Source organism: Lygodium microphyllum, chromosome 4 (genome assembly GCF_053477565.2).
Source record: "Lygodium microphyllum isolate KBCC chromosome 4, Lygodium_microphyllum_v1.1.10, whole genome shotgun sequence".
Lineage (NCBI taxonomy): Eukaryota > Viridiplantae > Streptophyta > Polypodiopsida > Schizaeales > Lygodiaceae > Lygodium > Lygodium microphyllum.
Window position 1 is genome coordinate 41,260,890 of NC_141138.1, and position 144,179 is coordinate 41,405,068.

The window sequence follows — 144,179 nt, forward strand, 5'->3', positions numbered from 1 at the left end:
CAATTAGGAAAATCTTACATGCATTTTGAGGTTATCATGACAAACAACTCCCCTATTCTACCATGCAACATGTGCAAGCAACCTCTGGTTGAATCATCCTTAGTCTTGATAAGAAAACAAAATATTGTGCTACATGAGTGCAACACATAGGACTAGAACAAACTCCCATTATTTTAGGAGCTTCAACTCACAAGTGTCATTGGTTACCTCTCACATAGCCATATTATGCATGCTTTAACACTTGAGTGTAGTGAATAGCACATACCTCCATCAATTTTGTTATAGTCGCTTATCAAGGCAAAACACTCCTTCAAAATCCACCATACACTCCTCACATCATCCATGCTCTCACCTCCAATGTTGCACTTGATATAGAGAGGAGTAGTGATGAGTTGGTGTAGAGGAATATAGTAACAAAAGATAAGAAGTTGTGCTTCACATTCCACCTTAGTCACCCTCACACTTTCAATCTCACCTCTTACCAAGAAGTGATAGAGAAGGAGAGAATAATGATAAGAGCTTTATAGTCCATATCCCTCACTCTCACACACATTCTCTCTCCTTCACTCTCACATAAAATGGCAAAGAGAAGCAAGAAAGTAGTAGACTCAAGTTAACACACATATCAAACCCTTTCCCATTAGTTCTCATCACTTATATGCATGAAATTTAGAGCTTTTCACCATTAGGGGTATCTTGCCCTTTTTCCTATCCCTATAATCGCTCTCTTCCCTTAGAATGCCTTCTACATGGTTGGTGGGCAAGTGTAGCAAGTTTGACTTCATGGATGACCACAAGCACCCTTAAAGATGTGGGGGCTACATATGTGAGCTTGTCCATGGTTATTAGTCAACTACCAATTCAAGCTATAAAACTTCAACTAGAATACAATTTCTATTCAAGTACACTTTGTCATTTTCCCTTTTATTCTCCTACTTCTATTTTCATCTTGCTTGTCCCACAATATTCAATTTGAAATGAGAGGATCAGGCATAGCTCCATAGATTTAGCTTTTGATATGCACTTCATGTCTTCACTAACAACAATTGCCACATAACAAAAGCAATTGTGTTATTTCTCATCCCATATCAATGGCTTTTACAAGAGCTTTGTATGCTCCTCCTCGAGTCTCTAATGTGATATAGATATAATCATGTGTTAGTGAGGTCAACATGTTGTTCACTTGTATGAGGCACTTTATTTCTAGTTCATTAGTCTAATGTGCTATCTTTGTTTCCATCTCTATGAGAGATTTCTTGATTTTCCTAAGCCTCAAATGACTAGATGTTCTAATTGAGAAGGGAATCTCTTGTGAACTATTGGATTCATTGTAGTCTTTGTTGTAGAGCTCATATCCCTTCAAAAGATCAAAGTAGTAGAGGCTTGTTCCTTCGATTAAAATGACAAGTTCTATAGAAGCCAAAGTCTATAACTATCACTCTTCAATTTTGGTAATAGTAATGGTTGACTTAGTAAATTAGTAAATTGATTACTTTTGGTAGTCAAATATGAATGTTTGGATCCTTGGATTGATGGAAAGGAGAGTAGATCCTAGAAATTTCAAGTGCAACTATGTTAACACTCTTTGAGAGAAACTGTTGGTTCATGGAGGTATCCTTGGTTATCCTTTATGGATCTATTTTCTTAGATTGAGTAGCTACACTAGGCTATTGCTACTGGATTTCTTATTTCTACTTAGATGACAAAGGTATCTTAGATCTAGGAGACTTATATTTCTTAGGTGAACTAGCACCTACCTTGGTTGTTTCATATCTTCCTTAGATGATGAATACGCTTATAACCATTAGGGAATCTTTTTTCCTCCTTATGACATTTTCTCCTTGGCCTTATATAAGAGTTTGCTCACTTTAGGCCATACTAAGTCTTGTAAATCTTCTCTATTGATACCTCTCAATATATGCTTTGAGTTTTACACTTCTTTTTCTCGAAGTTGTTTATGTGCATTCCTACAATCCTAAATCTAATAACTGGTATTAGAGTAGGCTTTGACCTCTTTGCTAGAGTTATTAGCACCCTCTACTTGATTTCATCTAATTGTAATGAGATTGATAAGCATTTTTAGGTTGACAAATACTACAAAGAAGCATATGCATCACCATATTTTTTATTCAAGTTCATTTCAATCTCTTTTTGCACCATACTACTAGTGCTATGCAAGCTATTTTTTCCTTTTATGAAATTGTTTTGACATAATTCAATTCTACATGTAAGAGTCCATATAGTTATCTTTATATTGTGCTACACAATACATGTTGGTTTTGTGCATATCTATACAAGCAATTATTACATCAAGTATAGTCAATGGTCATGGTAGGCAATAAGTTTGTATTCTATATGTTAGCTATTGGGGACAAATTGAATGGAATCAACTATCTACTCTGGGCTTATATGATGTAGCATATATTTTGTGCAAAGGGACTTTGAAACGTTGTGCATGAAAATAAAAAATGTCCTAGTGGTATTTTTAAAGCTATAAGTGCAACAAAAATGGTTAATGCATGCATTACTAAGGATGTTGTATGTGAAAGGTGAGCAAAAGGTGGAAGCACGAGCAGAAGTAAGAAGAGTGCAAGAGCTATGGAGGTTCAAGCAAGAACAAGAGAGACTAGTGTGTGGAAACTCTAGCAGTTACAATGTGTGACCCACCTTCCCTTATTCTATTCCCTTATACAAGTAAATGTAGGTGGCTAGACACATGTGGCCTTTAACCCCCCAACAACCTTGCACTTAAAGGCGAATGTACTTTAGTAAGGAGTGAAAAAAAAAGAGAGAAAAGTATAACATGTACATAAAGTAGAACATGATGATGAAAGACATCTCATCTTATGCCCATCAACCGCTTAAGGCATAATATCATTCCATTGGGAGACTTTTAATGAGCAAATTTAAAGTATTCGTATCTATAGGTATCATTACAAGCTCAATGGACTTGTCTTCTACTACCTCTTTGATGAAGCGATAGCATAGCTCAATGTGCTTTGTCGTCATATGAAAGACTTGATTATGTGTCAATTGAATAGAACTCATTGAATCTTAATGTAGTGTAGGATTCATAGTCATACCAATATTTGCAACTAGGCAGCCTACTAACCATAGGGCCTCCTTGCAGGTCTTAGTGGCTGCAATGTACTCAACCTTGATAGTAGACAAGGCCGTGCATTTCTACACCTTAGATATCCAAGAGATAGTACCTATAGCAAAGGTAAAGATATACCTAGAGGTGGACTTCCTACTCTTTATATATCCTACATAATTTGAGCCAGTGTAGCCATGACTGGTGTATCTTAGTTACCAAGAAAATGCACATATATGCAATTCCTTTAAGGTATCTCATGATACCCTTCATGGCATCCCAATGTTGCTTTAGGTAGAGCCATATAATATGCCATAATTTCCATTCCAAATGTTATGTCAAAGCAAGTGGCTATCATGGCATACATCAAACTATCCACTACAAATGCATACAAAACATTGGCATACATCAAACTATCCACTATGGATGCATATGGAACCTTGGCTGTTGTCTCGGCCCTCTTATTGTCTAACTACGGACAAAGGTCCTGACTAACCTTCACATGAGGAAGTACAAGATAGCCAATAGGCTCGCATTATGTATATGGAATCGCTTGAGTAGTCTATGTATATACTCTTCTAGGATAAGCAGAGAAGTCCCTTAGCGCAATTGCATGTAATGCGCATACCAAGTATGTGTGAGGCATGTCCCATATCCTTCATCTCAAGGCTCTTCTTGAGTTGAGTCTTTAAAGCATCCAACTTAGCATGAGCACTCCAAGTAATAAGCATATCATCAATATAAAGCAACAAAATGATAAGGCTATCATCACATGCCTTCTTCATGTAAAGACATAGATCCATATCACTATAGAAGTAACCCTACGAATGCATAATAATATTAATCTGATCTTCAAAAACTTTGGTTCTACACGGATGAGCATTGAAAAACAAACGATCTAGAACTGTATGCATGTTTTGAGTGAACATTAGAATTTGCTAGCGGGTGGTGTCAAAGGAGAGGCTTTAAAGTGGGTCCAAATCATGGAAGTGAGAAAGTAAACCTTTGTGAAATGAGGAAATGCAAAGCTAGCCTAATGCACATTGACAAGAAAGTTTGGTATTTTGACGTCAAAAAATAGAGGTGTGGGTTGCAACATAGGTATCTTTTTACCCATCCCATTCACCCAATTACCTAATTGACCGACTATTGTATCATAATCACAGATAATGGTTTTGATGTGCCCTAGTTGTATATCAAAAGTAGGAGGAGATACCATTCTCTGTGTGCCTACTTAAGCATATAAAAACTCCTCTTCAATTTGCACACTAGGTATTCCCTGCCTTTTTCCACAAAGACCTTAGGCTTTTACTTATAAATATCCTCATGTGCATATCTATGTAAGAAAGGCATCTTAATACCCATCTGACAAATATCCAAATTCAACATTTGACATGAGAGAGGATCTCAAAAAAATCAACTCCCTTTTCTTGCTTAAAGCCCTTACTGATCAATTTGGTCTTATGTGATGGCTTAGGATGACCAAGTGTACTCTTCAACTTGTAAATCCACTTGCAGGGCAATACACACTTTCCATTAGGTAAGGAAACTAAGTCCCATATATGGTTCTTCTATAACAAATTAGACTCAATATGTATAGTCCTCTCTTAAGAGTGAGAATCACCTCTACGCATAGACTCCTTATAGATAAGTGGCTCAACAAAGTTTATCACCATGACATAATCCATAGAGGGCTCATAATGAGATCAAGAGGACGTGAAGCTCTAATAGAGCATGTCAAAACTAGCTATGGGGCCTATATGGCAAGTCATCTCTCTGTAGCATCATGATCCTACACAACAGGCGGATCATGGGCCACTACATCATCAGCTACATGTTGTCTAATTGACTGTATTATAATAAGAGGCTCCTCCTGAAATATCAACTTCCATACCTCAACTACCTACTCATGTTTCTTATGCATCTTCTCTTATGAAATACAATAACATGGCTACATGTAATCTTTCAAGCTTGCAAATCCCAAAAATGATAGCTCATCTCACCTGCATCACCATATCTAAGAAAGATGCATTTGCCAAACTTTGGATCAGTTTGTTGCACTCATCCTTGGGAACATGGCACAAAGCCTCACATCTAAAGACCCTCTAATGAGCATATGACACAGGCTTTCTAGGCCATACCTCCTCTACAACTCTACCACCAAGAGTATTGCATGGGGATCTTTTAATGAGATGCACAGTAGTAGTGACTACCTCAACCCAAAAGTGTTGTGATAAGCCTACATGACTAAGCATAGTACGAAATCTTTCTTGAATAGTCCTATTCATATGCTCTCTAATACCATTGTAGGGTGGAATGTACAGGGTGGCCAATCGATGCTTAATATCCCTCTCATTACATAGTTGGTCAAAAGCCTTAGGTACATATTCACCCCCATTGTCAGACCGAAGGAATTTTAGCCTATACCTAGACTAGTTCTCAACTATGGTTTACCTACAATGCACAATGCCATAAATAACTAAATATACAAGACCCAAAGGCTCGCTAACATGCATAGAACCAAACTTCTTATACGAATTGTGAGTCTATCTACCATAAAGACAATGATCGCATGATTAAAAACAAGAATAATCCAAGGATGGGAGATACTAGAAATGGGTCAATCCTTTCATTCCTTTCAAAGACATATGCCCAAGGTGATGATGCCATAAAGGTACACATGGAAGGTCAATCACAAGTAATATATGGTCAACAAACCTAGAAACAAGCAAAGGGTAAGGGTTTCCAACCTTGGTACCTCTAGCAAAAACAAGAGTACCACGGATGATCTTCCATGAAGAATCATAAAAAGATACATGGTACTCGTCATCATCCAACTGTCCAACTAAAATAAGGCTTTTCGTTAAAGCTAGGGCATGACATACATTATGAAGCGCAAAATGAACACTAGTGCCAACAAATGATAGTCAAACATCACCTATGCCAATGATATCCAATGGAGTGTCATCTCCGAGTCTAATAGAACTCATGTAATAATTTAGTAACTATGAAACCAATGGTGATGCAAGGTGATATGAAATGAAGTCCTTGAATTACGAGGCCAATACTAAGAGTAAGTGGATGGTGCATCAATCAACTAAGTAGCATCAAGAGATAAAGTTGCAATAATGTAGTCATCAAAACTATACTCTAGGGCATTTATCTCATCTATCTTCACACCATTTCCATCATGTTTGCCTCTAATAGTAAGTGCATGAGAAGTGCACTAGGCTGCATCAATATTCTTCCCATTTACTTCTTTGGTAAGCAAAGCATTCTCTACATCACTGCATTTCAAACCATTCTTAGGAGGATTAGCACTCATAGCAATATGAAATGTATCCCATGATTTTGATACTGTGACAAGCAAGAACAAAGACTATATGTTATCCTCAAACTTGATGTCCTCATAGATAAGCTAGCTAAAAATAAAGTGAAACTCATTCAAATGAGTAGACGTGGGGATACTCTTCTTCATGCAAAGGTTCACAAGCTTCTTCAACCAATACAACTAAGATGCAAGTTGCTGGTCATAAATATCAAGAACCTTGTTCATAACTCATATGCACTACCCTCAATAGAGATGCCATTGAAATATAGATGTTTAGACAAAGATAATATGATAGTGGACTTACATAACTCATCAAGCTCATCCCAATCATCTCTATCCCTCCCTTTTGGCTTTATACCCTTTGTTTTCAGTGGCCTAACATGCTTCTTCTACACCAATATTTGGCATGTTTGCATCTTCCAATATTGAAAGTTGTTACCATCAAGCTTTTTAATTTTGAAAATAGCGCTATCAACTAATGCATGAGAAGTACTTACCATAATGACTACAAATGCATATAAAGTATAAGAGTATAGGCTATTGTAATCATAGTAAAATAGCCCCAAAACTAAGCCAAAAGGATGGGAACAAAAGTATATGTAGCTATTCATAAATAGTATGAAATAGGGTGGTTAAACAAGGCATTTATTTGCTCAAACAAACTACTCATAAATAATATTTGGCATTACTATCCATAAAACTAGAGTAAATGACCATAAATCAACAAGCAAATGACCAACAAAGTATGCCCCCACTGCTAGGAATATCTGAATTACAATTTGTGATATATAGAATGCAACTCACCTAATGCAACAAGTAAGATTGTGTGCATTTCTATGCCCTCCCAAAAGGCGTTCACTTATAGGGATCTAGATCATGGGTTCAAGGTTATGCTTGGTATATATGTCTCTGTGTCATGGTCTGACAAGTCAATCGCTCCACATCTATCGGGTCTTTCTACCCACTGCTTTAACACTTGCCATAGCATGAGGTTTTGCCTAAGCAATTCTCCTAATGGAAAGGGTACAGGAGTTGATATCAGTGTCGTGAGAAATTGCCCACATTTTTCTTTTCCTCTAACTCAAGGCCTTTCTACCAATGCTCTTTGGAAATTAGTCTATTTGTGGCATCTAGATTCCGCTTATGTGGTGCTACATGGAGTGTTGATGTGCCTCTTGATCTCAAGTGTGCAAGGTAGACTGGTGGAATCATGCTAGAGAGCTCATTAATATCATCCTCCATGACACGTTCTACATACTGCAGCATGTACGCTTGAGCCTCTTTCACCCACTCTTTGACTTTTTCCACAACTTCTAATTGGTGTTTTGGGTCGGCCAATCTCGGCACTTCCCTTTGCCACTATCTTACGAGTAGATATTTCTACCTCCGTGCCTATAACATGCTTTCCTTTGGTCAGTGTAGTGGCACTATCAGTTTTGAGTGTCATCTTGGTGTCTACCCTCTTGTTTTTTCCCTTAGATATTGTATCTAAGTTGCTAGGTCCAAGTAATGAGATACTGGCATGTTTTGTTTAAGTTGAATGGGATTGGTGTGGCTTCATTATCAGGTGTTTCAATGCTAAAGATCCAAGTGGTACTAATGGCACAATTTCCATACTATTGGAGGGTGTGTAACTCCACACTCTAAACATCTCAAGTCGGCCTTGTCCTTGTTTGCTTGCTCCTTTTTAGGGCAACGATATGAAATGTGCTCGGGATCTCCACAAGCCCAACATGCTAGTGGCTCTTGGTTAATGGCCCCTCCTAGAACTCTACCTCTTCCCCTACCTAAAGCCATAATTTTCACTAGGTGATCTAAGTATTTGCATCCCAATGCAAATAACACATCTTTATTTGGGCCAAAAGCACTCAATCTACTAGGTTTGCCATTTCTAAAATCTTCAATGAAGTAACCATATTTATTGAGCCTTACTTGTAGCCCTTGATCAGTTGTCTAACTAAAGCCTTTATTCTTTATTCTTTCTATGACAATAGAAAAAGGAAAGGCAAGTCACGCATTGTGACTATTAAAGTTATATATATATATATATATATATATATATATATATATATATATATATATATATATATATATATATATATATATTCTCTCTCTCTCTCTCTCTCTCTCTCTCTCTCTCTCTCTCTCTCTCTCTCTCTCTCTCTCTAGCTCTTGCATTATCTTACTTTTGCTTGCGCTCTCGCTCTTGCTTCACCTTTTAGTCAAGCCCAAAAGCAGAAAATGTAGTAGTGTAGCCACAACCCCTATTTGGACTTTAGCACTGCTTATGAAGAGAGCATGCCTTATGTTGTTCAAATCTAAAAACAAGTGACGGTTGAAGATTTAGGAGTTAGACCCCTACTACTCCTTAATGGATAGATAGACAAGCTAGTATCTCCTTTAGTAGGCCATCCCCTTTAATTAATTGGACAATCTCTAGTAAACTCTTGGTGCCAAGTTCAAGTAGAACTATAGCCTTGCTAATGTTGGTCATAAAATATACATCATGATGGAATCTTCTTTGTCACTACACTAATTATCTCCTTATCAAATATTAAAAATCATAATATAGGCATATGGGTTTATCCAAAAGCATTGTGGACTTTAGTTAAGAATTTGCATAAAGTTTAAATTAGATAGTTAGCATATTCTAGGTTTTTAACTTGTTTATTATAAAGAAGTTTATCATATACAAATGTCTTGATTAAAACTTACCTAGTTTCTTAAAAAGCCACTTCATTCTTCACTTCCTTTTTATACAATATTTAGGATGACATCTCTCACCAATTTGAGAAAACCTATATTAGGAATGCTTAGCAATCCTAGTAAACCAAGATGATTGTTTCATGACTATTAAAACTAGAGATTCTACTGGTTACTCCCCATAGAATCTCTAGCAAGTACTTAGACTTTTGTTTAGCTTCCAAAATGATTTTATTTTATTATGTCAATACCTAATAATATATTGTCTATGAGCTCTCAAAGATGCAAGAAAAGCATGTTTCTAACCAATTGGCACAAAAAGGTACATAAACTTTTTGGAAGCAATATTTTCAATAAAATTTGGATTCATTAGACGATAATGGGCATGTTTTTTGTCTAGCATGACCATCAATCAATACAGTAGTTAGACATGGAATTATTTTCTTATGTGTACCATCTTCTTCACCTTATTTTTACAAATTTACTTCATTGTCACTTACATAAGTGAATTGGCAATGAGAAAAATGAAATTTTAGACTAAGAAAAGTGCAAAGCGAGTTAGGGAGTTAAGTCTAACACTAGGGATGCCAAAGCCTCTTAGTATGATTCACCCTTGGTATGCCCTAAAGGGGCCGTGCAATTAGCAATGGATCTAGTCAATTGAGGATATTGTACATCACTAATTTGACAATTATTAGGTATAGCATACTGACCATATGTGCACCTCTTTCTATCAGTTTGTCTTCTTTCTCTCTTTTTTCTTCAAGTTCCATATATTATCATTACATTAGCAGCCCTTTGCCTTGTTTACATGTTGGGAATGAAGTATAAAAGCTAACAAAAATTGCACACACTTGGCTCACAAAGATAAGCACTTGAGTGCATACAAGAAAATAAGAACCAACTTGACAATGGTATTGATCAATGCAACTCAAGGGTGATGGAGTTAATTACTAACTTGTTTGGAAACTATGTTAATGAAGTTGTTCAGGAAGAAATTTTAGCACATGCTTGAACAATGGTGATGAAGTGCTTGAGCTTGTTAAAAAAATCATTGGGTGACTCTCCTTGCAAAAGATGTGAACATTGTATGACATAGATCATGGTATTTTGTTAAGTGTCAAGGTATAACTTTTGAGCACAAACAATGGTATTTTGTTAGTATCAACATATAACCTATGAGCACAAACAACAAAGATTTTAGGTAGTCAACACGCACATTTATCCTTACCTATTGGCTAGAAGGCTAAGGTTTGGTCTTGATGGTTCTTGTTTTGTTCTTGCTTGAGTTGTCTAGTTCAAATATGCTAGAAGAAGAGCTTATAACCATGCAAATATTCATTAGTGAAGGGAGGTGGATGAGAGTCTACCCCTAAAAGTGCTCCATATCTTGAAGTAGTGATGTTAGTATCAAGAAATCCTTCATTCAATCCTCTTGATATCATTAGTTTCCTCCCATCTAGTTAATCTATAACCCTATGTCAACTCTTTTAAGTATATTATATAACTGCATAGTTTCTTCCATTTGAAGGCATTGAGAAAGTCTACAGACTTATGGCAAGTTTGGGTGAAAAAGAAAGAAAATCAAGAATCTTCACTACTATAATACTACATGAATCATTATATCATAGTCATAAATGACCTGCTATTTCTCTTCATTTCAACATCATAGTGATGGTCATTGTAATGTTCCTCGGCTATTATCTATCTTGTATGCCTTGCTACTGGGATACCTAAGGTTTGGTCTGAAGCCTTGTTGATTCCCATGTCATAATATAGACTATTTCACTCCAATTCCACATTTGATTCATTGTAATTCACCATTCTATTATGGCTTTAAAGACTAATCTAAGGTATCTTTTTGGGCTAGCTAAATCTAATGTTGAAGGCCATGACAAGTAAGCACCCCTTTCTTGGCTATCCATATGTGGCTAAAACCTTTGAGATTGGATCACTATGATGTCATAGTCGTGTCCACCTCAAACTCCCTATGTCACCATTTCCAAGTCTCAAACACTAAGCTATTTTTTCAAGACAACAAACTATTTGTTGTGTGTGGGTTTTTTTTCTTTGGATTAACTAGTGTTAAGATATTTTTACAATGGGCTTAAGCGAATTGATTTATGTATTCACAAAATTAGTTAATTTTACTAGTGTTAATATATTTTTTGGGTTAACTAGTGTTAAGATATTTTTACAATCAGCTCAAGTGAATTGATTTATGTATTCACAAAATTAGTCAATTTTACTTTGAACTAAGAAGATACGATTGATAGAAATCTATGTTATATTGAAATTGTGCTAACTTGTCTAAGTAGCTTGAGCCCTTAGCATGCATATTCAAATATTCAAAAACTGATTACACTACTATTTTAGACATCTAGTTTACATACTTATTCTTGCTTCTGAAAATGATGCACCTATCTTAGCACTTGCTTTTGTACTTCATTTTGTGTTTTCCAGTCCAATCCCTTCTTTGCTTGAGCTCTATTGATCCAATGCCTATGCATCTTCTTGACAATCTTCAATGACCATACAATTAGAGAAGTAGATTAATCATGTGTGGATCTTCTTCAATGATAACCTTATTGAACAATGGGTGTTTCACTAAGTATTTGAGAGCCTTTTCCCCATTCATATTGGTGATTAACAATGCAAGCAATGGTTGGTGCAATGTAAGTATGATCATACTTGATTGTTTTTGCATTTGACACTTCCATTCACTCATGATCATTGTATATTCTACAATTGCTACCTCCCAATGATTTTTGTATCGTCTTTTTAGGAAGGTTGTTGACATGCTCTTTTTGTTTTTAATAAGTTCTAGCTCCATGACCCCACACCTTGTCTAACACTAGAAGATAAGAATATATTCTTTATTGTATTATTCCTAAGTCACTAGCCAAGCTTCTATTAAGAAAGTAAAATTCAATGTTGAAAAGTCCCCCGCATCATATATCTTGTAGGCCCATGCCATGAGATTAAAATACACTCATATTATTGCATGCAATATTATACACATGGTAATCACTATTTGTATCTAATTTCTTAGCCATTACATCAAAAGATCCCCTAAGATAATTGGGTTTAAGCCCATCTAGAGGATTAGATTTGACTATGCATACCTATGATATTTATTAATTCCATTGTTGTTATCTTTGTGGTTGTGATTTCTACATTAGGCTTTTTGGTTGCCACTAAAATCTTGATTGATAAGATTTGGTACTTGGATTTGTCCTTGGCTTTGTACATGGCTTTGATCTTTTAAATCTTCACCTTCTTTTTCTTCTTACAATTCCTTCACTTTGGTGGATTGACTTGTTGGCACAATTGTTTCTTAGTTCCTCCCTTAATCTTAGATGTCGAGGCCTTCATAGTTTAGTTACCTATCTAGCTCTTATGGGGTTTTTGTTTCTTGGGTATGAGTTGTTGAATTTCTAAAGCTTGTGGGGCTTATGTCTCTTGGCCCACAATATCATTATTTTTGTTGTGCTTGGGTAGATAGCTTCATTGATTGCCCTTATAGTGGCCTTGAGCAATGAGCAAGTTTCTAAGGACCCATCTTTTCTTAGTGACTCCTCTAGTTTGATGTCAGAATGATCTTTTGGCTATTTTTTTTGTTGCATTTTCTTTCACCCAGTTTGATTCCTTGAAGAAGATGCAACTATACTAGAAACGTGCATATTTAGAGTACACATAAGTGATGGATGTTACAATATAGGCATGAGAATTCACCCTAAGCAAGGGTCTATGAGAGCATATGGATGTGAATGGCCTTAAGGGGCAGGGGAAACCCTAACCCTAGCTTGGAAGAGGCTATATAAATAGCCTATGGGTCACTATCAAGTGTGAGATAGAGTGTACCCAAGTTGTACTTTGAGCAACTTAGTAAGCAAGATTTTGTTCTTATACTTTGAGCTCTCATCTCCCTCTTGTGCACATTCTTCTTGCTTTAAACTCTGATTTTCCACATGGCATTAGAGCCTTCTCTGATCCTTTCGGCTTCCTCTAACCTCAGCTTCACTAAGGGCACAAGAAAAGCTTCATTCTCTCATCTTGGACCTTCAATCTCCATAGCCAGCTTGACCTCCTAACCTTGGAGGACCTGGGGAAGCCAAAAGAGAGCATTTTAGCTCCTGACTTCAACTAAGGACTTCTTCTCCAACACAAGATGGCCATTCTTGGCACATCAGAGGGCAACATTGGGTGGTGTGGAAGGTGGCATTATGCAAATCATCAAAATAGTGCAGATCTGCAAGCGTCAACTCCTAGAGCTCAACACGGCCTATAGACATAGCAATCCTTCCAGCCACTATAGGGCTTTCAAAGCCCCCCCAATGGGATGTCTCCCTCTAAGAGGGTTTGGTGAAATTCATCGTGTGGTGGTTGCAATCAATCAAACCCTAACTGCCTATTTCCTAGAAGCCATAGCCAAGAAGCTTCAAGCTTTTCCATTCTTCAAAATTTTCAATTGCTGAGCACTAACAGTGATTCTAATCACTGATTGATCTTCTCCAAAGTTAGTTGAAGGTTTGAAAGCTCTATTTCAAAGTTCTTACCCTCGATGGACCTATTTATTTCATCAAACAATCCACATCTTACATCTCAAGTGGCATAAACTTTGAAATAAGTGCTTGTAAGCACTAATGTTGCATTTTACAATCATGTTGCTAGCTGGATATTGACTTAATTTGGTTTTTTATCAGAAAATTCAATCCATCAAGTGCTTTATAACATATATCTCTTCTTGCTTGGTTGTAAGGTTATGTGTACAACTATAAACACATAGACCATATCCCAATATTAGTATGTTGCTGGTACATCAGAGACATGAGTGTTATTGTACTCTCCTCTAATTCAACCAAGAGCATAGAGTTGATCTATAAGTCGTGCTCCACCAATCACTCCTCTAATAGGCCACATTATCGAGAAGAGCTTGAAGTCCAGTCAAAGCTCACCTTGTTGAAACTTTAAAAAATAGTAAAGCCTAAATCAAGGGTTGTTCAAAGAACAGGATCTCCTAAATCCTATCTTGAGATATTGCATATGTATGATTTCCAACCGTTTTCAACTCTACAACTTTAAAATTTGGCTATCAATTTTGCTATTCAGTTGTACTTGGCCACCTGTAAAGGACTAGACATTGCCATTGCTTAAGGAAATTGGTAAGACCTTCCTATAATGGCCATGGCCTATGCAGATGTAAGGCCTCAAATTCACAAATTTAATGGAAAATATTTCCATCCTTGGCAAGTCTTGGTAAAATACAAAATGATGGAAAGAGGCTACTAGCCCTTCATGAAAGGGACCAAAGTAATTGACCCATCCAATCCCCTTGATGTAGAAGATGATGAATGAGCTCAGGCCATCATCATGCTTCATTTAAATAAACCTTTAATTCATCATATTGACCAACTCTCCACTACTAAGGAAAAGTTTGATGAGCTTGAAAGGCTCTATAGTGCTACAGGGAAGAACTCTAAGATATTTCTCAAGATTGAGTTTTTCAGCTTGGAATACAAACAGGAGAAGATCTAAGTAAGTTTATTTCACATATGAAGGGGCTTATGGCACATCTTGCCTCCATTCAAGCACCTATTCGTGATGAAGCTGCCATTGCCATCTTGCTAAAGTCTGTGAGAAGGTTTTTCCAACACTTGTGACTACCCTAACTAATATCCCAAACCCAACTTTGGCAAGTACCATCTAGTCTTGCTTGGATGAAGAGAAGAGAAACAATACTGAGGGAACTTCAGCAATCACTTCCCGTGAGCAAGTGTGTTAGTCCATACCGCTTCTACTAAGTGCTCCTTTTGTCACAAAAAAGGGCATATTGTAAGCAATTGTTGAAGAAATACCCTGACAAAGTGAAGCGCAACAAATGCAAAAAGACTAGGCATATCACCAGTAAGTGTCCCAGTGTTCCACCAGTATCTAAGGAATTGGAGGCCAACTTTGCCTCCCAATCCACAGATGATTGACTCTTTTGAGTCTTGTAACATCCTCTACCTATGAATATCTTTGTAGCGTGATTTATAAAGGCATCCCATTTTATTGAGGGGGGGAAATTTAACATGTCTTGTGATGCGATGCCACCCTGGCATTGAGGGGGGTGTTACAATATAGGCATGGGAATTCACCCTAAGCAAAGGTCTATGAGAGCAGATGGATGTGAATGGCCTTAAGGGGCAAGGGAAACCCTAGCCCTAGCTTGGCAGAGGCTATATAAACAGCCTATGGGTCACTATCAAGTGTGAGATAGAGTGTATCCAAGTTGTATTTTGAGCAACTTAGTAAGCAAGATTTTGTTCTTGTACTTTGAGCTCTCATCTCCCTCTTGTGCACATTCTTCTTACTTTAAACTCCGATTTTCCACAATGGAACCACTTGTCATTGCTTAGTTTTACTGAAGAATGCAGCCATTCAAGAAAAATCTTCTAAGTGTATGAGCAATGAAAATTTAGGAAAATTAAAATATTATAGACCTTCATAAATTTATGTATCCTAAGGAAAAGGTTTTGAATAAGTCAGCAAGAAAAATCTCATAAGCAAATGTTGGTGTGGGGTTTAGGAGAGAGGTTTCTCCTAATAAGACATTTTGTGAATGGTCAAAATATTTAGATTCACCTCCAAAACTACCATAGAGATAATAAATCTAAATGTGCCATAATGTTATTATCTAGTGTTCTAATGTAGTCATATGACCACTCAAATTATTATTTTTTTCACAGTGAAATTCTCATTGATCATATTGATATCTTCTATTAATTTTGAGGTTCTTCCATGGAGAAAAGAGGTCATTTGAGCATATTTAAGGGGTCATTTTCTATTAATTCTATCATCTATCTCTTCAAGGTTAAAATTTACTTACATTAAAAGAGAAATTTCCTCCAATAAAATAACCACAAATGTATTGTTAAATTGGAAATTAGCTTAAAAAGTATTGCCTTCTAGACATAAGCAGCTAATAAGTGTATGTGTATGTGTATGTTTACACTCACTTCAAGTATAGGCTTGTGAGGATGTTTCTTAAGAAATCTTTTTTAGACACTATTTCGTTGATAAGGAAAGAGGTATAAAGATTTACTAGTTGTTCAAGTGAAGCACCTATTCTTGAAAAAGTAGTATGTTGATAGATTGGAATCAAAGTAGACAAGTAGTAGGAGTATGACTAATGCAAAAGTATAGAAGATTTGAAGGACATTAGAATATGATCCTACATACGTGGCCCCAACAATCTTTGTCATGCTAATAACTCCTGCATAGAATGATTTATTAGAATATGATCCTACATACATGGCCCTAATCTTTGTCGAGCTAATAACTCATGCAAAAAATGAGAACCTCAAAGAAGAGCTATTTGTGCCATTGATAAGATAAGATCCTATAGAAGAATAACTACACGTTGCAAGTTGTGGTAATGATAAATGTAGCCATGTACATCATGCAATGCAAACTAGTCAAACTTATAGAACTTTAGTACAATCACAATTCTATTAATGACATCTTCCTAAAAAGCACCAAGAATGTGTACATAAATAAAATAAACTAAGGCATTTGTGAATAAACAAGTCGATGCTCTAAAGACAACAAAACTACACATACTAAGATTGCACCAAATGAGGAAATGAATAGTAGCATTTGGCTTGTCAAATTTTTTGATCTAGACCAACAAAATTGCTTGTTGCACAAATAGTTTTATATAGTGACTACAAATGCCGAGAACACGTGACAAGTTTGTAAGAGACAAGGCTTGAAGACACTCTATAAAAAAGGAATGAAAAGGGAATCTTGATGGCTTCAAGCAACTAAACGGAGGCAACTCCAACAAGTTCTCTCGATCATCATCAGCCATACCACTATGACATTTATTCATCATGCTATTGAAAAAAGAAGCCATTAAGGCATATCAATCAAACCCAACAATGCAAGTCCTTCCAAGTGCAATATGACAAGCCATCTCCTCCAAAATCAAATATCTTCAAGAAGAGTCATTGAACATTTCTTCAATTAGCTTGAAGATCTTCGCCAATAACCTTTTTAGTGGTCCCAATTTTTCTTCAACAATGACATAATCATCAATGCTTAACAACACCAATCATTGTCGATGTTGTCCTCATCATCTTGTATGCACTTATGTCCATGTACTAGTTTGAGAGCCAAACGTTCAACTATCGTTAGTCTTTGTACTTTTTAAATGCGATATGCCCTAATAAATCCATATTAAAATTTTTCTATTATGTATGTAAATAGTATTTGGAAATGGTTTTTAGGTCACTTTAAGTGTTTTAACAAATTTTGATGATCGATGTCAAAATTTTTCTAACACACAAGCATAAGAGTGAGATTGCAATCATTTTCATGGACATGATATCAACTTAGGGGTGGTCGAGAAGTTTGAACTCCACATCGGAGTACATGTTTTGATTGAAAGGTGAGAAGGATCGAAGCTTGCATGGGAGAGTTATGGCGAGAGAGAGAGAGAGAGAGAGAGAGAGAGAGAGTCACAATGTGGAAACTCTAATAGTCACAATTGTGACCAACCTTCCCTTTATTCATATGTCACTAAAAGAATAAAGAATAAACCATCGGTGACGGGTGCCCACCGGCTGCAGTTTGCAAGCGCAGGTATTGTCAATGTAGTAATACACGGGCAGCTAGGCGGAGGTGCCTTTACCCCCAACAACCTTCCACTTAAAGGTGAATTTGCCATAGTGAGGAGTGAAAAAGAAAAAGAAAAGACATTACAACATGTACACATATACAACATGATGAGGAAAGACGTTGTCTCATCCCACACCCATCAATCTCCTAAGGAAGGTAAAGCACTCCGTAGAGAGGCTTTTGATGAGTAGATCTGCAGGATTCTGGTCAGTCGAGATCTTGACAAGGTCAACAGACTTGTCCTCAACGACCCCACATATGAAGTGATGCCTCACCTCAATGTGTTTCGTCTTTGCATGGAAGAGCGGATTCTTGATTAATTGAATAGCACTCATAGAATCCAAATGCAGTGTAGGGATACCATTTGAGAGATTTTTAGAATAGAAGATTTAAAAGCTTCTTTCTCTAGAAAATTGACATGTGGCATCTAAAATAGGACATGTGCCAATTTAAAAGAGATAAGTATATGTATACTACACTGGTCATTTTGTTCAATACTTGTCATCTTCAACAACCACTTGTCATTTGTAGCCTCTACCTTGTACTTTTGAGCACCAAACTCCACACTTGTATATTGAAGGTCTTTCTTTTCATTTCAAACAAGCTCTAAATGTTGAAATTTTAGCCATATGCTTTATATATGCTTATCTAGCACTATTTAGAGACATTGTGGACATATATAGAGGGCCGCTATGACTACATCAATACCAAGGTCATGAACCAAATGACCCAACCATATGGCCTCCTTGCAAGCCTCAGTGGCTGCAACATACTCAGCCTCAATGATGGAAAGAGTCATAGGATATCGAAGAGACAACACCTTCAACATAGGTGAACACATAGCCAGAAGTGGACTTCCTACTAGCTGCATGTCCTGCATAATCAGAGTCATTGTACCCCACGACTCTTGTATCCTGGCTGCCATAGCATATGCACATATCTATAGCACCCTTTAGGTACCTCATGATACACTTCACAACATCCCAATGCTTCTTGCAAAGTGTAGCCATATAAGGTGCCACAACACCAACTGCAAAGGCAATATATGGACGAGTGGCTATCATGGCATACATAAGACTGCCTACTACGGATGCATAGGGAATCTTGGCCATCTCAGCCCTTTGCTCATCTGTTTGCAAAAAATCGGCCTATGATACCTTCACATAAGAAGGCAATGGACAGCCAGTAGGTTTCACGTCCTGTATACAAAAGTGCTCAAGGACTTTATGAATGTACTCCCTCTGTGACAAGTAGAGGAGTCCTTGATGCCTGTCACATCTAATGCGCATACCAAGTATGTGAGATACCTATCCCAAATCCATCATCTCAAAGCTCTTCTTGAGCTGAGCCTTAAGAGCATCTAGCTCATCATGAGCTTTTCTGCTAATAGCATGTCATCCACATAAGTACCAAAATAAGCAAAGATCCATCATGAGCTTTGTTCGTGTACAAGCACGGATCCATAGTACTACTGCTGTAGCCCTGTGAATACGTAAAAGCATCGAACTTATGGTACCATTTCCTAGGGGCCTGCTTCAAGCCATAAAGACTTTTCTTCAACCTACACACTAGGTGCTGCCTACTACGCTCTACAAAGCCCTTAGGCTACTCCATGTAAATCTCATCATGCAAATCCCCATATAGAAATGCCGTCTTGATATCCATCTAATACAAGTCCAAGTCATATTGATCCTCTATGCATATAAAATGTTTGTAATGCATCCATGTGTCTTTAAAAGCCCTCAAGAGAGTCTTCAATCAATACCACATCAGTTGCATACAATAAAATGGATATCAATATGCCTGCTAATTGGTCCCCCAGAGCCTACATGCCCCATGCTCTATTCTCATCTCTCTTTGCCCATGTTCTAAGCTCATATTTCTACTTAGGCACACTAACCGATTGTAATGATTTACTTTTGACATTTTACTATAACTAATTACAATGCAATTATGTTATTCTATATATAATTCATGTGAAAAGAAAGTTTTGCTCTTCTATCAATGTGTTTTCTTTGTAATAATATTTTTAATTTGGTAAAAGTTTAACATTCTACCTCTTGAGAATGTTGGGGTTTTGCACATAGTTACTTAGTGCATCATTTGTACCAAACAAAAATTATTGTATGTTCTTCTTTTATGAACAAAGAGAAGTAGATGCATGATAATGCATGAGTAAGATGTAGACTCACAACTTCACAATAATACAAGTGCCAATCTTCATTTGCATCCCAATAATCATATGAAACATGCGGGAAGCACCCATGTGACCAATAGGTAAAGCATAAAGTGGCTAGATAAGCTTCAGCCTTGGAGTGTATAGCAATGATTTACTACGTAAAATTGAGTATTTCATGCCACTAAATCAGCTCCAAATGATGGCCAATCAATAGGCATACATTCCCTAACATTCGGGAACCATTTGGACCAATCAGACATCAAATGTCAATATGCCAACCAAGTTGTAGCATCAAAACTCAGTGTAACACTGTTTATAATAGCATGTGGACTATTATGATAGTCCCAAAACAATGCTAAATTAGACCCAAATCAATACCAATGATCAATGCTTCAATGTCAGGCTCCAAGTATGATTCTAGGCATCAAATGAGACCTATCCATGTGCCCAATGGCTGGAGTAGCTGGAGAAGATCAATGTCAAGCTGAGAAGATACTGCTGCAGGTCACATGATGACACAAACTGATCTGGGGCCTATGGAAGGGCTAGGCAAGGTCAAGGCAAGGTTGGGTGGGTAATCAAGGACCCCCAAGAGCTTCCTCTTGAAGGGCAAAGTCAGTGGTAGAGTGTAGGCATCACAAGAAGCAAGAGGGCATGGATGACTTGCTTCACAAAACTTGTGGACTGAAGTGAAATAACAAAAGAGAGCTCCAATTCCTCTGAAGGAATGCCTTGAGGGTGCCCAAATGGGTTGGGTAGATGCTTGGAAGCTGGGGAGCTCGAAGGATTTGGATATGGCTGCCAAGAGTGAGAACCAATAGTGTAGGGATTTGAGTGAATGTTGAAGGAGTCACAGACCAAGCTCAAATGCTCAAGCAACCATACTCTGATACTAGTTGAAAGGTGAGAAGGATCGAAGCTTGCATGGGAGAGCTATGGCAGGAGAGCAAGAGCAAGAGAGAGAGAGAGACTCACGATGTTGGAACTCCAATAGTCACAATGTGTAACTAGCCTTCCCTTTATTCATCTGTCACTAAAAGAATAAAGAATAAAGTGACCGTGACGGGCGCTCGCCGCCTATAGTTTGCAGGCGTAGGTACTATTAGTGTAGTAATACATGAGTGGCTAGGAGGAGGCGCCTTTACCCCCAATACTGATTGTGCTATTGCTTGTTGCTCCTTTGTCTCCTTTAAATTATAATACATGTTTCTCTTTCTCTCTCTACTTTATGTCTCTGTCAAAAATCATGTTGATTTTAATCAGATTGTGACTAGTTAGGTTTTATTAAATCCCATATTGGAAGCTTCTCTTTGTATGCTCAAAACTCTAATAAGAACAGACCTAGGCATCTTTGATCCTCATACTCCATTACCTATGGAGAGGCCCAAGACCCTCCTAGAAAAGGCAATGAAATCCTCCTCTAATCTCATAATATATAAGGCATCTACAAATAAAGTGCTCCTCTGACTCAACCTCTTGGTGGGAAAACTAGCAAATGCATGCATCCTCAAATATGTATATAACCATCTTGTCTCAATCCTAAGCTTCTGTATTTGTCCAATAGCACTATGTATCCAATGGGAGGGGTGGAGATCCACATATGCTAGCTTGATAATGAATCCTTCTATTGCCACATGTAAGAGATAACATTAATACTGTGTCATCTTCATAGAAAGGGCTCTAGGGGGTACACCCATGTACAATCTATATCAATCCTTATAATATCTAACCTGATAACTTGATTTTATTTTGTATGAATGGGATGTAAGTATAGACAATCCAAACTATATTTATAGTGGTGGGAGTGCATCCATCTCTAAGCCACATGTCCTAACCCATGATTGCATCTCAACGTACCAACAATGCATATCTTCACTCTCTCTTAACTATATGGAGGAAGTTGATGCCAATTGCGGATATATAGATATCTCATGAGCTCCCATTTTCTTTGTAAGCATGTTACTAACTGAAATAATGCCTTCATGATCACAAGTTCTCCTCCACTAATCTCATGGGGTATCAATCGTCTATTTCAGATCATGAAAGCAATCATCATCACTAATAGCCTCTCAATACACTTCTAGGTCTTTTTGCAAAGATCTGCCCCCCATTTTTAGGATCTATATAGCAAGGCTAGGGTAACCAATGTATTAAATAACCACAATTTAGTTCTAGGTTCCTGGAATTAAACATACACATATTTTTCGTCAAGTGCTCCAAGTGTTAGATAATCTCTATCCGACCTAGCACCTACTACATCTCGTATTGAAAATGTAGGTCTTATAAATGTGATTCTAAGAGGCTCTAGCATACTCAACCATATTCCCTCCTTGATTATATTCATGTCTTGCTTGGGTCACTCAAGCTTGTGCACTATTAAACACCATCATTTTGCTCTTCAAAAGATTCATAATCAATCCTTTATCCACATTAAATGCTTACAATGCATCTATGTGTCTCTACAAGCCCTCGAGAGAGTTAGTGATCAATGCCACATCATCCATATAATAGTAGATGGTTATTAATATGCCAACTTGGCCTACCTAATCTATTCATGTAATTTGAGAGCTCATCAACATAAACACCAAAGAGAATAGGTGAAAGGGGGCACCTCTGCTTCACCTTGATGGTACTACAAGATGAACAAGACCATTGCAAGTAGACATAGATGGCTAACCTTCTACATCATGTAGGTTCTTTGCATAGATGTACTATGCCTTTGGTGTGGTGATTGGTGTACCTGGTTGCCTTTCTTGAAATTTCTCCCTTGCCCTCTTGTTGTCTTGTCCAAAAAAATGTTAGTATATCTTTGCCTCTAGTTTAGCCAAATATGCTATTTTCTTTATTCACACTAGGATTTGAAACCTCATTTAAGCTTGCCTATGTGTAACACCCCTGGTAGCTATCTCACACTTTAAAGGTGTCTATGCCTCAAGACACTCATCATTGTACCAACAATATTGTGGGGCAATGCTTTGTGTAGGGCGGAAGAAGCCACAGTATGAGGGAAGGCATGTGTCAACGATGCATGCAAAACTTCTCTCAACCTCATTGTGATCTCATCCAAGGAGCAATATGCATCCATGATAAACAATCCATCATATGCTACATTTCTATAAACATGAGTCATCTCTTGCAAAAACATATATCTGGGGATCTAAACATTGGAGTGGTAAGTGAGCTCTCAATGCAACCTCTTGTCTAATAGGTCTACATGGAAGGGTAAAGTTAATGATATATGGCAACAAAGAGGTGACCCCATTAAATAGTCTAATATACTTGATTCCCCCTTGGGGTTCCAACATGTGAGGCCTCTTGAGCACGACCACTACAACATGCCTTTAAAGATGACCATCCTATGAGCTAATATGATGAAATGTCTTGCAATATTGTATTATCTTCACTATGCCACGTGATGATCTTTGCATGTTTGTATCCTTGAAGACAATCTCTCAATCACATGGAGTCATGTGTGCCATGTGTCATACATCACTATTTGGGCAACACATGTGCATGCAATAAAATCTCTAAGTAGACATAGGGGGGGAGGGAGTAAGGGAGATATGTGTGCATGCATGTGGAGAGAGAGAGAGAGAGAGAGAGAGAGAGAGAGAGAGAGAGAGAGAGAGAGAGAGAGAGAGAGAGAGAGAGAGAGAGAGAGAGAGAGAGAGAGAGAGAGAGAGAGAGAGAGAGAGAGAGAGAGAGAGAGAGAGAGAGAGAGAGAGAGATGTGCTATCCATATTTACTATACTTTAGTAAAAATTAATCACAAAATTGAGAGAACACTTGAGAAAAAGAGAGAAATAGAGTTAAGAGTGTAAGACAGAGAACAAGTATGATCACCCCCATGCATGAGGAGCACCTTCCTCTTGCATGTACGATGATTTGCTTTTATACATTTTGTGCTTAAAAATCATAAAAAGCATTCTTTTGGGTTTTTTACTTTTCTTTCTTGAAAGATTTTACTTTTGGCAATAATTCATGAGGCCTAAAATAATAATCTAAGCTTACAAAAAAAAAAACCTAAGACTATAATATAAATGTTAGAATAATAAAAGATAATCTCTCCAATAAGCACACAAATAGACCTATGTAGTAGTAGTGCCCAAAAAATAATCTAGTGCACCAAAGGTACTCAATTGGTAAATACAAAACTCATTTTTTCAGCATCACTATGGCTACCCAAAACACTTCAATTTCATACCCATCCACTTTGCACAATGTTAGTTGTCATCTTATGTTGTGTGCTAGTTTTTCCTATTGGCCATGTAATCCATAAAAGGATTCATTAAATATGAGGTGATAAGGTGCATAGCATACTACCACAAAGATGACTTGTGGGGGTTGGAGAAGAGATTGAAAGCATAGAGTTAAGGATACAAGCTCACTCTTTTTGACAGATTGTTGCTCTTGGAAAGTTTTTAAATGGCTCATGGCACTTACATGATTCGTATTGGATTTTAAATTTCTTACCATTGGTTGTGTGAAGTGTTCTCCCCTTTTATTTGTAGCAAGGCCATTTGCATTGATGCTAAGTAAGAACCATAAATATAATAAGAGTTGTTACAAATAGGACGAATGACTTTTGCATGATTATGGAGAAACAAGTGTAAGGCACAAAACCAACTTTGTGTTCTAATACTTCTACTTGAAAAAAACAATCATGCCCCTTAACCATTACAATAGTGTGGTCTTATTGGTAGATGGACAAACTAGCAAGGGTTCCACATTTAGTTGTGAAAGGAAAAGAAAGGTAAAGGGGTGCTATCTAAGATTCCAATGTGAGTACTCGTCATTTGAAAGCAAAAAGAGGGTATTTTTTCGAACACACCATAACATCTACCACACCGACGAGTCACGACAAGGTAGAAAAAATCGGCTCATGAAAGTTATTTTGCTTTAGAAATGACAATATTTGACTCACCAAACTATGAGTACAATTTTGTGATTGCAATTTTCTTTCTTCCAAGTTCCGCTAGTGTGGTAAATCTCTTCTAGATTTGCTAAAACCTCTCAGACCTTGGTGTGAAACCGACCTTAAGAGGATGGTAGGCTCCACAGGTGGGACCATCGATGAAAGACTTGCGCGTGTGCCATGGCGCCATGGTAAAGGTGCACCACCGCTGAAAGACTTGGGCATGTGCCATGGTGCCGATGAGAATGTGTGTGGAATTTTTGACAGAGCATTGGCAGGAAGGACATGGCGCTGGACAAGGGCGACTCCGCCGCTGAAGCGGATAACAGCATCAGAGGAGGGGTGCGCCTCTATGTCGGAGGGCTCGGCCCCTCAGTCACCAGCAGCGACCTGCACAACACCTTCTCCACCCTCGGCCGTGTCTCTACCGTTGATTTTGTCCGAACCAAAGGCCGCAACTTTGCCTACATGACCATCGAACATGCCTCCCCACAAGACCTTCAGCGCTTTTTCAGCCTGGTACATTCCTGGTTTCTATTCTCTCGATCATTCTCTGTGCTAATCACTTCTCTCACGTTTGAATTCAACGTAATGTGTTAGCACCCTGATATTATGCTGGGATTACAACGACAGAGGCAAGGCCATTGTATGAAACCAAGCAATCACTAAAATATTGGCTGCACCGCTGCCTGTCTTCTTATGACGCGTGGCCTGCTCCAATATCATGGGCATAAACTCTTCCCATGTGATGGTGCCCCGGACTTTGGAGTTGAGGAGCTTGGTATAGAAGACGTTGTCTGGAGACTGAAGGTGTGACAAGAGTGTCACAGCCTGTCTTGGAGAAGAAACCTTGTTGCAGAGGGATGCTATCTCATCCTGCATCTTCTCCATCTTATGAATGTGATCCCTTCGTAGTCCAGGCATCATCAACTGATAGCTGGCATGACCGCATCTCAAGACTACTGCGTTTTGATGACAGGCACTCTGGAAAATGAAGAGGTCTACTACAAAGACTGAGTAAAGAGGGCAGCCAAGTGTAGAAGGTTCGTTGGGGCCGGAGAGATTGAAATCATTGTTGGAAAGCCTATGTTTTGATCTTGCCCCCCTATAGGAAGGCCTAAGTGCATTAAATCAGACGTTAGAACAGCATCTCGATTAGTCTCCTCCTCGAGGGCAGCTCTGTTTCCTCTTGTTTGGCAATGATAAAGCTTCTACTGACAAGGTGATTGTCCATCTCCTTTGTTAGAATGTATGGTGCTAGAGGCACACGTAATGAATTGCATAAGCACGAGGAAGGTGTGTATCAAGTTGCAAATCTATAAATCAATGTATTTGCAACCATAAAAATTAATCAAGCCTCTTTTATGCCAACATGATTCTTAACTTGTTCTTCTTCTTTCCCCCATAATATATTCTTCTCTTCTTTCTCTACCATGTTTTGCAACATGGTTTTTAGAGCCTCTTTCCTAGAGATTGTGAGGTTGTGGGAGCTTCCATGGTTGCTGTGCCTCTCAAAAGTTTGGGAGCTTGAGCATTGGATGTGCTATTGTCCAAGTAGCCATTGGAGTGAAGATTGAAGGTTGGAGGTGTCAAGCTCATTGAGAAGACAAGAAGGCCATCATCCATTGATGTATAGCTTTCCATTGTGCTCATTGTTTAGTTTTGTTTGAAGGCCTATATCATCAAAAGGAGGAAGAAAGATAGCCATTGAAGTACTTGTAGAAGGTTAAGGCCGTGTACCATCGCTGTTAGGCAGCCCCAAATTAGGTCACCTATTGTTCATGACTCTATGGATGTTGGTTGAGGATGGTTAGATCCAACACATTGTTGAGAAACCCTTCACCCTTCACCCATAGTTTGCGTTTTTGCGTTTTTGTGTTTTGCATTTAGGGTTTGCAGCCCCAAAAAGGGGTGTCATCCTAGACTGACTGTGCCTATTTATAGGCCACTCTCTCATTCATTCCTCACGGTTGATTCATTCAGTCCGTCACCTTTTCTCTCCAGCCTCTTCATTGCCGTCACACCCCTTCAGGAGGACATTGTGGTTCATGGTTCGTGGCTGTCTTCATCATCTTGCTTCTGCTACGGCACCCTTGTTTCCTTGTGTCACATTCACTCCATGATTTAGAACTTCATCATTCCATTCATCAGAGTTTCTTCTCTCTTCTCTTCTCTTCTCCATGTTTGCCGAGTTCACTCCGTGTTCCTCCTTGCAAACCCTGCTGTCTCACTGGTACACCATCTTTTGACATGGTATCAGAGCTAGATCTGCTCAAACATCGGCAAAGATCCTCCACTCTAGTGACGGCAAAGACCAGTGGCGGGTTCAATATTCACTTTTCTTCTTTTTCCATTGCATCAAAATCTCGTTTTTGCAGATTTCAGGTGTTTTCAGCTTGCTGCCCACACCCTTTTTGTGCAGGACATCGTAGTCTCAGTTGTCCCTTGGTGTCATCTATAGTTTGACGCATGTTTTCAGCTTTCCATCCGCAGTTTGTAGCTGTTTATAGCAGAGCGATTGTTGCTGATCACTCTCCATTCAGTAAATAATCTCGTTTTTGCAAATTTAAGGTATTTTAGCTTGCTGTCCACACCCCAGATGCGAAGGATATCGGGGTCCAAGCTGGCCATTGCTGTCTACAACAGTCTGGCTCCTATTTTCAGCCTATCATACACTGTTCAGAGCTGATTTTAGCATGGTGACTGCTACTGCTAGTTTTTTCTTTCGTTTTTAGTATTTCTCTCTCCTCACTTGCGTTTTTACTCTCTCACTTGCATTTTTCTACTGGTTGCAACCTCTTAATGTTGGTCGCATCCTCCTTCCACTGATAGCTCACTTTTAACCCTTCCACTGCCCTCCCAGCCCTTGAGGTGGACATTGCACTTCATGGTTCGTGGTTGACCTCTTTCTTCTTTAGCAAGGCACATTGGTATCCATGGCTTCTTTATCAACTGATGACCAGACTACTGGGTGCTCTTACTATGGCATCATTAGACACACCACCGATGATTGCCAACTGCTTCCCACCCCCTTGAAGTATATGCATCTTTCACCAGGCACTCCTTGTGTCACCTATCCTTTGTGGGCCACAGAGATCGTTCTGTATTGGCTGTCAAAGTACTATGCTCAAGGCAATAAGACGCATCCAATGCGCACTAAGTCCTTTAGAGCACATGGGGGATTGATTGGCGCTATGACCTCTTGGAGATTGTCACAATGCCAGCGGCAGTCTTCTCCCACCTATTTTCAGGTACAGTGGCTATCACGGCCCGTGGTTTTGCAATCCGCTCCATTGAGAGACAATGATTATTTGATGTTGTCTCCTGGTCAGTCCGCTCCTTTGAGAGATAGTGGTTGCTCGACTTCTTCCTCTTCTTCGGCTTCCCGGTCCGCTCCATTGAGAAGAGCAACTATTACCCACTAATTGCTCAGTCAAAGCCCCACCCTTCACCCTCGCCTACTCAGGTTTGAGAGGCTACCTCTAGGAGTTCTTCATCACCTCACCCCAGATATCTTCTTCAGCACGATCGACGGCACTTTCTTCATCCTCAGATAGTTTGGGGTCCATGATCCATGAGTTTTTGGATTCCCTATTTACCTCAGGGGGGGATTTAGAGGGGGATGATCTTTGTTTGCTCTCTGAGGGGGCATCTACATCTACTGCAACTTCAGAGGGGGTTTCTATTTCTCTAGTTTCAAAGGAGGTCTCCACCCACCGCTCAATCCTTCGCACACCTTGGCGGAGGCCTTTTACCTTCTTCTATCCTTAGATGGGATGGCTTCCTTCGAGCGGTCATCTCACCTATTGATATCCAGGATCTCAAGGATCTATCTAGATCAGGGCCTTGGAGGTTCAGCCGCGACTTGGCTATGAGGCCTTCGTATTCCTTCTTGTATGGATGCACGGAGCTAGTGGCTTCTCTCTGGAGGTTGAGTTTCGGGTTCTCTAGTTCACTCTGTCTACTGTTATTTACTGCAGGTTATCTTTTAGGTGGAAATCTTGGATCTTAGGGATCCTCTACATCTTCTTTCTCCTCTTCTTCTTGCCTTGGTCACTTTGGTTAGTATGGAGTCAACTCTCAAGATCGAGAACATGCATATCCTTATGGTTTTCGGCACTAGACAAAGTCCGATATTCCTCTGCATTGCATGTTTTCATCATCTTTGTACTAGGGCACTAAGGCAAGTTAACAATTTCCCCATGAGGGATAGTGTCCAAGTGACACCTGTTGCATGATCATTCTTCAACATGTAGCATTCCATCTCCATTTGACTCCTCTTCTTCCCCTTTTTGGGCATGAGAGGGGGTGTTGAGAAACCCTTCGTCCTCCACCCGCAGTTTGTGTTTTTGCGTTTTTGCGTTTTGCTTTTAGGGTTTGCAGCTCCAAAAAGGGGTGCCATCCTAGACTGACTGTGCCTATTCATAGGCCACTTTCTCATTCATTCCTCACAGTTGATTCATTCAGTCCGTCACCTCTTCTCTCCAGTCTCTCCATTGCCCTCACACCCCTTTAGAGGATATCGTGGTTCGTGGTTCATGGCTATCTTCATCATCTTCCTTGTGCTACGACACCCTTGTTCCCTTGCATCACATTCACTCCATGATTCAGAACTTCATCATTCCATTCATCAGAGTTTCTTCTCTCTTCTCTTCTCTTCTCCATGTTTGCCAAGTTCACTCCGTGTTCCTCCCCGTAAACCCTACTGTCTCGTTGGTACATCATCTTTTGACACACATCACAAAACTGACAAGTGAACCCAACCACTCGATGGTGTCGATAGCAAGAGAAAGGGTGATGAAGTATGGTGAGGTGGTGAAGTTCTGCTGGTGGAGATAGCACCACAGGATCTGCTTAGGGGTGCTTTGCACAATGAGATGCATAGACTAGTATGCTACATGATTAGAATGTGTATGTACGAGGTGCCACTTGGATAGTGTCTCTCATGGAAAAATTGTTCACTTGCCCAAGTGCCCTTTACAAAGATGATGAAATCATGCAATGTAAAGGAGAAGGTACAATAGGAGGAGAGGCTAATGTCGAAGACAAGTGTTGAAACCTATAGAATACCATGAAAGAATAGGAACCCCCTCTCAACCATAGATGTTGATGCCAAAGGAGGAAGAGGAGCTTGATGTTGGTCTTTGTGTGGTACCAAGAACCATGGTGATAGATGAAGATGAGGAGGAAGCACACCGACTAGAAGAGCAAGGTAGAAGTCACCGCCATTGTAGCATCAAGAGAGATGCTGCACGATTTGTAGTAGTAGGGGAAGTCTCCATGCTGACAGAAGAGCAAATCTCCTAGGAAGATGAAACCATGAAAGAAACTGTGCATTCCATGTCTCCAACCTAGGAAGGACCGATGGAAACCTGCATGTTAGCCCTACATTGAAATATAAACACCTTGTAAAAGAGATCATAATTTGCAAAATAGAGTTTAGTAGTGAGATGTTCTTGTAAAGAAATACCCTAATGCAGAAACACAAATAAATGAGCTCCCAAACTTCAAAATAACTGAGTGGGATGACTTGAAAGTCAAGTTGGCTGAGTATCGGCGTCTTCTTGTCGAGTTCTCGACCATGGGGGCTCCTAAGTCCTTGGACAATCAAGTCACATTGTTTCTAAACAAGTTTTTGAGAAAACACTTCCATTTTGTGCAACAGATAATCTCACAGCCCACTATGTATCATTGTTTGAGAGTGACACAATGCCTGATTCTTGCAAAGGAGGCCATCCACATCTACATTTTGCTGAAAACATAGCTTTCTTCTTGAAGGCAGCAACTTCCTTCTGCAGGCGATAGTATTTCTCCCCCAAGTAGACCCTCTACATCAATTTTCTTGCGATCCTGTAGCCGGTTCCTCCTGTTTTGGGGCTGTCTATTGCCAAAATGCAAATTTCTTGTGTCTTGTAGGATTTTGAAGATGTCTTACTACGTTTTTTGCAGCTTTGATAATAGAGACGAGGAGCTTTCTTAGCACAATCATACGTGGGATTTGGTTCCTTTGTCTAGTGAAAAATGCGCTTTACCATGCAAGTGGGTGTACAAGTTGAAGAGTACCCTTGTATGCCCCAAGCTAACCTATAAGGTTGGATTGGTTGCTAAGGGCTTTAAGTAGGAGCATGGTGTTAACTTCGATGAATTCTTCTCTCATCATTAAGATGAGTACTTTACACTTAGTTTTGGCTTCGATTGCACAGCTCAATGTGGATCTCTATCAAATGGCTATCAAGACAACTTTCTTACATGGGGACTTGCATGATTAGATTTATATGTAGCAATCTAAGTGCTTTGAGGAAAAAGGCAAGGAACACCTAGTGTGCAAGTTGAGAAAGAGTCTTTATGGCCTTAAGCAAGCACTTAGGACATGGTATTACAAATTTGATACCTTCATATACTCATAGGGATATACCCTCAAGGACACTTTCATTCAACTTGAGATTTGTATGGCATGTATTTGAACAAAAGCTAGCACATTTATTTCTTGATTTGCTAAGGTGAAGTTTTGATACATTTTTAGCAAATTACTATATGACATATGTAAAAATTTTCAAAACGATCTTATTTTGTCATAAAACATGTTTTTTTCCTTCCCATCAGAATTAGAATTAAATGTTTTAGTCTCATGATTTTCCTATCATAGGATATGATCACAAAAGCATAAGAGTTAAAATTTCGATCAAAATAAAAAACAAACTCAAAATCAAAATCAAACTATTGACACCTAAGGAATCTCTCAGTCATCTCTAAAACCATGGTAGCAGAATGTATCGAAAAAAAATCAGTATTGTCAACATTGTTAGAAGTGTCAGAGTGCAGCGGTGCGGAAGCGTAGGACTGAGAGAGAGAGAACGCAGAGAGAAAAAGGGAGAGAAAGAGATAGAGTACAATGAAGATCTGCTGTATAAAGAATGCTGAATACAAAGATATACACGGGCGCAGTGCGCTGGACTGCGTGTCTCCACCTCGACGATGCGACCTGCTGTCCACCTCGAAGTCTGCTGCGGTCTGCACTGTCTGCTGTCTGAAATCTGTGAACAGAGATAGAAATCTGCACGGCACCGGTCTGTAATCTGCGACAGAGAAGAGTATGTAGACTGCTGAAAACGTCGGCAATAAATAGGCGAAAAACCACCTAGAACGGGGCGCCAGAAACAGGGCGCAGCCTGGAATAAATCCGTTGCAGGCAGTCGGACTGCCACGTGGCAGTCCGACTGCTGCTGCTGGTCCGACTGCAGCAGTCCGACTGCTGCTGCTGGTCTGACTGCCCTCCAAAACAGGCTATGATCTCTGACACCCCCTCTCAGAGCCTGGACAGGGCAGAAGCCTGAGGGATCGGGAATGTTGCCGAAGTAGAGCCTGAGGAAGCGCCTTCGTAAACAAATCCGCAAGATTATCCTCCGTCTTGCAATACTCCACAGTGATGGTCTCATCCAGAAGCTTTTCTCGGATGAAGTGGTACTGGATCTCAATGTGCTTCGTCCGGGCATGAAAAACAGGATTTCTTGCCAAGGCAATGCAACTCTCATTGTCACATCGCAGCAATGTAGGACGAGTCTGGGGGCACCCAAGCTCCTCCAACAATCTCCGAAGCCACACAACCTCGCATGTGGTGGAAGATGCGGCCCGATACTCCGCCTCAGTAGACGAAAGGGCTACTGTGGGCTGCTTCTTGCTACTCCATGAAATAACACCTGCACCCAAAGTAAAGCAGTAACCTGTTGTAGACTGCCTGTGGTCCACGTCACCGGCCCAATCCGAGTCGCTCCAACCTGCAAGTACAAGATCTGACCCATCTGTCCTTGCGGGGTAATGAATCCCCAAATCAGACGTCCCCCTCAGATACCGAAGTATCCTCTGAGCAGCCTGCCAATGCACCGTCTTAGGTTCACTCATGAACCCTGCCAAGAGCCCAACAGCAAAACATAGATCAACCCTCGTGTTGAGAAGCCAAATCAAGGACCCTATCAACTGTCGATAGCGGGAAGCATCCGCCAAAGGAGAAGCTGAGTGGGAAGTGGCCTTCCAGTTCGGATCCATAGGAGTAGAGAGGGCCTGACAATCTTCCATCTCAAAAGTCACCAAGAGCTCCTGTACATATCTCTGTTGGGAGAGAAAGATCCCCCTCCGAGACTGATAAATCTCATGGCCTAAAAAGAAATGGAGTAGCCCCAAATCCGTCATCTCGAACGTCTGATGTAAAGCTGACTTTGTCTCCTGGACCTGCTGTGCATCATCACCTGTGACAATCAAATCATCAACATATAATACAAACAGCACACAACCATCCTCGGAAGTGTGAACATACAGCTGCGGATCGGCCTTGGACCGCCGATATCCCAACTGAGTCTGGAGGAACGAATCAATCTTCTTGTTCCAAGCTCGCGGGGCCTGCTTGAGACCATACAGGGCCTTCTTCAACCTGTAGACTTTCCCATCTGAAGAACCAAAGCCAGGAGGTTGCTCAACGTAGATCTCCTCCTTCAAATCACCATTCAGGAAGGCCGACTTCACATCCAGCTGATAAACAGGCCATCTCCTATGGCCAGCCAAAGCAAGAACAACTCTAATGGTTGCCATACGAGCTGTAGGGGCAAAGGTGTCATGACAGTCAATCCCTGGGCGCTGGGCAAAACCCTTAGCAACAAGGCGAGCCTTGTGCTTATCCAAAGTACCATCACTGAGATATTTGGTCTTGAAGACCCACTTGACTCCAATCACCTTCTTCTTCGGGGGGCGTGGCACAAGTGACCAAGTGCCATTCCTCTCAATAGCCTCCAACTCAGCTTCCACAGCTTTCTTCCATGGGGCGGACTGTAAAGCCTCCTTCACAGAGGTGGGCTCTCGATCCTGCATAACTCGGGACATCAAACAATAATTGGAGCAAACAAGCTCCGAAGAATGCGCCTGGTGCCTCCGTGACCGCCGCGGACCATCCTGCGGTCCCCACTCCTCAGGAACCCCCTCGATCCCTGAATCACGGAGTGTGTCACGGGCCCAGCGAGGAGGAGGCCGAACCTCCCCTCGTCGTTCTCCATCAGTAGAAGACTCTGGAATGTCCACCGGTGGTAACTCCGCAGAAGGATCCGGTGGAACAGTAGACTCTGTGTCAGAAACAGAATCATAATCAAACGGCACAGGCTCCAGTGGAACTGTAGAAGGAGCCAAACTCTCCCCTGGATCTCCAAGAACGGGATGCTCCTCACCCGTTGAAGAAGCCAGAACCTCCACAAACCGCATATCACGGCTAGTATATACATCCCGCTTGACGGGATCATACAGTCGGTAGCCTTGGGACTGGGAGCTGTAGCCAACAAATACCTGTTTTCGGGAAGCCGCTTCAAATTTGTCACGGTGAGCCTTGGGAATGTGAACATAGGCATCACACCCAAAGACCCGAAAGTAAGAAACATCTGGCTTCGTCCCAAAATAAGCCTCAAATGGAGTCATCCCTTCCACGGCCGAAGTAGGGGATCGATTAAGGATGTGGACTGCAGTAGCCACAGCCTCGGCCCACAGAACCTGAGGGGTCTGTCGGTGCTCCATCATGGTGCGCGCCATCTCGATCACACTGCGGTTCTTCCGTTCTAGAATACCATTTTCTTGAGGAGTATTGGTATTGGCAAAGTCCTGGTGAATTCCTCTATCTGCACAAAACCGAGCAAATTCATTAGACACAAATTCACCTCCCTTGTCGGATCGCAAGGTCTTCAACTTCCGGGCTGATCGGTTCTCCTCAAAGAGAAGCCAATCCTTGAAGTGCGAGAAAGCTTCTGACTTTAGTGCCAAAAAATAGGCCCATGTCATCCTGCTGTAGTCATCCATGATCAGCATGAAGTACGAGCTCCCACGCAGGGACTCATTCCTCATAGGGCCACATAGATCCGTAGATACTAGCTCCATCGGTGAAGTAGACCGCCGCGAAGCTGTGTGGGGAATGGCATCCCGATGCTGCTTCCCCCGTATGCAGGAGACACATGGCTGCTGGCTCACCACTATATCCGGCAACCCTCGAACAAGCTGTCCACGTGACGCCTTCCGAAGATAGTCATAGTTCAGGTGACCAAACCGAGCATGCCATAATTCAGACTGTGACTGTGAGGTAAGAAGAAGAGAAGAGAGGGCAGTGGAAGACTTCAGTTTGTAAATGCCGTTCTCCTCATATCCAGATGATAGAACCTTTCTCGATTCACGATCAAGGACTCGCACAGTAGAACTGTCAAATTCCACCAAAAGACCAAGGGAGCAAATCTTATGAACTGAAAGGAGATGGTACCCCAATCCTCGTACATGCAAAACCTCTGAGGTATGGGTGCCACCTCGTCCATCCGGAATAAGCTGCATCTTACCCGGACCTGCAATAGAAACTGAAGAGCTGTCTCCAATGAGAATCTGCCCACGCGAAGGTCGCAGCTGGGCAACACCATCTGATGAAGGAGTCATGTGCCGTGAGGCACCACTATCAATAATCCACTCTCGAGATTGGGGAGCCGCCATCGCAGCATCAGAAGCATTCGGTGAAGCGTCCTCAATGACAACTAAATGTAGAAATGCAGCTGATGAGGGTGCAGCCACCACTCCAGAATCCTTGGTTTCCTTCTTCTTGGTGTCCTTCGAGTCTTTGTCAGGGCAATCCTTCTTCCAATGGCCAGTCTTTCCACAAATATGGCATGTGGAGTCTTTGTCCTTGTCCTTCTTGGACTTGTTATCCCCCCTTCTTCTTCTTTTGGTCCTTCCCCTTCTTCTGAGAGGCTTGACCTGTCAACGCCTCCGTCTTGGAAGCATTCTGTCCCTTTAACTGTTCCTCTTGGTCCAGGACCATAGGAACCAACTCTTCCCACCAAAGAGTAGACTCTCGCCCCGAAGCAATAAGGGCAGAGTAAAATGTACCGAATCGTGGCGGCAACTGGGACAAGAGTGTAATCGCCATGTCTTCGGAGGAAATTGGCTTCCCCGCATTCTGAACCTGCATCTGTAGCTGCCTTAGCTTGTTAATGTGTTCCCTTAGCGAAGAAGACTTATTGACGGACAAGGTCCGCATCTGTACCTCCAAAGAAACCCTCTTCATCAGGGTCATCCGATTGTACATTTGATCAAGCTCCAGCCATATCTCACGAGCCACCGTCAAGTGCTCGATGTGAGCGATCACGGCTGTAGTGCATGATAGAAAGAGAAAGGATCGAATCCTGGCATTCAGTTTGTCCCAATGAGACTGGGCCCTGGCCAACTCCGCACGAGCATCGGAAGAGAGTTTGGACTCTTCTCTTACCGAAGGCCGGTCAATATCTTCCTGTACCAACTCCGCCAAATCATAGGACTCAAGAATGGCCAACATCATAACGCGCCAAATGCGGTAGTTGTCGCCGTCGAGCTTCTGATCTGTAGGAAGAGCCAGTAAGACAGGCACCTTTCGGTCCATAATCGCCTGGAACTCCAAGTCCATCTCTGTAGACATCTTCACCTGCAATGCCTTCTCAAACGCAAAAGCAGCCCCCTCTGACTGAGTAAACTCAGCCTGCTAAGGCTCTTCCGCGTCCCGAAGCTTCTTCACCCGCCGGAGGCGATGAAAAAGCAAAACCTGCACTTTTAGGTTGAAATCTCAAACTTCCTCCGCGTTAAACAGCAGTAAACAGCAGCAAATCCACCACCTGTACTCCTTTCCTGTGCGCCCACACTCGTTTCAGCCTTGTTCCAAGGCGCAGCCCTCCTATCTGCCCTTAAACGCAAAAAACACAAATTTGTGTCGCGATGGAAACTCCTTTTCAGGTTGATTCTGCGCTCAGTCAGCCCTCAAACACTGCTCTGATACCATGTCAGAGTGCAGCGGTGCGGAAGCGTAGGACTGAGAGAGAGAGAACGCAGAGAGAAAAAGGGAGAGAAAGAGACAGAGTACAATGAAGATCTGCTGTATAAAGAATGCTGAATACAAAGATATACACGGGCGCAGTGCGCTGGACTGCGTGTCTCCACCTCGACGATGCGACCTGCTGTCCACCTCGAAGTCTGCTGCGGTCTGCACTGTCTGCTGTCTGAAATCTGTGAACAGAGACAGAAATCTGCACGGCACCGGTCTGTAATCTGCGACAGAGAAGAGTGTGTAGACTGCTGGAAACGTCGGCAATAAATAGGCGAAAAACCACCTAGAACGGGGCGCCAGAAATAGGGCGCAGCCTGGAATAAATCCGCTGCAGGCAGTCGGACTGCCACGTGGCAGTCCGACTGCTGCTGGTCCGACTGCAGCAGTCCGACTGCCCTCCAAAACAGGCTATGATCTCTGACAAGAAGGTTGGCCACTTTGATGATGAGTGTTGATCAAAAGGCAAGAGGTATATCACCAAAAACTAAGAATCAGATTCCTGCACCTTAGTTAGACAACCCTTAGCAGGGGAGGCAGGGTGGCAGCAACGCTCAGTAGGGGTAGTGGTGAGACCGGACTTATGCTACCACTGGTCAGCCATCATAGTCGACAACGTTCGCAATTCCAAAGGGCTTGTCTAAATGGTCTGCAGAGGCACACATTGTTTTCGTAGAGACATTTGAGGATGTGAGTCTCGTCCACATTTGCGAGTTGCCTCTTGACGAGGTGACTCCAAAGGCCTACTCGTCAGAGCCGAGTACTTCAGCTACTCCTTGAATTGTGGATAGTGGAGCTATCCATCATATAACCCCCATTGATGACATTTTCAAATCCCAAGCTCCTGTAGCTAAGCATGTCCGCATTGGGAACAACTCCTTGGTCACGACTTAGACTCATGGTTGCATTAGTTTTGCCACTGACCAGGGTTTGGATTGCACTACGTTGGATGATGTATACTATGTCCCCCAGCTATCCGTTCAATAGCTTTATGTGTTGGATCAAGTAGTCTTCTTTACAACGAACACATTTAAATTCCTTGACTCTTAGATTGGTTTAGTGATTGCTTGTGGTGAGACATAGTCTAGTGGCCTATACCACATGGTAGTTTCTTTTTGAGCCCACAATCGAGGGCTTTGAGTTCCATCACTTCCAAGCTTTAGTCGCTACATAGTAGTCTATGAGCACTGAGCGTTTTTGGTATTTTCCCTTAGGACATCGTGGATACGACTCTCTTTATGAGTTGCCGCATCGACAAATGGTTGATGACTTTTCCTACTTGAAGGTATCGCGGGATGTTTATAAAGCTTGTTGACTTGGGAAGTAGCACTGTATCCCATTTCCTTAGAAGTCTATGCATAGAGTTGTGGCACCTCTTAGATTGATTCGTATTGATCTTTGTGGGGCTGACTCTTGCATGTGGATGTACTTTCTCAAGTATAAGTTTGATGCCTTTATACATTTCTTTGCTTGGGTGTTATTAGTGCAAAACAAGATTGATCGTCGTGCAGGATGTATGAGGAGTAATAGTGGGGATAAGTTCACCTCCCATGAGTTTTCTGAGTTTCTACAAGAGCATGGTATTTCACGGCAACTTATCTCTACCAACTCCCCCGCATAGAATAGAGTTGTACAGCGTAGGAATCAGACTATCATGAACATGGCATGCTCTATGTTGCTCGCAGCAGTGGTTCTTGAGCACCTTTGGGTTAAGGATGTTAACACTTCGGTGTACATGAAACCAACCTTCCTCCTTGGATAGGGTGGTAAATAACCTGATTAAGCACTACTTAGAGAAATTAACAAATTCACAAAATTGAAATGCACACTTTACCATATAATCTTGGACATTGGACACCTTGTTGGCCGCAAAATTGGCGCCCCTTTCGGTATTTTTTTAACTTAATTGAAGAAAAAGTTGATGTACGACAAGATTCTCCCAATCCCTTTTGGTATTCCAACTTTCCTTGCTGCTCAAAATGACTAGCGAGTCTTCAATATGATTTGCCCCTTGATTTGGGCAATCAATTGGTATTCGTCTGCTTTGATGGAGATGGAAAATGCCCCAAATTCATTGATTTGTTGGTCCCTCCACTTGAATTTAACTAACAATAGCTTCAGTCCTATTGAATCCAAGTCTTGGAGCTTCCAATTTTTGGCACACTTCTCAAGGTTGTTGCTAAATCCTAATTTTTGGTGCAAATTAGGGTTTACAGCAGAGAAATCTGAAATTTCTTAGCCTCTGGTGGTCTCAATGCTGTAATCTTTGGAACAAGGTTGAGAGATGAGAGAGAATGCTGAGGAGAGAGAAAATTCAGAATTTCTTCACGAAGAATTGAAGAAAATCTGTCATTTACTGTTGCTGCACTGTCTCAAAAGCTCGTAGATGCAAAGAATTGAAGAAAATCAGTCATTTATTGCTGCTGCTTGTCTCAATAGCTTGTAGATGCTATCACTTGTTGTTGATTGGTCTTCTCTTGCCCCTGGTTGCCTCAAATGGTCCTCCAATGACTGTAGATCAGACCAGCAGCATCTCCTCCCTTCCTCTTGCATGTTGAATCTACTAGAAATGTCTCTTTGTAGCCTCAAAAGACGTTTTTCAGTCTTACATGGGCATTTTTGACAAGTGACAGGCTTTCCAAATGGTTTTTTCAGCATTATCCATACTTAAATAATAATTTTTAGTCTTCAAATATTGAAAATTAATCTAATAATCATTTCAGTACCCAAAAAAATAATCCCGATTGGCGAATAATTAAATTGACTAGGCAACTTCCATTCCCGAGTGTCTCTATGCTATCTTTGACCATCAAATTGGCGATACGTACCATTAAATTCCACTTCTCTAATGTCACAAATTGATACTTATGGCCAAATGAATGACCTAGGCCCAACAATTGGCTCGAAATACCATCAAATACCTATGCGGCATAACTTATAGCAACTTTTGCCTTAGACATCCCGTGATTTTCTCGGGTCCCGGGCTTGTAGATTTACTCTAACCCTAGTTACACCTCACATGTGTAACATTTACTTAACCATGTGGTTAAAAATTAATCCACATGTTAAGTGAGGTCCCAAAATTTGTGAGATGAGAATTTGTGTCCCAAAATTGGGACAAAATTCTTGCCAAATTGATCATAAGCTAATGCAAAAGTATAGTTCCAGTGACCGGGTGAAAGTCATACTCATTTCCATACATCTTACAGTGACTAGTACACTAAGTAGTGACCTCATGGCAACATACTGTCATCGTAGTACCTTGGATGCATGCTAAATACATCTGAGATTCATTACATATGAGAGCTGACCATAATTGGAGGAGTGTAAGCGCTACCTCCCCCTTGAGCATCACGCAATATTCCAGACCCTTGCTTTGCTGAACCCGATGGAGCCTGACGGCTCTAACTGAAAGGCATCTAGGTAAAGCTACAACAACTGAGGATGGTCTGCCAAGTCATCCTTTTCTATCCATTTGACATCCATTGGTGAATAATTTTGAAATTTCACAAAGTATCTCTTGGAAACTTTACCTTTGACCTTTCTTTCCTTATGTGCCAAAATTGCTGCAAATTATTACATTCTCAAGTTGTTCAAAAACTGAGTTAAAACTGATCAGAATTTTGTCTCAAAATTGAGGCAAAATTCATGCCAGAATGATCATAAGCTGATGCAAAAGTATAGTTCCAGTGCTTAGGTGAAACTCATACTCATTTGCATACATCTCACATTGACTAGTACACTAAGTAGTGACCTCATGGCAAACATACTATCATCGCAATACCTTGGATACATGTTGAATACATCTGCGATCCACTACATACGAGAGCTATCCATAACTGGAGGAGTGGAAGTGCTGTTAGCGATTCAGATCCCGGTCAGTCGGACTGACCGGTCGGATTGCCACGTGGCAGTCCAACTTGGTATAGTATAGTCGGCTGCATTTAATGCAGCCGACCTGCAGTTATTTTGCGCCCAGTTTTTGGCTATTTATAGCCGGGATTTCCAGCAGTCTCCCACACACTTCTGTACGCAGATTACAGGTTGGAGGCTCGTGCAGATTCTGTCTTTGTTCGCAGATTTCAGATAGGAGATCGTGCAGACTGTAGCGGACTTCGAGGTGAACAGCAGGTTGCATCGTCGAGGTGGAGACACGCAGTCCAGCACACTGCGCCCGTGTATATATTTGCATATCTTTGTATATAGCACACTTTATACAGCAGATTCTTCGTCTTCCACTGTCTCTTTCTCTCTCCTCTCTCTGCATTCTCTCTCTTTTAGTCTTACGCTTCCGCACCGTTGCACTCTGACATGGTATCAGAGCAGTGTAGAAGGGCTGACTGAGTGAAGAACCAACCTGAAGAGGAGTTTCCATCGCGACACAAGGCTGCGTTTCCAGCGTTCGAGGGCGAGCAGGAGGGCTGCACCTCGGAACAAGGCTGAAGCGAGCGTGGGCGCGCGGGAAAGGAGTCCAGGTGGTGGATTTGCTGCTATTTACTGTTGTTTGACGAGGAGGAAGTTTTAGTTTTCAGCTTTCAAGTGCAAGTTTTGCTTTTTCATCGCCTCCGGCGGGTGAAGAAGTTTCGGGACGCAGAAGAGCCCTAGCAAGCTGCGTTTTCATAGTCAGAGGGGGCTGCTTTTGCGTTTGTAAAGGCATTACAGGTGAAGATGTCTACAGAGATTGACTTGGAGTTCCAGACGATCATGGACCGGAAGGTGCCTGTCTTACCGGCTCTTCCTACAGATCTGAAGCTCGATGGCGACAATTACCGCATTTGGCGTATGATGATGTTGGCCATCCTTGAGTCCTACGATTTGGCGGAGCTTGTACAGGAGGAGATCGACCGGCCCTCGGTGAGAGATGAGTCCAAACTCTCTTTCGATGCTCGTGCGGAGTTGGCCAAGGCACAGTCTCACTGGGACAAACTGAATGCCAGGATTTGTTCCTTTCTTTTTTTGTCTTGTACTACAGCCGTGATAGCTCACATCGAGTACTTGACGGTGGCTCGGGAGATATGGCTGGAGCTTGATCAGATGTATAACCGGATGACCCTTATGAAGCGGGTTTCTTTGGAGGTATAGATGCGGACCTTGTCCGTGAACAAGTCTTCTTCGTTGCGGGAGCACATCAACAAGCTTAGACAGCTTCAGAATGCGAGGAAGCCGATTTCCTCCGAAGACATGGCGATCACACTCTTGTCCCAGTTACCGCCACGATTCAGTGCTTTCTACTCCGCCCTTATTGCTTCGGGGCGAGAGTCCACTCTTCGGTGGGAAGAGTTGGTTCCTATGGTCTTGGACCGAGAGGAACAACTGAAGGGACAGAATGCTTCCAAGGCGGAGGTACTGACAGGTCAAGCCTCTTAGAAGAAGGGGAAGGACCAAAAGAAGAAGAAGGGGGATAACAAGTCAAAGAAGGATAAGGACAAGGACAAAGAATCCACATGCCATATTTGTGGAAAGACCGGCCATTGGAAGAAGGATTGCCCTGACAAAGACAAGAAGGACACCAACAAGGAAATGAAGGATTCTGGAGCGGTGGCTGCACCCTCATTAGTTGCGTTTCTTCATCTAGCTGTCATTGAGGACTCTACACTGAATGCTTTTGATGCTGCGATGATAACTCCCCAGGCTCGAGAGTGGATCGTAGATAGTGGTACCTCCCGGCACATGACTCCTTCATTAGATGGCGTTGCCCAGTTGCGACTTTCGCGTGGGCAGATTCTCATTGGAGATAGCTCTTCGGTGTCTATTGCAGGACAGGGTGAGATGCAGCTTATTCCAGATGGACGTGGTGGTACCCATACCTTCGAGGTCTTGGATGTACTAGGTTTAGGGTATCATCTATTGTCAGTTCATAAGATTTGTTCCCTTGGACTTATGGTGGAGTTTGACAGTGATTCGGTGCGAGTTCTCTCATCAGGATATGAGAAGAACGGCATCTATAAATTAAAGTCTTCTACCGCCCTCTCTACTCTTCTTCTTACCTCTCAGACACAGTCAGAGCTATGGCATGCTCGATTTGGTCACCTCAACTATGATTATCTTCGGAGGGCGTCACGTGGACAGCTTGTTCGAGGGTTGCCAGACATGGTGGTGAGCCAGCAGCCATGCGTCTCCTGCATTCGTGGGAAACAGCATAGGGATGCGATTCCCAACAAAGCTTTGCGGCGGTCTACCTCACCGATGGAGCTTGTATCTACGGATCTTTGTGGCCCTATGAGGAACGAGTCCTTGAGAGGAAGCTCGTACTTCATGTTGATCGTAGATGACTACAGCAGGATGACATGGGCCTATTTCTTGGCATTGAAGTCAGAAGCTTTCTTTCACTTCAAGGATTGGCTTCTCTTTGAGGAGAACCGATCAGGCCGGAGATTGAAGACCTTGCGATCCGACAAGGGTGGTGAATTTGTTTCTAATGAGTTTGCTCGTTTTTGTGCAGATAAAGGTATTCACCAGGAGTTTGCTAATACCAACACTCCTCAAGAAAATGACATTCTTGAACGGAAGAACCGAAGTGATCGAGATGGTGCGCACCATGATGGAGCAGCGACAGACACCTCAGTTTCTGTGGGCCGAGGCTATGGCTACTGCAGTCCACATCCTTAACCGATCCCCCACTTCGGCCGTTGATGGGATGACACCTTTTGAGGCTTACTTTGGGATTAAGCCCGATGTTTCTTATTTTAGGGTTTTTGGGTATGATGCCTATGTTCACATTTCCAAGGCCCATCGTGATAAATTTGAAGCAGCTTCCCGAAGACAGGTGTTTGTTGGCTATAGCTCTCAGTCCCAAGGCTATCGTTTGTATGATCCCGTCAAGCGGGATGTGTACACTAGTCGAGATGTGCGGTTCATGGAGGTTCCGGCCATAGTAGCAAGTGAGGAGCTTCCCGTTCTTGGAGATCCAGGGGAGAGTTGGGCTCCCGCGACAATTCCTTTGGAGCCCGTGTCTTTTGATTCTGATTTTGTTTTTGATACAGAGTCTACTGTTCCACCGGTCACCCCCGAGAAGTTACCACCGGTGGATATCTTCCACTGATGGAGAGAGACGACGAGGAGAGGTCTGGCCTCCTCGTTGGGCCCGTGACACACTCCGTGATTTAGGGATCGAGGGGGTCCCTGAGAAGTGGGGACCGTAGGATGGTCCGCGGCGGTCACGGAGGCACCAGGCACATTCTACGGAGCTTGTTTGCTCTAACTATTGTTTGATGACCCGTGTTATGCAGGATCGAGAGCCCACCTCCGTGAAGGAGGCTTTACAGTCCGCACCATGGAAGAAAGCTATGGAAGCCGAGTTGGAGGCTATTGAGAGGAATGACACTTGGTCACTCGTGCCTCACCCCCCGAATAAGAAGGTGATTGGCGTCAAATGGGTCTTCAAGACCAAGTACCTTAGCGATGGTTCTTTGGACAAGCACAAGGCTCGCCTTGTTGCTAAAGGTTTTGCACAGCGCCCAGGGATTGATTGTCGTGACACTTTTGCCCCCATTGCTCGTATGGCGACTATTCGAGCTGTTCTTGCCTTGGCTAGCCGTAGAAGATGGCCTGTCTACCAGTTGGATGTGAAGTCGGCTTTCCTCAATGGTGATTTGAAGGAGGAGATCTATGTAGAACAGCCTCCTGGCTTTGGATCTTTAGATGGGCAAGTCTACAGGTTGAAGAAGGCCTTGTATGGCCTCAAGCAGGCTCCGCGTGCATGGAACGAGAAGATTGATTCGTTCCTTCAGTCACAGTTGGGATATCGGCGTTCCAAAGCCGATCCGCAGCTTTATGTACACACTTTCGAGGCTGGTTGTGTGCTTTTTGTGTTGTATGTTGATGATTTGATTGTCATAGGTGATCATGCACAGAAGTCAAAGAGAGGAAGGCAGCTTTACATCGGATGTTCGAGATGACGGACTTGGGTCTACTCCATTTCTTCTTGGGCCATGAGATTTATCAGTCTCAGAGGGGGATCTTCATCTCTCAGCAGAGATATGTACAAGAGCTCTTGGTTTCTTTTGCAATGGAGGATTGTCGGACCATTTCTACTCCTATGGATCCGAACTGGAAGGCCACTTCCCATTCAGCTTCTCCCATGGTGGATTCTTCCCGCTATCGTCAGTTGATTGGATCATTGATTTGGCTCCTCAACACTCGTGTTGGTCTTTGTTTTGCTGTTGGGCTCTTGGCGGGGTTCATGAGTGAACCTCAGACGGTGCATTGGCAGGCTGCCCAGAGGATACGGTATTTGAGGGGGACATCTGATTTAGGGATTCATTATCCATCAGGTACAGGTGGTTCAAATCTTGTACTTGCAGTCTGGAGCGACTCGGATTGGGCTGGTGATGTGGATCACAGGCGGTCTACAACAGGTTACTGTTTTACCTTGGGTGCAGGTGTTATCTCATGGAGTAGCAAGAAGCAGCCCACAGTAGCCCTTTCGTCTATTGAGGCGGAGTATCAGGCCGCGTCTTCCACCACGTGAGGCTGTGTGGCTTCGGAGATTGTTGGAGGAGCTTGGCTGCCCCCAGACTCGTCCTCCTTTGCTGCAATGCGACAATGAGAGTTGCATTGCCTTGGCTCGGAATCCTGTTTTCCATGCCCGGATGAAGCACATAGAGATCCAGTACCATTTTATTAGAGAGAAGCTTCTGGATGAGACCATCATTGTGGAGTACTGCAATACGGAGGACAATCTTGCAGAGTGTTAGCGATTCAGATCCTGGTCAGTCGGACTGACTAGTCGGACTGACTAGTCGGACTGCCACGTGGCAGTCCGACCTGGTACAATACCTGTAGTTATTTTGCACCCAGTTTTTGGCTATTTATAGCCGGGATTTCCAGCAATCTCCCATACACTTCTGTACGCAGATTACAGGTTGGCGGCTCGTGCAGATTCTGTCTCTGTTCGCAGATTTCAGACAGGATATCGTGTAGACTGCAACGGATTTTGAGGTGAACAGCAGGTTGCATCGTCGAGGTGGAGTCACGCAGTCCAGCGCACTGCGCCCGTATATATATCTGCATATCTTTGTATACAGCACACTTTATACAGCAGATCTTTGTCTTCCACTGTCTCTTTCTCTCTCCTCTCTCTGCGTTCTCTCTCTTTTAGTCTTACGCTTCCGCACCGCTGCACTCTGACAAGTGCTACCTCTCCCTTGAGCATCAGGCAATACTCTGGACCCTTGCTTTGCTGAACCTGAAGGAGCTCGAACTAAAGTTGACTTTAACTGAAAGGCATCTAGGTAAAGTTGCAATTGTCAAAGGATGACGTACCAGCGAGACAGTAGGGTTGGCGGGGAGGAACATGGAGTAAACTCGGCAAACATGGAGAACAGAAGAGAAGAGAGAAGAAACTCTGATGAATGGAATGATTATTTGAATCATGGAGTGAATGTGATACAAGGGAACAAGGGTGCCGTAGCACAAGGAAGATGATGAAGGCAGCCACGAACCACGAACCGCAATGTCCTCTCGAAGGGGTGTGAGGGTAGTGGAGAGATTGGAGAGAAGAGGTGACGGATTGAATGAATCAGCCGTAAGGAATGAATGAGAGAGTGACCTATAAATAGGCTCAGTCAGTCTAGGATGGCGCCTCTTTTTGGGGCTGCAAACCCTAAACGCAAAATGCAAAAACGCAAAGACACAAACTGCAAGTGAAGGGTTTCTCAACACTCCCTCTTAGGCCCAAAAAGAGGAACAAGAGAAGAGTGGGGTGGAGATGCAATGCTACATGCTTAAGAATGCTCATGTAGCAGGTGTCACTTGGACAATGTCCCTCGTGGGGAAATTGCTAACTTGCCCAAGCGCCCTAGTACAAAGATGATGAAAACATGCAATGCATAGGAGGAATGTCGGACTTTGTGTGGTGCCGAGAACCATTAGGATATGCCCGCACTTGATTCCGAGAGGTGGCTCCATGTTGACCAAGTGACCAAGGCAAGAAGAGAAGAAGAGGAAGAAGATGTAGAGGATTCCTCAGATCCAAGAGTTTCACTGGAAAGGAAACCTGCAGTAAAGAACAGTGGATAGAGTGAACTGGAGAACTCGAAACTCAACCTCAGGAGAGAAGCCACTAGCTCTGTGCATCCATGCTGGAAGGAATATGAAGGCCTCATCACCAAGTCGTGATTGAACCTCCGAGGTCGCGATCTAGGTGGTACTTGAAGATCCTGGGTATTAGGAGAAGAGATGACTGGTCGAAGACAGCCACCCCAAGAAAGTAGAGGATGGGTGAAGAACTTCATGTGGAGTAGGTTTTCCCTTTGAGATGGAAGGTGGAGGGCCCCCCGCTGAAGTCGAAGTAGATGCCCCCTCTAAGGGCAAAGAAATAACATCCCCCTTTGAATCCCCCACTAAAGTAGAGAGAGAATCCAAAAACTCATGGATCCGGACTTCGAAATGTCTGATGATGAAGGAAGTGCCACAGGTTGTGCCGAAAAAGGTATCTGGGGTGCCGAAGAGCTCCCAGAGGTAGCCTCTCGAACCTGAGTAGTCGAGGGTGGGGAAGGGTGGGGCTCAGAATGAGCAAGAGGTGGGCAATAGTCACTGTCTCTCAGTGGAGCAGACTGGGTAGCCAAAGAAGAGGAAGGAGTCGAGCAGCCATTGTCTCTCGAAGGAGCAGACTACTGTCTCTCGATGGAGCGGATTGTAGAACTGCGGGCCGTGGTAGCCACTTTACTCGAAAATAGGTGGAAGAAGACTGCAGCTGGCGATCTCCAGGAGGTGGTAGTGCAAATCGATTCTCCATGTGCTCGAAAGGGCTTAGCGCGCATCGGATGCGTCTTATTGCCTTGAGCATAGTACTCTGATAGCCGATGCAGAACGATCTCTGTGGCCCAGAAAGGAGAGGTGGCACAAGGAGTGCCGGGTACTCTGGAGGGGTGGGGAGCAAAGGTGGATGTCGACAGTCTTCGGTGGTGTGGCCGGTGATGCCACAGTAGGAGCACCCAATAGTCTGGTCATCTGTTGGTAAAGAAGCCATGGATACCAGTGTGCCTTGTTGAAGAAGGAAGAGGTCAGCCACCATGAACCATGAACCGCAATGTCGGCCTCAAGGGGTGGGAGGGTAGTGGAAGGACTGGAAGTGAGTTGCCAGTAGGAGGAGGATGTGATCAGCAGTAAGAGGTTGCAACTAGTAGAAAAACGCAGGTGAGGAGAGAGACTAAAAATGCATGCAAGTCAGCTTGCAGGAGAGAGAAAGACAAAAAGCAGGCAGCAAGTGAGAGAAAGATTAAAAACGCAAGCATGACAGCTTGCAGGAGAGAGAAAGACTAAAAATGCAGGCAAGAGGACTGTGATGACGTGGCAGGATGTACGGTAGCAGGTTTGCACAGGAACAACAGTCGCCTGATTGAAATCAGCTTCAAATTGCGTGAAGAGGGCTGGAAATCAGGCGCCAACTGATGGAGACAGCAATGGATAGCTTCGGCTGAGATGTCCTCCTCGAATGGGGTGTGGGCAGCAAGCTGAAACACCTGAAATATGCAAAAACGAGATGTTGATGCAGCGGAATAAGAAGGGAAGTGGATGCCGAATCCACCACCGGTCTTTACCTTCACTGGAGTGGAGAATCTTCGTTGCTAGGTGAGTAGATTCAGCTCTGATACCATGTCAAAAGATGATGTACCAACGAGACAATAGGGTTGGCGGGGAGGAACACGGATTGAACTCGGCAAAGATGGAAAAGAGAAGAGAAGAGAGAAGAAACTTTGATGAATGGAATGATGAACACCTGAAATCTGCAAAAACGAGATGTTGATGCAGCGGAATAAGAAGGGAAGTGGATGCCGAACCCGCCACCGGTCTTTACCTTCACTGTAGTGGAGAATCTTCGTTGCTAGGTGAGTAGATCTAGCTCTGATACCATGTCAAAAGATGACGTACCAGCGAGACAATAGGGTTGGCGGGGAGGAACACGGAGTGAACTCGGCAAAGATGGAAAAGAGAAGAGAAGAGAGAAGAAACTCTGATGAATGGAATGATGAAGATCTGAATCATGGAGTGAATGTGATACAAGGGAACAAGGGTGCCATAGCACAAGGAAGATGATGATGACAGCTACGAACCATGAACCGTAATGTCCTCCTGAAGGGGTGTGAGGGTAGTGGAGAGGCTGGAGAGAAGAGGTGACGGACTGAATGAATTAGCCGTAAGGAATGAATGAGAGAGTGGCCTATAAATAGTCACAGTTAGTCTAGGATGGCGCCCCTTTTTGAGGCTGCAAACCCTAAATGCAATCCCTAAAGGCAAAACACAGAAATGCAAAAACGCAAACTGCGGGTGAAGGGTTTTTTTCAACAACAACTGACGATGGTTTGCCAAGTCATTCTCTTCCATCCATTTGGTATCTATTGGTGAATAATTCTGAAATTTCACCAAGTATCTCTTGGAAACTTTTCCTTTGACCTTTCTTTCTCTATGTGCCAAAATCGGGTCAGGTACGAAAATCTCATTCAGCTTCTCAACCTTATGCTGAATTTCAGCAGACATATCCTTTGACACATCACCATGAAAAGGCCTCAACAAACTAAAATGAAAGGCATTGTGTATTTGCCAATGTGGGGGTAATTTCAGCCGATATGCTACATCGTTGATCTTCTCCAACATCTAGAAGGGCCCATACTATCTCATACTCAACTTCGGATACAATCTTTCTCTTTCTTTCATCTTTTTTAGCCTTGCCTTTTCAAAATATAGCAATATATAATCACCCTTTGCAAACTGCAAAGCACATCTGTGGCGATCAACTGCTCTCTTTTGCTTTTCTTGGGATATATGAAGTGCATATTTTATCTTTGCATAGGTTACATTCAAGTTTTTTACATAATGATCAGCCTCAAAGATCTTATCCTTAGTTTGTAGAATAGGTAGTACCTTCTTGCCACCCTCAACCACCTCAAATGGAGCTTTGCCTCTAGAACTATGCACTGTGTTGTTATAAGCAAACTCAACCAAGGGCAAATACTACTCCCACTGTGTCTTGTGGTTTGAAACATAGTACCTCAAAAGATCTAATACTGTGGAATTTGCTTGCTCAGATTGACTATTTATCTGCGGATGGAAAGATAATGAGAATTTCAGTGTGGTACCCATATTCTCAAATAATCCCTTCCAAAATAAACTGGTCATCCAAGGGTCTTGATCACTAATGATCGATCTGGCATACCATGATACTTAAAGATGTGCTGCAAAAACAATCGTGCCATATGATCAACCTTTATTTTCTTCCTCAGCGGAATGAAATGGGCTTGTTTGCTAAACCTGCAAATGATAGTTCATATTCGATCATTCCTTGTAGGTATCTTAGGAAGCTAAAAAATGAAGTCCATTGTAATGCTTTGCCAAGGTCTATTTGGAATAGGAAAGGTTGCAACAAACCCAACATCTTTTGTCTATCATGCTTTACCTTTTGGCATACGATGCACGCCTTAACAAATTGATCTACATCATGTCCCAAAGATGGCTAATAAAAGAAATGCTCCATTGCCTTGACCGTGGCATCAATACCTCTATGTCCTGCATATGGAGGAGCATGATTTTTAGTGATAACTCTAGGTCTTAATTGCTTTGTGACACACAGTCATCTATGCATCATCAGAAATCCATCTTGGAGCACAAAGTGTTCATGCCTTTGGTCATTGCAAAGCTAATCATAAACATTAGCAAAGTCTGAATCAGCAACTTCGTACGTCATCACAACAACTACGGATCGTACCACGAGATCAAAGGCCGCTTCCATTCTCTCTTTAAGGAGGGATTCGGGGCACTCTTCCAAACACTAGACTTCCCCGACCAGAAATGCCTCGGGCTCTTCCTCTTGGAGCTACGTCGACATAGAGACCACCTTCTACGGGTCCGGGACTAAACAGTCGGGAGCACACATCAACGCACCCTCCAAGAGTTCTACAAACCCTTGGCCACCCCCTCTACAAGGAAGACTGCAGCCAATCGACAAGTGGCCACCGGGGAGCCATACCCCACCGCTTCAGCCTCTCCATGCTAGACGGACCCATGCGAGACATCTTAAGATGACCACGCTCCATGATCATTTCCACACTGCACTTGAAGTGCATCTAGATTGTATCGACTCTGTATACCATTTTATACCTACTCACCTAGTTCACCATAACACTAGATAGTAGCTTTATTGGGACTTGGAAAACTTCGTAGACATTTTGTATGTAACCTTTTGGTCTCATAGGCCAACTTGGCTTTTTGTAGACGTTAATATAACTTTCTTTCTAACAACTTTGTTTGTGTCAAAAAGTACCTTACAGTTTGATGATCTGTTTGCACTGTAAAATCAGCCCCCAACGAATAATATTTCCACGTAGACAGTGCATAAATTACAGCCAATATCTCTTTCTCATAGACCTGCAAATTCTTTTTTGCACCGTGGAGAATTTGGCTCTCATAAGCCACAACTAGGCCGTCTTGCATAAGAACAACCCCAATGCTGTTACCACCTATATCACACTGAACTATGAATGACTTTCTTAGATTGGGCAACACAAGCATAGGATTTGAAGTCATCTTTTTCTTCAAGTTTTTAAATGCTGAATTTACATTAAAACCAACGTCCAATAGAGCATTTGCATGACCGGTGTTCATTCCTTGAGTCCCATAAGCATTCAGGGGTGCACATACAGTACCAAACATGCTACTTTGTGCCCCAGGCATCAAGCCAATGCTGCATATATAGAGTTTTGCATATTTCGAGTCATACCTCAATACATTGTGCCTTGCACACCATGCATATATACTAAAGGGATTTATGCCATACATTTCCCTATGCGGTCCTTGTCCAACCATAGCATGAAAAATCGTGCTTCCACTAAAATATCCTAGCAATGGAACCATGAAACCAGCCTTCCTCCTTGGATAGGGTAGTAATTAAGCTGATTAAGCACTATTTACATTAATTAACAAATTCACAAAACTAAAATGCACACTTCACCATATAATCTTGGACAATGGACACCCTCTTATTTTGACGCCTCTTTTGGTATTTATTTAACTTAATTAAAGAAGAAGTTGATGCACAATGGGATTCTCCCATTCCCTTTCAGTATTCTAGTCCCCTTGTTGTCCAAAGTGACCGGCAAGTCTTCAATTTGATTTGCCCCTTGATTCAGGTTGTTAATTGGCCTTCACCTACTTTGATAGAGATGGAAAATACCCCAAATTCATTAGTTTATTGGTCCCTCTTGTTTCATTTGACTAAAAATAGCCTCAATCCTATTGAATCCAAGTCTTGGAGCTTCCAATTTTGAGCACACTTCCCAAGGTGGTTGTTAAACCTTAATTTTTGCTAGAGATTAGAGTTTACAACAGAGAAATTTGAAATTTTTGAGCCTTTGGTGATCTTAATGTTGTAATCTTTGGAGCAAGGCTGTAGAAAGGTTGGGAGGTGAGAGAGAATGCTGAGGAGAGAGAAAATTCAGACTTTCTTCGCAAAGAACCGAAGAAAATCAGTCATTTACTATTGCTGCATTGTCTCAACAGTTTATAGATGCAAAGAACTGAAGAAAATCGGTCATTTATTGCTGGTGCCCTGTGTCAACAGTGTATAGATGCAAGGTTGATGGCACTATTGACAGGTACAAAGCATTGTTGGTAGCGAACAACTATGTACAGAAGAAGGGTATAGATTATGAGAAAACCTTTACTTCTATGTACCGTATGAGTACAATGAGATTTGTGATTGTTATGGTCTCAAATTATGGTTGGAAAGTATACTAAAAGTCACGGGGATGTGAAATTTTGAGATGTTTTAATCTTCCTGATAACATGTGCAAGGTTATTTAGCATATGTGATGCACATGGTAGTTATTTCATGGTAATAGGTGACGGAACCCATGGATGTTGTGGGTGCCAAAGGCAAAAGTTTTAATAAGTTATGTCCGGTGACGGGTTCTAGGTAGTACTTGGTGTTAGATTTAGGTCTAAACCAATTTATTGGCCATTAATGCCAGTGGTGATATTAGAGACTAGGCATTAATTTATTAATTAATGCCGGTCTAAGGGTTAATAACCGCATAAGGATACTTTGAAGACAAATTAGCTTAGCCAATTTAATTATTAATTGATAAATTAAATTTTTGAGCACTAAAATAATTATTAAATTAATATTTTGGAAATTGATTTAACAAGCTGAATAATGTTGAAAAATGGGATTAGAAGGTTGCTACTTGGCAAAACATGCCCATGCAAGTGGGGCATAGTAGCTTGAAACGGCATTTCGGGGCTGCTGAAAGAGACCGACCATTTTGGACCGAAACGGAAACGACGGATTGCCATTTCGGCATCCAGCGGTCCGTTTCGGGCAGTGTGGGTTATCTGGGAGAAAACGCATTATGCGGGCCTTTTGTCTTCTCCTCCTCCTCCTCCTCCTTCGCTTCTTCTTATTATTATTTTTCTTATTCTTCTTCTTCTTTCCATAATCCATTAAAGGCTAATCATCATATCATGGCGTCGGATCCATACTGGAGACACGTCACTCCAATCAAGGGATACGAGGGCTTTGGTGGATCAAAGAAGTGGCAGTGCAACTATTGTGGATTGGAAAAATTGGTGAGTGTAATGCACGTGAAAGACCACTTGGCATGCGTTCTTAAAAAAGACATCGGGCCTTGCACAAATGCGTTGGCAGAAATAACAGTAAGTCTCCATCTTTGGCATCAAAAGCGTATGGGTGTTGAGCTAGAAGAGGATGAATCCTCTCATCCAACACCACATTGGGCTAATGAAGCACAAGTGGGGCAAGGAGAGGCTAGTGGGTCTAGTAGCGCTAATCAAATTGGAGGTGCCAGTGGCCCATAAAAAAGAAGTGTATCCATATCTGTATCGGGTCTAAATGCAAAAAGGATCCCGTTGCCATCTTCTAGTGGTGGTGGGCAAAAGAGCTCCTTATATGGTGCAAGTGTCCATGCAAGACTTCGGAGGCAAGCAATTGTGAAGGCAAGTAGAGAACTCACACAATTATTTATTCGGTGTGCTATCCCTTTCAATGTGGCCACTACATATGGTTTCACCAGTTGAATATTAAGACTACTTTTGTGAATGGGATCTATGTGAGGATGTTTATGTGTCACAACCTCTAGGTTTGTGATTAAGGAAAAATAACAAATGGTTTGCAAGTTGCATAAGGGTGCAATATAAGATAAAGAAATACCGCAAGGGGCGCCAATTTTGGGCCAACTAGGTATATTGTCCAAGATTATTGAGGTAAATTGTGCATTTTAATTTATGTTTATTTGCTAATTGCAGTAATAAGGTGCTTAATCAGGAAATTACCACCCTCTCCAAGAAGGAAGGTTGGTTTTACGTGTTGGATACTAAGACTGCTTTGGTGAATGGGATCTATGTGAGGATGTTTATGTGTCACAACCTCTAGGTTTGTGATTAAGGAAAAATAACAAATGGTTTGCAAGTTGCATAAGGGTCTTTATGGTCTCAAATAGGCTCCTTGTGCATGGTTTTCTAAAATTGATGCATATTTGGCGAGCAAAGGGTTCAAAAATAGCTCAATTGCTCCCACTCTATACATTAAGAATGAAGGGGGGGACTTATTGATTATCACTCTTTATATGGATGATATGTTGCTCATTGGATTTAAAGAGGATAAAATTGCAGATTTCAAGGCTGAATTGAAACATGAATTTGCTACGTCAGATATGGGCTGCCTAGACTACTATTTCGGGATTCAGTCCACCCAAAATCAGCATGGCATAATGTCATAGTCATAGTATATGGACAACTTTTACACAGGTTTAACATACAAGATTGCAAACCTATGTGCACTCCCATGGAACCAAGCTTCAAGCTGTCCATGCATGATGGCGAAGAGATGTCTGATATTGCAATTTACAGCCATGGTGTTGGCTGTCTTATTTATCTTTGTAACACACAAACTAGCATTTAGTATGCAATATCCCAGGTGAGCAGGTATATGCAAAGCCCACGGACCGTACATTAGTAAGTTGTTAAGTGGATCTTCAAATATTTGCAAGGTACTCGGTCACATAGATTGTTATTTCTCAGGGAGGAGACTTGTATTTACAAGCTTACAATGATGTAGATTGGGCTAGTGATGTAGACACTAGGTAGTCTACTAGTGGACACTATTTCTTCTTGGGCTGCTTATGTATTTCATGGCTAAGTAAGAAACAATCTATAGTGGCTACCTCATCTTGTGAGGCTAAGTTAGGGCAGTCTTAACAGCAATAGTGGAATGTATATGGCTGTGCATATTGTTGGCTGATCTACATTTATCATTGTAGGATCCCTAACTCATTCTTTCTAACAATCAGAGTGCTATTGCAGTAGCACATAATCTTGTGTTTCATGCTTGCATGAAACAGATTGAGGTGAGTTACCATTATGTTAGAGAGATGCTAAGTAGGAGAGATCGGCTTGATATATGTACCCACACAAGAATATGTTGTAGGCATTTTCACAAAGGCATTACCTCGTGAGAAGTTTGAGGCTTTTCAAAAGTCCTTAAACTTATTACCCTTAGGTGATTGATCATTCTTGTACTTCATCACATTGATACTGAGAGGGGCGTTAGAATTCGTCAATCTTGCGCAGTGCCCATGTAATTCGTGTGGTGTGGATACTTTAATAAGTGTCAATGTAGTGTGTGTGTACCTACTGTCTTTGACATTGAAGTTGTGACACTAGGGACTAGAGTAAGTTAGCCTAACTCTAGTTAGTTGGTGGAAGGTTGGTTAGGTCAACCTTGACCTAACTTAGTATTGTACTTTCACTCCATCTTTCAATTCAGCAAGTACACTCTACTTGCTTGCTTTAGCTCAGCCACTATCACTCTCTCTCGTTTCTCTCTCCTTCATAGTTGATGCATCCTCTGATAGACTAGTGGTTACAACACTCTGGATCCGTCTCTGGTGGACGTCACTTCCAACATCATTCACACCTCTACTCATGAGATTTTTGTACACTCTTCCATTTATCTACAACATTGATTCATTAACTTCAAAGTTCTCCGTTCTTTCATTTTATATTTGTGGTTTTGTATTTGAGTTTTGCATCTCGGGTTTGCGTTTATTGTATTAATGTCTTTAGTCGTTCATACATTCTATGTGTTCTCTGCACAAACCCTAGCATATCTTTACAATTTTATGGGGCTTAAATTGTTTTTCAGATTTTGCGAGTGGAAGACTTCTTCGGAGACCCAATCCACATTCAGGGTTTGTAGAGTCCGAGCTAGTTGAGCTCTTATATTCCCTTCTTGAGAGATATAGCTAGAGATCTCATCAATGTATAGTCGAAATATTATCAAAGAGAGAGTGTTAGTGGTGTACAACTTATGGTGTTGGGGTACTTTTATGGGCAATTGGGTGGGTCATTAAGGGCTAGCTCATTTGTGTTGAGTCTTGTCCTAGGGCCTATATAGGCCTATATATAGTCCACTTCTCTATTATTGTTGTATTGGTTCACATCCATGTGGAGAGAGGGAGTTTGAAGGTATTGCTAGTCATCTCATATGCCATTTATTTGTGATTTGTATGCTACATCTCTTGTATTGTGTTATGGTTTCCATTGCCCATTCATTCATTGTGTGAGTTCATGTTCTCTCTTTCACTTTCTACGCTCATTTTGCTTTCATTGCTTATTCTCATAGAGAGGACATGCCTGTTTCACCCTTGTAGTCAAACAAACAAGTGCCAATAAACCCTCAAATGTCTTGATGCCACCAATGACTGTCTCATATTATTCATGAATCCTCCAAGTGAGCTCTTGTATCATATAGCTTGTGTGTCAATTTGTCTTTTAGGATTGTATTAGAAGCTTTATAGAAATCCACAAACCAACAATAAATCGGTCTTTGATGAGCTGTACTCTCCTTAATATCGCTTCTAATTTAAGGGTATGATGTGACGTAGAAAAGCTGCTCCTAAATCCAACCTATACTTGTACTTCGAGACCTTCTCTCTTTTCCCTAACAACTCAGCTCATGCTCAAAATGGAGGCATGACCAACCATGATACTATTGTAGTTAGTAGGTAAGATAGGATCTCTTCACTTGAGTATAGACACAATCATATTAGTGCTCAAGCTTTCTATAAAGCCTTTACACAGTTGTGCTATAAAAATATAAACGAGAAGATGAAGACTTGCTACCATATTTGTAGCGTGTATCAAGTGCTCTACTACCAAACCATCATGAACTTGCAACTTACTTGCAAAGTGTGCCAATAACCTCTCGGACCATGTTAGTTGCAAAGAAGAGAGTTGTTGTTTGTGCGCAAGGCTTTGGTGGATCAGTGAAAAGAGGCTGACTTGCTATTGTGTACATTGGTTGTATATTGCTTCCTATAATAGGAGATGTAATGGATGTGATTGGACAATGCTCTTTGAAAAGTTGCCACTTGCTATTGTGTATACTTGTTGTATATTGCTCCCTATAATAGGTGTAATGGGTGTGGTTGGGCAATACTCTTTGAAAAGTTGCCAAGCCATCTCAGAGTTCTATCTCAAGAACAATAGTTACTATTACGTATAGTAGTCGTGTCATGCAGTGTTAGCTCGTTTGTGAGCCTCAATCTGAGTGAGAGGAGGACATTAGAAGCTTTGACACTCAACCTGTCATGTGTTTTGTGATAGCACTCCGACTATCACAATGGAAAACACTCCCATCATCTGTCGCCAATGAGCAAACCGTTTGCCGGAAGACCCTTCGTGAGAAGATTTGCAGGATTATCATCTGTATGTACTTTGACAAGCTCAATGCTCTTATTGTCAAGTACATCTCTAATGAAGTGATGCTTCACTTGTATGTGCTTGGTCTTTGCATGAAAGATAGGATTCCATGCTAGCATGATAGCACTTTGACTATCACAATGGAGGATAGGTAACTCTATAATGCCAAGCTCTCCCACTAGACGTGAAAGCCATAAAGCCTCCTTGCATGCCTCAGTGATAGCCACATACTCTGCCTCTGTAGTAGACAATACAACACACTTTTGTAGCCTGGAGATCCAAGAGATTGCTCCTCCTGTGAAGGTAAACACATATCCAGAAGTGGACTTTTTACAGTCTGCATGACCAGCATAGTCTGCATCTGTAATGCCAATGACAGATTCCTTCTGCTTTTCAAAGCAGATGCACAACTTCTTTGTGCCTTTGAGGTATCTCATAATATCTTTCATTGCTTCTCAATGCTTTTTACGAGGGTTTGCCATGTATATGCTAACCACTCCCATTGCAAAGGCAATGTCAGGACGTGTAGCAACCATAACATACATGAAACTGCCAACAGCTGAAGCATATGGTATCTTGGCCATTTCAGCCTTCTCATCATCAGATGTAGGGCTGCCCTCTGCATTGAGTTTCACATATGGAGGCAATGGAACCCCAATTGTTTCCCCCTCCTTCATATCGAAATGTTGCAAAACCTTGGAGATATACTTTTGTTGAGATAGATAGAGTAATCCTTTTAACCTATCTCTGAGAATTCGCATGCCAAGAATGTGATTTGCATCACCAAGATCTTTCATGTCAAAGCTGCCATGAAGACTTTGCTTTAGTGAGTCCGAGGCATGAATATCCCTGCCAGCAATTAGCATGTCATCAATATACAAAACCAAGACAGTCAGGCTGCTATCTGCTAGCTTCTTGGTGTACAAGCAGTGATCCACTTGACTTCTTGGAAAACCTTGAGACTGCATAAATGTATCAAAATTATAATACCATTCTCTTGGTGCTTGTTTCAGCCCATACAAACTCCTTTTGAGTTTACATACCATCTTCTCTTTCACTTTTGCCACAAACCCTTCAGGCTATTGCATATATATACCTTCATGCAGATCACCATGTAAGAATGCAGTCTTTATATCCATTTATATGATCTCCATATCTTTAGTTGCAACCAAGCCCAAAATGGTTCTCAATGTAGTCATCTTGACTACAGGAGAGAAGATCTCATTAAAGTCAACTCCATGTTCCTGCTTGTACCCCTTCACAACCAATCTTGCTATGTACTTTGGTGAGGAACTAGATGCGACCATCTTGTAAACCCATTTGCATGGAAGGGTTTTTTGCCCTTTGGGCAACTGCACCAAGTCCGAAGTGCCATTTTTCTCAAGAGATTCCATCTCTGATAATATGGCTTTATACCATTTCTTGCTGTCCTGTCTGTCCATTGCTTCCTTGAAGCAAGATGGTTCACCACAATCTGTCAACATGACATAATCAGCCACATTGTTTGCACCAGGAACGAATCTATCAAGTTGTCTAGTAGCCCTGGACAATCTCCTAACCCAATGATCATTGTTTGTTGGTTGTTGAGCTTGCGAAATTCCATTTTCAGCTTGCTGTCCTGGCATTTCAGCTTGCAAATCAGCATTAACAGCTTGCTGTTTTAGCTGTTCGTGCATATCCAGTGGCTCATCATTATGGGCAATGGCTGGCTGATCATTTCCAGCATTATTTTATGCATTTGCAGGTTCATTTACAACAGGTATTTACTTGTGTATAGCAAGCACATTTTGTTGTTCAAAAGGTATTTCTTCTTGGAATACAACCCTACGGACTTCCTCTGTTCTTTCAGGCTGTTTGTGCATGCGATCTTCCCGAAAGATTGTCAGAGTGCAGCGGTGCGGAAGCATAAGACTGAAAGAGAGAGAGCGTAGAGAGAGAAGAGAGAAAGAGATAGTGGAAGATGAAGATCTGTTGTATAAGTGTGCTGTATACAACGATATGCAAATATATATACGGGCGCAATGCGCTGGACTGCGTGTCTCCACCTCGACGATGCAACCTGCTGTTCACCTCGAAGTCCGCTGCAGTCTGCACGATCTCCTATCTGAAATCTGCGAACAGAGACGGAATCTGCACGTATCTCCAGCCTGGAACCTGCGTACAGAAGTGGGGAAGACTGCTGAAATCTCGGCTATAAATAGCTAGAAAACTGGGCGCCACAATATGCAGGTTGGCTGCATTAAATGCAGCCGACTGTCAAAAACAGGTTGGCAGAAACAGGTCGGACTGCCACGTGGCAGTCCGACTGTACAATCTGATTGGCCGCCAGTCTCTAAATCGCTAACACCCCCTCCCAGAGCCTGGGCGGGGCAGAAGCTTGAGGGATCTAGCATGTCTCCGAAGTAGAGCCTGGGGAAGTACCTTCGTAAACAAATCTGCAAGATTATCCTCCGTCTTGCAGTACTCCACAGCTATGGTCTCATCCAGAAGCTTCTCTTTGATGAAGTGGTATTGGATCTCTATGTGCTTCGTCCGGGCATGGAAAACAGGATTCCGTGCCAAGACAATGCAACTCTCATTGTCACATTGCAGCAAAGTAGGACGAGTCTGGGGGCAGCCAAGCTTCTCCAACAATCTCCGAAGCCACACAGCCTCACATGTGGTGAAAGACGCGGCCCGATACTCCGCCTCAGTAGATGAAAGGGCTACCGTGGGCTGCTTCTTGCTACTCCATGAGATAACACCAGCACCCAAGGTAAAACAATAACCTGTAGTAGAACTCCCCACAAGGCTGCGTTTTCCAGCGTTTGAGGGCGAGCAAGAGGGTTGCTCCAGAATCCTTCGTGTCCTTCTTGTTGGTGTCTTTCTTGTCTTTGTCAGGGCAATCCTTCTTTCAATGGCCAGTCTTTCCACAAATATGGCATGTGGATTCTTTGTCCTTGTCCTTCTTTGACTTGTTGTCCTCCTTCTTCTTCTTTGGGTCCTTCCTCTTCTTCTGAGAGGCTTGACCTGTCAAGGCTTCCGACTTGGAAGCATGCTATCCCTTCAGTTGTTCCTCTTAGTCCAAGACCATAGGAACCAGCTCTTCCCACTGAAGAGTAGACTCACGCCCCGAAGCAATAAGGGCGGAGTAGAAAGCACCGAATCGTGGCGGCAACTGGGACAAAAGTGTGATCGCGATGTCTTCGGAGGAAATCAGCTTCCCCGCATTCTGAACCTGCATCTGAAGCTGTCTAAGCTTGTTGATGTGCTCCCGCAACGAAGAAGACTTGTTCACGGACAAGGTCCGCATTTGCACCTCCAAAGAAACCCGCTTTATAAGGGTCATCCGGTTATACATTTGATCAAGCTCCATATCTCCCGAGCCACTGTCAAGTGCTCGATGTGGGCTATCACGGCTGTAGTACAAGACAGAAAAAGAAAAGAACGAATCCGGGCATTCAGTTTGTCCCAGTGAGACTGTGCCTTGGCCAACTCCGCACAAGCATCGGAAGAGAGTTTGGACAAGGCACCTTCCGGTCCATGATCGTCTGGAACTTCAAGTCAATCTCTATAGACATCTGCACCTGTAATGCCTTCACAAACGCAAAAGCAGCCCCCTCTGACTGTGAAAACGCAGCCGGCTAGGGCTATTTTTTCCGCGTCTCAAGCCTTCTTCACCCGCCGGAGGCGATGAAAAAGCAAAACCTGCACTTGAAGACTGAAAACTCAGCCTTCCTCCTCTTCAAATAGCAGCAAACAATAGCAAATCCACCAACTGGACTCCTTTTCTGCGCAACCCTTCTGCTCGCCCTCAAACGCTGGAAAACGCAACCCTCCACCAACTGGACTCCTTTTCCAAACAGCAGGAGGAGGGTTGCTCGCCCTCAAACGCTGGAAAACGCAGCCTTGTGTCGCGATGGAAACTCTTCTTCAGGTTGTTTCTTCACTCAGCCAGCCCTTCTACACTGCTCTGATACCATGTCAGAGTGCAGCGGTGCGGAAGCGTAAGACTGAAAGAGAGAGAGCGCAGAGGGAGAAGAGAGAAAGAGACAGTGGAAGATGAAGATCTGCTGTATAAATGTGCTATATACAAAGATATGCAGATATATACACGAGCGCAGTGCGTTGGACTGCGTGTCTCCACCTCGACGATGCAACCTGCTGTTCACCTCGAAGTCCGTTGCAGTCTGCACGATCTCCTGTCTGAAATCTGCGAATAGAAACGGATTTTGCACGTATCTCTAGCCTGGAACTTGCATACAGAAGTGCGGAAGACTGCTGAAATCTCGGCTATAAATAGCTAGAAAATTGGACGCCACAATATGCAGGTCGGCTGCATTAAATGTAGCCGACTGTCAGAAACAGGTCGGACTGCCACGTGGCAGTCCGATTGGCTGCCAGTCTCTGAATTGCTAACAAAGATAATATCATTGCTACGTACTACTTTCCTTTTCTTGGGATCCCATAATTTATATCCCATTTTACCTTTATCACCATATCCTAGGAAAATACATTTATAGGACTTTGGCTCAAGTTTGTTGTGTTTTTTCTTACGTATGTGCACAAATGCTTTGCAACCAAACACTTTCAAGTGTGCATACGAAGGTGGCTTGCCCAACCACACTTCTTGCCCAACAACATTGCACAGATCTTATCCTGTATGGTTTGATTCATATGCTCTGCAACTCCATTTTGGGGTGGATTATAAGGGGCAATGAGCTTCCTCTTTATCCCTTTGTTGTCACAAAATGTCTGAAAGGCCTTGGACATATATTCCCCACCATTGTTAGAGCGAAGACACCTAAGTGTCTTATTGGTCTGATTTTTAACCAATGCCAAGAATTTTTTAAACTTGTCAAGCACTTTGTCCTTGCTATGAATAGGGTAAACCCATATCTTCCGTGTAGCATCATCGACAAAGGTGACAAAGTATTTCTTTCCCCCTAAAGATAACCTTGGTATTTGATATACATCGGAATGTACTTACTCTAGAGAAGAAGATTTCAGTAAAAGAGACTTCTTATGAGAGGTCTGTGCATGTTTACCATAAATGCAATGATCACAATGCTCAAAATTAGCATAATGAAGACAAGGCAAGTAACCCAAACGAGAAAACACTTTCATTTTAGTTTGACTCATGTGTCCCAACCGGCCATGCCACAAAGAAACACTTGGCTGCTCGGTCACGGCAACAACATGGTCACGCACACTAGATATATGGAGAGGATACAAGGTATCACTTTTACAACCTCTGCAATCACTCTAGATCCCTTACAGATCTTCCACTTCCCATCACCAAAGGTGGTATGAAATCCATCGTTATCTAACTGCCCTGTGCTAATTAGGCTCTTCTTGAGCTGAGGTATATGCTGTACATGCTGAAATGTGAAGACAGAACCATGCTGAAACTGCAATTGCACATTGCCAATACTTGCAATGTCACATGCGTAGTTGTCCCCAAGATGGACAACATTTCGATAAAGGCAGCTTTTTTTCGAGTACATTTCTTTTTCAAATGGTTTTAGGTGTGTTCACACTGGTTGGTTAGTTTCCAGCTTGTGCATTTTTTTTTCAATGCTTTGACTATGTTCACACTGGCCTATAAGGTGATAAACTTTTCTTTAATGGCGATTGCATTTTCTGCATTATATAGTGCAGGTTGGCCAGCATTTTTGGCCCTAGATTTATGCAATCGGCTAGCTTTGGGCAGATCTAGCTATTTATAGCTGCTCCTCCACTTGGCTAGTCATTATCTTTTGCAGGTTTCTAGCACACTCCGACATTTGGGTCACTCCATATTCTGGTGCTGTCATTTGTTTTTGGCCTGATCAGTGCCCTCATTGATGCCTTGGGCTGCGCGTAGGGACTGATCAGCCCACCTTTGTATTCGGCTTTCATTCAGAGTTCAATGCATTTGTTTCCTTTTCCATTCTCTTCTCTCATTGCAGTCTTTCTCTTCCCTTCTCTCTACATGTTCATGTTCCTTTTCCGTTGTGCACTAGGATCCACTACTCACTCAGAAGTCATAGATACAAACTTGGATGTGTATTGAAATTATATGAAAGGAGATAACCTAGATGTCTTTGGAGCTTTACGATATATATATATATATATATATATATATGTATGTATGTATGTATGTATGTATGTATGTATGTACATGTAATATATACATACATCTATATATATATATATATATATATATATATATATATATATATATATATATATATATATAGTACATGTACATATATATATGTACATGTACATATATATATGTACATGTACATATATATATGTACATGTACATATATATATGTACATGTACATATATATATGTACATATATATATGTATGTATATATATATTGAACAAAGACCTACTTGGCTCTTAGGTGCAGCTACTTATGGAAACCCATATCTCATGATAAAGAGATCACTGACATGGCATAGGAGCTTGAAAATGTAGATTGAACTGATTGCTCTTATGGGGAGGATGAATTCGGCTGACTCAGCAACTTCACTGAATGCATATTTTTCTCATCACTGTCATAAGTTATAATTCTGTTCTTTTTGTGCTTGGTTGAATGAGTGGCTTGGGGATGTTATAAAGCCAATGCATGCTGTTGAGAGATTTCTGAATGATTTCTGCCTACTTGGCTTGCCAACATCTTATGAAGCATAACCTTTAATGATCTTGTACACGTTTTGCAAACTTAATCAGCTTTTTTGACTGCTAGATAGGATGAGTTCATCATATATTCAAAAGTTTATCGTGAATGAGTGGCTTGGGGACGTTATAAAGCCAATGCATGCTGTTGAGAGATTTCTGAATGATTTCTGCCTACTTGGCTTGCCAACACCTTATGAAGCATAAGCTTTAACAATCTTGTACATGTTTTGCAAACTTAATCAGCTTTTTTGACTGCTAGATAGGATGAGTTCATCATATATTCAAAAGTTTATCGAGAATGTTATAGTGGGATTGAAAAAAGACAGTCCTTTGTGTGTGATTGCAGTATAATGGCTGCATGTGGAAGGGTGGGCGGTTGAAGTTGGAAAATGCCAAAGAACATTACTTGGAAAAGCTTAAATGTGAATGGGCTGCACGTGATTTTCCAAATGAAAAAGAAGAGGTGCACATTCCAAAATCAAGTATTTTGTCTGCTACAACAATAAGCATTGAGTCAAATGATTCCAAAATGCTTAATATATTTTTCCCAAAAATGAGAAAGGTAATTTTCAGATCCATGTACGCTTTTCCTTTGCACTAGTGGATATACTTTTTACACATCATGTTTAAACTTTTTTTTCCAGTGTCCATTATGAAGATCGAATGTGAAAGGATAGGTTGTCGTCCATTATGTGGAGTTGACTGTAAATCTATGGATGGTGTGCAAATTCACCTGTTATTGGAGGCTTCTGCTAACTATAAATCTCCGTCTTTGGTTTCTATCTCCATAATTATCTGTGTAGGCAGTTGGGCTGTTTTTTGCTAAGGTTATCTTTATTTCAGCCATCGTGATAATCACCTGAATAGGGGATTGGGCTTCTATCACAACCTCTGGTGTTGCTGGTCTATGGTTAATGTCTTTAGAGTTTACAAGCTGTGTGTATGGAATCACCAAGGATTATTAGGGTTTGTCAATTTTGCCATGGTATGGTAAAATACCCTGGTGTGTTTAAACATAGAGAATGGTAATTTATCCACTAAAATCTCTTCTAAACTCGAGGTGGCATGACACACGTTGTCCAGAAAATCTGATATCTTGATGTCCATTTGCCCAGGCACTTATTTGACAGATTGGACGTGGCGATTATGAGACACTTTATTAGTGCTTGAAGAACCTAGCATAGTAACAATTAGTCTATTCATGACATGCTGTGACAGGATGCGTTCCTGATCGCAAGGGGATTCCTAATGTGATATGCTTTCTGCTTGATACTAAAAGGCTCATGATTAGAGCTTGTGTGCTTCTATGATATTACTTTAGCTATATAGCCCAGAAGGGTGTTGCACACTGATTGGTTGTGACTAGTCAGTAGTCCATGTAGGTCTTGTAAAAAAGTGGTATGGCAAACACAGAAATGCAGAAGTGTCTGATGTCATGGAGAACACAATCTTTAGAATGCTGGATGATTATTGAATATGAAGAGTACACAATTAGTGGGCCTCGAACCTTTGCAGTTCTATGATCAGGGCAGAGGTGGCTAAAGGAGAGGATGTCAAAGTATGTCGTACTTGAATGGATCTCATATAGGCACCAGCAGTCTGGAATCTATTTGAGGATGATAACGACTGATGATGTAGGCAGTGGAGGAAGCTGTAGGCAGCAACACACAAGTTTCTTAGAAGATGGTGATGATGACAATGCCCGAAATGGGACCAGCAAGTAGATGATTGGCAGGGTGGCTTGTCCAGGCTATGAACACATACAACAGCTCTGATAAGTGTGCAGACAGCTGAATCAAAGATCTCCTGGTGTAGGCGACAGCTGCTGGGGTGATGGCAGGTGCTGGGTGGCAGTTTATTGCAGAAAATGCAGGTCAACCTGATCACGAACAGCTGCAGAATGGCATTGACAGGCAGATGGCAGGAGGGAGCTGTAATATGCAGGTACAGATGCTAACACCCATCTGCTGGTCTGCTCAGATCAGGTAGGTGACAGCATAGATCAGATCGCCAGCAATGGACAGCTCCTGGACAGTAGTAGTAGACAACATTGTCAGATGTACTCATTTCTTTGTCTCATAGGCCATTTTGGCTTTTTGGAGATGTAAATACATCTTTCGGAGTATTGATTGATTGAGCCATCCAGCTTGGCCAATCCAGACATCTTAGACCCTGACACAAGCATCGGCAGCACTTCCATAGGCAGATACAAGAGATCATTGCCTGGTCTAGAGCTTAGACCTGCTACACCTCCATGAGATTGTATCAGATACATTGCAATGTGAGTGTGCATGGGAATTTGCATACTACCAATCATACCAAGATACATTTGTACGTACATTGCATGCATTACTAGTTGGATTTTTTCTCATGACGAGCACTAGATGGAGCATTTGCATGACCAACATTAATACCATGAATCCCAAACACAGTGGGTTGCTTATATGCATTGCCAAACTTGCCACTTTGTGCCCCAGCATCATGCCAACATTGTTATACATGGGCTTATGCATATTACCATTCATACCTGGATACATTAGGCCTTGCACACCACGCATTGGTTGTTGTATACCATAAGGAGTTGTGTTATACATGCGGCCTCTGATCCACTAGAGCATGGAAACTAGTGCCACCACCAAAGTAACCTGCTATCCCATAATTGCATGCATGCCGTGTTGTCCACAAAGCATTGGATTGGCACCTCCAAGTTGGCCTTGTTATGCATCAATTGTCCCACTAGTATCATTTGCTTATGCTCACTACCCATGTTTGGAACATCGTGCTGCTATATTGGCTCTTCCTTTGGTGCATCTTGCTATCTCGACCCTCTTGAAGACGATTTCCTCTTCTTGTCTTTACTACTCTCCTTTAAGGGATTCAAAAAGTGCATGAATTGAGGATAATTTGCTAATTGTGTAAACATTGCAGCCGTCATCCTCAGTCGATCTTTACTCTGGTCAATCAATTCCTCTTCCTACTTCAAGAGGACTAGAAGGACCCACATTTTGGTCTAAGCTAACATTATCAGCTTGCTGTCCATGTTGTGTGCCTTGTCCAAGATCAGGCATTGCATTTTCCCCAACACTTTGTGAATTTTCAGATTGAGAGGCATCATCCCTGCTTGATCCCATCTCACTATTTGAAGACATTCTTGTTGTAATGCTCAGCTGAATATAATTTTAGCACTAGAGCAAAGTTTCTGACCTTCAATTAGGTATCTCAAGCCCACCAATTCAAGGGAATTGATGGTATCCTTTCGATGGAACCATGAAATCAACCTTCCTCCTTGGATAGGAAGATAAATAACCTAATTTAACACTAATTACAGCAAGCATAAATTCAATAAACTGAAAATGCAAATATTACCACTTTAATCTTGGACATTGGATACTCTGATGGCCCCAAAATTGGCATCCCTTGCACTATTTTTAAATATTATATTGCAAATGGAAGGAATATAACTGAGATCCTCTAATCTCCTTTGCTAATCCAAGTGCCTCTTGCTGTCAAAACTGACTAGCAAGCCTCCAAACCAAACTGCCCCTTGGTTTGCTTGGAGATTGGTCTTCACCTTGCTCCTTGAAAGACAAATTCAGCCCCAAATCTGAAATTGGCTGGTTGGCCTCTTAAATCTCCCTGAAATTTCTCAATTTCAACTATTGGAATTCAAGTCTTAGGCCCTCGAAATTTTGAGCACACATCCCATGGCGGCTGTCAAAAGCTTAATTTCTGTTGTAAATTAGGGTTTCCAATAGAGATTAATTGAAATCTCTTCCTTTGATGACTCAAATTGCGAAATGCAGAGATAACTTGAGACATGGTTGGAGGATAAGAGAGAATGCTATAGAGAGAAATTTCAGAGTTTCATCACAAGAAACACTGAAAACTGCTACTGCCCTACTTAAACAACCATGGAAGTTGTCACCTATAGCTTAGGATCATCAGAAAGACTGCTGCCTTCTCTTGTATGATGTCATCTGCACCAAAAAGACCTTAGGCTATTGTCACATGCTCCTGGAGTGCTCCAAACTACTGTCACATGTTGTAGGATTGATCCTTGGTGGCTGCAAAACATATCAGCAGTCTCTTTGCTCTCTAATGACCTCCTCTCTCACAATGGTTGGAATAGATTCCATGTGCCCCTAAAAACGTTTTCTTCACTTGCATGGGCAAGTTTTGTCAAGCGGCAGCCTTCTAGTCCCATTTTTCAGCTTATTACATTGATTTTTAGAATATTAATTTTAAAAGGTAATTTACTAATTATTCCAGTGCTCAAAAAAGTAGTTCCACCAGCCAATAATAAATTGGCTAGACCAATTTGTCTTTCAAGTCTCTAATGTCACTACTAATATTAGTGGCCAATAAATTGGTCTAGGCCAAAATTTGACACTGGGGACCATGTAGTACTTATTAGGTATAACTTATTATAACTTTTGCCTTTGACAACTGTTGCATTCTTAGGATCCTTGGTTTGTTACCATGAAATAATTGCCATGTGAATTACATGTGCTAAACAACCCTTGCACATTTGATTAATAATTTAAATATTGTCAACAAGATTAAAGTATCTTGAAATTTCACATCTCGTGACACTTGTCCATGACATGGAGGAACCATTGGACGAAGAGGCTCACATGAAACCTTAAATCACATATGGTGAGGAGGGCAATGTAGTCTTAATGAACTGTAGACCACTTTTAGTGATGATGCTTGAGGAGGATGACTTGTGAGTGCTAGCCTTAGGTATTACCACCAAGAAGGGGATGATTTTTTTGCGCATGGGACAATCCACCAATGGAAAATGTGCACTCAAGCTTATTGTGGTTGATGGATCAAAAGTCAAATGCATGGGAGTCCTAAAGATTGCTATTGGAATAATTGTGGAGTGGTACTTGATCGTGGCCTATTCCTTGCACTTGTGAGATGGATGGCGAATTGTAGGTTGATGGTGCATCTTGCCTTGCTAATGATGCATACTTACACTTACAATTTGGAGCTACCTATTGGTTACTCATGATCATGTACTTAGGTAGCTCCAAATTATAGGTTGATGGCAAATTGTAGGACTCATGTTCATGTACTTAGGTAGTTTGATTCAACTAATACTAGTTAGTTAAAGTCAAGTAATCGTAGTTAGTCATTCATGGATAAGTCAAGGTAAGCAAGCTGGCTCTTTGTCATGCAATCATGGGCTATAGCAGTCACTCGTAGATGACTCTAAGTGAGCAAACAAAGTCCCTGTCATGCACTTGTGGGCTTCAAAAGTAATCTTATCCACTCCTAATGTTCACTCAAGCTCTCAAGCAAATCAACCGTAAACCTCAACTAATCTCATCCAAGCCACTAGTGAATATAGAATGCACGATATTGCTTATATAAGATTGAAGAGTTAAAATTTTTAAAGATTTTCGTAGATCTTTTAGTACACGAATATCAATCTACTCTAATATGTTCTAATCAACTTTAATCTACTGTCAATCCCCAAGTTAAGCCATGGGTGTTTTGGACCGAGCAAGACATGATATTCCGGAATCGATTCCTCATCGTTCCATCCCTCTCAAGCACACAATGTTTCCTATTCTGCTACATGGTAAGAGTACATATCTCTTAGGCAAATCAATTTTCTCCTTGTTTCACAAAGGAATTAAGATGTTTGGCTCTATGTAAGCTCAACAATGGGACATTGCACGGGGAAACTAATTATTTTAAGAGCTTGATACACCTATGGTTTACTCGTGCTTCGAATCATCTAAGCTCTCTCACACTCTCTTAAACAAAGAAAGCTAGAGAGCCAAAGATGTAGTAGACTCATTGTCATGAGGACATGTATTTTTGAAACCTGGCTTAAAATTGAGTTTTCAAAAATACATGTCCTCATGACACTCACCTAGCTACCATCAACGTGTTGTTTTCCAAAAGCATGGGAGGCTTATTGATAGTCTCACCATTTATGCATTGCATTCTAAGCCACCATCTCTACTCCTTCACATCTACACTATGTGTGTCCAATGTGAAGAGAAGAAGATAGAGAAGGCAGGGATGGAAAAGCATGGAAATAGGGGAACATGTTCCAACCCTTGAAAAAGGCCAAAGAACGAGGAAACCTAAAGGTAGAATATATAGTAAGGAGAATGACTTGGAAACAAGGGAAATATGAAGGGGAATGTCTAAGTAGTCATTCCATACTAAGGGAATTGTGGGACTTCAATTTGTTGATTGTTCGGAAAGAGGAACAAGTCCCATTTGCGTCGGATGTCCATTTGCCATTGCTTTTGTGAGAGTGCACAATAGAAGATGAAACCATCCTTCCTCCTCGGAGAGGGGTAATGATGTGATTTAATCGTAATTACATTAAGCATAAAATTCACATAAATTGAAAATGCAAATGTTACCTTTAATCTTGGACAATGGACAGCCTATTGGTCCCAAAATTAGTGCCCCTTATAGTGTTTTTTAAACTTTTATTACAAATGGATGGAGTACGCCTTTTGGGCAGACCTGGGAAATTACTTGTAAGTTCAGCATCTGTAAGGATTTCTTTCCACCCTCTAGAGTCTTCTATTTATTACATGGATTGCATAATCTGCCAAAAGAGATGTGGGTCTGGGGCGTGATAGTTGCAATCCAATGACATCAATTTTTCATAAACTTGTTTCTTTTGTTTGGGTGTTCAGGCCTCAGATTAGGGGCATGTTTAAGGATTTAATAACAATTATCAAAAGATACTAGAAGAAAACTGTTCATTTTAGTTCTCTTGAACATTTTGCACTTGATAATTCCAGACTTAGTGAAACTACTTCAGCTCATTTTTAAAATTTTGTATCACCCACAAATGCAACCATACTATCACTCATGACAGAAAATGGCAATTGTTACAATATCAAGACAGATCAAAATTATTAAGGCTTATTGCATGCCTGTATTCACATATTTTCAGGTAAAGAAAATACCCAAAAAAGGCTTGGGAAGACACAAATATAGTTTTGAGCGGGTGGATGCAGTTCCATGCTCCCTTTTACAGCTTTGTCATTGTAGCCCTTCTTGCAAGGCTGCTTCGTCCAATGAAGTTAGCTTGTTGAACAAGCAGCTGGCAACACCGGAAAAGGACAAGGGAAAAGGTATGGTGAAATGTTTTTTTGGAACATTCAGCTATCATTTGTAGCAATGTGGTGCAGATGCTCATAAAGTTCATGATGAATTAAATCACTTAAGTGGATACTTTGTTTTTTTGGCTGCAATTTGATTATGAAGCACAAATGAGTACTGCATTTGACATTTTTGAATTTGAACAGTCTAATGGTGCCATATTCACTCCAAACATTTTGATGTAAAATTGATGTTACTCTCAGTTTATTATCACTATGTAATGCTGTTGATACTCCCTTTGCATTAGTACTCAGGTTGTATCATATTGATTGAGTGGGCTAGCTCACTTGGCTTCCAATGAGAATGTTATTTTCTTTCTAGTTGTGATATCCTATTGAGTTTTTGGTCATCTTCTTTGTCTAAACTTGGAGTCTTGTTACCATGACACCACAACTTGAATTTGCAATGTAGACCTGTATACCATTCTCAAAAGACATCTATGATTAATGCATGGTAAGTTGTAGTTTATTGACCCTTTGAGTTCAATATTTTTTGTAAGTGTGGTGAGCTTAAGGGAGGTTGTTATGGTTGAGGAGATGGAGATATCGGGCTTGTTAGAGGAGGCCTCTCTAGAGATTACAATGGGATCTAGGAGAGTGGGTGTGGAGGGATCCATTTCTTGATAGGCCATGCGATGTGGCCTTTTTTGACTACACTACTAGGCTGGGGAGGAGGGTTCAGATGAGCTGGATTAGAGCATGGGTAATAATTGCCTCCCATTAGCATAGGCTGAGCATCTTAGAACATTTTTTAATCAGAATTTTGGAGGCTAGCTGACCGCTTTGGGCCTAGGAAGATATCCCTCTTCTTATGGTTATTAGCTCATAGGAGCTTAGCAATTTGGGCACTTGCCTTGGACACAAGGAGGACCAAGTGGCATGCACGAGATGTGGTGAGTGAGAGGAGACTGAGACATTGCCTATGGGACAGTCCTAGAGCTTAGGAGGTATGGAGAGCCCTTAGAAGGATGTTCAGGGGAGCCTTTCCTTCCTCATCATTGGACAACATCTGATAGGATGTCCACTTCAGATTACTTGTAGGCATAGCGGACCTGCTAAGCTAAAAAATTCATTACAAACTGATTTAGCTCTTTAAAACACCCCCAAAACATGATTATTACCAAACTTTCCTAGAGAGTGTATGTGTCCCATAAGACAAACCCTAATTTGGGAGGATCCACATCTATAAATAGGAGGCTGCTTTCCACTTGGCCTATCTTGTCATTGCAAGCTCTCCATCAGCTGGTGCCTTCTTCCCACTATTGTTTATAACCCTCCATTTCAGACACCTCAGTTTGTGGTGCTGCCAGCTAGTGTCGAGCTCTTGGTGATCAGTCTTCTCAGCCTATATTGCTGCATCTGCTGCTGGTGACTCTTCTCAGCCTGTCTCCCAGATTACCAGCAGTCACCATCATCATTTGGGCGTCCAAAACACTCGGCATTCACTGCATACAGCTCTTCCACATACTGATCATGCAGTTTACAACAGTTGCACGAATTGGCTGCATTTTGCAGTCCTAGCTGTTACTTGCTTCATCCTCATCAATCTCAGATTGCTGCCATTCTTTCTGAGCTGCCACTGCCTTGTTCAGACTGATCCAGACACACAAATCTGCATTTGCAACTGCTGATCACATATAAAGGTTGCCTGCTATGTTTCAGGATCTATAGAGAGTACATCATACTTTTCAGCTCATCTATTTGCACCAGTCCATCAGAATATGGGAGTTTGACATTTGTATTCACTCTACATAGTGTATTTACTGCCTTGAGGATTGTATTATTCATTATTTATTCTTTAGTGTTTATCATCTTTGCTTTACTCCTCACCTGTGTTCTCCTATCACACTTTGTATTGTTGGATTTAGGGTCACAAGAATGCAAGTACACAGCTAGGAGAAGGGAAAGCTTGAGAGAGTATAACTCAAAGTGTATTGAAAGGTATGTAAGGAGAAGATCTACAAGCCAAAGTATGCCCTAAAGTGAATAGGCATGTATGTAAGGTTGGGGAAAGAAAACCCCTTGGTGGTCCTAACTGTGTTCACACACATCACTTTTGAAATATGGCGAAAAATCTCCCTTGAGAATGATATGGTGAACAAGAGCTGGCACTCATGTAAAGGGAAGTGCCAAGCCCAATGGAATGGGTCAATCCAAGAAGTGGAGTGAGCCCAAAAGCTTCGCAGAAAGCTTCAAACTTCTTGTGAGGCAAAGCCTTTGTGAAATAATATGCAAACTTGTCTTGTGTTGGGCCTTGGTGCATAGGCCAAGCCGGCTCTTGCAGAGAGTCTCTCCTTGACATAATGATAGTGCATCTCAATATGCTCTATATATGCATGGAATATTGGATTTTGTGCAATTACCAATGCGCTCTGAATTAGTGAAGATATTGGTGGCATATGACTTTCCAACACCCAAATTAGCCTTTTGGCGCTTGAGCCACTGCCCTGTACTTAGCTTCACAACAAGAAGTGGCCATAGTGGATTGCTTCTTGCTCAACCATGATGTGCGAGTTGCCAAGCATGAAGCAGAAACCGCTTGTGGATATATGAGTATCATAATAACCAGCCCAATCAAAATTGGAAAAAGCATGTAAATTTGGTGGTAATACTCTCCCCTTGGGATAAAATAGCCCAAGTTACTGAGTACCACTCAAGTATCGAAAGATCTGCTTCACTACCTGCCAATGTTTAGTGCATGGACCATGCATAAACCTACTCATCAATGAGACTGCAAATTGAATGTCACACCTGGTAATGCATATATACATCAAGTACCCAACAACACTGAGTTAAGATAGCCATTGCCTCTATGGTCTTGATAGGTCCTTGGGTAGCTGATGTGCACCCTTGGCCCAATCACTCGGCTACTTTGGGGTGGAATGCTTCAAGGTATTATTTGCAGTAAAGTCTTGTGGATAACGGTGAATGTAGACGATTACACTACACAGTTTTTGAAGTGGACACATTTGTGTGGGTGGATGCACACAAGGTGAACTTAGATGGGAAAGTGAATGTATTGTGGGTTATGTTACCTAAGGTTGACTAAGGGTTTTCTAAGTTACTCAATGTGTGGTGGAAATGCAATGTGGTGTGGTAAGAATGGATACACTGTGGTGGATGCACCAAGTAGTAGATGTACTTTAATGGATGCACACTTAGAATGGATGCTTTGTAGGGTGGGTAGGTGTAGAGGTGGAGAGGCTAATTGAGTATGGATGAACAATGGTTATGAACTATATGCACACTAAGCTTATGGCTACACTAGATGAGCGTAAGTGAGGCTGTGTGGGTGATAATGGAATTATGGATGCACAAAGAGTGATGCTACGTGGATATACTAAGATGGATGCACTGTTTAGATAGATGGGTGCTCTTATATGGATTGATGGATGCACTAAAAACTACTCCGTGTATCTAAGATTAGATACACTGTAGGTTAAAGAAGTGAGTGCTTTCTACATGTGATTGGATGCACACACTGTGCAATTGGATGCACACAGGGTGTTAGTGCACTTGGATGCACTTGACCGTATACGGTGGTATGTCTCCAGTTGCCCCTTTTCTATCTCTCTTTCCATTGACCTTCCATTAAAGAAAAGAAAAGAAAAGAAAAAAAAACACACAAGCACTCACTTGCAGAAGCACTTAAACACCACATAGAGCACTATCACTACACCTAGGGGGTTCTCAAGTTAGGCGTGCCCGGTGGCTTCGGTCAGCTAGCTCCGCTTCTAACCCCCTAGCTCTTTTTGCTTCCCCACTTTATGCTTAGGGCACAACAAGGGCAGGATATACCTAGGGAGCTACACTCGCCTATGGTTAGACCTGTCACCCTAAGACACTTGCACCGCACCTCCCTTAGCACAAATGGGGCCCTCAAGTGTGGGACATCATCCAGGCTCGCCTGCGGTTAGACCTATCTCCCCATTCCACTAGCACGAGCACACTGCACCACAACAATAAGGTAGACACGCCCCTTAAGAAGAGCACAGCACCTTCTCCTTTCAGGCATCACACAAGCGGTAACCCACCAACTTCGGAGGCCCCCATCAACCACTTGCTATCCATCCGGCTTCCTCGATAAACATCAGTATCCACACGCACCTGAATCTACACGTGGCCCTTTCCTTTACACCATCAGTGCCCAAGTGCCTACCACCCTACAACAACACAAAAGTGCCATGGGACTGGCACCCGTTTCGGAGGGGGGTAATGTTAACCCCAAGTCAAAATGACGGAAAAATGAAGGAAAAAGCGGAAAAAGCGAAAAAAGCATGGAAGAATAGCAAAGACACGCAGGCGACCTCTAGAAGCTAAGCCGAGACCAAAGGCGCAATTTTAAATGAAAGACGCCTCAAAAAACTTGAAAAACTCTTGTAAAAGAGCGCCAGGCTCCCTCCTGTGCCAATTGTAAAATATTAGACGGGCATAGGCTAGAGGCATAAGGCTAGAAGAGGGAAATGGAAAAAAGACCTTGCCACAATGGCCGGTCATGTAAAAAAGAGGATGGGTGCCTATGGGATTTTAGGGTTTGTATATAAAGTTCAAATAGTGAATGGAAGCTCATTCTTTTGGTGTGTGGCTAACAAGAGCTTTCTTCTTCTTCTCTTATTCTCTCCTTCTTGCTTGTGTGTGCTCTTGAGAGAGAGTGTGTGAGAGTGTGAGGGAGTGGGCGTGTGGGAGTGAGGGATCAAGAGGGTGAAGTTTTTCACCATCTCCTCTTCTCTTCTTCTCTTCTCTTTTCTCGTGCGCGCGGCTATGGAGGATGGAGCTTGGAGATGGAGGAGGCTTGAGGATGCTTAAGCTAGCATCAAGAATCGTGGAGCTATTGAGATGTGCGAGGAAGAAGGCTACTCACATCGGCATCAAGGTAAGCTCACTACACTCGTAGGATCGACATCGCGTCGGCTAGGTGAGAGATAGCCATTAGAGCTCGCTTGAAACGCTTGAAGCAATAAGCGGTCCGTGGGTCTTAGCGGTTGAGCGTGAGCTCCCACAACAATAGAGGCTGATATACTATGTGCAGTAGATTATAATGTCCTTGTATGTCACATGCAGGATATGCAGATTATCAAGGCTAATATGAATGATGCACTTTTATCAATTGATGATGGTGTCACTCAGACTTGGATTGTAGACTCTGGTGCCTCTTTCTATGTAACTCCTTGCTTGGAGTATTTTGCTATATTCAATGCAGGAAGTTATGGAAAAGCATATCTTGGAAATAACCATGCTTGTAGTATTGATGGGATAGGTACTGTACGCTTGTCTTTGGATAATGGGCATGAGCTTGTGTTGAAAGATGTCAAATACATGCCTGGCATCAAGAAGAGTTTACTATTTGTTGGACAGCTTGACTTGCATGGTTACACTACACTGTTTGGTGGTGATTTGTGGAAATTGAAAAAGGGTTCCATGCTGATTGCAAAAGGAACCAAGAAGGGTACTTTATATTGTTTGCATTGTAAAGCTTTGAATGGCAAGTTTCTTGCATTTTCTGAAATTGGTTGTCATTTGGAGTTGTGGCACAAGAGATTAGGCCATAAGAGCCAGAAAGGACTTGATGCCATTACCTCTTTGAAGAGGGTTGATGGAAAAGGCTCTAAACTTGATTTTTGTAATGACTGTCAATTTAGAAAGCAAATGAAAATTTCATTTTACTCTAGTGTCTCCCGTAAGTCTAATGTCTTGGACTTAGTGCATTCTGATGTATGTAGTATACTTGTGAAATCGTTGGGTGGTGCTACATATTTTTATCTCTTTTATTAATGATTAATCCACGAAGTTTTGGGTTTATTTGGTGACCACTCAGACAGGTAGAAAGCTGAAATGCTTGAGAATTGATGATGGGGGTGAGTTCACATCTACTGAGTTTAAGTCTTTTTGTTACTTGCATGGAATTAAGAGGGAGTTTATAGCTCCTTACAGCCCTTCTTCAAATGGGGTGGTTGAAAGATACAATAGGACTTTATGTAAAAGAGTGTGGTGCATGCTGTCCACTACTAATCTCCCTCATGAATTTTTGGGGAGAGTCACTTAAATCCACGGTTCACATTTGCAACCGCTCTCCAAACAAGTCCTTAAATAATAGCATCCTTGTGAGGACATGCATTGTATGTTAGAAGGTGCTGGGCTTATTGCAGCCCTTGCCTATTCCATATAGGCCTTGGTAGAGCATTACAATGGACTTTATTTTTAAGCTTCCTAGGATACCTACAAGGAACAATGGGATATTGACTATCATTTGCAAGTTTAGCAAACATGCCCATTTCATTCCGGTGAGGAAGAGAATAAAGGCTAATCATATGACACAATTTTTTTTTACAGTACATCTTTAAGTATCATGGTATGCCAAAGTCGATCATCAGTGATTGAGACCCTTGGATGACCAACTTATTTTGAAAGGGCTTGTTTGAGAATGTGGATGCCATGCAGAATTTGTCATCATTCTTTCATGTACAAACAAATGGTTAACCTGAGAAAGCAAACTCCACACAAAGTTGATCATCAGTGATCGAGACCCTTGGATGACCAGCTTATTTTGGAAGGGCTTGTTTGAGAATATGGGTACCATGCTGAAATTGTCATCATTCTTCCATCTACAAACAAATGGTCAGTCTGAGAAAGCAAAGTTCACAGTGTTCGATCCTTTGAGATGCTATGTTTTAGGCTGCAAGTCACAGTGGGAGTAGTATTTGCCATTGGTTGAGTTTGCATATAACAATACGGTGCATAGTTTTACTAGCAAAGCTCCATTTGAGGTGGTTGAGGGTAGCAGGAAGGTATCACCTATCTTACATACTAAGGATAAAATCTTGCATATTAAGGATAGCAAGAAGGTCTCACCTATCTTGCACACTAAGGATAAAATCATTGAGACTAATCACTATGTGGAAAATTTGGATGCAACCTATGCAAAAATAAGGTATACACTTCAAAGATTACAAGAACTATTTACTAATGGATGCAAAGTGAATGGAAAAGGATAAATTGGTAGACTATCCTCGGCTTTTGTAGCTTTACCTAGATGCCCTTTAGTTAGAGGTAACTTTGGTTCGGGCTTAATCAAGTTTTACAGGATAGGGGTCCGAAGAATTGCTAGATGTACAGGAGGGATGTAGTACTTTCACTCCACTAGTTGTGGGAAACTCTTGTATGTAGTGGATCTTGGATGTTTTCAACATGCATCCAAGGTATTGTGCTAACAATATGTTTGCCATGAGGTCACTACTCAATGTACTAGTCACTGTGAGAGGTATGCAAATGAGTATGAGTTTCACCCAGGCATTAAAACTCTACTTTTCATTAATTTATGATTAGCTTGGCATGAGATTTCGCCTTAGTTTTGAGACAAAATTCTGTTCAGTTTCAACTCATTTTTTAATCAATTTGAGAACCTTTTATGGTCACTTTTTGCATTAGATTTTGCTTTGCAATTAGTTTGGGATTACGTTTGCAGCAGCTTGTAATCAGTTCTGAGATCAGTAAGTAATTAGATCATGATTAGTTTATACTCAATTTTCAATGAATTATAGTTGATTCTATGGACAACAACATGTCAGTAAATACCATTGACAATTTCAGCCATGGTTTACACTGAGTTTATGCTTTTCTATGGTTAACTAGTCATAGCAATTGAGAAACATGAGTTATGGATGTATTCAATGGGTTTCTAGCAACAATTTTGGATTGTTTTTCAGTGTTGTATTATGTATATGCTGGCTTGAAATTTTCAACAAGTTTGGGGCATATCGCATGGTTAGGCAACAATGGCCCATATTGTGACTATGATGCCTTATGAAAATTCTAGTGCAGTATGTCACGGGGACTTGAAATTTTGAGATGGTTTAATCTTGTTGATAACATTTGATTAAGTTATTAATCAAATGTGCAAGGTTGTTTAAGTACATGTGATGCACATGGCAGATATTCCATAGTAACAAGCCAAGGACCTCGAGGATGCTGTGGGTGTCAAAGGCAAAAGTTGTGATAAGTTATGTTGACAAGGTTTTGTTGGTTAGTTGGTATCAGATTGGATCCCAAGGCAGTGATTTGGCCAATAAGTATCAATGGTGATACGAGGGACTAGCATTAATTAATTAATTAATACTAGCCTAAGGATTAACGATAGTTGAAGACTGTTCTAAGTTACAAATGGCCTAGCCAATTTAATTATGGATAGACACATTAAATTTTAGGCAAGGTCAAAAGGGTTGAAATTAATTTTCAAGATTATTTAGTTCTGAAAATTAATTGAATGGCTGGGTAATGTTGAAAAATGGGTTTAGAATATTGCCACTTGTTGCAAAAATGCCCATGCAAACTGAGAAAACGTTTTTAGGTCTCATCCTTTCAGTTAATTTCACAGCTTGGAAGAGGGGGAGAGAGAGTTGTTGATCCATTATTTGATAAGAGAATAACAATTTGTTATAGAAGACAGCTGTATGGGGTCCTCAACAAGCAAGGGATAGCAGGGAGCCGCCTTCCAAGGGTTGGCAACAGCATTGTTGATCAAGTGACAACATTTTGGAGGCGCTTGGCAGTAGGTAACTGCATTAAATGGAGGTTGGAGCAGGCAATATGTAGAATTTGGCGTTTTCTCATGAAGAAAATCAAGTTTCTCTCACCTTCTCGTACCCATTTTTAAGAGATCTCAATATTTCTTAGTCATTTTGTGCAAATCTCAGCCAAATTTGGTGAATAGCAGAGAGATCTTTGTTGTAAACTGAATTCAGCACTTGAAATTTGTATAATTGTTAAGGAATTTAAATGCGAATCCATTCATTGTAATTTTGAGCATTTGGCCAGTTGGTGGTTCCATTTGTATAAGCCCTGGGTGAAAAATCAAGGGACAATTGGCTCGAATTAATTGCTAATTGTTGGTACAACAAAGAGGCTTTTTGGAACAGCAAAAGAGATTGTGAATCTCAGCTTGTACTCATTCCATTAGCAATTAAGTCAAAGTAATATTAAAAGGAGCACCAGTTTTGGGGCCAACAAGGTGTTAATGTTCGAGATTATTAAGATAATTTGTGCATTTCAAGTTATATTCATTTGCTGATTGGTGTAGTTAAGTGCTTAATTGTGGAATGACCGCTCTTTTCGAGAAGCAAGGTTGGTTTCATCAATATGCTTTTGCTTTGGCACAATTCAATGCAATTGAATTGTGCAATTCAATTCAATGCAATTGAGGACGAATGCAAGGATTTCAAGGAGGAGGTTTATCACGGGGATATGAAAATTTTCAAATTCTTTAATCTTGCTAGTAACATTTGATAAGTTACTAATCAAATGTGCAAGGTCATTCAACACATGTGATGCACATGGCAGTTATTTCATGGTAGTAGGTCAAGGATCTCGAAGATGCAATGGGTGTCAAAGACAAAAGTTGTGATAAGTTATGCCAGTTGGGCTTTGGTGGTCAATTGGTGCCACTTTGAACCCTAGGACAGTTGTTTGGCCATTAAGTGTCAGTTGGTGATACCAGGGACTGGGCATTAATGCCAATCTAAGGGTCAATAGAAGTTCCAAGTTGCAAATTTCATGGCAAATTTATTATGGATGGATATATTTAATTTTGGGCAATGTTAGAATGATTGAAATTAATTTTCAAAATTAATTAATTCTGAAAATTACTTCAATGGCTAGACTAAATTTTGGGTTTAGAAGGCTGCCACATGGCAAAAATGCCCATGCAAATGGGGAAAACGTTTTTAGGCCCGGTTTCAACCATTCAAATCAGTTTTCCAACTTGTGTGTGTGTGTGTGTGTGAGAGAGAGAGAGAGAGAGAGAGAGAGAGAGAGAGAGAGAGAAGGTGCTACAGATCAAATTTCTGATTAGAATTCAGCCATTTGCTGCAAGCATTAGCAGCTAGAGGCCATAGGAGATCAGGCGACAACAGAAAAGGCCCATCAGGGGCTAGCGACAGCATTTTGGTGCTTCCAAGCAGCAAGCAACTACATCTCTTGCTGACTGGAGCAGGCACCAGGCAGATTCAAGGGTTTTCCCACGTGAAATCCTTGAGTTCTCTCTCTTTTTTTTTTCGTAGACTGAGCTCTCTCTCTCTCTCTCTCTCTCTCTCTCTCTCTCCAGCCCATTCTCAAAAGATCTCAGCTTATCTCAGCCAGATTTAGTGGATAGCTGGAGGATTTCTGCTGTAAACCCTAATTTTCAGTAGCAATTAGGGTTTAGCAGTCACCTCTGGACCCATGCCACATGTTGAAGGCATCCTACACTAAAATTAGCACCTACAATTTGCGGTATTGTCAAGGATTTCAGATGCTAGCCCATCCATTGTGAATTTGGGGCAGCATTTGGCTAATGTAGGTTTAATTAGAGCAAGTCCTAGATGAAAATCAAGGGGCAAATTGCCCAATTTGTATGCTGATTGTTGGAACAGCAAAGGGCTTTTGGATCAATTGAGGAGATTGTGAAATCTCGACTTCCATTAGCAATTAAAGATAAACAAATACCGAAAGGGGTGCCAGTTTTGGGATCAAGGGAGTGTCAATTGTCCAGGATTTTGAAGGTAAGGTGTATATTTTAGTTTATGTTTATTTACTGGTTGCTACAACATAAAGCCCTTGATACGATTCCACAAGACTACTACAGAGGTTGTAGATATTGGAGATCCTATCGGACATGATCTGGGGTATCTGTGCACTATATGAGAGAGTATTGAGTTGAGTGCAATGAATGGGAGGACTTTCAGACGTGATCTCTAGCACCATTGGAGTGAAGTAGGAATAACCTTTGTCACCTACACTCTTCGGTCTCTACATTGATAAGATAGAATATCACATCACATAAAGAGGAGGTGATGGGGTGGAGTTAGCATGTGTATTGGTCTCTATTATGCTTTATGTTGACGATATTGTTATGGTCTTTGAATCACAAGAGGGTCTATAGCAAGATCTCTATGCCCTTCATGACTTTTATACATAGCGTGGATTGACGGTTAATCTTGGGAAAACCAAGATCTTGATCTTCCATACATTGGCCCCAATGAGAAGGAGATCAGTCTTCACCCTAGGAGTTGGACAAGTGGAGATTGTGGACTCGTACCTCTATCTAGGGGTCACTTTTACTACATCCACTGGGAGATTCACCATGGCACAGGCAGCCAAAGACCAATTCACACGAGGATATGTAGCATTGGCTATGATGGAGAGACAATGCCACCAGACACACTTCTATTAGGCTTACACACAGAGATGGCTACTTGACACATTGGTCACACCAGTCGTAATGTATGGTGCACCTATTTGGACCCTTGGTCTGGCTACATACCTATGGATAGGGATCAAGATTATCCAAGCAGAGTGTGTTGCACCCCCTATGATGATGAAGGCCCTTTTTCAAACTATTAGCTTCATACACAAAGTACGTGACATGCACCCAAATAGGCTACCCAGGAGAGCCTTCGAGGCCTCTAGGCAGCTAGTTGAGGCGACTTACAGGATCATGGGATCAACATGGGCCATCTCCCCCCCTTTTAGTATGACCGTGACTCCCCCTTCATTCACCTCTTCTAACAAAGAGAAACTTGGTCATATGGTAAAACTTATACCAATTGTATATACAGCAGACACGGATTTCACCCAAGCAGCCCCTCCCCCCCAAGATTTCATACTACAAAGACCACTTCATGAAGACTACAGTAGATGGCTTCATTGAGAGACCTAGATACCTAGATGTATACATGCCACATGAGGGGCAAGTAACCATTGGCCAAAAGAGGGTATCCTCTCCCTTGCTTGAGATTGAGACCATTAAGGCAGCCCACATTCCCCAGCTGAGCAGGTTTGCAAACTATGCTAGGGGGAGGTGGAGAGCAAGGAGCACTACATCTGCAGATGCAGAGCCTGTAGAGAAGTCCAAGCTAGGTACCCACTGCTATTTGGAGGAGATATGTCCCTCAAACTAATCATGGAGTCCCCACAGCAGCCACACAAAGAGGGGTGACAGTCTAGAGAGCTGTAGAGATCAAAGCAGCACGCTGCTTGTGGATACAAGGATACCAAACACAAATGCTACATCAGAGCGAGAAGGAGATCCGCTAGGGACATGAGTAGCAACTAACAAAGTTGAGGGTAGAGTCCAAATGCTACCCTTGTACTATTTCATCCAGGATGTATGACATACTATATCCATCTATCCTGATCGCGTGGAACTAGATATAGGGATATCATTCAGCTACACAGCTAGACATGCACTATCTCATCCTCCCGTTGTATCCCTATATGAGCACTCTTTTGTTTTGTACATCACCTTAGCTTCTTTTCACAATATATCATTGACCATCTTTTAGCATGCCACACTTTGATATCTATTGACAACCAACATTGTACATGGTTTTGTCTTAGGTTGATATTGGCCTCAACAGATGTTAATATTTCTTTCTTTCTTTCTCACTTCATGCTACTCAACCCAATTGTTATCACAGCCGGTGTGCAAAAGAGAAATAGGAACAATCAAATGCAAGCATTCAATTTGTCCCAATGTGCCTATACCTTTGCCACCTCAGCTTTCTCATCAAAAGAAAGCTTGGATAAAGCGCGGGTTGTAGGACATTCTATGGTCTCAGTCACACAAGCTTTGCCAAGTCATAGGACTCCAAGATGGTAGGCATCATTACCCAGCAAATGTGGTAATTTTCCCCATTGAGCTTCTTCTCTTTAGGGAGAGCCAATAACACAAGGACCTTATGCTCCATACTAGCCTAAAACTCCACATTGATCTCATAAGACATTGTCACCTAAATAACCTGCACAAAAACAAGGGCAGCTCCCTCTGACTCCAAAAACGCATCTTGCTAGGGCTTCCTCATGCATGATGTAGGGCTTCCTCTGCTCGTCATGCATTGGTTTCAAGCAATGAAAGCTTGAAATTTTCAGCAAAAAGCTGAAAACACAGCCTTTTCTCCTTCACGAACATTAAAAACCTGCAAAAGATCAGCAACTTTGCTCCTTTCCTGCGCTTCTCCTCTCATCTCAGTCTTGTGTTGATGCGCATCCCTTCAGCTCACCCTCGAACACTGAAAACACAGCCTTTTGTCTTGTGCCACCTGCCTGATTGCCCGGACTGCCCTAGAACTGCTGTGAACAGCTGGCAACTGCATGAATCTGTCCAACCTGATCCAATAATGCATAAATCTGCCCTAGAGTGACTGTACTCTACCTATGCCCATCCAAGGGATGACTAAATCTCTAGCAGGAAGGTGCCAGGTGGACAATCTTGATGATCTGCCTCCCAATTCTTCTGGTCTTTAGGGTCTGCCATGATGAAGATCTCTGTGATCTTAAAGTCAAGGAGATATGGGTTGCCAAAGGACACGCCTGCTTGGAGATGTGGAGCTCCAAGCTTGAAGAAGAAGGGCAGGATGGAGAAGACCAGCAGCTAAGATGCAAATGTGGAAGCCCAAATCTCATGTAAGAAGAGTCTGTTGCTGTCCACAAGCCACCAATCCTGTAGGAACCCACATGCAAAGAAGGGCATTGACAAACTTGAACGGAGCAAAAACGGGAAAATACAGCAGCAAGATAGAAAAAAACATGCCAATCTCTAATGGATACTCTTATTGACATCCCAACTAGGGTTATCCAAGTAGTACTGCTGCCACATAATTTAAAACTGTGCCGACCAACATTAACATTGCCATGAAACAAAGCCTGTGCCCATTGTCACTGACTGCTGCCCATGCAGTCAAGGAAAACCTATCATCTTCATCCTGCCAAAAGCAATCAGCCCACAATCTGCCTGCCATGGTATCATGAACCACATACACAAGTGCACTATACAAGGCTGGACAAATGAGGAAGACCTGAAGGCTGAGTTCGGAGGAGACTGATTTCAACTTTCTGGAAACTGTTTGACAGTTTACTTCAATAAACACACTAATAACAAGAGATGTATTGCAAGTTAGCCTATGTTATGAATAGTTGGCCTAAAATCTTACTGACTACAGTGAGCAGGGAAATTGACCAATGCTTGTTCTAGAGGCATAAGTCAAAAGTTAGGAGTCTTGGGTTACAACAAGGCATGACCTCACATTCAAGCACACTTACTCATCTAAAATGAGTAATCTAGCTGACAATCAAGAGAGAAGATATAGATCAACCTTAGGAATGAAGTTTTGTTGCTGGCCTTCTCCCAAAAACAATGAGGTGGGAAATTATTGATGATGGGAAGGAGCAGAATGAATGAAATTGTCTTGTAGGTTAGGGCTTTGATGAATGTAGTTGTAGTTTGTGATTGCTAAAGAGTTATTCAAAACTACTGTCCCAGTTGTCAAATTGATGAGATGGGCTGGATTATAATTGTACTATGAGTTGCTATGCAGCAGTCTAGGTGGTGCACATGCCAACCAGTAAAACTATCTATTGACCTCTTCTAGCTAGCAATCCGGTGTTTTGTTGATGGCCTTGCTAAAGCTCATTTAGTTTTTCTTACAGCTATTTGAAGCTGATTTGTCAGTGAAATGTGCAGCAGTGTTATTTTCACTCTTAGTACACATATAGGCTATGACAGAACATGTGGCTGCATAGTGATTTTCGTAATTTGGAATCTTAGCAATGACTTGTATCTTTAATTTACAAACTCCTCTGTGGCTTCTTTTCTATATGGTCTATCAGTTGGTCTCATCTTATATGTTGCTGCATTCGCACTATTCATCTACTCGAGTGTCGCATGCATTTATGTAAGACACTAAAATTCAGGTTGTGCCACTCACACATTTTAATGCATTAGAATGATCAACATTCATCTCTGCATTGTTTTGGCGTTTTAGCTGTGCATAGTAGAGATCCTGCAGTTAGTTCTACAAGTCTACAAACCTGTGACCCTAGCAATTCAAGTTGCTATAAGAGCAGGTCGAGTATGTCAATTCTGGTCTGCACAATGGCACTCGTGCTAGTCACATACAGCTGACAGTTGATAACTAGGTTTTACCTTGTATGCTTTTTCAGCTTTGAATTACAACAGAGAACAAATGGCTGCAATGGATTCAAAGTTGCCAGACAAAGTCACCAAGGGGTCTGAAGAGAGATCCAAAAGAAAAGTCAAAGAAGTTGGAGAGTCTGAGCTGAAGAAATCACTCATGAATGCTACCAGAGATGTGAAATTGGAGTCAAGTTTGATAGAGAATAGGAAAGGAATGATTCCAAAAAAGTTACGGACAGAGACCTCCATGGCACCTATGAAAACGTATGAATCAGGAAGAGAATCAAATTATGTTAATGGCGAAAGACGAAATGTGGGAGATAGGTTGAATGAGCCTGACCTTGAGGAGGCACAGCTGAATATAACGGACGATATGGAGAGAACTTCAAACCATAGCAAGTCAAAAGCAGTGAACAGGCCAGAACCTGAGGAGCCACTCTTAAATATAACAGAAGATATTGGAATACAGTCAATGGATCACTCGACAACAAACGATGATAGTGAGACAGAATCAGAGAATGTTGTGGAGAAAGTAGGCTCAGTAAGTGGGGATTCATCAAAGAAGCGAGTGAGCTTTCAGTTGGAAGCCAACACAACTTTGCACATAGGTAAAAGTATGGCAGATATGGACAGTATGGGAACAGATCAAGCGTGGATCCAGAAGTCTTCCTGGAAATCTTTGGTTGGAGAAACAGGGCGTGTAGCATTTAGCTTGGGCAGCATGTTAGGCCAAACATCTAACCTGGCAGCTGCTGCTAAACCAAGCACTGATGATGTAAAGCCAAAGGAATCAAGAGGCCTTTTTTCTTCTGATAATTTAGTGGCTGGAAAGACTTTCAAAGGTGGTACTGAGGAAAAAGCAATGATGCATTTCAACAACCCAGAAGCAGGATCAACAAATCTGCAAGCCAAGGACAGTGAATTCAAATTCCTGCCTGTGCATGAAAGAGCTAATCAGATGAATGAGATTCCAAAGCTGTCCAATGTCAATGCACGTAAAAAGGATATGAGCCCTGAAGTCACACAAGTTAAATCATTACCTCACACCCCGGAACAGATGAATGATGATGATGGAAAGGTTTGTACATTTATGAGAACAGATAAGTCTGAACAAGAATGGATGGAGTCAAAGAGAATAGTGAAGGAGATGACAAAGAAGACTCGAAAAGAGGCTATACGGAGTATGAAAGCTTTTCATAAGCAAAAGTACTACTAACTCCATGTGTTGAGGTGGTTCTGAAATGCAACATGAGCATCAGTTGCAGAAACTTGAGCTTTTCAGCGGTGATGTTGAACATAAGGCCCCCTATCAAGTATGCCTTCTGGATGAACAGAGGGTATCATGTTTGCTTGAAGCTCTTTACTCTTTGGGAAAGATTCTGGTTTTTGCAAAAGCCAACATCAGATGCTCAAGGTTTCTGTTAAGATTTTTATGCAGTTGAAGTCTATCCCAAAGTGCTGCCAAATGCCTATTCCAGACAGTTGACTCATGCCTTTGGCATTAACTTGATCCCTCAATATGCCCTAGTGGCTGTGGGCTACACATTTGACAGTTTAATACAAATCCTAAAATTGGAGGCAGGTTTGGACTAAAGGGAACTGCTGATGACCATGGAGATTTGCTTGGACAAGATGAGCATCTATTTCATCATTGCAGACATCCCACAGTAGTTGCAGGGGCTAGAAAAGTCATAAAGACAAGGATTCATATATTCAAGCTAATGCTAATAAGCATAGCTCTTGATATAGAATACATTTCCTTGATTTGCTGCAAAAGTAGTGTCTTATTTAATACCCCAGTTGTTTTTATTCTTATGTCTCTCCAGCATGATGACATGTAAGTTTATGGTGATGATTTTGACCAGCTCGTGTGTGTTCAAAATTTCAAATGAATAATTATAAGAGGCTGGCTTCAAACTTTATCCATGTTCCCCAAAATGAGTTTAATGTCAAATGAATTGCAAAATTTTCAAAAAACTTCCAAATTTCAAAGAAGGTTTGAAATGCTTGAACTTTACTGAAATCCTAGTATAAACATGGCAAATACATGTGATTGGATTCCAAATCCCTCCAAAATTTGAATTAAAGGTTTTTGTATCTTCTATCAAAAATGTTTTTCATGAACACTAGTTTTATCCCATTTGGACCAAAAGGTATATAAGAAATACCGTGTCATGTGTATGATATAATATAAGCCTACTTGGACTTGTGGCTTATTGGATGAAAGTCTCACTATAGTAGTGAGGCATATAAGCAATTGAAAATAGTGTGAGAACAAGAAGAGATTGAAGCTCAGTTGAGAGTGTATACAGTGTAGAGCGTGAGAGCATGACACCCAATGCAATAATTTGAAGTGTAAGGTGTAAGTGCAAATTAAAACCCTTAAACCTTAGGGTTGTAAGAGGGTGTGAAACACAATAAGTGCCCAAAAGTGTATAGCATAGGCACATAAAATAAAGGGAATAGATTTGGGGAAAAAATCTTCCATACAGAGTAAAAAGTGTCCTAGTGTTCTATTGAAGATCATTGGCACTCCTTTGTGAGTGTAGACATGAGTCAAACCTAACAAAACCCTTGGAGTGAAGAGTAATCAAAATACAAGGGTCATTCACCAAAGGAGATCAAATTTAAAGCATTGTAGAATGCTTCAAAGTTGTCACAAGGAAGAGCTTTGGTGAAGATATTTGCCACATTATTGGTGGTAGGATAGTAGACAAGGTTGATATCTCCTACATGTAGCCTCTCTTTGACAAATTGATAATGGATCTCAATGTGTTTCATGTGTGTATGAAACACTAAGTTCCGTACCATTGCAATTGCAACTGTTAGTGAACAAAGAATTAGACTCTGCGACAGAAACATCCAGATCAACTAGCATGTGTCTAAGCCATATGCATTGAACTATGGTATTGAAAGCTATATTGTATTCGTCTTCACATGATGATATGGCAATAGTGGATTGTTTCTTGCTAAGCCAAGAGATACAAGGTGAGCCAAGAAAGAAACAATTGTCACTAGTGAAGTGACGAGAATCATAATCACTAGCCCAATTAGAATCATTATAATTATGTAAGTGCAATGGTTCCCCCTTGACATAAAGCAATCCAAGAGTCCTAATACCCTATAAGTAATGGAAAATACACTTAACAGCTTGCCAATGTGACATGCGTGGCTGATGTATACATATGCTCAGGGTTGAAACTGAAAACTGTATGGCCTAGTGTTGCATAGGTAGATAAGGCATCCAACTGCTAGAGTATATGTGCGGATATCAAACAAGTCATCGTTGTCATGCAATGACAACTTCAGTCCAAGTTCCATTGATGTATAGACTAGCTTGCAATCCTGTAAGCCAAACCTTTAAAGAAGTTTATCAATGTATCTCGATTGTGACAATTCAATGCCTCTAGCATCATGAATGAATTGAATACCCAAGTAATAGTATAAAGGCTCCAAATTTGACATCTCAAAAGTTTTTTATAAATTTTGTTTGAATGTTGAAATCTAATCAACATGTGTCCTTGTAAGGCAACGATCATCAGTATATAGACAAATGACCAACAAGGATCCCCCCTCTTTACATACGTTAAGGGTGGACTCTAATGAGTTGTTTATCAACCCTTGGCTCAGTAAAAAAGCATCAATCTTAGCATACCAAGCTTGAGGAGCTTGTTTCAAGCCATATAAAGCCTTTTTCAGCTTGCAGACCACGTGTTTGAATCCCTCAACTGCAAAACCAATGGGCTATTGTACATACACTTTTTCTTGAAGTTTTCCATGTAAAAATGTAGTCTTTATATCTAGATGATGCACAGTCCATCCATAATAGGTAGCCAGAGCAATCATAGACCTAATGGTAGTCATGCAAGAGATAGGAGCAAATGTCCCCTAATAGTCAATGCCTTTCTTCTGTGCATAGCCCTTGGCTACAAGCGTGGCTTTATATTTGTCAATGGATCCATCTACATTGTTTTTCAGCTTATAGACCCATTTTGTTTGAATGGCTTTCTTCCCGATAGGTAAAGACACTAAATCCCGTGTTTGATTATTTATGATGGAATCAAACTCATTTAGCATTGCTGCCATCCAATGCACACTACATTATACATCCTCAAAACATTCAAGCTCCTCATAATCAACTGTAAGTGATGCCATAACAAACTCCATGGTATGTGCACCATCATGCATACGAGCTTGCCTTCTAGTACGACCAACAATAGAAGCATCCAAATGACTATCTTTCATAGTCTTTAAATACCATCTAGGCATTTATCTAGCCTCTTAGCTGTGTACAAGCTCTTGCTAAATTTTAGATTCAGCACCTTGTTGAATATTCAAATCAACCATGGGTTGATTTTCTGCATTACCCAATGAAGCAATTGGTTGAGCATTAAGTTCACTTGCTGAAACTCCAACTGTATCACCAAATGAAATGGGCAATAACTGGCATCTTGATATGTGTCAGAACCAGCAAGGGATAATTCTGATTTTTCATCGAAAACCACATCCCTACTGACAAATACATTTTCAGAGACAGGATCATATAATCTATATCCTTTGCTCTCACTGATGTACCCCACAAAGATGCATTTGATAGTCTTGCTATCCAACTTCTTCTTGAGTACCTTGGGAATGTGTGCATATGCAAGACATCCAAAAGTACAAAAATGCCCAACGGAAGGTTTCCAGTTGTTCCAAGCCTTAAAAGGCGTGATATTCTTTAATGCTTTGGTGGGGCATCTATTCAAGGCATGGCAAGCACACATAACTGCTTCCATCCAAAAATTGTGTAGCAAGCTCTTTGCTTTCAGCATATATCTGGCCATCTCTATGAGTGACCAATTCTTCCTCTCTACAACCCCATCCTGCTGTGGAGTATAAGCACTAGTGTACTGATGAACAATACCCTTCTGCTTCAAAAAAGAATTCAACATAGAGGACATGTATTTCTCCCCTCAGTCCGAACGGAGAGTCTTCACCCTACAACCAGATTGGTTTTCAACAAGTGCTAGAAAAGTCAAAAATGGATCATACACTTCTCATTTTTTCACTAGAGAGTAGACCCAGCAGAAGCGAGTAAAGCCATTAATAAAAGTGATGAAATAGTAGCAGCCATCCAATGACTTTGTCTGCATAGGGCCACATACATCTGAGTGCACAATTTGTAACTTGGCAATGGATCCAAAAGCAACATCATGGGAAAACGAAAACCAATGCATTTTCCCCAGAATACATCCCTTGCATAAGTGCTCAAGAGGTCTCTCCAAGAGAGGTAAACCATCAAGCATTTGTGTATGCTGCAAAAGCATCAAGCTACCATAGTTTACATGCCCAATGCAAGCATGCCATAACTCCGCTTGTAACATAGTAGAAGTAAGAGTGGATGCTAAATAGGCTAATTGATCAACTGAAAGAGCATCCAACTCATATAACCCATGACATAAGAGTGCCAATCAAAACAAAAGTGGATGCTAAATAGGCTAACTGATCAACTGAAAGAGCATTCAACTCAAACTGATCAACTGAAAGAGCATCCAACTCATATAACCCATGACATAAGAGTGCCAGTCAAAACAAAAGTCATGTGTTTCTTCTCTCACCATGCATTTGTCATCATCAAAGGTGACTTGCAAACCACACCGTACCAAAGAAGAAATAGATAACAAATTCTTCTTTATACCTAGCACAAGCAAGGCATCCTGCAAGAGTTGAATAGAGCCATCAATGGCTATCAACACAATCTCCCCAATACGTCTAATAGGATATTATGCATTGTTGGAAAACTGTACAGACTTGCCAACTGGGGATGCAATAACAAAAGCAAACAAATCTCTGTGCCTAGAAGCACCACTGTCAAAAAACCATGTGCCAACATCCTTAGTAGAGCTAAATGCTCTATCAGCCCCAAGAAGAGTCATAACTGCATGTGTAAAAGCAATAGTCCTTGTCTGCAAAACAAAGGATGTTGATTCGGTAGTAGTGGAAGGTGCATAAAAAATAGACATCCCTGACTCCTTCTCCTCGATTATGTGCTTTCTACACTTAGTGATGTAGTGGTGTGGCTTCTTGCAATAGTGGCACTTGCCCTTCTTGGCTTGCATGCCCTCTTGTTTCTTATTGCCCTATGAAGCACCTAAAGTCCTAGAGCTTTGCGGAGCATTCTTTGCTTGGCTACCCTTGCCTTTCTGTCGTGCCATAAAAGCCTGCTCAAAGGCTATAACATCTACACCATTGTTCTTTCATGTCTACTCTTTCTCGTGGTTGTGGGGCAATCCTCATAGTGAGATTCAAGGCCGTATGAAAGTCCAAGTATGAGGGTGGCAATGAATTCAAGGTAGTAGATATCATTTGTGTATTTGAGTAGTACTCATCGACATTTATAAGCTACTCACACAAGTCCTAAATTTTATTTAGGTGAACATGCATAAAATCACCCTCATCCATCTTCACTATCTCAAGCTCTTTCTTCAAGAAAGAGATGTGGGTCTCATTCTTTCCAGCAAACGTCTACTCCAACCAAGCTTCTCGTGAAGAAGATGCAGACCGAATGTGAGGGATAATAGACTGCTGAATTGCCAATGCAATCAGCGAGACAAAGCTTATGCATCTCGTGTATCCCATGCCTTTTGTGTTGCTAATCTCTGGGGAAATGGCTGAGCTGGAGCAGGCTGAATAGGCTGAGTTGCTTGTTGTCCATGTCCTCCTTGAGGAGGAGTAGCAAGAGCCACAACTCTGGGCCTAACTTATTCACCACTAACATAATCCCAAAGATTCTTCGCAATCAGCACATTCTTCATCATGAAGGACTAGAGTGAATAGTTGTTACCATTCAACCTATCCTCCTTGGATACGTAAGTAAATACATCACCTTTCCTATTTTCCATGATAAAAAATGTTGATCAGAGAGCAAAAAAGCAATGTCTCAAGCTAGACCAACTTGAAAATCTCATAATTTACAAAAATTACAACAAATACCTTGTTGTAATTAGCAAATTGAAGCACACTCTATCAAAATTGTCTAAAATGTACGCAGTCCAAGGTGCAATTTATGCTTAGCAGCACTACATATGCAAAAGCCTCAAATTTTCTTGTTCCAAAATGCTCAAAATCAGTCTATTTCAAACTGAAGCTATACTACATGTGCCAATGTCTGCTAATACCCAAAAGCTCCAAATTTCTCGATTGACTTCTCTACAATAATTGTGTCCTAGACACGTACTGAAGTTGATATTGCTTGCCCGGGCAACAAGCCCCTTCCAGAGAAGTAAATCTGAGTTTAATTTTTTTCTTTTTACCTTTGAATCTAAGCTGGCAAGTAGCAATTGGAGGCAGCGGCCTATGCAGGTGGCACACTAGGGACTGGTGGCAGGATAGGCTAGGTGTCGACTGGCAGATTGGGTGTCACAGGCGTGCAAATTGCACACTAGCATAGGTCACGAGGACAAGGCGGCGCAGTTGATAGGGCTGCATAGGTGATGAAGTGTGTAGCACAGGCATCAAACCTACTTGGAGGTGACATGTAAAGGCCGATGGGCGACACTACTCATGCTATGGAGTTCTAGCTAGCGGTCTTGGCAATGTTGGACAAAGGGTGGCACTTTGGTAGCTCTATTGGAGATGGTGGAGCTGTTGATAACAGGAGAGAAGCTAAAGACGATGGCTCTCAGGTCACCTCAACTAAGGCTGAGCTCTAATACCAAATGTGAGAACAAGAAGAGATCGAAGCTCAGTTGAGAGTGTAGTAGACAGTGTAGAGTGTGAGAGATTGACACCCAATGCAATAATCTAAAGTGTAAGGTGCAAGCAGAAAGTACAACCCTTAAACCTTAGGGTTGTAAGAGGGTGTTCACACTCGAAGTGTGTGAAACACAATAAGTGCCCAAAACTATGTAACATAGGCACATAAAATAAAGGGGATAAATTTGGGGGGAAAACCTCTCGTACAGAGAGTAAAAAGTGCCCTAGTGTCCTACTCAAGATCATCAACACTCCTATGTGAGCGTAGGCATGATTTAAACCCAACAAGTAGAACCTTCATCATTAATTATGATGGTTTGAAGTGTAGTAGTGATGTGTATCAGCATCTCAAAGTAGAACCTTGATCATTAATTATGATGTTTTGAAGAAATTGAACAGTGAGGAGTATTGAGGACATAATTGAGTTGGGGGCATAATTGATGACATGATTCAATCATGGGAATTTAAAGCAATTCAAGTTATGGTGGTGAAAGAAATGCACTTTTTAACATATTCAAAGAAAATAACAATGAAACTATGTCTAAATAATTCTGGATCTTATTTTGATTTGCATACTTTACAACGTAGTTACTTTTGCATCCACAAGATATGCCATTGAACAAAGACTAATAGCATATGGATGTAATTGGAACCTTTTTCAATTTCATGTTGTTCTCTCAAGCTTTGTTAGCTTAGAGTATACAAGTTGCAAGTTTCACATTTGAAGTAGATGGCATATGCATGTAGGTGAAACACTAATGTAGATGGACATTTTCATTGCTTTCCTCCATTGGACTTGTGGTCACACAACAACTTTAGAGTTACTTTTGTGAAAGTGCACACACACACACACACACACACACACACACACACACACACACTCTCTCTCTCTCTCTCTCTCTCTCTCTCTCTCTCTCTCTCTCTCTCTCTCTCTCTCTCTCTCTCTCTCTCTCTCTCGCTCCGTCATCAATCCGTCGGAGGGAACCGTCATGCCATGCTCCGAGTCCCCAAACCCCCCCGCCACCGACTTGCTCCCGCCACCGATGTGCTCAGGCCCTCTAGCCACCGACTCACCCCCACCACGGCTCATCTCGCTCCTGCCATCGCTCTACTCACCTGTTCCCGACATCATGCCATGCTCCGTCCGAGTCCCCAAACCTCTCTTCCAGATCCCCAAAATCCCCAACACTCCCCATCCGAGTCCACTGAAAATCGGACACCCTCTCGTCCGACTCGGACACTGCCACGTGGACTAAACTGTCCGAGTCTCCACAATCGGACGACACTCGTCCGAGTCTCCGCTCTCATCCGACTCGGACACCAGTCCCTCATCCGAGTCGCACAATCGGACGCCCCCTCTCCATGTGACTACGCGCCTCCTCCAAGTCGACGACCGGACCATACCGTCCAAGTCGCCGGACCACACATGCCAACCCGCCCCGGCCATCGCCCTCCCTGCTCCCTCGACAGGAGCAACCGCCATCTCTCCTCTCCTCGCAAGCCCCGGCCTCGGCACCCATATCACCCCACTGCCACTAGCCTTGCCCATACCTGACTTTTCCGCCACCTCCCACCACCGCCCATCATGTATCCGCAAGCACAATGAGGCCGAATGCCCATATCCCTTGAGCAAGCCCTGGAACCATGAGGAAGGGATGGGCTCGAACAAGACATCCCCGTCACCAACAAGCAGCCGCACAAGGGGGGAGAAGAATGAGAAATACTCAGCGATTTGGAGCAGCATTGACAAGGTGACAGACTACCACACAAGGAAAGGCATGGAGGCCCTCCGAGATGTATGCAAGGCGCATGACCAAGACATCAGCAACATCAAGGAAATCATGGCAGCAATGTGCGTGGAAACTGCACACCAAATCAAGGAGGAAATAAACACAAAAGTGCAAGAATGGAAGAACGAAATCTATGCCGAGATCACATCGCACTTCACCTCCTGGAAGGTGGACATTGAAACGTCCCTCCAGGAGAGAAATGGGGTGATTGAAGAACTGAGGCACGAGCTCGATGAATATAGAAACCAACTGGACCTACTCAAGAAGGAGGAAGGAGAAATCACCGAAACAACGCCCACCAAGGTGCAATCCGAGATCAACGAGCTGAAGACACAAGTAACAAAGGAGCTCAACACATGGGTGAATATAGTTAAACAAGCACAAGCCAAAGTGGTCGAGAACTCCAAATGGATTGAGGTAGCCAAGAAGTCACCAACAAAGAAGGAGGAGTTTGTGAATGCAGCACTGGAGGAGGAGAAAAGGAGAAAGCTTAGAGCGCTCCACATCCGGGTGGTTGGATGGAAGGAAGGGGATAGCTCCCTGGCAGATGCCCAACAGATATGTGAAAAGTTGGGAGTAGAGGACCCTCAAATAGTGGAGAATGCATGGCGTGTAGGGAAAAACCTCACCAAGGGAAGGCCGCTTATCCTCAAATTTGCCAAATTAGAATCCAGAAGCCTTCCTCTCTAAAAGGACAGCTCTAAAAGGGGAAAAAGTCTACCTGGAGGATGACCTCACACCCGCACAGGTGGCACACCGTAAAGAATGCCTGCCACAAATCTTGGAGGCTCACAAAGCGGGAAAATGGGCAGTATACAGAGATGGTTGGGTCAACATCACAGATAAGCGCCAATGACGGGGCGTGGCCTATGAGACCCACCTGAGTTTTGCAGTGTGGAATTGCAACGGAGCTATGAAGACAGATGTAGGATTATTCCAGGAGACCACCACCAGCAAGGACATCGTCCTCTACACAGAAACCCACCAAAGCCCAGGCACCTACTTACCACAAGTGAGGGGATATAGATGGGAGACGGCATGCTGCCCTAGAGCCCGAACAAAAGGAGGGACCCGAGGGTCCGGAGGGGTGGCTGTGTTGTACAGGGAGGAGCTACATCCCATGGTGCAAGTCATGTGGAAAGATGAGGAAGCCCGGTTCATGTGGATCCGGATACACACAGATTGCCCCCGAGACATATACATGGCGGTGTGCTATTTCCCACTAGCACACTCCCCATACGCACCACAGAAGGGCGAGTCACCATACCTACCACTGTACAAAGATATCATGCACTACTCCAGCTTGGGGGATGTCATATTGATTGGAGACTTCAACACACGCACAGCACAAAGGCAGACCCCCTTCTTCAAGAGCGAGGACCACATGTACAAAGAGATTGCACTGGAGGAGATAGGACTCAACCGGGCGTCACAGGACACAGCTGAGTGCACCGAATATGGCGAACACCTACTACTGGTGTTAGGGGGGGCACACGGACTTGCCATCCTCAACAGTCTCGACAGATGGCCCGGGTTGGATGCCCTCACATGCTTCCCACACAAGCACGCGGCCAATTGCATCGGACGGGGGCACATGGAGCACCCACACAGAAACTGGGAGCAAGCGCAGTGGACTATATCCTCGGCCCTCTATCACTTATCCCCGACGTCCAGTCCTTTAAAATATCACCTCACCCACTCGCAGTGGCTGCCGACCATTCATACCTACAATTTGACATAACCTGCAGGTATGAACTAACCCCCCTAGCAAGCAACCCCCCAAGATTCCCCAGGTACCACTTTACCAGGCTAACTGCGAGTGCATACTCCGACTATCTCTATTGGAGCCTGCAAGAAATGAACCCCCATGCACCCCTGGAGGAGGTCACAGCACAGTTGGCGGGCACACTACACACCTCAGCTGCCGAATACTTCCCCCACACATCCCCCTCCCCCCACCCCACCCCTCCGAACAAGAATGTCCCACAGAATAGCTGGTACAACGCACACGCATAAACAGGCACGCTTGATCTTCCGTCGCCTAGTGCGATGGAAGAAACGAGCCTACCTCTCCAAAGTGGAACACGAATTCTACCAGCTATTCTTAGGACAGGACAGCAAAGAGGCATGGAAGGCGTTTCAGGAACCCTGAGCCCAGACGCCCATCACCTCCCCGGACACTTGGCACGCATATGCAACCTCACTATACCAAGTACCCAAGCAGCCCCAGCTACCCCGGCCCCTAGGGAGCAAACCTGGATCATCCACATTCTTCAGCACGGGGCGGGTTCAGGACGCCATTGATAGACTCCAAAATGGCCGTGCCCAAGACCACGAAGGCTTGGTAGCAGAGCATTTGACCCATGCTAGAGACATATTGGCACCTCTCCTAGCACACATGTTCAACAGAGCCCTATGGGAAGGCTTCCCAGCCAGTTGGTCAGCCAACACCATAATACCTATCCTGAAGGCCGGAGACCCCATGGTTCCCACGAACTACTGAATAGTCATGGTTGGCCATGTACTAGCCAAGCTCTATGGATCCATACTGGACCACGAGCTGAGAAAGTGGGCAGAGCAACACCAACACCGAGTAGCAAGACAAGCAGGATTTAGGAGGGGGTTTTGCACCCTTGACCATATCCTCACACTGAAAGCCATCATAGAGGAGGGCAGAGCACATGGAAGACGGGTGTACTGCTGCTTCGTGGACTTCCGCAAGGCCTTTGACACAGCCCCACGAGCGAGGCTCATGCAGAGACTACAGGAATTGGAGGTACCAACTGAAATACGATGGGGAATACTGGCACTATATGAATCGGTAATGAGCCGAGTTCGGGCACCGCGAGGGTTGTCAAAGGAGATCACCAGCACCATCGGAGTCAAGCAGGGATGCCCACTCTCGCCCACCCTATTTGGCCTCTACATTGATGAGATCTCAGAGTACATAGATAGATTGGGCGAGGAGGGATCGAGCCTGGGAGGGACACTAATATCTATCTTACTATATGCGGATGACATAGTCCTCATCTCTAGCACACCCAAAGGGCTACAGCACCAACTGGATGCACTATAGGCCTTCTGCCAAGACAAAGACCTGACTGTGAACCTGGGGAAAACCAAGGTCATGGTGTTCAACACATCAACCCAATGGCTCCAACGGTCAGTACCCCCCTTCACATACGGCGGAGAAACCGTGGATGTGGTCCAAAGATACGTCTATCTGGGGATTACATTCTCTGGATCGAGATTTACCCTGAGAAAAGCCACGGAAGATAGACTAACCTGAGGCTATGCAGCCCTCGGGTCAATGGAGAACCAATGTGCCCGCATACAGTTCCAGGAACCCCGGACAAAGCTCTAGCTTTTTGACACATTGGTCACACCAGCCCTCCTGTACGGGGCTCCCATATGGGGGTCCAATCTCTACCACACGCGGAGGGCCCCACAGGATCATCCACTGCCTAAGGAGGAGGCCACCTATGAGGGATGGGAGCAGATGGAGAGACCCTTAATACTTATGATCTCACGGATGATTCGAAGCAAGCCCTCCGTACCACACGAGATCATCCACGCAGAGCTGGGGCACCGCCCCTCGTGGCTGAGGCCCTCTTCCAGACCGTGACCTTCTTGCGCCGAATATGGGACCTGCCCCGGCACTGGTACACCAAACTCACCTTGACGTCATCCAAACAGCTAGCAACACAAGGGGACACTAAGTGCTGGTATGCCCGAATAGAGACCTGGCTACAGCTCCATGGCCTGCACATGGACCACCTCCCCCCACTACAATATAGCCTAGACTGCCCACACCTGGAGCTTAGCCGAGAGGAGGTAAATCGCATCACCAGAATGGATATCATCTAGACAGACACCGCCAGGACATGGGTGACCCCCACGTCGAAACTAGGAACCAAGAAGGCTTTCTACCGAGAACACTTCCTGCATATCTCCCCGGATGACTTCATCACCCGCCCAAGCTACATGGACATACACTTGTCTCACGGGGTCAAAAGTGGCATCAGACAGATCCGCACGTCCTCACACCAACTACGGGTCGAAACGGGCAGATACAGGGCCAACCCCCTCCCCCCAGAAGACCAAATTTGTTAGCTCTGCCATCTCGAGCTAGAGACAGAGGAACACTATATCTGTAGATGCCCAGTGTACTACAAAATCCGGGGACGCTTCCATTGCTTATTCAACGAAGGATTCGGACCACTCTCCAAGGTGATGGAATTCAAAGACCAGAGATGCCTGGGGCTCTTTCTACTGGAAATACAACACCATAGAGACCACCTCCTACGAACCACAGAGCAAAGACAAGGAGCCACCAACCAACGCACACTCAATGACTTCTACCAAATACCAGCTACCCTCCCCACCATCGAGCCCCCACTAGCCCAACTGGCCTCCCGACCCCCGAGGACCACCTTAGAAATAGCCACAGCGAGAGGTAAAGCTCGGCGCCCACGCCCCGCTGGCCCCCGTCCCCGCAGAAGACACTGGTCGAAGATACAAGGGATACTACGCTGCCATCGGAGGGCCCTACCCTGCCGCTTTAGCCTCTCCATGCTAGACCGACCCATGTGGGACATCTTAGGATGAACACCCCAGGAGCAATTCCACACCGCACTGGGAGTACCTCTAGATTGTATCTAGTCTAGATATCATTTTGTACCTACTCAATTTAGTTCAACATAGCATAAATGTTAGCTTCACTGGGACTTTTGAAATCTCCCAGACATTTGTATGCAACATTTTGGTCTCATAGGCCAACTTGGCCTGTTGTAGATGTTAATATAACTTTCTTTCTTTCTTTTCTTTCTCTCTCTCTCTCTCTCTCAGCATAGTCGTCTATACAAAATCATGTACTTAAAATCTTAGAGAAAGCATAATAACAAGAAAAACAAGTGCAAAAAGTGAGAGAAATCAAAATGGAAGGTGTTACTAGAATGTGATAGTGAGACCAAGTTCATTGTATAAAAAGCAAAGGAAGGTTGTAGCATAACAAAATTTGCGGACATGCAAGCTTGTTTATGTTGTTGGCTCAAATGCAATGATTTCTTTGGAATTTTCAATTGTGGACTATACTTACAAGGAGAGGGTGCATTGTCTCTATGCTTTGAGGGTGAACGACATGAAACTAGATCAATATGAGCTATATCAACATATGCCCATTAAGCAAGCCATAGTTCCATTGAAGGATAGCTCATTTTTCTTTGTCCATGAATGGCCTTTTTTGGGTTTGAATTATAACTTTATTATGTGAGTGATGAAGCTTTTAATCAAAAAAATTTTAAAAGAAGACTTGAAGTTTAGAAATGTCAAGTTTCATTGTCACTAATGCAACATGCTTTCAAAATAGCAACCTTATTGTGCAAAAGACGCCAACAAAAATACTCTTTATACTCACATAGTATGCCTTACCAACAATGACAAGAGATGTTAAATGGACTTAAATCGATCAAATGAAGCTTCAAGTAAGTTGTTGAAACACTCTATGTGTGCAATGAAACACTCTATATATGCAATTCTTCAACAACACTAATTGTGAAAACTAAATGTGATATTGACAATGAGAGAAAATGTGATAGTTTTTGGCAATGTGCAAATTGTACGGCAAAATGTCAAGTGAGTGGTCAAGGTGACCAATAGTGTTTCTTAATGCCAGGTTGGGGTTGTTCCGTTGTTAATGATATTATGCTTGGCTAAATGTGGTCCTCGTATTTTCTTTGATGTTCTCTTCCATGTTTCATGAAACGAGACACAATGTATGTAAGTTGCTCATACACTATCCATAATCTCTTGAGGGTAAAGGTCTCTCTGCCTATCCGCCCGTGTATTACTACACTAACAGTACCTGCCACTGCACATTGCAGGTGGCGGGCGACTGTCACCATCACTTTATGTTTTATTCTTTTAGTAACAGTTTGAATAAAGGAAAGCCCGGTCACACATTGTGATTGTTGGAGTTCCCATTTGTGTATCTCTCTTGCTCTTGCTCTCTGCCATAGCTCACTTCCAAGCAAGCTTCGATCCTTGTCACCTTTCAACTGGTATCAGAGCAAGGCTTCCCGACTTCCCGAGCTTGGTTCATGGCATTCTTAGCTTCCATTCAAATACCTACAACATTGGGTCTCCTTCCCGGTAACCATAGCCGACCTTCCCAAGCTCTCGTCACTCCTCGGCTTCTCGAGCACCTTCCTGTCCTATTGAGGCACCCTCAGGGCATTGCTACAGAGGTATTGAAGTGTTATTTTAGTGATTTTATTTAGTTCTTAGGTTACATAGGGTATTCATGGGAAGGGGGCAGCCGTATCTCATGCTCATTGGAGCTCCTATGCCTCTTACCTTCCCTAGAGCTCTTTGGGGCTAGCTTATTGTAGGCCAGCTTTATCACCATCCCAAGCCCCCCATCAGCCACATTGGAGCACAGAAGTGTTGTTGTCCAGCCATGCCAGTTTGCACATGTTTTCCTATAGGTCCGGACTGCATCTCCACTACAAGGTTTTGGCTCCCTGGTCATTGGACACTAAGGCAATACTTGACAATGCTGTAAACAATGTATTGATGCTTTGCTTGAGCTCTAGAGCTCTAGTTTGAGCATACATTTGCTGTAATATACAATAGTAGGTCTCTCCTGGTTTGCATCCAAAGTGTATAAGTCCTGGAGCTCATCTACATACACTATCTCTACCCGAATGCTATACCATTGATGCCTATGCTTGGTGGATATTGTGCTACTGCTATGCCATCATTTTGGACTGATTTTCCTACTGAAAATACTCAATTTTGAACAATAAATCACTAATGTACAATAGTGGGCTAAAGCCTATTACCTCATGTTCGGTTATGCCTATTGGTTTTGGTCTATGTCTTTGGGATATGCAATGAAGTATTGACCTTCGGGGTACGACATCGAGCTTGTTTTTGGTTCCACCTCTTTATTTAAGCTTGAGCTCAGCTTTGAAATGCATTTGATGCTCCATCTTGGATGTACATATGGCATATATATTAGATATGTCTGACCGGTCTTGACATGCTTGGCCTATGCCACTACTACATGTTATTTACATTGTTTGAAGCCGATTGCTACTAGTGCCTTGTCTTGGATTACATCTCACTTCCTGGAACTTACTTGGGATATTTTTTGGCTTGCTAGAGTTGTATTTGGGATACAGTTGATGTCTATGGATGCTATACTTGGAGGCTACAAAGCCTATATGCTCATGATGTCTCATTGATGGCTGGTCTTGGATCTTTCGTCACCGATGCTCTCATATTCCTTTCTTGAGCTTCTTGGCTTGATCCATATGGCTTTTGTGCCAATGCAAGCATCATTGGATGTTTGACAAACATTGAGCAGGTGGTTTATGCTATTGAGCTTTGAGTCTTCTGAGATTGAGATCTTCTTCACTTGCATGTTGCATGGTTGATATGTCGTGGTCCGTATACATGTACTTGGGCTGATTTGGGCTTCACACTCCTTGAGCATACACCTCTTTGTGTCAAGTCTTGCCAGTGTTGTGTACACTTTGCCCTATTACACAAGTGGTGTGCCGGCTTACTGACGGATTCGTTTGAAATGCTTGGGTGTTTACTCAATGTCCGTATGACTGTCATATGCTGATTTATGCCCACTTGATGCTAGTTATGCTTTGACAGTCTGTGGTTGACTTGGTGCATTAATTTGCCTGCAATTTGCTCTCATTGTACCTAGCTGTAATTTATTACAACAAGGAGTTATGTATGGACTAATGTGAAATTTTCATGCTGAATTATCTTGATTTTATGTACTTTTGATGGTACTTGGTGGGTAGCATCATTAGCTATCAGTTCGTGGTTATTTTGCCTTGGTTTTGGTGGTATTTTGGCTATTTACATAAGAAAATAGCAAGTAATTTTGAACTATCTACACTGTTTTGGACTACATTATGGGTTCTTCTTCCACTGATAGTGCTATCTTCAACATCACTAAGCTTGATGGTACGAATTATGCCTATTTGAAGAGCCAATTTTGGCAAGTATTGGTGCAAAAATCGCAAATAAAGCCACCAAGGATGCATGGTGAGCAGCCTGAAACTATGACTAATGAGGAATGGGATGAGCTTGATGAGTTATGCAAGTCCACCCTCATCTTGTCTCTCACTGAACAAGTGCATTACAATGTGGTTGAAGAATCACAGAGCGCTTGGCAGCTTTGGGATAAAATTAAGAACCTTTATGACAAGAAAAGTCCAGCAAGTCAGATATATTGGCTGAAGCAGCTTATGGACCTCCGCATGAAGGAGAATATGACAATGTTTGCTCGTTTGAGCCACTTCCATGCTATTCTCAAGAACTTGACTTCGCAGGGTATTACCTTTAATGATAAGGTTACTCCATTGTTTTTGCTTGGGACTCTAAGTGAGTCATGGGATGTATTCCGCACTGCCTTATGTGCTCCTACTACTATTTTGAACTTACCTGATGTAGAGAGTGCTCTTCTGTAGGAAGAGATCAACCATAAGAACTTGGATGCCTCTCGTGTGTCGCATGCTTTGACTGTTAGAGGCAGAGATGGTAATCGCAAGAATGACTATGGGAATGGTAGTGGCAGAGACTCACATTCCCAGAGACTCACAAAAGTCAATTGGGTGGTAAGTCGTGCAACAAGTCTCGTGGGAGAAATGCTAATGTGACATGTTATCATTGTGGCAAGAAGGGTCTTATACGCCCACAATGTCATGAGCAATGAGAAGCACAAAGAGGAGGGGAAATACAAAGTACATGAAAAGTCCTCTGATCGCAACATTATGCCTGCAAAATCTAGTGTGAAAATCGAGGAGATAAATGTCATGGAGACCGATGACTCCGATGGGGAGTACATACTTGCAGCTAGTTCTTGTGATGCTGCATCGTTGACCGATGTTCACTCTATGTATGTGCAATGCTAGCTTTTGGATTCTGGTGCTTCATTTCATGTTACACCATGCTGTGAGTGGTTCCACTCCTATCGCATTGTCTCTAGTTTAGTTTGCTTGGGTGATGACATGTCACTTGCTATTGTTGGCATTGGGGATGTATGGCTACAGTTCTCTACTGGTAGTACTTTTCTATTATAGGATGTATGTCATGTACATGCACTTACACGCAGTCTTATGTCTGCAAGGGCAACTTGATGATGTTGGGTTCATGTTTCATTTGGAGATTTTACCTGGAAGATCACTCGTGGCAAACTTGTGCTTGCTAGAGGTGCCAAAACTAGCAGCCTCTATCCTCTTGTAGTTGATGGGTCCTCTATTGATGGCGTTTTGTCAGTGGATTCCATCCCACATGTATCTCTTTGGCATGCCTATTTGAGCCATATGTCCTTCAAGGGAATGAAAGTGTTTTTTTTGTTGAAGCTTGCTTGGAAGTGAGCTACGGCGGAGAGCAAGAGCAAGAAGAAAGAGAGACACCTTTCATAATCTAGATTTTCACTTGAAAGAAGTATAAGAGACTCTAGCCTCCAAATAACATGAGCATACATAAGACTCTCACCTTTTCACATAAAGGAGGATTTACTAAGTCAAATATAAGGATATGGCTCATTTTCTACCCATATAACTCTCATGTTCATCTCTCTATCTAAACCCTCTTGTACTCCATGGCTTTTACATATACCCCACTATTACTTTTCTCTCAACTAGTATCAGAGTGGCATTCAATGTTTATGGGAGCTCATGCTTGGAGTAAGAAGCATGATGAGTGATACTTTGTTGCAAAGGTTGAGTTTCGAGCTTCTTTGGCATTGATGCTTGTTGGTTGCACATTGATAGAGGTATTATTCTCATCATCACGATCTAGATCTAAGTTAATTGAGCCATGGAGACTCGATTTTGTATAGCAGTAGGCCATTTGGCATTGATTTGGACAGCCATTAGTGGTTGGGATTAAAGCAAAATAGCTTGGCTTTGGATGCTCAAGAAGAGATATTGGTACAAGATTTTGATATATGGAAGCACATGGCCTGCTTAAGCATGGGAGCAGCTTGTTTTCAAGAAGCAAGGGGCCATCTTAAGTGGAATACCAGGGAGCCTACTTGTTCAAAGCTTAGGGCTTAAGCAAGGAGTTTATGTCTATTCAAGAAAGAGAGATTGAAATCTTGGATTTGGTGGCTTCTTTATAAGCCTCTTTCATGTCTCAATCACATCTAACTAAAAAAGAGGTTGTTTTGGAGCAAAATAACCTAGTTGAGACCATCGTGTAAAAATGTTGCACCCTACTACTCTATGGGATATAATTTTTATGCAAAAACTTTTCTGTAAGGTTGAAACATCGGTTTGACAATGATAATCTACACCACTTAGTAGCTTCTAGACTACTCTTGGCTTCAAATTTTCATAGATTTGTCATCATGAAAAATATCTATTGCTAGTTCATACTCATTTTGTAAAGATTATCCAGACTAAAATTCATTTATAAGGTAGATTGTATGTATTTGGTGTCAAATGGTTGTCTTATGCTTAGAAGATAGCCCGAATACTAGGGAAAGCTTGTAGTTTATGCTCATTGATATTTGGATAATCATTGCTTGGCTTTGCAAGGCACTCTGGCTAAAGGATGAGAGTAAAGCTTGAGTTAAAGAACAAGCAAGTGGAAGCAAGAGAGATGGGAACTATGGAAGAGAGAGAGAGAGAGAGAGAGAGAGAGAGAGAGAGAGAGAGAGAGAGAGAGAGAGAGAGAGAGAGAGAGAGAGAGAGAGAGAGAGAGAGAGAGAGAGAGAGAGAGAGAGATACAAGATGTGGGAACTCCAATAGTCACCATGAGTGACCAACCTTCCCTTATTCAATAGTTAATGAAAGAATAAAGAAATAAAGTGACAGTGATTCGCATCCACCACTTGCAACATAAAGGTGTGCGGTCACAATGTATGTAGTAAATACATGGTGGCGTAGGCACAAGCACCTTTATCCCCAACAACCTCCCACTTAAAGAAAAATGCGCCTCAAGTGAGGAGAGAGAAAGAAAAAAGTAACAAAGTACAAATGTACATAAAATACAGCAAGATAAGGAATAGACATCATCTCATCCTACACCCATTATCTCCCCAAAAAAGGTAGAGCATTCTACTTGTAACATGTCCACTTGTCCACTTGTGGGACACGTCTTAGCAGCCCATCGGGATGGGAGTCTAGAAAGCGCCACCTGGCACTCACAAGGAATGTCACAGGGTTTGCGATCTAGGTCTTCCCGAGTCTGCCCTGAAGCGGAAGTATCCGGCCATTCCCACTTAGGACCGACCTGAAGTCAGGGTTTCTTTCCTATCATCCAAGTCTCTAGGAAGTAGCTAGCGTCGAGCTCTAGATCAACCACTTTGTGTAGGAATAACAGAGTTGAAGCAGATTTATGCTGCACTTGGTTCGTGGAGAATGGGAAATGAGAGGGATGCAAAGCTCAACCTCTCTGCCCATAAGACATAGTCCTATCCCGCTCCCCTAAAATAGCATAAATCCGCTTCGACTTTGTTGTTCCTATGCAAAGTGGTTCATCTAGAGCTCAACACTAGCTACTTCCTAGAGACTTGGCTGATAGGAAAGAAACCCTGACTTCAGGTCGGTCCTAAGTGGGAACGGCCGGATACTTTCACTTCGGGGCGACTCGGGAAGACCTAGATCGCAAACCCTGTGACATTCCTTGCGAGTGCCAAGTGGCACTTTCTAGACTCCCCTCCCGATGGGTTGCTAAGACGTGTCCCACAAGTGGACAAGCGGACACATTATAGTCGGTATCAGAGCGAAACTTCATGATGATACAGGTGGAACTGGTGCGTAGATGACACTAATCTTGTGAATGAGGGGTGATGGAGTTTGATGACGATGACCAGGAGAGATTCCGGCATGCTTTAGGCTCCATGAAGATACTCGGCATCTTTTACACTGTTATGGTGCCCCTGATGTAGCCATTCAACTTTTGAGTATCCGAAATGCTTGAAGCAATAAGCAATCCCTTAGGAGGATGGTATTGGAGGGATTTACTCTGGAGAAACCCCCTGAGCGCTGTTTGCCTTGAAAAGCCGTGGCCTTGGTTGAAAATCCTTGTCTTTGAGTAGAGGGTCGTCAGTTTTGAGTTGAAGGTCTTCAGGTTGGTGGAATCAATAAGCGATCGGTAGATCTTGAGGCATTGGGCATGGATCATTGGACGATGAGGTTCCAAGATCTATGCCAATGGCAGCTCCCTCACTGGGTTTTCCTTTTGCTTGATTTGGTTCAGTCATGGCAGCCACCATTAGTAGGCGGATGATTGGCAACATGAAATCTGTTGAGCAATTTAAACCTTCACAGCAAAGCTCCTAAAGTTGCAGTAATGGGGTCATATCCGACTCATGGAAAAATTCATTGTCATTGGAGGATGTAGTAGATGATCTCCTTCAACCAAGCAGCCAATTCTTGAAACACGAACATAGCCTGCAAGAAAAGTGGTGCACTTCCTAGGGGGTGTGTCTGTCTCACTGTGGAGTGCATGGTGCCCGTGCCGTGAAACTGGGAGATGGGTCTAACCTTAGGCAAGCCCTTGGTAATGTCCCACACTTGAGGGCCTAGTTCGTGCGGCATTGGAGGTGCGGTGCAAAACTTAGGGTGACAGGTTTGGAAGTCCTGCCCTTGATGTGCCCTAAGTGTGAAGTGGGGGAGGGGCTAGAGAGAACTCTAGATGCAGTGAAGGTGGTGCACAATAATAGTGAAGGAAGAGTGCAAGCACATGTGAAGTGTCCTCTTTTTTTTTTTTTGAGACAGTACTTTTGGCAAGGTATATGGCACCGATTTAGTCACGGGGCGGTCGCACGCATTGTGATAAGAACGCGCAACTTTGTAGGTACTCTTTAATACCGGCTTTAGTTCTTAGAGGAGTGGTGGACAAGAAGGGCTGATTACACCTTGCAAAGTGGGTGTCACTCATATTTTCTAAGAGCTCTAGACAAAAGGTAGGGATGAGAGTAGCGCGCATCATCAACCTAGTCATGGCTCCACTATCTATTCCTAGGTTAATATAAAAAAAGAGTGGGGGGAGATGGGCCTTCTCTACTGCAGGTTTCTGGAGTAGCAAAAATTTAATAAGTCGGAGGTAATTACAAGTGGTAAAAAATGCTGGATCAGGGCAGGAAGAAAAGTCTACAAGAAAACGATTTATGAAGGGAAGTATGTCTTCTACCCTAAACACTAAGCACTCCTCAGGGCTCCTAGCATTTACATTATATATTTTCGGAAAGTCAAAATCCCCATGTAAATCTCTATCATAGTCCACTCCATGCCTACGGGGGTAGGGCATGTATATGGGATCATTACGCTCTTCGGGAAGTGAACTACAAAATGCGGTCCAGGCATCAAAATTGGTGTCCCAAATCCTCTTTTGCCATTTTGGCTGTGCCTCATAGCCTTGGATGGTTTTGGGAACCAGATTGACCTTGTCTTCCCAGTACTCTTGTGCCTCTTATCGCCACCTATTCATTATCATGCTTCTTTCTTCCATCCATCTGTTTGCGAGTTCATTAGCCAGATCTTTGATCTTGGCTATGACTCCTAGAGGCAGGGCTTGGTCCAGAGAGCGTGGGAAGGCAAATGAAAGCTCGAACTGCCTCTTATGTAACTCTCGCTGATGCCATATGACCAACTCCTAGGGCCAGTCTATAGGATTTGTATCATTCCTCAGTGGCATGGGCTCCTCAGGGAGTTGTCATGGAAGTGTGCATGCATGGCTTTGGGCCTCCTCAGCTAACTCTTGTCTCCTTCTTCTTGCTGCAACTATGTGTTCAAGTAGATCGGTATCTGCAGGTTCCTCCTGTGCGATCTCGGGTTGAGGCGGACTCGGCATCCTTTGCGGCTCTTCGTCATCATCTTGCTCGAAATCCGGACCCTCTTTGACATTTCGCTCAACCACAGGGGGGATGATTGGTGGTGGTGGTGATGGCTGCTCCTGCTTCTGAAAACCTAACTCGTTGAGCTCAATAGTGGAAAGGCCCATACAACGCAGGTAGTAGAATTGTTGCTCTTTGGTGATTCCTGTGCTTGTTGGAAGCTCCCGCTCTTGAAGACCGTATCTTAGAGCTCGGGTGGCTAGCTCCAACTTCCTTTTCACCTTTTCCACTGGATCATCACCCTCAGCTTGCGTCACGTGGAGCACCGTGTTGAGGAAGGCCTGCCGGTGGGTTTTAGTGGTTATTTCTGCAGCCTCAACCCTAGCTTCTGCAAGCATTCTTTCGCATTCAACCACCGCCAGGCATTCGGTTAAGTCCCTTACCCTGTCAAAGTTTTTCCTTTCCCACTCCATGGCTCTCTCCTCCATCCTTTTCCTTTGTTCCTCCAGCTGGCTCGCCAGGGTGGTTACTACATGTTGCTGCTCATTTGATAAAAACCATAACTGGTTTCTTTCTCTTAATTTCTGAGCTAGCTATTCTTCAGCAATCCCTCTTGCTTGATCGAAAATGCTGAGCCTGTGGTGCACCTTGGCCAGGATTTCTAATTTTTCTTGCACCAGCTACTCTTGGCTTTGGATTTCAGCGAGAGGAATAGGCTTTTTTGATTGAAGGTCATGGCCATAAGGGCTTCTACGTCTTCCTGGGAGGTCTCCAGCGCATCTTGCAATCTTTGCACTTCATCCTATAGCCGTTTTGCTTCAGCTGCTAAGACTCCTGGCCCTTCATTCTTCAGGAATTCAATTTCCCTTATTAACATGTTCTGTTCTTCTAGCTCCTACCACGACTGGGGCTTTGTGGCATGTTCTTGTGGAACAATGGCTTCGCCTTCCTGAATCCCTTGGTAGAGCATTTCCACGTGGGTGACCCTTTGCTGTAGATCACTGTATTGCTGCATCAGTAGCATTAGGTTCCTTTGTTCCGCCACCAGGCTCTGCTTCTCGTCCTCTAGCCTTTGTCTAAGGCGGCTTTCATTGTTTTGGGCTTCCTTCGTTTTTTCTGCTAGCTGGTCCTGCAGGGCCTTTATTTCTCTCCATCTGTCAGCTTCCTGCCTTTGAGACTTCTAGCCTGAGGGCCGTTGACATCTCCTTTTCTTTCTCTAGCTCCAGCAAGGCCACCTTCTTCTCTTCTTTTGCCTTGTCCAGTTGTGTCAGTAGCTCGGCCACATACGCGTCATAGTCAGTGTCGGCAAGCATGGGAGTATGGGGCATGGTGGTCGATGCCTCTAGCCTTTGTTGTTTAGGGTCTTGCTGTGACTCTGCATCTGCGGGGGTGGGCCTTTTCAATCTAGTTTCAGGGGAGGCAATCGAGTATCCACCAAAATTCAAATTGAATATTACTTTTCACTTTAATGAGGAGAGGTAAGATCTTCATTATGACAACCTTGCCAACTTTATGGCGACCTAGATTTCTAGGTTTGATGTGACCACGAGAATATCACGACAATGACTTATTAACGAATTTTGATATTTTAACTTACCAAAATATAAACCTTTTAAAAATTCTATAAAATAATTTTATTTCTTAAATTGTTTTCTCTCTCTAGGATCTCTTACAGGGCATTTTCGAGACCTCAAAACTCCCCTAATGTCTTCGTGTAGCTTCCGTCAATTTGTCCAGTTCCTTTAGTCATCACTACTCTTTGGCTTCTTCTTCCATCCTTCTTTTCTTGTCCTCTTCTGCCTTCTTTGACTCCTCTCTTATCCTTGCAAGCTCCTCCTCCTCTTTCCTCCTCCTTTCTTCCTTAGCCCTTCGAGACTCTCTTTGAGCCCTTTTGATGTCAGCTCGTTCTTCCTTACTTAATTTCTATTTCTTCTCCTTCTATCTCCTATCACTTTTGTTTTGCTCTTCGGGTTTGCTCGCTCCCGTAGGCGGCACCTCCTGCTCTCCCTTATCACTTATTGTTCTTTCTCTTGATTCCCCTCCTTTGTGGTGAGGTGGGCTTTGATGCGCAGCTTCCTCATCCATGACGCCCTCATCCTTTATTGCTTCGTCTATGATGGCTGTCAGGATACCCCCGTATCTGATTATAGCTGCCTTTGACGCAGACTTCTTCCTTGCGGAGCGTGCGGTTGAGGCAGGGGATTCTCCTCCTGTGCTAGTGCTTCCACCGGAGTGAGGAGGGCAGCTGAACTTTGAATGGTTTTCTGTACGAATCCATTCCAGTCTATCTCTTCAGGGACTCCTGCTGCTATGCTTTCCAACAGTGGGACCCCGATCCTGTTCATCAATGCATTGTACCGTTGGCCCGAGAAGAGTGTATGGATCATCTTCACTTGTAATTTCACTGTTGGGTTTGGGATGTCAGCCAAGTTGATTCCATCCACGGTGTGCACCTCTTCTTTCTTGACCCCCAGCATGGTGTAAACATCTCGTCTTAGCCATCTCTCTTTCTTGGGCACAAGCCCCAGGGCCTTTTCTATGATTGTTGCATTGAGGGGCACTTCGATTCTTCTTTCCTGCTCCCCTATCCTTACTGTGATAGTGCCACAGTTCCTGCTCTTGTCAAAGTTCCTTAGGAAATCCACACACATGCTGTAATCCAGAGCCTACCCCACCTTTTCCACATACTTGTGGAGGTGGCATCTGTCCAGCAAGTCTTTGATCGCGGGTTCCTCCAGGATGGCCTCGTCCAGATTCAGTGTGTGCTTAAAAGTGAACTGACTGAATCCTTGCGTCTCGATGCTGATGCAAAATTTGGTCATCTCTTCTTCAGAGAATGGGAGTTTGCCCTCTTTGTCTTGTCCTGCCATGGTGGTGACCCGCCAACACACCATGCCAACATTAATGCCTAACACTCGGCTTATTTCTAATCAAAACTCTGTTTGAGAGAAAATGTATGTGCTCAAAATGGGTATGCTTGCTTAGAGTCTTGACCATTGCTATTGTTTTCCTTTGCAGTGAGCAAGAACATCTTGATGAGCACTATAACAAGCTCTTACATGAACGCATGCAACTCGTCTCTAACGAGGAGGCTAACAAACTGCGCTTAACCGTCACATTTAATGAGGTGCTCTGCCGACCGAATCTCGTAGACATAGAGCAACTAAAGCGATTCTCAGAGGGCCGAAGCCAATTTGAGCAGCGTTGGTGTGAAAACCGCGTTGCAATGGCCGAACTAGGAGCTCAGATCATGACAGTCTCTGAGGAGCGATTGGCCAAATGGCGGTCTCAAAGAAACCCAACCTATGTGGCACCAACTTCCCTTCGAGTGCTGATTGACATTCGGGGTGCGGACTTAGGTGGAACTAGCCTAGAGAGCCCTCTGCTTGATAAGGTTCTTACTGAGGAGGAGTTACATGTTGCCAGTAGACTCGGACAAGGGTCCATGCTACTCGATGTGGCAAAATATCTATTGGTGCTGAGTAAGCTACCACGAGTGCTTGATGCGTGTACCACGCTCCAGTACAACCCCGAGTTCTACAATTGGTTCTTATCCTCGTGAAGTGACATGAATTCATAAATATGTATATAAATAAACACAGACTTTTGTGTCACCTTGTATAAACAATGTCAACACACACAATCAATGATAGTCAGGCGCAGGGAGAAGAGTTGGGTCTAACAGACTAAGCTCCTCAAGTCCTCCTCTCATCACACATTTAAAAGTCGTGTGACCATCGCCATCTCCAAGTGAAGGGCATGCAACCCACATTACTGCCATAGGAAACCTTGACCAACAACACTGATGGTGTAGATAGGGTGCAGTTCCTTTCTATACACCTTCTTCCCTTTTTGGTCTATCCTTCCGAGGATGTACCCTATCCCACTCCATGACAACCAGTCCACACAACTTAGCATAAGCCAATATTGGCTAATGGCTGGAGGCAAATGAACATCATCACGGGGGCCATCCCTTTACGACAAAACACTGCATGCCTCACCCCTCCCATTCTTGTCATATGCGCTTGATAAACCACACTAAAATCCCTTCCATACGAACAATTGTATCCTGTATCAAGGTCTAACCCTTGGATTGCATCTTGCAGGCTTCCAGACGGAACACATGGAGAACCATGGACATCTAGCATGCAAAGACGCTCTTCACAGACGACGGGAGCACGTGGCACACGCCCCTCCACCGGAGCGCTATGTGCCCACCATTAAGAGGTACGCCAAGAAGCGAGGCCCTAAGCGCCACTGTCCAGGGCGAAGGCCGAAGAATCCTCGAGTCAAGAAAGCCAAGACTCAAAATGCGCAACAGGTGGCAGCACTAGTGGCATGAACCCCCAGCTCACGCCCGAGCCCCAGATGCTCAAGGGCAGAAAGGGCAGGTCGGAAAAGAGAAGAATTCAATGAATTGTTTAAAGACATTCTGGAAATGGTAGTGGCACGGTACTACACCATTCATGTCCCGGCCGACATGTTCCCTGCTCAACCCCACGGGAGCCCCACACCAACAGAGCCCCAATCACCCGGCCACCCAAACTCTCACCGCCTCGTATAAATCGAGTAGCCCATGATGCATAAAGGGCTTATCAAATGATAACTGGCCATAACTTTTTGTTTTTAAATGGTTAAGTGTTCCCGACTTGTTAAGTGTTGACATGTTCTCGACTTGTATGAACTTTTCATATCTGCGTTTAATATATTTCACGCCTTTAGCAAAAGAAAAAGCTAATCAAGTGCAGGTGATAACTGTCTAAGTCAACACCATAGAATTCAGATCAGTGATGTCTCCTTGCATTGCACCGGTTTATTATAGTTGCGGCATATGCCATGCATGTACTCTCATGATGCGACAAGTGGATACAGGATGAGACAGATCTTTGGGCGAAAGTGTTCAACGCCCGATCACCGCAAGACCATCGACCCTCCAAGGAGCCACGGCAAAGCCACGCTGCCGAAATCACGAATCACCCTTGCCAACCACCCACATTGCATGGCCCAAAACACATTCCTGGGTCACGCTCCCTTTCTGGGTCAAGCTCTATAGTTGGCTCACGGCAGTTGTTACCTCAATTGTACCAACATCGCATGTGCCGCAAGGAGGTTTGCAATATCTCAAGTGTATCTCCCCCTTTCGTCAATTGCTTCTCTAACAATGAGGCTAGGGCACAATCATCATTGTACTATCCATTTTTTGAGCCTTCGAAGCTTAACATTTTCCAACCCATTGAAAGGCTGATAGCCTCAACATATTGTAATGGTTGTACTCAGGCATGTCAAAAAAAAAAAAAAGAGAGAGAAAAGAAGAAGAAGAAGAAAGAAAAGAAATGAACAAAAAGAAGCACCCACAATCACAGCACAACACCTAGGGGTCCTCAAATTAAGTACGTCCAGTGACCTTGATCGACTGGCTCCATCCCTAGTCCCCTAGCCCTTTAGCATCACTCACAATTGTTCAGGGCACATCAAGGGCAGGACATACCTAGGGAGCTTGTCTCGCCTATGGTTAGACCTGTCACCCTGACCCACTTGCACAATTCTCTCTTGCACTCTGCCTTAATACCATTGCAATCAATGGTGGTAAGCACCGCACGATTGGCCATGACATGTACACCGTCCTCATCACGCAAGTCCAATAGCTTCCAGCTACCGAAAGTGCGGTGTCCCTGTATTCAATTATGCTACGTTGTGCAGTCACAATGCAAAGGATGTCTCATATACCTTCACATGTACTTCTTCTCAACATGGACAACTTTGCTACATCCACACATTGTTATGAGAAACTAGCCCGCGGTCTTCTAACTATGTAATATCTAAGTATGCATGTGCACTCACATAATACCTGCACCGAAGTATATACACAGTTTGGGTCCTCAAGTGCAGGACAATACTCTTAGCTTGCTTAGAGTTCGACCTGTCTCCCAAACTAATCAAAATATGTCTTGTGCACGATAAAGAGACTAGTACTACCCCTTAGGGAGAGACCACATGCGAGGTTTTCAATTGCAGGGGTTGAAGACTCCAACGAAGGTGTCGTTCACTCTCCATCAACACCCAACTCCGAATGCTTATCCCTTACCATTCGACAAGCTCGCAAATAATTGTCATGTACAGAATCCCCAACAAACCAACACGTGTTGGCCATCAATGCAGGCCCCAACACAAAATAGCCCTACCACCAACTCCAACAACCTTCCCTCATCCACCTTGGCCACCAACAGGCCCCCAGGACCCTCTTCCACACCACCACTAACACTTCTCCACGGAAACCACAGGCGTCCTTGTCACCCACGTCTTCGGTGCATGCTACAGCCTGCTACCTATGATGGTGAGTGCCATGGGACTGGCACTTGTCTAGGAGGGGGGTAATGTTAACCCTCAAACGAACGAAGGTGAAAAATCCAGAAAAGCTAAAGTAGAAGACAAAGACAGAGGCCAAGGCAAAGAGAAGCAGAAGACAAAGACACACAAGGAGAAGAGTCCCAAATGAGGGAGAAAGGCGCACAAGGAAAAGCGCAAGTCAAAACTTTTGTAAAAGAGCGCAAGCGCATCATGGTTTAATTCAAGGAGCGCCGGGCTCTCACCCGTGTAATTTGTAAATGTAGATGGGCGGTGGAAAGGAAGCTAGGAAGATAGAAGGACAATGGGAAAAAGGGCCTAGGCTATGGCCGGCCATGTAAAAAAGGGGATGACCGCCCAAAAAGGGATTTAGGGTTTTGTATATAAAGTTGAAAAGTGAACGAGAAGCTCATTCTTGTGTGTGGCCAAACGTAGCTCTCCTCTTCTTCTTCTTCTTCTTGTTCTTGCTTGCTTGAGCTTGTGCTTGAGAGAGGGAGTGTGAGAGTGTGAGGGTGAGGGACCGAGGAGGAGAAGCTCTCCATCTTCTCCTCTCTTCTTCTCTTCTCTTCTCTTCTCTTCTCTTCTCTTCTCTTGCTCGCGGCAATGGAGCTTGGAGCGTGGAGCTTGAGGATGGAGCTTGCTTGCAGCTTGCACTTGGATCGTGGAGCTACAGGAGTGTGCGAGAGAGGAGGTAACTCGAACGGCATCAAGGTAAGCTCACTACACCCGTAAGGTAGGCATTGTGCGTCAGCTATGTGAGAGGTAGCCATTAGTGCTCGGCTTGGAACGCTTGAAACAATAAGTAGTCGGAGGGTCTCGGCGGTTGAGTGAAGGCTCCCACACTTGGGATTGATACTATACCTATACTGCATTCAGATTCTATGAGTGCTATTCAACTAGACAAGAATTTTGTTTTCCATGCGAATACGAAACACATTGAGATGAGGTATCACTTCATACGTGGGGTCGTGGAGGACAGGTCTATTGACCTTGTCAAGATCTCCACTGAGATGAAAATCCTACAGATCTATTCACGAAAAGCCTAACTACTGAGTGCTTTGCCTTCCTTAGGAGATTGATGGGCATTGGATGAGATTATGTTTTTCCTCATCCTATTGTACATGTGTACATTGTATTGTCTTTTCTTTTTTCGTTTCACTCCTCATTGGGGCAGATTTGCCTTTAAGTGGGAGGTCGTTGGGGGTAAAGGTGCCCCTGTGTAGCCGCCCATGTATTACCACACTGACAGTACCTTGGGGCAGATTCGCCTTTAAGGGGGAGGTTGTTGGGGGTAAAGGTGCCTCTGTGTAGCCACCTGTGTATTACTACATCGAGAATACTCGCCACTGCACACTGCAGGTTGTGGCGAGCGACGGTCACTGTCGCTTTCTTCTTTATTCGTTTAGTGACAGTTTGAATAAAGGAAGGCCCGGTCACACATTGTGACGGTTGGAGTTTCCATTTTTTCTATCTCTCTTTCTTGCTCTTGCTCTCCTGCCATAGCTCTTCCAAGCAAGCTTCAATCCTTCTCACCTTTTAAAGGTTTATGGAGTAGCCATGAAAATAACTTGTCACGTTATGCCAACTGCATTGGGAGCTTTTCTCCTTATCCTTGGTAGACCATATATGGCTTAGAAAGGTAGGTGCAATACAAGATTGGGGAATAGAAACCATAATAATTTATGATGATAGAGGAATATCAAAGAAGTTTGATATGGTTTCAAGGAGGGAACTCGTAAATGAGAATGATAGTGTAGAAGAAGAGGAGGAAGAGAGTGATAGTTGAGAAGAAGATGAAAGTGAGGATGAGAGTTCAGAAAGTGATTCAAGCCTAGAAGTTTCATCAATAATATAGAAAAAGCATTAGAAAGGGAAAAAAAGAGAAAATCCTTAAACACTAGAGAAGAGTCAAGGACACCTATTGAACAAACAAAAACAATAGTTTCAAGAGTTTCTAAAATGTTTGGAAAAGGTGGGACAATTCCTTTAGAAAAAAAAAGACTTTTATTTTTGCTTAAGGATGAGGAACATCATCAGAAGAAGAGTTTACAAAAGAAATCGAGGAAGAAAAAGAAATGTCTACTAGTGTTCAGGAATTAAATGCAAAAATGAAAGAAGTTAAGGAGAGCATAATGATTGGAGAATATGAAGAAGGAAAACTAGTGAAGTTAGAGAAATTTATGGAATGGTCATTAGAAAAAAGAGAGTTGTTGGAAAAAATGTTGAGTCTTGATTTGATTGAAGGAGAGAAAAAATAATACAAAACAATTATCAATAAATATCTAGATATCTTTGTAACCTCTTACATAGAAATCATAGGTATGCAAGGGGAAGGGCTAAAAATTGAATTTAAAGAAGATGCAAAACCAATTTGTTAGAAGCTTAAGCCCTTGACTTTAAAACAAATGACTATTTTGAGAGAAGAAGTTGAAAAGTTGTTGCAAGAGGATTTATTTATCCTATTGAACATTTTGAATGGGTTAGCACAACAATCATAGCTCCATAGAATATTGCAGGTTGTCAAAATTGTGTAAATTATAAACCTTTAAATGTAGCCACAAAGAGAGATCATTATCCACTTCCTTTCATATATGAGATTTTGGATTCAATTGCAAGATATAAAAGGTATAGTGTTTGTAATGGCTATTCAGGTTATTTTCAATTACCCATTGCTCCTAAAGATCAAAGGAAAACAACTTTTATGACACCTTGGGGACATTTTTGTTATAGATTTTTACATTTTGGAATTAGTAATTAACTTGCATGGTATCAAGGAAGGGTAAACAAAGCACTAGCTCCTTTTCTAGGAAAATTTGTGAGAGATTTCATTGATGATATTTGTGTACATAGTTTAAGACTTGATCATTGTGAAGAAGATATGAATTAGTAAATGACATTCTTTTAGCAAAAGGAGTTGATTTGATTCTAAGAAGAGTGCCTTGGAAAGAGCAAATATATCATATTCTTGAAAGTAATCATGAGGGAGCATGTGGAGGATATTAGTTTTGCAAAATCACACTTTAATTTTTTTAACCTAAAAGATAAATGTGGCCAAGTTTGCAGAAAGATGTAAATCATTGGTGCAGATCATGTCATGAATGTCAAAGAATGAGTAAGAAGATTCTAAAACCAGAAACAAGAAAGACAATTCTTGCTTATGCTATTTTGAAAAATGGAGAATTGGTGCAATTGGTCCTTTACCTCATACATCACGAGGAAATATTTATATTTTGACTGCAATTTATTACCTTTCCCATTGGGCAAAGGCTAAAGCAGTAAAAAACATTAGAGCCATTGATGTGGGAAATTTTATATATGAGGACAAATGTTGCAAGTTTGGGACACCTTTAGAAATTTTGTCTAATAGGGGACCTTGTTTCAAAGGAGAATGGATTGATTATCTTTGTGAGAAAATGTAGATAACAAAGCGATTTACTTCACCTTACTATTCTCAATGCAATGGTTTGAATGAATGATTCAATGGTGAGCTAATTAGGATGTTATCAAACATCCTCAAACATGGGACATTGCGTTGCCAGGTGCTTTATGGGCTTATTTTTTTGAGGATGTTTGAAAAATTGAGCGAGGTTAAGGATAAAGATTATTACAAAGAAAGAAAGTTGCAATTGCAAGACTCACGATTAAACAAGCAAGAGGAATGTGATAATTATAAAAGAAGCCAAGACAAATATAATCAAAATTTCAATCAAAAATCAAATATAAAAATATAAGAAAAGGAGATTTGGTTCTAAGATATAATGGCAAGTTGGATCACACTTTTCAAATGAAATTCCAAACTAGGAGGGACCATTAGAGTAACAAAAACATATAAAAATGAAACTTATGCATTAGAAAATTTAGATATAAAAGCACATAAACAAAGAGTTAATGGATATATATTAAACAAATATATTTCAAGATTGATGAAGATTAAATTGGAAGAATGGTTAGGACATAAATAAAAATAACAAAAGAATGAGGAAACTAATTGGATGATATATGTAACATCACTTTATGAAGGTTAGTCCTACACATAAATGTTTGTAGATTAGGGGGGGGGGGGGGGGGGGGGAACTAAATATGTCAAGCATTTTCACATAATTAATAAACCCCTAGTAAACCATCAAGTAGGTAAGATTTATCTGTTTGATTATTGGATTTGTTGTGCTTGAAATCTTGGTCGAGATTGGTATCTTTGGACATGTTAGAGTTAGTTTTGATTGAAGTTGTGTAATATCTCTGCACAATAAAAGTTAGTTGGTTGGTTCGAAAATTAGTTAGCCAATTAATAAGTTAGTAAGATTACTAACTAAAGATTAACTAAGGTAAAAACTAACTAACATTAATTACTAATAATTTTTAAAATATTTTATTTAGAAAAATCAAGAGTCATAAATTTGATATTTTTCTCGAATTGGCAAGGACCGTAGCCACCCTTCACGTAAATTACAATGTGAATGAAACTTATGAGTTATATTAATCACTAGGATAATGTGTATAGTTTGGATGGTCTAAAAATATTAGATTTTGGGCAAAACTAGTATATTTTAGATACTTTAGATATTATCCTAAAAAAAAGATATGGATATTTTTAGAACTGGATGTCATTTAAAAGAAAAGACAAGTGATATTTTAGTTAGTTTGAGGTTTTATAAAAAGAAGAAAATAAAGAGTGGATTTGCGAAATCGCGCGCGCCGCGATCGCAGTACACATGTAGTGGATAGCACTTTGAATAGAGAAAAGAGGGAGGAGTGAACTAAGAGCTTTCTAACCAAGTGTCTTGACGTTTTACCCCCCTTTCGGAGCCAATGAAACCATCAGATTTATGATTTGAGCATCAGATCACTGATCTTTCCAAGATCCCCCTCCACAAAGAGCTCCACTTCTCAACCACAAGCCCTCTTCTCTAATTCACTATAAATATGAGATATGGGAGAGGCATAAAGAAGCATAAGGAGACCCTGAGAGGCTGCGAGAGAGAGGTAGAGAGAAGGATACCCCTCCAAGATATTGTGAGGAAGAGCGAGAGAGAGAGAGAGAGAGAGAGAGAGAGAGAGAGAGAGAGAGAGAAGAGTCACCTCGAGAGGCTGCAAGGAAGAGAATTAGCTCAATTCCCTCTATCTCGATCCTCGACTTAACCATCTTCTCTTATGCTCTCCCATCTTGAATCTATTCTACCTTCTTAATCTCTTGAGTCTACTTGCGGACGATAGCCTCCAAGCAAAGAATGTCGCGTGTGGATGACAATCCCGCAACCAACAACAAGGCTTCGGGCAAAGTCATCACTGTCAATCCAACTACAGTTCCGGTCATAAGTAATGTATTTTCAAATTGATAGATGCTTGCTTTGATTCTCGTATGAGATATGTTAGGCCCCATACTACGATGCACGAGTATAGGTCATGGGAAAGGATAAATTTCATCTCACCTACTCGAAAGAGGGAGTTTGTGAAGTGCATATATCAAGGGAAGATAATTGCACCTAGTTACATATGACTTATTTTCTAGTAGAGAAATTACAAGGAAGAATTAGTCAAGCATTATGAATGGCATAGTCGCCAAAAGAACGACATTAAAAGATTGTGCATACAAGTGCTAGATTAAAGTATAGTCAAGGGTTACAAATAGCATAATTACTAAAAGAATTTGACATTGAGAATCATGAATAGAAAGTACTATTTTAAAGTTTAGATACTTTAAAAGTGCTTAGCCTAAGAGCCCAAATATTAAGAAAAACTAGATTCTAGCTCAATGCACGACCTATTGGAGTCTAATTACTTGAGATCATCTCGCACTTATCTTATCAAGTATTTATAAGTTATGCCTATAACATGTTTGATATATGAGGATAATTTTCTAGTTGCCTCATGACTTGACTAAGAGCTAGTACAAGAAATTAATCATAAGGGTTAAAACTAAGATGTCTTGAGATCCGTCGAATAATGATGACTTTGCCAATCCAAATCTAGGGTTGGGTTATCAATCAAGGTAAGTGACCTATAGAGCTTACATCATGAATAGTATTTGAACCCTTAACATATGCCCTAGCTGAAGAAAGGAAATGTTAAGAACATGTTTGCATGGTATTGCTCTTAGATCCCAAGGGAGAGAGCAAATATACGATGGAAATGTTATATCGTCTATTCTTGCATTGGTTGGAAAGAATGTAATTGGTTTTGTTGATTGATCGAGCAACATCCTAAATGCTTTTATATTCAACTGGTTGTTAGTTGTTGTTTGGATGATTATTCCAAGTGCTTGTGATTTATGGTAAATACATGGCAAGGGTCTGTGATGACAAGTCGCCATGGGAATAAAGGAATGTTTTCTTGGAAAATGATATTAGGCTGAATGCCTTGTTTGTGCTTGATTCTTAAAGGATTTAATTAAGGAAGGATATATTATACGGGTGGATCACCTCCATGGTCGCACCGCATATTAACTCAAGAGGGCACTGCTCGATTCATGGGCCGAAGGTCGAGTGGTGAAAAGGCCAACCACGGGAATGATGTTTCGCTCCTAGACAGCTTGTGGGTCAGTTGGAGCTTTGGACACCCCTTGCTAGGTCTAGAATGGAGTTGAAGACCTCCGTGGCCCCCAACATCTGGGCATGTTGGGAGATCCTATTCTAGATAAAGGATCAAGTTTGTGGTGCCATGTGAATTGGACCAGCTACTTCTGTAGGGCAGAAGGGATACTTCTATTGGACAGAAGTGATACATAATTTCTCCTGTATGGGCAGGAGACAAGATTAACTTGAAGATAAGTTAAGGAACTTGTTTGAACTTGTTTGTCAATAGATTGCTTTGCTTTGTTTTCATGTCTGTACTATAAGTTATGAGAACGAACCATGTTCCCTAAAAGGCTTAATTAATGAAGATGACTTTAAGTGTCACACATAAATGTGGTAGGACCTAATTAGAAAACTAAAACTATTAAGGGAAGCGGGTGGGCGAAACCCCTGATGGGTTTGTCCTATGGCAGGGTGGTCCCAAAGAACTGGGAGGCTTCTCATAAGTTTTTATCGTCATTCGACCTTTAGGTATTGTTAGGTTAGAACCCGATTCATGCCGTTTTAGGGGACCGGAATGGGACTCTGCCCTATGGGCAGAGAGGTTGAGTAGCGCATCCCTCTCGTTTCCCATTCTCTTTGAACCAAGTGCGGCATGGGTCTGCTTCGGATTGGGTATCTCTGCGTAAAGTAGGATGTCCAAAACCCGACGCTAGAATGCTAATAGGAGACTTTGACAACTAGGAACCCGAATTTCAGGTCGATCCTAGTGGGTTCGGTCGTCGTGAACGTTCCGTTGTGAGGCGGATTCGGGAAACCCTAGGCGACAAAACTCGGAACATTCCCTGGGAGTGTCGGGCAGCGACGCTTAGATTCGTTTCTTGATAGACTGCTAAAAGAGTGCCTGGAAAGCCAATGGGCGGGCACCTCACAAGTTGTTGGATGTCCTAAATCAAGTATACTTTCTTACTAATATCTTTGCACATAATAGAGATTATGGGTTCACGAGCACTTCACGTTGCACTTGTTGGACACACTGTACTCGAGAGTTGTCTCCTAATTTTCTCAATTATGTCCATGCTATGGATTGGGTTAATGCACTTATCGCACCATCATTGAGCACTAGCATGGCATGATGTGTGTTGTAGCTATAAGTAGTAAATCTTAGATACACGCACACTTGAGAGAACACGTTACTTTGAGCATGCACAATCTCTGCATGCACGAGAATTGGGATTTTTATCATTGAATTAGAAACTTTAGGATGAGTGGGAAAGGTGGTTGGGTGAGTTTGAGGGTCGTGAAGGATGCCTACAATTATGAGATGGGTTGTTAATCTAGTCAACATCTTGAGGACCATTGTTTCATGAGTGTTTGTGAGATTTCCGATGGTGGAGTGAAGTACAACAATTATTATTTTTGCTGAGCGTTGAGACGTAATGTTAAGGATTGTAATTTAATCAAGGAGATGTGTTTGCATTTTGTATAATGCATCGACACTTGTAGATAGGCTAGGCACTATTTTTCAGTGCATACATCTTTTCGTGTATTGCATGGATTGTGTGACTGCATGGCATGGTTTTCGGCTTGCACTTCTTCAAAGTCATGTGTGATTGAGCATGGAATTTATATTGAAAATCAAATTTCTTGCTAAGACACATTACGTTGAGAAAAAAATCGGTACATTTGAAAGATAGTTCTCTATCGAGAAAGGAGGTTAAAAGTTACTATTCTTGGCAACTTCGTATATAAAATATTTCTTCATGTGGTGCTGGATGAATATTTATGGGAGAATAGGACTAGGAGTTGCTAATGACTTGGTGGAAAAGATTTTAAATATTTCCAATGAATGGAGTACATTCTCAAGCCAAGCAAGATGTGTTGACTTAGTATGGTTCTCAAGGATTCAATCATAGATAGGGTAGATTGGAGGGGGCTATAATAGTGAGCACCACCATGTTACTAATGCTTTTCTCTCTAGGTTTTTGGTATGATAGCAAGTATTGGTATCGTGGTTCTTGAATTTTATGAAATATGATTATAGTATCAACTAATGGACACGAAGATTTTGAAGATTGTCTCAAGTGGATCATTGTACTTGCAAGCTTAAGAGGTTGGATGAAGTTACCTCTTTGGTTAAGCAACAAAGTTGTCAATGAAGGTGTTGATCTCCCTAGCGCACATTATGATGATTATGCCAACCTTTAATACAATGATTGTTCTAGGATAAAGGCCAATCATAAAGTTGGGTAGGGGAGGAAAAGCCGTGCTTGGAGGGCATGAAAAGAAACAAAACCCTTGAATGAAGGAGATTGGGAAGAGTTAGTTGTGAATGTTTGAAGGGCTATTTATATCAACTGAGATGGCAAGAGCATCTCAAGCATTGACACGTTTTAGGAATCCATACGTACAATGTGTCGAATCCATGAGCTAAAGAGGTGATAGCTCAACTAGAGATCTCAATATGAGAAACTTCCTACTATGCGTCTGTACATAGTAGGGTCTTCCAAAAGCTCACATGCATCTGCGCTCAACTTCACATTCTGCTCCAAAGGAACTAAAATAGGCTTACAGCCTGTCATCCCATATTTGGACAGCATGTCCAATCCATACTGCCTCTGCAAGAGCTGTATCCCACTTGGTGATCTAATCACCTCAATGCCCAAGAAATAACACAGCTCTCCCAAATCCTTCATCTCAAACTTTTGCTTCAATAACATTTTCACATGAAGGATATCTTCATCACTGTCACCTGTCATAATCAAATCATCAACATAAATGACAAGTAGCATAATATATTTCTCTGTTTTTCTCACATAAAGTGAGAAATCTGCCTTGGAAATTTGAAAGCCAATAGTGACAAGATACTGTCCTATCTTATCAGACTATGCTCTAGGTGCTTGCTTCAAGCCATACAATGCTTTCTTCAACCTGCAAACAAACTTAGGATGAACAGCATGCACATAACCTGGTGGCTGCTCCATATATACCTCTTCTTGCAAATCACCATGCAAGAAGGCATTCTTTACATCCATCTGATGTAAAGACCATTCCTTTGATGCAGCCATAGCAATGACTGCTCTTACGGTTGCCATCCTTGCAACCGGACTGAATGTTTCTTCATAATCAATGCCATATGTTTGTGCATACCCCTTGACTACTAATCTTGCCTTGTATCTGTTCACAGAACCATCTGCATTGTGCTTCACCTTATAAACCCACTTACAGCCAATTGCATTCTTACCTTTAGGCAAAGGTACCAATTCCCATGTAGCATTTGCTTCCAAGGCATCCATTTCTTCATCCATGGCTTTCTCCCATTTTTCTTTTCCCATGGATTGCTCAAAAGAAGTGGGTTTTGGTTCCTATATCACTTTGACCATATATGCATAGTGAATGGCTGTAAATCCATCATATTTTAGCCTATCCACAGGATACCTAGCTCTGGTAGACCTGTGCAAAGTAGGTTCACTCCCAAGTGCTCTCAAAACATCCCTGGTCTTCCTTACTCCAGGTGTAACAATAGAAGGAATACCCAACTCATCATCAATGCTCTGTTCTGAGCCACTGGATTCACCATCCACATAAGAGTGACCTGCATTCACATCAAACATGGGCTGATCTACCTTCTCTTTTCCTTTTCGTGATACCTGAATACCACTATCTGCATTGCTTTGAGAAGATTCTCCTGATCTCAATCTGCCTGTCCATGGCAAAGAATGTGAACCACTGCTAGAGGACGCTCCAGGTCCACTAATATTTTGTGACTGCTGCTGTGAATTCTGTGCAGCATTACCGTTTTGTGCATCTACATCATCAATCACATTTATTGGTTTATACCAGCTACTCATCTCATCAAAAACAACATCTCTGCTCACTGTAAACTTACGAGTAGAAGGGTTATAGCATCTATACCCTTTTTGCTGCAGAGAGTAACCAATAAAGATGCACTTCTCAGCTTTTGGATCCAACTTGGATCTCAACTCATCTGGCACATGTACATAGGCAATGCAACCAAAAATTTTCAAATGAGAAATATCTGGTTTCCTACCAGTATACCTCTTCTCTGGAGTCATCCCATGTATTGCTACAGTGGGAGTCATGTTCATTATATAGACTGCCGCAGCAACTGCTTCAGCCCAGTAAAAATCTAGCAAGTCTTTTTTGTTGAGCATGGCACGAGATACCTCTCCAATATGCTTGTTTTTCCTTTCTGCAACTCCATTTTGTTGTGGGGTATGACTGCATGAATATTGCTGCTTTATGCCATGCTCCTGCAGGAACCTTGCAAACTCATTTGAGAGGTACTCTCCCCCTCCATCTGACCTTAGGCATTTTATTTGCAGGCCTGTTTCTTTTTCAACCATAGCTTTAAGAGTTTTGAAATGCCCAAAAACTTCACTTTTCTTTTTCATAAAATACACCCAAACTTTTCTGCTATAGTCATCAATAAAACTGACAAAATAATGACAGCCTCCAAGAGATGCAGCTTTAGTAGTCCACACATCAGAGTGGATTAACTCCAATGGCTTCTTACTCTCTTGAACATGTCTAGGAAATGGTTTCCTTGCCTATTTTCCAAACTGACAGGCTTTACATACCTTATGCATTTCTGCAACCTTGAATTTTGGCAATCCTGCAACAATATTTTGGGCTTGCATTGATTTAAGTCGCTGTACATTAACATGACCAATGCGTTTATGCCAGATATGAATATCTACAATTACACCGGTCCCATGTGCAAACATTGCTGCACTCAATTCAGGCATGTCTACATCCAACGTAAACATTCTCCCCTTCTTCTTTCCTTTTGCTATCAAGCGACCTTTATTTTTCATATCCTCAACAAAGCATCCATGAGGATTAGATCTGACCTGCAAGCCCTACTCAACCATTTGACTAACAGAAACCAGATTCTTGGTGATATTCGAGACATGAAATACATCTGACAGGTATTTCTTTTTCCCATTCTGCATAGACAAAGGAAATTTTCCAATCTGCACAATAGGATGTGCAGTATCATCACCAATCTCCACAAATCCTGGTTTTTCCATTTTCCTTGCATCCTCCATCCATTCTGCATGACCTGTCATGTGGTTTCACGCACCTGAGTCAACATACCATACATCGTTGCTTTCTTCTGCACTTGTCACAGAATTATTCATGTGCTACACCATTAAAAAAATGTTCATTTCTGTCATCACCCTGTCTACTAGAAGATGCATAATTTCCTTGTTGCAGTTTTCCATTCATGATGTCATTCTTCTTTTTATAGCAGTCTTTAGCCATATGACCCATTTTACCACAGTAGTAGCATTCAACATTGCTGTTTGCATTTTGGCCTCTTTGCCATCCACCACGACCTCTTTGGCTCCCCCTGCCTCTAGAGTTACCATGTCCTCCTCCATAGGACTAGTTTTCTTGAGTTTGCTGCATATTCTGATTTCTACCACAGCCTCCAAATCGGCCTCCTCTACCTCTGCCTCTACCTCTTCCAGCATTTGAGTAGAAGACAGTTTCTTTTGAAGTTCCTCCTGAAGAAGATGCACCACCATTTCTCTGCTCCTCAAAAATTAGAAGAGCAATTAACTCCTCAAAATCAGGAAATCTTTCACGGACGGAAATGGATGTCTGAAACTGTGCATAATCCTTTCCTAAACCATTCAAGGTCACAGAAACTAAATCATCATCTTCCATTGGCGACCCAATGGAAGCAAGTGCATCTGCAATCTTCTTCACCTTCATGTGGTAGTCATTGATGCTCATACTTTCTCTTTGCACATTATGCAACTCTTGCTTGAGCTGCATTTTCCTGGCTTGCGTATTTGTGTTATACATTTTTGACAAAGTATCCCATGCCTCCTTTGGTGTACTTGCATCCTGAATATGCACAATCATAGAGTCTGAAATACTGATAGACAGCTAGTACATAACTTTCCTAGCTCTCTCATGCCATGCTTTGAATGCCTACATTTGCTGTTGATTGGGAACATCAGGAAGAATTGGTTCTTCTTCATTTCCTGCAACAAATTCCCAATATCCTTTTCCCATAAGGAAATTCATCATTCTAAACTTCCATGCTTGGAAGTTGTTCTTGTCAAGCTTTTTAGTTACAATCTGTGAAAGAGAATCAGACGCCATTACAGAATACTGCAAAAATTCTGTCACTGCAAAAAACACAGCTTCACCCTCACAAGGGCAGATCTGCAAAACTGGCAAAAGTGGTATTTGACCACACAGTCACTTCCTAGTGACGATTTTGCATAAACAGGAACCAAGGATGATTCTGTAACTCCCAATGTCTCTGCACACAAGCATACGATGCAATTTCTATGGTAACTTTTCACGACCTGTAGAACAGTGTCGCACAGCATAAAACAGGGCATTTTCCTGAGTGCGTGTAGATAAGAATAGCTGTCATGTAACTATTATTCATGGGCGGTGTACCAACCGCATCTGCCAACTGACACGTCGGTGACATAAATGCACAACGGTCACCCTGGCATATCACGAGTGCAGCTCGATATCTCAACATGTAGCCCATACTTCTCATGCATTGATTGTTAGGAGTAGACATGATGGTAAGAGCAGTAATAACCACCATGGCAGAGACTCATGGAGGCCTTAGTCTTGCGGGTAGTCTCATAGTAAGTCCCATGGTCATAAGGTCTCTCTTACATGTCATTATTGTGGGAAGAATTGTCATATTCAACCATAGTGCCAGAAAAAGTGTGATGATAAGCACAAAGAGAAAGGCAAGGGTAAAGTGTAGGAAAAATTTGATGATAGGATTGTTCTTACTAAGTTCATTATGAAAATTGAGGAGATAAATGCCTTGGAGCTTCAAATTGATGATGTTTACATCTTGTAGCTTCTTCTCTTACTATTAGTCAGTTGGTGATGCCTCATCCACTATTTCTCAAATTTGGCTACTTGATTCGAGGGCTTCTTTTCATGTTACCTCGCATAGGGATTGGTTTTATCCCTATCGTAACATGGTAGGTTTTATGAGATTAGGAAATGACCTGGCATTAGATATTATTGGCATTGGTAATATTAGATTGCAATTTGTTTCGAGTAACACTTTTGTTTTACATTATGTATGCCATGTTTTGGCTTTGATCAAAAGGCTACTCTCTACTGGTGGATAGTTTGATGATGTAGGATATCATGTATCTTTTGGTGATTTCACATGGAAGATTACCCATGGACATCTTGTCTTTACTTGAGATGCCAAGGTTGGCAGCCTTTATCCCTTACTTATATCTAGGTCTATTGACTATGTTTTGGCTATGACTAACATACCACACGTATCTTTATTGCATTATCACCATGCCAACATGTCCTTAAAAAGGAATGAAAATGCTTTCTCATTTGTAGTATCTTTTTCCCCTTGACTACAAATGTTTTGATTCATGCAATCATTGTCTTTATAGTAGGTCATATAGTTTCATAAGAAGCCTGCCATTACATACATGGGTGAGCCTCTGGCTCTTATTCATTTTGATGTCTGTGGTCCCATGCCTTGTCAATCACTAGGGGCAAGAAGGACTTTGTGACTTTCATTGATGGTTATTCACATAAGGTCTGTGCATATTCCATAAAGTGCTATCTTTCAACATTGGCTTGCTCTTGTTGAGAACTGATTTGGGTATAGGCTAAAATCCCTAAGGGGTTAGATAATGGGGGTGAATATATCTCTAAAGCATTTGAGCAATTTTGTGATGAGTGGGATATTTAGCTCTAGTTGATCACCCCTTACACCCCATCCTAAAAAGGTATTATAGAGTGCATGAACATGACAATTTAGTAGAGAATCCATAGTTTACTTAGCTAGACAGGCTTATTGTAGCATTCTTGGATGGAGACAATTACTATTTCTATACACTTGATAAATAGTCCTCATACACTACTATTGGATATTAGGTTGTAAAGGAGGTATGGCTTGGAAAATCTTCATTATATGCTCATTTCTATGACTTTGGATGTGAGGCTTTTTATCATGTTTCCAAGGACAAACACAATAAGTTGTATCCTAAATTAGTGAAATGCATCTTTCTTGGCTATGGAGATGCAAGTGAGATGGACTATTGCCTATGAGATTCACATATTAGGAAGGGCAGGATAGGAAGATCATCTTAGCCATAATGTTGTTTTTCATGAGGTGAAGATACATAAACAGTTTGACTAGGTAGTTGAGATATATTGGGTGATATTTCAGGAGGAGCCTCTTGTTACAATATAGCTAGCTAGATAGCCTATAATTGATGTTCCAATGGCTCATGATCACGATGTTGGACAAGATATACATGCCCAACATCTAGTCTACTAGAGATAGACACCCCTGATAAGTTTGAGCCCTTCATGAACTATGTTATGGTGATAGATTCTCGTAAGCCCCTTACTTATGAGGAGACTATGCACAAAGGTGATAGTCACTCTTGGGAGAGGTCCATGAAGTCAAAGTATGACTCATTGTAGAAAAATCATACATTGGATTTGGTTCCTTTTTATAGTGAGAAATATGCATTGCCATGCAAGTGGGTATACAAGTTGAAGAGTACCCCTGGATACCCCAAGCTAGCATATAAGACTAGATTGGTTGCTAAAGATTTTAAGCAGGAGCATGGAGTTGACTTTGATGAGGTGTCTTGTCTTGTTGCCACATAATTTTTTATTCTATATGATTCTCTTAAAGCAAACAAAGAAATAATCACCAGTGGCTTGGTGGTGGGCTTCAACCACAAGATGATGGTACTGTTGCCCCTTTTCTCAACAAATGAGGAAGGATCCTGCTCTTCACTTTCTCTTCTTCCTCTCTACAACCCCCCTACTTCAATCCTACAAGCTACCACCTTCCATTCCCCATAGGATGCATAAATAGAGGCCATAAAGTGAAAAAATAATTATGATTTTTGTATCATATTACTACTAAGGTTTCTAATTTCTACTACGTATATAAGAATTCACTTCAAATTTCCAAAGGACTTATCTACCTTTTCTTACTCCCCAGTTTTTACTAAGACCATACCTTGTTTTGGAGTTCACATACCTAGTTTGTTTTAGAGTTTGAATTCCTATTCCTCTTTGAATCATGTGCTCCTATTCCATCATAGGCAAAGAGGATGTATGCCATAATAGTTGATTCCTATAATGTCCCCATTACTTAGTTTATTTTAATGTGCGTATACATTCCAAAGAAAATTGATTTATATTGCACATTTTAAAAAATAACTCTAATTATAAAACTAACTCTCATTATGAAGATAATAATTATTATTAATGAGGTATTATATGCCAGTTCATGGAAGAAAGACTTGGGAGACCCTTCCAAGACTAGCTTATAAAAACTATGTTTGTAGTATAGAACAACAAAAAGAACTAGCCTAGTGGATAGTCACTTGGTAGTTAAGTGCACTTGGGTGACGACATTGCCGGGATGGGTGACCTCCTGGGAAGATTTTCCTACAAGCTAGTGGGAGCTTCTCGTGCTCAGCCAACGGTGCCAGCGAAGCCTTCGTAGCCCATTGCCAAGTATGCCAAGGCCAAGATACCAAGGTCTATTCCTTGGTCATTGCCTCAATCGTAAGCCTTGGAGTGACGGCCGCCCGATGACGCACCATGTGGTGCTCGCTCATAGATTCATAAATTTTTACCTTCACGCTATAGAAATTGAGGTCCCTCTCTGAAGTCATCAATCATATCATCAGAAGTGTTAAAAGAAAGTGTTCTCTCTTTGTCATCGATGATGTCATCAAAAAACACTAAAAAGCAAGCGTCCTCTCTTTTACCCCCTAGTAAACTATAAATTTAGGGCTTAGGGAAAACTAGGAAGGGGAACAAGGGCAATCTTGACGAGGACAAGACGTTGAGCGAGAAGGAAGAGACTCTATTCCGCGAAACGAAGGAGCATCATTCCATTCAACCCAAGGATGAGGATATGTAGAAGGTCTCTCATCCTCTTCTACTCTAATCCGAGAAGAGAAGACACTGAAGAACTTTATCCTATTCTATTAATCTTGTATGAAGTCATACCTCTACTGACGTCCCTATTCCATCTACTAGAGAGAGAGAGAGAGAGAGAGAGAGAGAGAGAGAAGTATTGATCTCCATGAGACAAGAAGAACCATCCATGAGGCCTACATCATTGAATCCCACAAGAACCATCATCATCATCAAGAGTCTTACACGCTTGCCAACCAATATTACTACCATGTCCTTCTTCTTCTACAAATCATATTTCTGCCATGGCCTCGAAGAAAAAGAATTCAAAAGCAAAAATTGAGAATGACCCTACTAACGTACTTTTATCTTTGCGCTACAGAAATGGAGCTCCCTCTCTGACATCATCGATGATGTAATCAAAAGCACTAAAAGAAAGCGTTCTCTCTTTGTCATCAAAAAACACTAAAAAGCAAGCGTCCTCTCTTTTACCCCCTACAAAACTATAAATCCAGGGCTTGGGGATAACCAATGAGGGGAACAAGATCAATCATGACAAGGACGAGACGCTGATCAAGAAGGAGGAGACTCTATTCCGTGAGACGAAGAGACATCATTCCATTCAACCTAAGGAAGGGGATACATAGAAGGTCCCTCATCCTCTTCTACTCTAATCCGAGAAGAGAAGACACTGAAGAGCTTTATCTTATTCTATCAATCTGGTTAGGAGTCATACCTCTACTCACGTCTCTATTCCGTCTACTAGAGAGAGAAGTCTTGCTCTCCGTGAGACAAGAAGAACCATCCGCGAGGCCTACATAATTGAATCCCGCAATAACTATCACCATCATCAAGAGTCTTACACCCTTGTCAACCGGTATTGTTGTCATGTTCTTCTTCTTCTACGAATCATATTTCTATCATGGCTCTGAAGAAAAAGAATTCAAAAGCAGAAATTGCAAATGAACCTACTAACATGGAAGCAATAGTTGGAGTTGTGAGCACATGAGTCACTAACGGAGTCGCAAGCACGGATAACAACCCTTTACCAATCGCGATACCACAGGTTTTTCTAAAAATTCCATCCGAATTCAATAGAAATAAGATAAGTCTGTTGAGAAATACTGTGATCTTAGAGTATCCACTTGGTAAATTATTAGAACATCTTACAAACTAGAAACTATTAGGAGAACTATGAAAACCTAGAACTCAAAAGAAATCATGAGGAATTTTAATGTTAACCCCATAGAAAAGAAGACTAGTGAATTCAAGTTGAATTTACTAAGAATGAAACCTTGAAGAAACTAACCAAGGATATATTTTTAATCTAGAAGCTCTGATAGAATATTTTTTTATAAAAAAACAGAAATAACTCTAAGTTAAAGAAACTGGCTTAAGGCCAAGAAACTTGGTTACAAGAATAAACCTTATGCTGGGAAGTTAGAGACCCCAAAATCTAGATACCCTTAGTTAAATTCCAAGGGGAAGAGTTTATTATGTGAAATTCAAGTGTCGATTGCTACTAGATTAATCATCACTTAAAAGTTGCATGATTGATTGAAGTCATAACTGCTTGAAGACATCAATCTTTTTTGTGATTTTCTAGATTAGATCCTGATTGAATTGAGTATTGGAACATATAAAATTTGAGGATCCCTATACCTCCCCCAAGGATAGGTGTTGAATCCCCCATACCAAGAGGGGATGTTTTTACCACCACGGAAGCATGGACCGACTTCAATGGCGAGAGGTCTCCCAGCAAGGATTGTATTAAGTAGAAAGTGGATAAGGTGCCAAGGGGGCTCTGGCTAGTAGATCCTTTACGTACCTAGGAACTACTTAGTCCCCTATATGGCCCAAGTTTTACTTAGGACACCTAAAAACGCTAGCTACAGGTGGATTTGATCTTGGTTACATATAGATGCACCAGATGAGGTAGCACGTGAAATTATAAATTTTCTCATGTATGGGTCGAAGAACACACATTATGGAACATAATCAATGAATTTATTTTATTCAGATTGTATGTCCGTGAGTAAATTATGCAAACGAACAACTATGCATAAAAGGATTCTTTTTAATTAATGAACATTTCTTTATATGTTTCACGTAATGTGGTAGGTAATTAGATAACTAAGAACTTCCATAGAGGGAAGTGGGTGGATGGATTCCTGACGAATCCAGTCCTATGGCAGGGTGGTCCTTGGTTAGCCAAGAGGTTTCCCCAAAAACAAATGCTAGGAAGAAACTCTAGGAAGGGCCAATTCGCTGACTTACCTAGGGTTTGGTCTCAGAACCTGAACTGTAAATTATCTTGGGGAAAAGGTATGGCGGCTGTGCCGAAGCACTGTGAGGGATTTCATAAATCCTTAGTATGCTACTGAAAAAAGTGTTGCACCCCATGAACCAAGGGTAATGGCAGCCGCTCCTTTTGGACAAGAAGCCTCTTGTAGGACACCTCCGAATGTGAGTTAGTTGGTGATAGATGATTGTTAGGTCAATTAGGAACCTTTAGGTCGGTTCTTTGTTGGTAACGATATGACACTTCCCCTGCGGCGTAGACCTAGGGTTAACTAGTTGAACAAAATTTGAGAACAAAATCCAATCATTCTGGTTAGAGTACGGATGGCGACGGCTATAGTGACAACTAGAAGGTAAACTCTGGGCAACTACTAAAACGTTACTCATCACCTAATAAAGGCAGGTACATTACAAATGGTATTAGAGCCAAAAGAAATAAAAAACCTTGGTAATTGTAGCCTGCGATGTGAGATGTTTTTCCCTTTCTCTTGCTAATATGTGTTTTTTTTTAAATCTTACCCAAATAGACAAAGATTGGGAGCAATTCTAGTCTTCCGAGCAATGTTTACATCGACAATGCATTATATGGATTATGGATGGAAAATGCAAGTAATGCAAATTTTGGATCACATCCACGATCCTTCTCCACTATACTAGGAAAGACGCTGGATGATAAGTGGTGGATATTGTTATATTGACGCAAATTGTCTTGCCTTTCTTCTTCAGACCAATTTGAAGAGGACAAGATGGATGGAAACCCTTAAAGTCGTGAAGGTTTATTTATTCCATGAAGCTAGAGTGAATTCAACTTTATTCACTAGAGGCTGGGAGGTTAAACTAAATCGATATATTTACGAGGAAGCGACAAAGGCCATCCCAACAGACTGAATTACAGTTGTTGGGCACTCTAAACGCCGCAACTACGTCAAAGATGGACTTCCTGATCTTCCTTTAAAGTATCGATTTTTTATGTCCATTCTTCAAAGCTCGATTATTACCCAATGGATTTATCCAAATGCCATGCTTAGATTGTATTAAGGAAATTTTCTCTCCCAAATAACTAGTCATCCCAAAATAAACCGTGTATTTTTTCCCTACAGTAAAAGAAATTATTTTGTCTATCCATTGAATATGAAATTGGTTATCATTCTAGCAATTAAGAATTATGAGTCAGTAGATATATCTGAAATCCATGGTTAGATTCCTTAAGTTAATTCGAAAAACTCTATCATGATGTAACCATCTTTGAAAATTTAATATAAAGTATTTCTATCCTTTTGAAACGATTTCTCTTTTTGAAAAGATACAAACAAATTGTATGATAACATTCGTAGAGCTGGCTAGAGAAAATCTTATGATACCACAAGAAGCTATTCCTACCCTTAATGCTGTTGAGATCCAAGAAAAGAAGTTCTTGCTTAAGCAAATCAAACCACCTGAGTTTGATGGCCAAAGCAAAAACGCCAAGGTTGAAGCAAAAATATGGGTCGAGTCCATGGAAGATTATTTCATTGCTGCTGGAATTACCCCAGCTAATCAAGCAATGATCGACAAGCTAATGCTAACAGGAGAAGCTCGAATTTGGTGGAAAAAGCTATGGATGTTAAAGGGAAAGTGGAGGTTCAATAAATCTCTTTCTTTTTGTTTATCATGAGACTAGCCTTATGGCATGTTAGAGACATTTCTTCTAGCAATAAGTAGTATCGTTTGTGGAGAATTGTTTTTACTGGAAAAGACCTTATGAGACATGAATGACTGTGCCTTTGTATAAGAAGCCTTCCACCGTCCAATTAAGAAGGTGAGACTAAGGTGATTCATTCTAAAAATTCAACCCTACTGTGAATATGAGATGCATGATGTACTCAGCAGAGGCACATGGGGGAATTGCACAAGAATGCTTCAATGGAGACACAACCACACGAAAAATCTCTTCAGTCTCAATTATAGATACCTACGCTTTTTCGCAATGCTGGCAAGTTTGTCAAGTATTGCGACAAGTGCTAGCATACCAAGGTATCCATTTGAAAGAACAAAATGGAATTGACACCAATGATAGCATGACAACCATTTGAAAAACGGGGCATTGACTTCATTGGATCCATTAGTCCTACAGCCCAATACTCACAAGCTAAATACATAATTATAGCCACTAACTACCTCATCAAATGGGCTAAACCTCAAACAACCAAGAAAAATGAAGCTAGAATGACAACAAAGCTTCTTTATGATTATCCCCAGGCCAACAGTCAAGCTGAAGCAATGAAAAAAATCTTGGTGAGTGTATTGACAAAGACTATCTCAACCTCATGTAGTGACCAAGATAACAAGCTAATGGCAACCTTGTGGGCCTACTGGATGACCTATAAAATGGCAACTAAACAAACCAAATTCAAGATAATCTATCAAACAACCTACAAAATAACATCCAGACAAACACCGTTCAAGCTTACCTATGGGATAGAGGTGAGCTTGCCAGTCAAATTCTTTGTTCCTTGAGGATTGTTGTACAAGAAAGATGGGATGGAAAGTGTATTGACAAAGACTATCTCAACCTCATGTAGTGACCAAGATAACAAGCTAATGGCAACCTTGTGGGCCTACTGGATGACCTATACAATGGCAACTAAACAAACCAAAATCAAGCTAATCTATCGAACAACCTACAAAATAACACCCAAACAAACACCGTTCAAGCTTACCTATGGGATAGAGGTGAGCTTGCCAGTCAAATTCTTTATTCCATGAGGATTGTTGTACAAGAAAGATGGGATGGAAAGGACGCATGGATGGACTTCCTGGTAGAGTTGGAATAGCTATCCTAAACTCAACTCATAGCCAGCCATGTAGTCATCTGTGAGAAAGAAAGAAGAAAGGCTTGGTTTGACAAATATATGAAACATCATGATTTTGAAAAGAGTGACAGTGTTACTTTATTCAATTAAATGTCACAAATAGAAAATGAAATTTAGAGGACTTGTAAGGACCTTTTCGAGTTCATCAAATCACAAGAACTAGCAACATGGAGCTCAAAACTTTAGATGCCAAAGGAATAGGCTTCTTTAATGGAGGTCAAATTAAGAAGTACTAGTTGCCAATACACCCACTACACGAGCCTCCCATGCTATTGACACCCATAGATGTGCATGTCATTTTCATCATGAAGATTAACCTTGAAGATGAGGACCCCATAGCACCAGGCTATTTAAGAGACAACAACATCCTTGCCTCTAAGGATTTAGGACAGTCCCAATTTATCCCTACCACCACGAAAGTAAACCCGTATAGGGGAACATCCTACTCCTTATTACTAGAAAATTCAAGGTCATGATTACCTCAATAGTGGAACTTGCTACAAACATGGCGACCAATATGGGTGACAATATAGTCAACAACATCAAATGCCTTGATAATACTTTCACGATCTTCACTCGTAGCTATGACCATCTTGAACTATTTATGTTAGATGAAGAAACTACAGTGACTGTTAAAATCCCTCCTTGTTCTTGGGAAGAATTTGAATTCATCTGCACTAAGCATCCTTTTATCACCAAAGAACTCATTGCTATATAAGTCACCTAGGAGCAAGCTCTCAATAGCCACTTGATCACATCCTTGAAAGGCAGCTACGAGGAAACAACAAGAGAAGAAATAGTAGACTTAGACAATGTGGCCAAATCTAAATCTCCACTTCTACAAAAGTGGTTCACTCTTTGGGTGTAATGCCAATGACCCAATTGCTAGATATAATGACCAAATCTGAACAACATCGTGCCATAAAGCCAGCTGCATATGACCACACTTGTACTACTCCAACATCATTATGCATGTTAGCTATCACACAAAATCAACCATTAGAGGACCGTGTCCTACTCCATCCCTATTTAGATCCAATCCTTTATGAGGAGGAACTTTATATTGGGAGCCACCTAGGGACAGAGGATTTCCTAATGGATGTCCTCACATGTATCACTCATGTGGATATAAGGCCAAGTGATATGGACCACTACACTGCCATGGAATACAATCCTAATTTTTATGGTTGGCTTCTATAATAAGATCCTACATTATCAAATTAGTCTAGCTTTTCTTATACATTTCTTGTATTCAATTTGTAAATGCACTTCATTCATTTATTTTTCTTTCTTTTTTTATCCTTGAATAATAAGCACTCTTGAGCCATGCAAAACCACACCTTCATTATTAATGTTCCCTACAAGCTAGAAAACATTGCAAACTTTTAGGGAAGGGGAGGTAAGTAGAGAGATGAAGAGTATGCATTTTGCCTTAAGGAATAGGTAATGAATAATTCTTTCAACAAATAGGTAATATCTAAAATTAAATAGGCTATCTTCTATACTTTGAACTAACATCTTCTGCTCACACGTCTCCTTTTTTTCCAAATACATTAAGAAATAGAAGGAGTCGACGTGAAGCTCATCCCACAAAAATGACATTAAGCCCCAAATTCCCCTCACATAGGAAGCAAGTACAATATGAATGCAAACATCTTAAGAAATAGGAATCTAAGATACAGATAGATTCAAAACCTAGGACATGTTGTAGATGGAGATGAGAAAGCAAAGGAATTACTAGAAATGTGCTCCTTGGGTAAATATGCGGAGAAGTTTGGAGGTACATAAACCACCTGAAGTGTAACATTTTGGACCAACTACAATGTGGACAAAAGGATCAAGACAACCACCATGAGGATAGGAGAAGGTTTGTAGAGGGATGGAAATCCCCCTTGCTATAGAATTGGTGCACATGGCCCTAAATGTACTGAAGTGCTCGCAAAGAGCAACTAAGGAGAAGATTGATGTGATGGCCAAGTTCAAATTCACAAAATACTATTTTCATGTGCTTAACTCCACTGCATAATGAAGAGGATCCACTTAGAAATGTTTTGAGGATTTAGTCTCAAGGGACAGGAGGAATGTGGATCTCAATGCTTTTACAAGGAACACCATCTATGTTGCAACCAACGTGCTCAACAATGCTACTAAGAAAGTCTTGATGGCAAGTAGGAAATTAGCAAGGGGAAAAGCTACAAGGAAGGTAGCCATGGTTGGCTTTGGAGGTATACTAGCTGCCATCATTGAGGAAGCATTGAATAACCCTAATACAATTAAGGAGTTGGTAATGGGTACAAGGGAAGAAGACAACATCATCTATACAAAAAGTGACCAAAAGAAAAAGAGCCAAGCAAGTCAACATTTGTGCACCAAGTGAGGCCCATACTAGCATTCATGTGGAAGCACCATCATAGCACATTATCTCCCACTATTCAAAGATAGCAAAGATTAAGTGTTGCATTGTCCTTTATGACCCATTCAAAATATGAAATTTTGTAAGAACTAATCAACAAAGTGAGGCACTCCCCCAATTAATGGATGCATTAGAGGGAGCTTAATTAAGTTACCTCTATATTATGTCTACCTCCCCCAGAAAAAGGGTTGCAATTCAGTGTTACAACCCTTGATTGATGGATGCATTAGAGGGAGCTTAATTAACTTACCTCTGCCTTATGTCTGCCTCCCCCTGAAGAAAGGTTGCAATGCTTTTTTAGCATTTCAAGGGTATGATGTAGTTGATGGCTAGTGTGTCCTTATGGTATGGATGTTTCTTTTCACTTTATTTATGCACAACTAAATGAGTTCATAAAATGTTTCCAAGGTGTTAGGTATCCATTAGTCATAGAAGTGTGGATTACATTAAAGGTGTGCTAGGAGTCTAAGTTAGGGCTCAAATGGCCTATACACTAATGCACTTAGATATATTATATCCATTTTGGAGTTGACAAAAAGATGTTGGACCTTGGCATGACACAAGTTGTCCATAGTGAAATAACTATATGCATTGTTGGAAGCAAAGAGGTGTGTGGCATTCAATCACAATATGGTCATGCCAATTACTTTAATAGTGTAAAACTTGTTGACTCCTTTTATGGACTATGGTAGCTAATATCAATATTTGTGTTTGAAATGTAGCTACATGTGATACAAATTTTTGCATGTATACACAAAAAGGTCAACCACGAAGCAATTATCCCTCCAAAATTCATAAAAGATGCTATAACTATGGATGAGTGGGTGCAAGATTCTAATAGAGCCCCAATGAGAGGTTCGTATAAGATCCATTATTATCAAACTTATGGAGAGCTATTTTTTAAACTTTTAGTATATTCCTAACACCTTGGTATGAATATCGCATGCTACAAGTGGCATGCGGCATGGTCTAGCTTTTTAGAGGTCATTTTTGCATACATATATGAGAGAAGGGGATAGTCTCTTAGATTGCAATGTAGGGGGGTGTAGTGACCTTGCATCAATAGCACTGGATTCTCAAGAATACTATGTATGCTTATATCACTCCATTGAGAAGGAGAGATCTTTAAGAGAAAAAGTAGCATATTTAAATAAGCATTTAGAATGTCAAAACCTAAAAGAATTCTCTTTATTCCATAGCAATACATACACATCCTCACATTCTATTATTTATCTATAGCTATCCCCGACAACCAATAAGCTTATTATGTTTGATATGAATGGGATGCTTCTACATAAGCGTCTAAGGCAAAAGGGGTCATTACCAATCAACCCCTTGGAGGTAGGCAGATATTGGCTAATTTTGCTAAAAGGATTTGATGATGTAGATGTGTAACAAAAGGGAGATGACACAAGATGTGGCAGCCCAATCCATCTTCTTCTTCATTCTTCTCTTCTCACAATGTACATAATGAGTATCTTTCAAAGTGGATAGATACTTTGACTTTAGGACACTTTATATATTGTCTCTTTTCCACATTAATACAATTGTAGGATATGACTTGACCTGTGTTCTATTTCTCAATACTCTCCCTCAAGCTCAAAATGAGGTTGCTAATATAATATCCCAAGTACACTTGTAAACTACTCAAACTTATCTTTATCCAATGGTTTAGTAAAGATATCCGCAACTTGTCATTAACTTTGATATATACCAAGTCTATCTCTCCATCCTTGACTTTCTCTCTGATGAAATGATATTGCACTTCAATATGCTTTGTTTCTCTATGATAGATTGGGTCCTTTGTATGCATAATGCTATTGATGGTATTACAATAGATTATAACTTCACCATGTATCTCAATTCCCATGTCACATAGAAGTAGTCTTAGCCATGTCTACTCACATGCTACCAGTGCTATCCCTTTATAATCTACTTCCTTACTTGATGAAGAAATTGTGGGTTGCTTAATGATGCTACAACTAGCATGCCTATGTTAGTTATGCCAATCCGTCATCTCTTGGTTGTGAGCATAGAGACATAGGAGCTCTAGCAATTTAAGTGCATTTTTTTATTTTATCAACTTCCTATGTGCATTCCTAGCCCAATTACTACTTTCCACAATCTACACCTGTCGAACATTGTCATTATCATTTGGGATTTTTTTGAGGTCACCCTTAATTTTTTAGGCTTTTGTTCCTTTAGTGACCAATGTTAAATACTAGTTGGCTAGCATTTATGGCCCCTATGGGAGCAGTCAACTTGTTTTTGGTGATTTGGTTATTTATAGTCAACCCCCCACTTGGCAGACACAACACACTCTTCAGCCTTTAGTCTTCCCTTTGTAGGTGCACATTCTAATACCCTAACTCTCCATGCTTGGTGCTGCCATTATCATCAACTTGATCTAGTACCCTCATTGAAGCTTTTGACTATGATTAGGGAATGATCAATCCATCATCATTCTATTAGCATTCTTCTTCAATCAGTGTAGTGTTCTTCCTTTATCCTTTGCACTCTGTGTGTGTGTGTGTGTGTGTGTGTGTGTGTGTGTGTGTGTGTGTGCGTGCGTGCGTGCGTGCGTGCGTGCGTGCGTGCGTGCGTGTGTGTGTGTGTGTGTGTGTGTGTGTTCTATTGTGCACTCTCAAAATGGTATCATCACCTAAGTGAGGATAGAGTCTAGATATTTATTGCAAAAGAGCATGTTTTCATCACGGAGGACTAGCCTAGATCTTCAAAACACAGATTTTTAGTCTGTATTTATAGCCCATTCAAGTGTTGTGAAGCCCAATCGACCTTGTCCAATCATTAGACAGCCTCGGCTTTCTACATTTTGTAGAAAAAAAAATTTGTGTTTTACATGTGGCCGCATCCTAGTGGAGGCAACAACATCTTCGTGCCATCAACAGCTTCCTGGTTGTTGTTGCAGGTGACAGCCTTTCCTTGACAAACAACACATCTAAAATCTTTGTAGCTAACTACTTTTGTCATTTCTTTTGTCTCCATCCAAACATAGATTTCTAGATAATTGCACAATCAATGATTGTCTTACCAATTCATGAGCTTTGAAGACTCAAAGGAGAAGCTTCTTTGTAGAACTATTCTACGTAGGGACGTCATTATTGCGGTTATAGTTAGTGCAAGGAATCTCCCATTAGCACCCATCCCCCTTCTATCCATCTTTCATAGAAGGCTCCATCCTCAATGAAGATATCATCTTTCACAGAAGGCTCCATCCTCAATGAAGATATCGTCCTTAATACCCTTGGTGCAAGTGCTTGTCTTGCCTTCATTATCCAAAGAAGACAAACTCAATGGTTTGAACTACTTGTTGTGGTCTTGAAAGGTGGAGTGCATACTTGACACCTTTAATCTTTGGGCTCATATTTCAATTCCATCCCTTTTCCTAAGGAGGATCCAACAGATGGGACTTCTATGGACCATGCAACCTTATGGAGTCAACTCAACGCTCGAGCCCATTTTTTTCTCTTTATAAGTTTTTTAGGATTCCGTCCTTATGCATGTTTGTAGGTTGAAGACTGCGGCCGGCAAAAGTGTGGAAGAAGCTTGCATCTTTGTATTAGCACAAGATGTTTGGCCATAAGATTTCCCTTGATGAGAAGAAGTTTTGGATGCTCAATATTGATGATTCCTCCTCTATAAAGGAGCACATCACGAAGATGGAGAACATGAGAGGTGAGCTTGTCTCTCTTGGTTGAATGATATCCTCTCAGAACATGGCTATGATCCTTTTAACTAAGCTACTGCCATCTCCTCAATTCGATGTCTTCTAGACTAGTCTTATCACATTAAGGACCTATGAGATACTCTTATGGAAGGAGCTTTCACTGCTTGTCTTGAAGCCTGACGAGCGACTCAGAGAGGTTGTGGCCAATGGTTCTAGCTCCATCAAGGCATTTACTATAGGTACATGTGGAGGAAAGAAGAAGGCACATGCCAAGGACAAGAAATAAGAGGACAAGAAGGATGAGAAGAAGAAGAAGAAGCCCAAGTGCCCTCACTACGGGAAGGGCACTCATCCCTTGAAGAGAAGTATTAGTAGAAGTACCCCCATTTGAAGCTAAAGGAGAAGGATTTGAAGGATGCCCCAGAGTCAACAAAGTCTATCTTTCTGCATGTATTTTCTAAGGAGGATACAACTTTTACTCATGAGAAGCCTTGGCTCATTAACAGTGGGGCCTCTTTTCACATGATAGATAGACAAGATTGGATTTAGGATCTAAGTGCCAGAGAGGGCACAATTACCATT

The 144,179-nt window shown here is 41.7% G+C and overlaps 1 protein-coding gene across 2 annotated transcripts; it reads left to right on the forward strand.

Moving 5' to 3' along the window:
• The first annotated feature begins 25,078 nt into the window (after positions 1–25,078).
• On the forward strand, positions 25,079–88,143 carry ROS3 (RNA-binding (RRM/RBD/RNP motifs) family protein). 2 transcript variants are annotated; one of them, XM_087675922.1, is made up of 4 exons: positions 25,079–25,405; positions 64,459–64,575; positions 71,050–71,230; positions 86,228–88,143. In XM_087675922.1, exons 1-4 carry the CDS (start codon positions 25,172–25,174, stop codon positions 87,415–87,417), a joined length of 1,722 nt encoding a protein of 573 aa, XP_087532048.1. In that variant the 5' UTR covers positions 25,079–25,171; the 3' UTR covers positions 87,418–88,143. The 2 variants fall into 2 exon arrangements, with proteins under 2 accessions (XP_087532048.1, XP_087532047.1); XM_087675921.1 differs by having other exon boundaries at positions 25,080–25,405; positions 64,459–64,674; positions 86,228–88,142.
• Positions 88,144–144,179: the final 56,036 nt, after the last annotated feature.

What these genes read in the sequence shown, in the direction of transcription:
- ROS3 (XM_087675921.1), top strand. Translation starts at nt 25,172, where the DNA reads ATGGCGCTGGACAAGGGCGACTCCGCCGCTGAAGCGGATAACAGCATC. An exon ending in TTCAGCGCTTTTTCAGCCTG is followed by an intron (nt 25,406 to 64,458) that starts GTACATTCCTGG and finishes GTGTGATTGCAG; the next exon opens with TATAATGGCTGCATGTGGAA. An exon ending in GGAAAAGGACAAGGGAAAAG is followed by an intron (nt 71,231 to 86,227) that starts GTATGGTGAAAT and finishes ATGCTTTTTCAG; the next exon opens with CTTTGAATTACAACAGAGAA.